This window comes from Nesoenas mayeri (genome assembly GCF_963082525.1).
Source record: "Nesoenas mayeri genome assembly, chromosome: 1".
NCBI classification, from domain to species: Eukaryota; Metazoa; Chordata; class Aves; order Columbiformes; family Columbidae; genus Nesoenas; species Nesoenas mayeri.
Genome location: NC_137541.1, coordinates 187,332,057 through 187,447,619, shown reverse-complemented (window position 1 = coordinate 187,447,619; position 115,563 = coordinate 187,332,057). Strand labels below are relative to the sequence as shown.

Genomic DNA, 115,563 nt, shown 5'->3' with positions numbered 1-115,563 from the left:
TCTAATTTTAGCTGAAAATGACATATTTCCACTGACTGGAAATCTGAGGAAAATCATCCTTGTATGTCAAGCTACTTAGTGCTTTAAATATACTTCAGGGACTCCCTGACTGGGGGGTCTGGACTAACAAGTCCAAAGGTCTGAGCTACACAGAGGGCGCTTAAAGCACGAGGTGGGGGAGGCCTCTCAATAGATGCTCCCAGAGAAGCAGCTCCATGACTGCCCTACTCCACCCTTGTGGGAGGACTTGGGTCCCCCTTGCCCCTCACCAGCAAAGGCCTGGACATAGTCCTCAGCACTACATATACGCAGACACTGAGGAGACAGAGAGATATTGCCCAGTGCTGGGAACAGCAGGGCTTCACAAACTGTATCCTTAAATGCACAGCTCTCGCAAGAGTTCAAAGGGTATTTGGGGACACCAAGTGCAGGCACAGAGACAATTTATTGAGACAGGAGGCCAATCCCAAAGACTGGTTCTGTGCTGCGGGGTAAGCACACTCGGCCCAGGGCACCAGAGCCTCTGAGATAACGTGCAGTGTTTGCTGAGGACCAGTGACCATCTAGAGCTCTTCTCCTCCCAGCCCTTCAGTTTTGTTCTCATGCCCATTTTTCTACACTGCTGTGTTACCCTTCAAGACACCCAGCACCCTGAGAAATGCAGATGCATGTATACAGAAGGGACTTTCTCCTTTCTTCCATAAGAACAGCAATGATTAGGGCAGGGGCTCAAATTCCCAAAAGATTTCCACAGAGCTAGGGAGATGGAAGCACTTGGCCCCACTGAAGAGAAAGCTTAAAAGCGACTCTTCGGCATGTCACAAGCTGCAACAGCAGCTGCTGTTCCCTCAGGAGATTCATATTCCAAGGACACACGGACAGAAGGCTGCAGTAAAATATGAACAGAGGGACTACAAAAATGGAAGGAAGAGTAGACACACCTTGCTTCAGGCACCCACCACAGCACTGAGCCCTGGCTTATGGAATTTCTACATTATCCATGTATCCATGTATATGTCCAGTTGCCCTTAAATGTCAAGAGAGGCTCTTGACAGAACGTGGGAGAAATCATCTCACTTGTGCCATTCAGCACACAGCAATCAGTTCCACAGAACTGCCCAAACTTGTCCCACCACACAAAGAGAAACTTCAGATTTCAGTTTTTTTCCCTTCTCTGTATCAGTAAAAATCCAATGACCTGGAGTGTTTTACTGGATAGTTACTAATGCCTCTTACTCAAAACTGAAGTCTATTCCAAACACTTAGAGGGTACATGTGAGAATGAAATAAGTTCAGAATGATTTATCACAGGAAAAAACCCTCAAGCTGCTTGTAAAACATAAAGTGGATAACATTTAGGCAGGCGGTCTCCAGCCTTTGCAGGGCAGGCCCAGCCTACAGAGCCCAGCACCAGTCCCATCCAGGCATCCCGTGCGGTGGAGGTGTCCGTCCTTTGCTGCCTCAGCGAGAACCTGCGGAGGATCCACCACCGCACTGTGTCATTGCTTGGTGGCACCAACCCCATCCTCACACGAGAAAATGAAACATCGCCTCGGTCTCTGTGGATCGGCCCTGAAAGCAGCAGCAGGAAGCGAGGAGAGCCTGGGCCGAAAGCCCACAGGACCTGCGGTGGTGTAGAAGTCTCTGCTCCAGGCTGAGAGGGAAAATGGCTCACATTTCTTATCTGAGGGGGTCTCCTGGGAGTTAGCATGTGTAAATAACTGCCCCTGATAAGTTAATGCAACATTACAATCATCAGATATGAAAACATACATGTTCACGTAAAAGTATTGTCCCAAGATTTTCTTTTCCATTTTGACCAAGGTTTTAAATAAACACATTAATCTCGTTCAGTCAAATTAAATAACTCAACAGTGACATCAGTATGAGTCTGAGCACTATTGTTGCTAGTGGGAGAGTCGCCAAGACTATGTGTATAAAAGCAAAAGCCGTGCTTTGCAGACCATGTGATGTAGTCTCAGATAAGTACATTGCACAATTTCCTACCGCAGTCCCCCTTAGTTTCTTCTAAAATCATTTTTTCCCCAAACTCAACTGTCATACAAAATATAAATTATATTAACTAAACTAAACAGCTTTCAAATAATATTATTATCAGAACATCCTAGTTTAATGTTATTAAATTACATGATACTGCATATTATGCAGCAGCCTAAGCCATGTGTTGCTAGGTTTAGATACTCCATTATGAAATACCGAGGCAGACACTGTGCCAGGGCTGCAATGATAGAGATGTCAATTCACAATTTAATTTTAACAGTCTTTCAGGACAGCAGTTGCTTAAGCTGTATGCCTTTGTAACAGGCAACTTGCCTACCCAGCTGGAAACTTCCAGCATTGAAACATTTCAAAACCATGTTTGCTGTATTTTCTGTGCTGATGTTCCGTCATGTTTCCCAATGCTCATCACTTGAAAGTGGCGCGAGGTGGAGGGAAGTGTTACAGTTTTGATCCATAATCCCACCACACATATCAAGTCCTGGGCCACGCCACGATGAAAATTCTGGTCTGGTCACCTGTGTCGCCCTCAGCGACAGTACAAAGTGCTATCATGAATATTAGTCAGGCATCATTGAGGGTACATCCCTAACATGTTCCTGCCTCTGGGACTACAAGGAAGGCCTTGTCTACCTGTCAGGTAAGTGACTGGTCAACATCAAACAGTCAGTCTTCCATGGTGTAAATCTTAATTCCATCACAGAGTTTAGCCTAAGGGACAGCCTAAGGCACTATTTAGGGAAGAAGCAGAAGACATATGGCATTTGAGCATGGACACGCCCTTTCCTTTCTGTGATTTGCAGAAGGTGAGACTGGAAATGCTTCAGCCCAGTTCATTTGCTCCATCCTCCCTGCCATAGCTATGGCTACACTAGTGCTGGGGAACATTTCTGGGCACAGGAACTTGAATATCTATAGCATAAATCATTACCACAGTATCTGCAATGGCTTTGGTCTGTGACAGTAGCATTCTCCCAAATAACTCTTTTGCATGGCTCAGGAGTTAGCAGGGACCAGGGGTCACTTGTAATAAGAAGCCTGCATAGGCCCACTCTGTTTTGGAGGGTGAGACAGGCATTGCATGGAAGCAAGCATCTCCATCTCAGTTGGCCTCAAGGACAAGAACAGCACCAGGAATATTTAATTTATTAGTATGGAAACAGCCTTTCAGTAGAATTTACTTGGCCACATAAACACATCCAAATTGTTGACACTCATATCTGACCTAGTCATCCTTAAGTCCCTAAATATGTACTTCATAAAAAGCATGTGCACATGGCATGAACCATTCCACCCAGAAGTAAACACATAGAAAAAGATCAGCCAAACCAGGCCACTGCATACAGCTAATGCTGGCTGAGATGAGTCTCACCTCAAGTCTGAATGATTGCCAGGCTAAGACCTAGCAACATGGGCATGGAGTGAAGGGACTGGGATACATTCTCCTACTCCTAAGCCAATTTATCAGCCCCCAGTGTAGAATTAGCCTGTAGATCCTCAAGTCAGGAGGAGAAACTTGTTCCTCCAGGAACTTCACTACAGTAACTTCCACTGTGCTACAAAGAAAACAGATGGAACACCATGAGCATGGCCTTGCTGATTCCTGACCTGAGCTGAAGTCATTAAGAGGGGTTCCAGAGCTCATGGAAATTAAAAATGCCCTCCCCTGTGTCTCAGGTGGCAGCTTGCTGACACCTCCACCATTGAAAGATTTTGGGAAATTCAGATTTTGCTTAATATAAAAAGGATGCACTGTGCTGGGGAAGACTCACATCACACCTCAGCAGGATGTCTGTGCAGGCCAGCATGCTGGTGAAGTTCCCCTCTAATTCAATTCCCATGGGCATAGCAGGGCAATTATACCAGTCCTCCTTACATTTCACTGTAAGCTTTACACAGAAATCAAAAAGGAAAGCTGTGCGGATGCTCATGAAAACAGGTTTAAAACACAACTGTGTAAAAGCACAGTGTCAAGTCTCCCTCCAAAGCATATCCGTGCACATATGTGTAAGCACAGGTGTGTGCAGATGTGCGTGTGCATCTGGTCTCAGAACAAAGCTCCAAGGCACTGCACCCCCTCGGAGCGCCTGTGTCGGCTGCCCGAGCCGTGAGAGGCATGGCTATCAGTCTTGAAAATGGCTGACATCATCAGTCTCGGTGTCACTGCAACAGCTAAGTAAGGCCACCGAGGGAGATTTCTCAGAGGGTCGTCTAGACATAAGCTGTGCAGTTCTTGGAGATGCATGCGGCTGGAAAATGGAGCAGTGAGACAATTATAGCTAGAAGTCTGCTGCTTGGTGACTAAATCACAACAGAATTGGAAGGGAGGAAATTATTTCAGTCAAATAACGTAAAGAGGAATGCTACGAACATGCACTTGGTTAGTTATTTTTACCTACCACTGATTCAATTACTTCCACCTACTATGAAAGAGAGAAACATGCAAGTTTTCTCAGTATAATCAAATCTTGATTTGGTTTCCAACATGCCCATCTGGCAGCAGCCAGCATGCACCTGGGCTGGTAAAGAACTTCCCAGGTCACATCATCACTGCTGTTCGCTATGGGGATCTTCCACACCTTAGCAGGGGAAATAAATAAACAGAAGTGCATTTACAAATACTTGAGTGTCAAATGAATGAGGAATCTCACCAACCTTGCCCTGAGCCTGGTCCCATGCCCTAAGCCTGAAGAACCAACCCAACACCAGGGTTTTGCAGGCACAGCCCATCAGTGCTGGGCAGGAGAGGTCTCCACACGTGCATTCACTCCTGCAGAGCAGTGTGGAAGTGCATGTCCAAGCTGCACAGATACCATCGCTTCCACTCCGGTCACCAGCTCATGGCTTGGGAATGGTGGCCACAAGTTACTCTTGACACATGTAAATCACTTGAAAAGGCCCATGTTCCACTCGTGGCACCTGCGACACCATTTGGGATCTCACAAGTCTTCTTGTTGTGATCAGGACCCACCACACAAGGATGCTGTCACAAACCTATCTGAAAAGACTGTTCTTTGCACCCAACAAAATACAGTGAATGAATTATTCATTACAATGTTACTGAGTGCTTCCACAACCACAGAACCTGACACCCACGGTTTTAATTAAATGGGATGTAAAGAAGGTTGGTTTTTTTTTGTTTGGTCTGGTTTATTTGTTTGTTTGTTTGTTTGTTTGTTTTTTAATTAAGAAAATAAATTTCTTCCTGGTTTGACCCTGGATTGCTGCAATTGAAAACAGCTGCAATGACTGGATATAAAGTACTTGAGACTCAAATTTGTCCATGTTTCACACAGCCCTGGCAACATCTAATTGTTTATTCCTATAAGCCTAAATGAATAAAGCAAACTTCTGAAATTCATTTTCTCACTTTTTTTCAAGTTTGTTCTGAAAGCCCTTCTACATTGACCATGTGTGAAGCCATCAATATGAAAGAGCAAATCTCCTAGCGCTTCATGCCTCTCCAGCCACTCATCCACCCTGTGGAGTCTTCATGAATTCACTGCCTCCCAGATAAAGTAAGGACAAAACTTGATGCCAGTGCCTAAACACCTGTAACTTCCAAATAATTTATCTAAGCTTCTGGAATGAAATATTATCTCATCTACTCAGCATTGTCCAGCTTCTCTTCACAGGAAGGACACATTCTGATTTGCTATAAAGAAGGACAGATTTGAGTATATAAACTGCATACCTCAAGACAGCGACACAAATCTCCATAGGTCAAATGCTTGTGGATGTGCTTAAGAAGCATAAATTCAGTCACAAAAGAAAATTAAGTACCCAGATCACTTTTAGTATGGCCATGATGCCTTACTGGGACGGGATGTACCAATTCCTGCAGTGGGACAGCTCCAGGTGAGCACATTGTCAGATGCTTCAACAAAGCTTCGTTAGTGTGGGTTCAGATGGGGAGAACCAAGCGGCACAGACATGGCAGTAGCACGCCAACGTGCAAAAGGCTGTTGCAAGCAGGATAGGGGCAATCTGTCTTTTGTGTCCACTTGCAGACTCAACAGGGAGAACATATGAATACGATAGCTACACACTGGGATAGTTACTGCTGCTGGAGGTCTGCGAGTGCAGATCACATAGCTTTCTTCAAGAATAACTTCACTGGCCTTGAGGAGGAAGGAGGGACTGGAAAAGACCTTGAAATGAGCCCTTCTGATCCTATGTCCCCTACTGTGACCAAGCCAAAGATCCCCTCTCTTCAGGTGCAGCACTAGGCTAACATGGCTACACTGGCTTTGGTCGCTGGGCTACCTGCATCCTTCTCACTGGTTTTTGCCTTTGAAAATCTCCCACAATATCTGAAGGCACCCCACAAAATTAACACAACCAAAGCCTGTGCAAAAATATGAAACTGGACCAATTTATCACTGTCATCTCTGACTGCACTTCCTTCCTCGGTATTAATTTTTAAAGGAAACCAGCGGCTGTGATGTTTACATGGAGTGAACCGCACTGTGTTCCCTGGCTGGGCCGCACTGAATTCTCTGAGATGCAATCCCACAAGAACACATCCTCCACTCTGCCCCACACCCCACTCCCCACAGGGAGGAAGAAGCCCCGTTCTCCCCATCCCTGCCTGATCCCTTCCTGCGGCTGCCCAGGCTCACACTGGTGGCTCCAAGGAAGAGCTCCTCTCTCAGCTGCCTTCCTCCCGCAGAGCCAGGGCCTAAGGAGGACACATGGCACGGGGGAAGCTCTGAGGATGCATTTGTGGGAGAGGGCAGGATATGATGGGGAGGTGCATCAACCTGCCCTGGGGAGCCAAAATGTCTCCTCATGGCTTTGGTTATCCCCATTTTATAGAAAGTCAGTCCTGCATTCCTCACATACCCACCATTCCCAGAGAAACTGTAGCAAAGCCCATCGGTGTTTCTAAAAATGGAATGGTTGGAAATACACAAAAAATAGAGTTCCTGCTTTTAAAATAAACGCTGACTCGTCTCTAATACAAAGCAAGCAGCCAAGTGCCTCCAGAACAAACACTTCACAAAGGAAGGACTAGCAGAGAATTTCAGCTTCATTGCTGGTGTAAAGTTTATATCCACATTAATCGGATACTGTAATCCTCATTATCAATCACTGGCATTCTTGGAGCCATTCCCAAGCACCCGTTTTAGGGAAAGGATTTGCTTAGACGTAAGAACACTGTGAATAAGGACACATTTAAAGAAGAACTACTTCACCGAGGATGTGGTACTTAAGTCTGATGCTAACCTATCCTGAAAGCTTAGTGTCTTAAGTTCTTCGAAAGGAATGCACTTTTGGAGCTCTGGTTGTACATTTACAGTGCACACAGGTGAAATGGACAAAGCAAATGTTCTCCTGGTCTTGTATGGTAGCACATCCCATCTACCTAACAGGAGATGTGAGGGCCAGCTGGGTAACATTGAGTACAGTGCTGAATATCTTCGTTTCCTGGGGGAATACACAGAACTGACAGGAGGTTGGCTCATGCTTGCTGATCTGCAAGGTCTGATCCCGGTGATGGAAACTCTCGCACCCGGTTCTTCCCATGCCAGGGCTGCATCTCGTGCTTCTGAGATCTGCTGCCTAGTTGTGCCAGGTGTCTAATGCCACAAAGTCAGAGATAGCCTGTGACACAGGGAGTTAGCTGGGGAGTCTGGTGCCTCTAAGCACCCCACATTGACAGAGCACCACCCATAAACAGTCCTTGCTGTAGGCTGGCAGAGAGGCTCCTGCCTAACACCCAGGGTCCCAGAGAGGGACATCTGGGAGGTCTGCCTGAAGGGTGACTTATTCAGTTACAGCGTTAACACAGTAGATGTCTTTTGCAGATTTAGCATCACACAGCTTGGCACGTGAAATACAGATCAATAGATCATATAGATCATCAGTAAAACACGCAGAAGGAGGAACATGCAGAAGTGCTTCCTCTCTGACTGACAGCAGGCCTGGAGAGGGAGCAGCAGCACCACGGGCCACCTCTCCTTCCTCTCAGGTGAGAAAGCCTGGCCAACTGCCTACGCAGAGAAACATTTCACACACAAAAGGCTCTCCTTATACATCATGTTAGCAGTTTTCCATGGAATCACATTAGCATTTCATTGTGTTCAAACCATACCACATTCAAATCTGTTTTTCCCAAAAGGCTTTCATTGTGTATCACTGTGGGAAATTGCTAATGCAATAAGATTGACGTATAGGTTCTCCTGCATGAACATCCGCAGTAATCTCTGCTAATTGAGCCCTCAGCTTGTGAAACCCTGCAGGGGGAAGGAAGGGAGGAACATCCACAGGGCCTATGTCTTAAAGAACTGCAAAAAATAAGAGTGTGGAGGACAGGTAAGCACCAATATTAGTATGTTTTATCCACGTAAAGATCTGACTCAGTGGCAGGGATTGCCTTGGACAAGAGGCCAATTGTCCCAAGTAGCAGCACTGAAGCATTTTTCATGAAAAAGAACTGGATGTACTTGGGTTCTCTATGGAAGTTAAATCACAACAACAGGACTAAGAACAAAAGGAGCAAGGACTTGTCTATCTAGTTCCCTCCTAAGAGGGAAAGGAGGAGAGAATTGCCCATTCCCAGTGGCTTCAGCTGAAGATGTGGTTGCTCAGCTTCTCTGTAAACCAGAACACTTGCTTACGAGATTAAACAGGCTTCATATGCCTACATTTGAGCCTGGTAGTATAAAACAAGGGTTGGATTCTCTTTAGTATGTAAGACGACATGTCAGGCTAACAACCAGCTTTAGAAAACACTCAGCAAAAGGCAGAAATAGGTCCCTGAGTCTTTAAAAGAAACACATCTCTCTTCTGCAAACCCAAGAGTCCCAAGCAGGTGACCACCAAGAAGCCTTGGTCCCAGCATCAGTCCCATAGGACATGCAGCAGGGCAGCATGGGAGTCACAAGCTGCTGCCTCGCACAGGAATGAATTTGGGTTTCTCTACTCTAGATGTCCCTATGGAGGCTTCACACTCTGTGTGAAGTAATTCAAGATCTGTTGATGAAAGAGAGATAAATTAGCTACCTCATATGCGCTGCAGGATAAGAAACCGCATGTTGGCAGCTGGGCTGGAGTAATTTGACAAAGACAAGTAGTTTTTGGATAGGCCAGGCCAGCAAGTAACCATAAGAGAGCCTTGAAGAGCCATGTGAGCTGCTTGTGCCTTCAGTCAGTTCCATGCTTACCGGGCAGTGTGGGTGGGATTGCAGCCTGCCACAGGCCTCTGGTAAATGGCTTTCCCTCAGACGGCTCAGGGTACCTGCGATACAGGTACCCTGATGAGGATGGCTTTTTAAAGCACTATGGACTCTCCTGATGAGCAGCATTGCAAAGGAATGCTTAAAAAAAACTTCTTTTAAAAGTTTTTTTTGTTAAGGAAAGGCATGGCAAGAAATCACACACAACAGAAAATGACATATTGTTGAAATGTATTGACCCCAGCAGCAGGGTTGTTTGTGTTATAAAGGGTTCTTCATTACACAGAGCTTTGCTATTACCAGAAACCACCTTCTGGAGAGGGTACCATCACCACTACCCTGCCTGCTGCTCTTCACTGCATGGCTGTGTGACCCAGTACACCACCAGGCCAAGCAAACACAGAATAACTGTTATCAAGAAATGGCCAACCAGGCTCATATTGTAGCCAGGTAATGAGGGTGAAAGGAAGCCTCAAGCAGAACAAGCTGTAATGACCCAAGGGTCTGTTAATTTTCTTTCCTCCTCATTTCTGTTTCAGTGGAAGGCGAGTTTGAGGCCAGTATTTTTGAGGAACTCTGGAAGTGGGGAACATTTTCAAAGCCTAAACAAAGACCAGGCATATAGAGAGACGCCAGAACAGGAGTCCGCACGGAGACATTTCAGAAAGAAAAGCAAAAGACGCAGGATTTTGGCAGGGGTCATGCTGACTGGGAGTAGAACGTAGGTGGGAGAAAAGAGCTTGTTGGGAAACAGAAGGTTGCAGTATCAAGCTGGAAGGTTGCCACAGTGTGGACTAATGCTTTGGCAGCTGCAAACAAAAGGAAAGAGGAATGTAAGAAGTCACATGAAGAAAAAGTGTCAAGAGACATCTGGGAGTACTGAGACCTGTGAGGAAACTGAAGAGCATCAAAGATGATGCTAAGCTTGGCAGAGGCGTGGATGGTGATGTTGCTGACAAGGAAAAAGAGTGGGCAGGAAACAAATTTTAGAGAGGATGTGGGAAAGATAAGGCATTTCTTCTCCCAGTCAGAAACATACCTCAGTCTTAATGCTGCCTCAGAAAAACAGAGATGGATTATCAGATTTTCTTTTTTTTTTTTTTCTTTTTTTTTTTAATTTAGGGATGACTGAGTAAACTGGGAAACTGACTCCACTTGGTGTCCACCTCCACTGTGCCCTTGCTGTACTCTTGTCCAGAGGAGCTGAACCTCAAAGCAAACTGTTCAACCTTACATCTGTCTATGATGTTGCAATAGTTCTTGCAGAAAACCTGCACGTTGTCCTGTAGAACGATCTGTCTAAAAATCTCATGTATCTGCACAAAACTTGGGCATATAATGTTTCACCTGCTTCAATTTAAATGCATACATATGTTGGTCAGGATGCCAGTCAAGGCTCTGATCCCACAGTCTCTTAGATCCACTCACCTACAAAAGCACAGCAAGGTTTTCAGCTGCTATAATAAATACACATGCTCCAGACTCTTTAATTCACCTCTTCATCTGTAAAATTTCCACAGTATTAACCATTCAAATATTATATGTAAGATGGGAAATAATTTGGGATATTTTTGAAAAAATAATTTTATTATACTGTATTCAGAGTCTAATGCTTCCTTACAACAAATGTTTTCAAAGACAGTCATAGGACAGCAATGATTCTCTCAAATTGTCATTGTTACTACTATCTTTTGCTGGTAATGTACAGTAACACTAATGATTCTTTACACCTGCCTGCAGCAGGAAACCAGGCAGTCTACCATAACAACCTTTCCTATGTAAGTTTTTGCTGTGCCATTTTCAGTTAAAATATTTATGATGTTGGGTTTTTTCCTTTCTTCTTCATCCCTGTAATTATCATTTGTAAGGGGTATATTGCACAGCAAATGGAATCTCTCTGTAGACTTTCACTATATTTTTTGCAGCAGACGAATTACCCTGAGTGTGTGTATATATATATATATTTTTTTTTTTTTTTTTTTCCCCTTCTGGCTCCCCTTATTCTGTTAAGCTGCTTTGAGATGGGGTGCCTAGTAGTAATGCTGGAATTACTGTTAGCCAGTATCAGCACCAGTGATAAACTCTAGCTAGTGTTTTGGTTAGAGGTCACTTGTAATTAGTAGTCATTGTCCTTTGAATTTAACAATGGAAAAATAAAACTTTATCAAGACAGATTAGCCTGGCCATCAAAATTACAGCACTTTAGCATTCAGGAGAGAAGATTACATGACACATTATCTCCCAGGCTGATAACAGCAGATAGCTAAGGATTCAATGCGAGATGCAGAAAGTCTGTAAAAAAATGGAAGAAGAGAAAGGCGGATTAACTGTCCAGATGTTATACGATACATTATACTGAGAATTCTACACTCTTGTTTTAGTGAGTTAGGCCTCATCTTGTTCTCACTGAAGACAACATGGGGCACTGCCACCAGCTTCTGTGAGAGCAGCTTCCAAGCCTGAGATACTACCCAGTTCTTCTACACGTCCCCACCTTCTGCAGATATTTGGCATGAATGTAGGTACCTCTTAGCCTTGGGCAAGTGTGTCAATAAAATATTAATACTCAACTTCTTCACAAAGTTGTGCAGTTGACAGCTTTGTGTGTATTTGTTTCAGTTGCTGCATGTAAATAAAAGCTTCTATCTCCAACTCACATCAACTTACAAATCCTGATTATCATACAGATTCATACAAATTTGATCTTTATTCCAGTCATTTTTGCAGAATTACTGTTTATCAGCTTATGTGAGTTGTTAATTAAGTGAACAAGAAAATGTTTTTAACTCCATCACAAAGGATAGATGAGAATGGGACCTACTGCTAAACTCAGTAAATATAATACAAGAAACCCTTCTTGCTGCAACTCACTTTAAATATATTTTTGGGCATGTTTATTTTAGCTACTATGCTAAATTAACTCAATACTTTAAAACAACAACAACAAAACCCAACAAACAAACCACAAACATCCCCAGCCTCTGCTTTAAAATCTAACAGGAAGCAAACACGAAAACAGCCAGACACTGGTACTTATCAAATCCGAAAGAAGGGAGTTGTCTGGCTGGATTAAAACGGATGAGGTTTGCTTGAGTGATGACATTTGTCCTACCATTGCTGAGGGGAAGAATTTTGCAGCGCTTCCTTCAGTCTATACTCCTGAAGATGAGACGATTACTCCTCCGGCACAAATACATGCACGTCTAAAGATACACACTTCCACACATTGGAGACACAAAGTACTGAAACTTGCTTTTTATCTGCAGTGTCCTTCCCAAACCACCGCAAACTTGAATACATTCCCAAGCCATGCACATCATTTCCCACTTCTGAAAGGAGAGCTCGTTCACTGAAAAGATGACCATTCCCGGCTGAGAATTTTTTTCACTAATTTGTAAAACGCAAGTAATTAACAGTACACCTCTGTGTGTGCATGCATGCGCGTCCATGTGTGTCATTTATTTTTATTCCCACTAATGCTTCTTTCAAAGCAGACTTGGCTAGCATCAAATAAATTTACCCATAAAATCAAAGTAGGAAAACACAAAGTTACCACACAATATCCGAATTGTTATAAATGAGCTGAACTTTGAATTCCCTCCACTTAGAGCTGCCCGGGCATGGAGATAAAATTACAATAATTCATAATTTGCCATATCGAGGGCTATTGTTTTTGGAAATGCTGGTTACTTGCTAATAAGTAACGTTTTAACTTCAGAGACAAAAAAAAAAAAAATAATAAAATAAAAAGAGAGTCCCCGTTTCTTGCTGGAATACAAACCCAAATCCCAGCAATTCAGCTCCGTTTTGCTTGGGAGCGTGTCCAGGAGCGGGATTTCTTGAACAGAGAATAGACCTCTGAAAGGAAAAGTATTTCCAAACGTGTCATGTGGGGTTTTGTTGGGTTTTGGATGTTTTTTTTAATCCTACTTAAACGAGAAGGAAAGAAATCCTAGCAGCGGGGAGACTTGTCAGCGTTCAGCCATCCATAAAAGCGTTTTCCCCCCGCGCTCCTCCTTTCGCTCGCAGCCCTGGCGTCGGTTTGTCTCATCTTGCTGCCGCCCCAGCCCCAGCCCCCGCCCGAACACCGACGGCCCCAGCGCAGCGGGGCCGGGGCCGGCGGCCGCGGGGACACCGGCCCGGGGCGCCGCCGACGGGATGCTGCGGCCGCCACCACCCGGCACGGGGAAGGATGCGGAGCAGCCCCGGCGGGAAGTTTGGGGCGACGTCGGCGGGACCGTCCCCCATGTTCTCCCTGTTCCCCCTCCCCGCCCGCCCTTCCCGGGACGCTGCCGGGAGCTCCGGCTCTTACCTGCCACCGGGCGCGGGCTGGGGTCTCGGCGCGCCGCGGGCGGGAGCGGGGCTGCAGCTGCGCGGCGGCGGCGGGGCCAGGGCGCAGCGGCAGCGGCAGCAGCAGCCCCGGCCGGCGTCAGTCAGGCGGGAGCCGCCAGGCTGTATTAGTGCGCCGGGCTGGAGCGCGGCCAGCAGCGCCGCTGCCGCTGGCCCGCCCCTGCGCCCCCCCCGCCGCGCCCTCACACACACACACACACACACACACACACACACACACACACACACACACGCACGCAGCGCGCGCCCCGGTACCCGTCACACGCTGCTACCCCAGTCACCCCACACAGCCGGTGTGTTCACCCCGCAAACACACGGACAAACCCTGCACGGAGTTCACCCCACGGCACGGACACGCACCCACACAGGCAGACTCCACCCCGCGCGCCCCCGCCTCACACGGCTCACCTCCCGTCACACTCTGACACTCGCCCCCGGCCCGGCGTCCCGCGGGAGCGCAGCCGCCTCAGGCGCCGCCATTGCCCCGCCCCGCGGCTCCCCGCAGAGGGGGCGCCCCCATCCCTGCCCGGCCCGGCGGGGCCCTGGGCCCGGACGCGGGGCTGTCGGCAGAGCCCGGGCCTGGGGCTGTGTGGGGTCGGCGAGGCTTTGTAGGTGACCGCCGGGACCCCGTGGGGCAGAATCTCAGCCCGGTGCCTGCACAGACAGCCCTTCGCCTATGGGCCCTCACACAAGCCACCCTCCCCAAGGATGGCCACAGCAGGCACGCAGGGTGACATCACCGCCGTCCTGCACCACTCCAGCTGATGCCGACCTGGCTTTTGGACACGGGACAAACTCTGTGGGGAGAGACTGGGAAGATGCCCCTGTGGGGTGACAGGACAACAGCAGAAGGATTTGATGGGCAGGCTGCACCTTCCTGCAGCGGGCTGCATGGAGGCTGCAGCGGTGCCCTCAGCTTCTCCGCCGGGACCCCACACTGGGGCTGTCACCACGTGGCGTGTCCTGCAGAAATCCCCTTCGTCCCGTGTTCCCACTGGTGTTCAGGGCCATGACAGCCAGCTGCTGGGCTCTCACTGCCGAGTCAGCATCTTCAGTTCACTGTTCTGAAAATCTTCCTGGTGGTGATTTTGTGAGCCGGGCTCATAGGACCTCCATTTAGCGTTTAACTGCAATGGAAAGAAAAAAAAAAAAGAAAAAAAAGGAAGTTTGTAAATAGGATTAGTAATACCAGCACTGAAGTTTCGAATGGTCCTGTCAGTTCATGGGACCAGTCAGAGAACAGCAAACTGCAGCCGTTATAGGTAAGCAGATGTATTTTCTGCTCCACATTCTATTAAATCCTCATATTACCTATGAGTAACCATTTCTAACTATGTAGCATATTGTATTAGCTGTAAAAAAGGAGAGGCTGAAAGAGAAATATCGGGGAAGTCAAGTAGCTCCAAGGACACTAGAATAAAAGGTATTGTGAAACTGGGGCTCTAGGCAGTACTAGGAATAGGTACCAGCAGAACCTGACCCTGATCACGTTGAGGGGTTCCAGTTAAATTGCACTGAGCCTTTTGAGGTCAATCAATAAATATGATTAAAGATACCATCCTGCTGACATTTTAGCCAAAAATTTTTACATTGTAAAACATGACAGAAAAGCTAATGTTGTTTGAGTAGACATCAAAAAGCCACAATGGAATTATGGCTCCACAGCGCAAATTTACCGAGGCATGTGTGTGCAGGTTGAGGGGGAACAAGGAGATATAATGTAATGCCCCAAATATTTCTGCTGCCCACTTTGGCCTGAAATGTCTTAAAATACCAGTGGTTTTCCCACTGCTGCCTTGCTCTTCCTGCAGGAGACTTCTCGGCAGATGCATGGCAGAAAGGATGCTGTTATTTATAAATTGCTGTAAACATTTATAAAGTGCCAATCACACATTCTAACTCAGCATGACTTGAGATTTTATACCTATAATGCTGTTTATTTTTAACTTATGCACTGAAGACTTCACATTGCAAATGTCATACCTGCGGGCAGTTTGGGTGTCTGGGCTGAGATGTGGTGTGTAAATCACTGAGGTTCTTGATCCTGAATCTGGGGGCTGTCACACCCAGGTTCTGCTGGGTCTCACCGCAGCTCTCTTAGGTGTCGAAAGCTCCAGTTCCTCATGCCTCTGCTCACAGTTGCTGCTCCCAGCAAAGAGCTTGCGGGACAAGGTGGGTCTGTACTCTCACCTCCCTGATGCACAGCCTGCTGTGCTGGCTCCAGCCCATTTGGTTGGCAGGGTGAATTAAAATGCCAGTTCTACTATTGAAGCCGTCCCAAGCAGTGGGGGATAGCTGCAGAGCCACTGCCTACATTTATCAGTCATTTCTTAAATCTCTATTTTGATAGTAGCTTCAAGCAAAATGACTGAATTGCATTAATATGTGTGTGGTGACAATTTTTAACTCCACCATTTTGAAGAAGTGTAGCTAAAAAAGATCACATGGGTATATCTATTACTAGAGTTTTATATACTACAGGTCATATAGCAGGGAACACTTTTTTTTGGCATACAGTTGTATTTCAGATCATGTGGCATAGGCACATAGCTGTTTTATTACAACAGCTGAATATATGGTGGTGTTACCTGTGATCTGCTAAACCTGTTGAACTATGTGTCTTCTCAGGAGCAGAGCTCGTAAATCCCACCTTTCCTTTCTTCTCTCTCCACACATACTTTCAGACCCATCCCCGAGTCTAAATCCTTGTATGCGTGGCTTTCAAAGCCTGTGTCCTCATCGTAAGGCTCTGCTGTCCCCTCCTCCTGCCGGTATTCCATTTCTTGTTTTGCATTATCCCCTTCAAGTGCCTTATTTCCCACTCTGCCCCTTACAAGTGCAAGCGCCCTCCCTTAGGCTGCACATGGTGTAACTTCTCCAATCCCATCTTGTAAAACATGGACCAATCTTTTTTATTCATAAACCAAAGCCTGATCTGAGACTGTTTCCCTTTTTTTGGTCTGTATTTGGTCTTTTTGTGCTGGATAGCTTTGTAAAGAAAACCATCAGTAAAAGGACAGGTAGAAAATAATAAAGACTGGTTATAGCTGTAAAAGGGAAGAAAGGGTTCTAATTTCTTTTAGCACTGAAACTTTGTAAAACACAAAATAACATGAATTTTCCACTTGAAGGGAACTGCAAGTTCCTAAGAGCTGTAAATGTATCTACTTTGTATGTTCTGCTCCAGGGCTCCAGTGAAGTACTGGCACTGTCTACCACCGCACAAGAAATAGCTGTTAGCACAGCAGCGCTGTGTGCTGTGCAGTGGAGACACCTCCAATGGCTCTGAGTGTGCTGGCGCGCACACGAGAAGACTTCAAGCCACAGTGTCATGGATTTACTTGGTGACTTACATTTCCCTGATGGGCTTTCTCTAGGCAAAGACACAGCAGGCACTTGCCTCTGGCAGCAGATTCTTGGGAACAGCAACATCACTGTGGTTCTGCTGCTGGCTTTTCCTGTTCCAGAGCCCTGGAAAGTGAGGGCTGTTCCTGTATCGCAGGGTGGAGTCAGAGGTGTAGGACAGCATTGCCGAAAAGGAGAAGCTGACTGTTCAAGCAGCAGCAATCACTATCCCACCCCCTCAGTGAGTGCATGAACAACAAGCCCAAACCCTGCCAGGATGCCCAGCTCCACACCTTTTGCTCCTCTTTTCAGGGTAGGACTGGGCCAGCCACAACCCCTCACCCTTGGGTTTGGCAAAGTTTTACATTGCTTGTGCTGTCTAGAAGCTTGGAGCTTGCTCAGTTTACCCTGCTTCTCATTCACAGACAGCCTGAGTATGTCAGTATCCTAAGGTCTGAACAGTTTGGACACATCTGTGTCAGGTTTAACAATAAACACTTGAACCATCAGGGAATCTTCTGTCACACATCTTTTCCAGCACAAGCAGGATGAAACATTTGCTCTGCACAAACATGTTTCATGCTACTCACATCAAATTACTGCATGTTTGTGGCTTAAGATGTTAATTTTCAGAAGAAAAACAGGTGGAAAAAGCAGCTGCAATCTTGTGCAACATGTTGGTGAATGCGGCATTGGAGAGACAGTGCTGGACAGCTGTGTTCTCTGCTCACTCACAGCAAAGGTATTAGAATTGCTCATCTCACTACTCTTTGCTTCAGACTCTAAAAGCGAAGCTATAAAGTCAGAGAGGCAGAAGAAGGAGGTAGGCAGGCAGGTCAGGGGTTCATGCCGAAAGGCAGAGAAGGAAGAAAAGGGAATCAGTGGTGGAGTGGACATGTAATGAACTGAACCTGAGAAGGCTAAAGCAACAGTTCAGAAATACTGAGAGACACAGGTGAGCAGGCAGAATGGCTTCATGTACGGCCATCAGAATGTGGATTCTGCCCGTTTTGGGTCAGACAACCAGTAAGATATAAAAGTTATCACTTAGCTTCATGGCACTTTTCATCCAGAGTCGAAAGAGGTGTCAAGAAGTGAATGAGCTCACTGTGATATGGACAAATGGACTTAAAACGTTCTTGGTAACTTTCAATTACCAACCAAAAAAGACTCAGAAAAAACATTTGGACTGGCCAGGTTATTTCAGTTTTTAGAACTGGAAAGGATCATTTTCTACACAGCATTGTAGTTGAACTAAAGATTCTTGCTATTGCATGTATGTAAGTACCTGCTGAAGCAGCTGCACAAGAATGAAGTAATATTATTTGTGATTAAAGATATTGGGGAAAAATTCTGCTCTGAGCTACAAGAGCATAAATTTAAAGTAATTCCAGTGAAATTTGTCATCATCTTATTATACTCAAACTCCATAGACTCCCTTGGGTTTTTTCTTTCACACATACAAAGATTTGAATTCAATCCAATGAAGTTTTTAATGCATTGAGATCCAGCTACCTGTCTTGTTATTTCTGCTGAGTTTGTTCTGTGCTGCAGAGAGTAAGACTCTCACATGCTCAGAACAACATGACTGTTGGGATGTCTTTTTATTCCAAGAGATGTGGAATGACTTCAGACTAGCTGAGATGAATTTGAAGTACAAGATCTTTCAATTGACAGGATCTATTGCTTTCTCCCTAAAATGATGAAGCCACACGGAGGAAGAGGACAGAGACAACGTACTTTTGCATTTTTTTGTTCCTTCTGTATAACAAAGTTGATGACATAGTAAATCTTTGAAGGTAAACTCTAGCAGGATTCTGTTTCCATTGTTTTTAGCCAGCACTGGCTGAAATGTTTAACAAGAAATCACATCCTTGCTGTTTGCTTGACCTGGCTGAAATATTTATGTGCCTCAGTCTCAGCTGGCACTGGTTCAAGAACCACTGTAATCCTCTGCCTTCACTTCACCGTCTGAACTTCACACCTAATGTTGAGGAGAATCAGATGAGCTGTCAGCCATTTCACCTGAGTCCACTCTTACTAGCCTGAACAGTTTTCTTGTTGTTGAGGATTTGCTTGGATGAAAATAAACAGTATGGAAAAGAAACAATTATGTAAAGATTCATAAACAGTAAAAATGAACCACTGTCCTCTGACTTCACACATATCCAGAGGTCCCAGTATTTCCCTGAACTTTGGCATCTAAGCCAATAGTTATGGTTGAGCTAGAGCAAATCTTCTGGAAAAACATAGATTTTGAAATCTTTAGTGATGGAAAATCCATTACAATCCTTGCTAAGTTGTTCTGTGGTTACGCTTATCCTTGCTGTAAAGAAAAATGTCTTCCTCTGCTCTGAATTTTTCTAGCTTCAGCTTCTAGCAATTTGATCTTGTATCTACACACGGAAGGCTGAAAGCTCATTATTACTATGTGGCTCTTCCTTTACAGTCTGTGCTTATGCTACCTTTTCCTTCATACACTTGAGAACAGCTCTTAAGTATCATTTTAAGAGTTACTGGACTCTCCTTGAGCCCTTTTCAAATTCTCAGCATCTTTCTGAATTGTCAACATCAAGAACCAAGTGTTCTCCAACTCTGCCAGACATCAGGGGACATACACGGAGCTCTGCCAACTTTTTAGCCTTATTATGTCTGCATTTCAACCTATAAAGATCACATCAGCATTTTAGTATTTTTGGCTCTTGCTAAGATGATGCCCAAGATCTCTTTAGATTATAGATTAGACTCCCCATCTTCTCATACCTCTGCCTGCAAATGTTCTTCACTCCTGCACATCACCTTATTTTTGATGTGCAGGAACATGCACTGTTTTCTGGCATGAGGCTTACAAGTAAGTACTGGAATAACTTCCCTGTGGATGGGGAGGAATTTCTCCCCCTGAAGAGCAGATTAAGCAATAATCTGTCAGAACAGCTGGTCCTTCCTTGGAATTGAGGAGGGATGAAGTGCCCTCGAGGTCCTCACCTGCCCTATTGACAATCTGACTACATCCATCAACCCCTTGATTTTTTCCTCTCCTCTTTTTACCAATGCCATAATTTGTGTCATTGGCAAAGTTTTCAGTAACAACTTTGTAGTTTATTATGCATCACTGTTAAAAACATAGTTAAATACTACAAGGTCAAGGAATGATCTCTTTGGGCCCTCATTAAAAACCCATCAGGTTGATAAAATTTTCCCCATTTATGGTGACATTTTCAGACCTAGGAACAAGTCACTTTTTAATCAATTTAGAATAATACAAATTCAATACAGCTTACATTAATTTCCTAATTAAAATGTCAGGTAGCATGAAGCTGAATATCTCTGATAGTCTGTAATACCAAACCCATTTCCTTTACCAGCTAAACTTTTAATTCTGTTTTAATTTCACCAGATATTTTTGTTGACTGATGGTACTTACTTTGTCCTCCTTTAATTCTTTAGTGACTATGACCTGTGTTAACTGTTCTGTGGGTTTACCTGTAATTGCTTTTAGCTCTAAACCATCTCTAATTATACCACCCATTCCATATGTCTCTTTATGAATGCTGGATTAATATTAGCTGTCTTCCACTTCAATGTTCCCAGCCTTCTAGAATCTGTTGAAGTAACATGCAAGGGTCAGAGAGCTCCTTGATGCTCACATTTAAAATTCTTGAGAGCAAAGTGTCAGGATGTGATGACTAAAAAATGTCTCAAGTTATTGTTAAATTAGAAAATACGTTATTACCTTGCAGTATAAGTAATGTGTATATCTATATCTATATCTATATCTATATTTGTATCTATATCTTTTTAATCCAGATACTTTTTGAAGTACCTGCCTTGGCTTTATTATTCACAGTTCTCTCATTTCCATCTGCTAGTGATTAAAATAATTGTTTTAATTCCTTCAATTTCTGGGATGCTGAATTCCTTTCTTACTGTTAATTCTGCTAGCTATGCATTTCTCCTCATTTTGTTTCTGTATTTTTTTTTCTAAAACCTGTATTTATTTTTTATCTCCTGTGTTTTAGAGAATAGATTTGGATTCATACCCCCTCTGAGCCAGTTTGTTCTCTTTTAACCAGAATAGCCTCCATTCTCAGTTGGATTGTGGTTTTTACAGCATCTCCTAGAATGTTTTAAGCAGTTTCTAATTATTATTCCCTTTCCTATTTATTTTCTTTCTTTTCAGCTGATTTATCTTTTAACTGTTTTCAGCTTTGTAAGACTGGGTTGCTGTGGTGTTGTGATTTTTTTGTTGTTGGCTTTGGTTTTTTGTTTGTTTTTTGTTGGTTTGTTTTTTCTTTGGTTGGTTTGGTTTTTCGTTTTGTTTTGTTTTAAAATAGGAAGAACATGTATAGCTGTCTGAATTGTCTTTTGGTCACTCATCACAAATACACTTCAGCAGTCTCTTTAATTTAGGGGTAGACTTCTCTTACCAGTCAAGGCTGAGTGTAGCACATATTCCTTTCATGTTAGATGCTGAATTTTAGGGGCCAGGGAAGCCATCCTGAGTGAGCAGAACTTTTAACAAGAAATTAATGACCTTGGAGGATATCCTTTCTGATCCTTCCTCAACGTACATTTAAAAGCAAGTCCACAGAGAGTTTTTTCACTTGGCCTTGTTATCAATGAAGAAGAGATATGAAGAAGATCAGCACATTTTGGAACTATTAAGAGTGGGGTCATCTTAATGTGCTAATTTCAGTTCTTGTGGGCCTTTTTCCATTTGAAACTCAGCTTAAACAGTTCCATCTACAGAAGTTTGGTGCAAAATAGAAACAAAATATTTTTGTCTTTATAATGTTAAGGGATGGGCATATGGAATCATTACCTTAGCCACTTGTCAGCTTAATAGTTCTTACCATGTTTTATCTTTATAAACCAGTCATAATGCAGCAGTGATCCCTAGAAAGCCCTCATGTGTTATGTTTATTTAGAAGATATAGTTATTTGGATCCTCACACGATTATGTGGTTTCTTCATATTCCTGCTGTAGAAAGGGGAAAATAATGGTCACAAAACAGGCCACTTCACATTTTTTGTTTTTGTTTTGTTTTGCTTTGTTTCCCCTTTTTAATTCAGGGACTTACTCTCTCATTAACAGATGTCTTAAAACAGAGGCTGTTAAGATGTGTTTCACTTTCTGAGAAAGCCCATCTTGAAATGTCATTTAGAACTCTCTTCACTAAGTGGTGTCCTTGGATTTCCCTCTCCATATGAAAACATGAAAAGATGTTCACAATTAATGTTGATGGCAAACATCTTCTTAGTAATATTTTAAAACACTCCCATGATTTAAACAAAGACAGTGTATGTCTTTCCAGGGAGTAGGAGGGGAAGGGATCTTTATAAACTGTGTTATTTAAAGAGAGAAAGAAAACAAAACCAAAACCAACCCAAAAAAACAACTCAGTGATATTTGACAGACAAGAACATTGTACTGATAAGCACATCTTTTTTGTTCAGTGTTGGCATTAAAGCAGGATGCAGTGAGTAGAAGGGAAAATGCCATTTATATTAGAAAACTCACTGTATTTTAATTAAAAACTTGATTTATGTGGATCAGATTTATCTGTATTTTCACTATCTGGCAGAAGTAAAAAGAGCCTCGTAAACTTATAGTTGCTTCAAGCAATAGGGGTCAAGCAATGCATCATTTTACCATGTGTTTTCTTTAAAACAAGTTGGGGACCAACTGAATAATTTACCTAGGAGTTTCAAGAAGGGTGTGCTCTGATCCACTCCTTGCAAATATGCTCACGTCTTTTCTTGGAGATCATGGAGTTATTACTGCTCTGTAGGGCCAGTAGTGATGGTCTGTTGGGAGGTCTGCACCTTTCAAAGAGAGACGCATTTGGTAATTTATGCCCTGAGTTAAGGTTGACTGCAGTTCGTGGGAACAACCGCCTTTTTCAATAAGTTACAGATCAAGCAGTTATTGAGTAGGGATTGCAAGACTAAGCCTATGATAAATGCACTCCCTTGGGAATCACCTTGCACCAAATACCAAGCCTCACATTTAATCAAGTTATCCGAGAAGCTGAGTTACATGAAAATCTGTTCTACTGAGTGTCAGTTCAGTGACTATTTGTTCAACATCCAAAATGTATAAATCTTAAAGAATATTTTTGTACCTACAAACATTTTTTAACCCACTTAATGCCTAAGATGTAATACTTTGAGGTAACGCATTAATCTTACAGCTTCTAGTCTTACAATTAAAAAAAAGAAAAAAAGATATAGAGGGAGAAGAAGCTGTTTTCTTGGGGAAGAAAATAGACCAATATTTAATGATCTGCCATTAAATGTACTTGTAGATATATCACTTCAGACAAAAAAAGCATTTATTCCTTAAGTCATAAAGCAGCTACTTATCTTACCACATTTGCATTACAGGAATGTACAGGAGTGCATGTGCTGTTGCCTTTCTATGGTGTCTCTTCATCCTTTTCTGCCTTGCAGTCCATATTCCAGAAAAATTTCCTCATTCCTTCCACATGGACATCTGCACAACTGAGTGTAAAATGAACTTCTTGTTGTTGTTGTTTTGTGGCTTCTGAAGTTTTACTTCCCTCCATCACAAGACTTAAAGGCACCATATTCTGCAAACTAACACATTTAGATACAGTGAAACCCTATGTTACTGCACACTAATGTAATAATGAGAAATGTAATTAAAGTCACTACTATAATAACATCTTATCGGAATGCACAATGAAGATAAACTTGCTTATTCCAGAGACAGAGGGCTTATTGCATAGGAAGCAGTTTGTTCTGATGAGTTCTTTGATCTACAACCGGTATCTTTGTTAACTAGAGGGGTGGGGAAGGGCTTGGTATATATTGCCACATTTTCCTTCAGCTGCCAAGGGAAGAAAAACTAAAAATAAGGGGGGCTTTAGGATCAAAGAAATGGAAAAAGTTACACTGCCTAGGGAACAGGCTAAGGGAAAAGTTTTTTTAGAAAGATCTTCATTAGTAAATATTTAGGAAGCACAGATGCTGAATAAACACCTCAGCTACAGACTTCAGCAAAACAATTACTATATGAAAAAAAAGGACTCAGAAAAAAAATAAAACTAAGTTGGTGGCAAGTCTGTAAACTGTGTATAGAAATACCACAACTATGCACAAGATATCAGCTTTTCTTCATAAAGGGCAAGAAATTACTCTGACTCATCTCCCCATATTTTTTACACAAATGAGACTGGATGGCAACCGAAAGCCTCAGAGACATCTCAGCAGTCAGTCCCTGAGAACTGGGTGAGATAGTTTCAGCATACTGGCCCTTGGCACTGTATCTCTCAAACTGAGACCTTCTTCTAGCTCCAGTCTCTTCCAAAGGAGGCACTAACAAGCTCAGTGAAATAAAGAAGAAAGGAGTGATTTCTTTGTTTTTTTCTGCTTAAGGCTTGCCAAAGCTAGAGCACAGCGTTAATAGCTTATTCCAAATACTTAAACACTCAGTGCATGGGTCCATGTTTGCAGAGTCCAAGTGGAAATGACTCAGCATGCAAAAAATAAAAAGAGCAGGCTGCCTTGTTGTAATTCACATAATTAAAATATTCTGCCTAAATGCATTACATCTGCCCCCTCACATCAAAGGCCTGTGTTTCCTCAAGCTCTCCATTTACATTTAGGGAAGCCAGAGTTCTAAGCTCTTACAGGAGAGATGATGTGGCCTGGGCATCTCTGCCTTGGTGTGAATAACAAATCCCAACACTGTTTAAAATACCAGGTCCCAGGCAAAGATGCCTTATATTTAATATATACTGCAGCAGTGCCACAACTGAGTTACCCTTTGCTGTACTAAGGGCTATATAGAATCATACAATAGCTTTGGTTAGAAAAGACCTTTAAAATCATCAAGTCCAACCGTTAACCTAACACTGGCAAGTCCATCTCCAAATCATGTCCCTAAGAACCTCATCTACATGTCTTTTAAACACCTCCAGGGATGGTGACTCCACCACCTCCCTGGGCAGCCTGTTCCAATGCCTGACAACCCTTTCTGTGAAGAAGTTTTTCCTAATATCCAATCTAAACCTCCCCTGTTGCAACTTGAGGCCATTTCCTCTTGTCTTGTTGCTTTTTGCTTGGCAAAAAAGACCAAGACCCACCTCACTACAACCTCTAAATTTGTTTGTATATTAGCCTGTATTGACATGTGCCCACATTAGGGCATCTAGGTCCTTTAATGATCTAGACCACCGGCAGCTGAGTTGTGCAGAAAAACTAAGGTGTTAGGGAATTGGCACAGGGATTTATGTCCTACCTGGCAGTTTTTAAAGGCTTCCTGGGGGGTGAGTGATTTTTTGTTTACTCGGTTTTTTAAGGTTGTGTGGAGAAGTCCTGGAAAACACTTCCGATGTCAAGGGGTCAATGGCCGGCTGTGCCGCTGTTGGAATTTGGATGGGGCTACCCTGTTCTCCTGCAGGGTTAGATAAAATCAATGAAGAGTTTCTTACCAGCATGTGTGAGGTATTTGCTGTGTTGTGTAGCAGCCTCCGGGTGGTGGACAAGCAGATTGAGAAGCTGCAGTTTAGGGAAATAAGGACTCAGAGATCCTGGTGTGGGAAGAGCAGCACCAGCAGCTGCTGGTTTTGGTTCAGTAATGAGAGTTATAGTCATTGCAGAAGTCCACTGAAAGCAATGAGGAGCCAGCAGTAATTATAGTCTGGGTTGCTTGCACTACACCTAACAGGTGGTGGGATGGGTGCAGCCTTGTGGGGCTTTGCTGGGAACAGAGATGGATAGGATAGATCAGGGGCAGGCACTTAGTGCTTGTTGTCCAGAAGACCAACTGATGCAGGTGAGGAGAATCAAAAGCCTTAGAAGAGAAGGTGGATGATACTTTTCCCTTTATACCCTAGTTAGCTGGGCCTAAACTGGGATGGCACCAGGTCAAGGATGCTAAGATCATTAAGTGTGGGTAAGGGCCAGGATATAGTGGTGATACCCCCCATCTCTAGATGTCAGGTCAGATCTTTGCCTTTGCCTAGGGGGCTGTGTTCTGGCTGACTATGTGATGGACAGCATCAAGAGTCTTCTAGTGGGGTCAGCCACTCCATGAGCTGGAGACTGTCACCTGGCCCATACTCTCCTTGGCTGAAGCAACTTATTTTACGTTTCTCTGATGTTGTTTGGTACTTCCAGTGGCCTGGTGCCATTTACAGGGGCATTGTACTGTGTATCTTGGGAAGAGAAGATGTATAACTGACTGCTATAAACAACTACTGCACAGTGGTTCTTCAGGGGATGAAGAAATGAGACTATGGATGGAACAGATTTTGGAAACATGTCCTTGCTCAGCTTGTTTTCTTTTCCCATCATACTCCAAATCTAGTTTTCTCTAGCAGACATAACTGATCATTCTGTTGCTTTTAGTCTTATGCTACAAACCAGTGGTTTCCTACTTAATTATGCCTTAATGAAGAGTTTGGGAATGGATCTCATTTCCAAAACATGGCTGTAGAATTCCCTTCTGGTAAAGTTTTGATGGCAGTTTTAACAGTTCTCTCTGCCTGCCTTAGCTGCTCAGTGGAAAGTTGCTGAGCATAGGAGTAGGTGCTTGGTCACAGCAGGGCGATTCTCACAGCATAAGGCAGGTGGCTGGGCTCTTCTTCATGGGCAAGGCTGGATGGTCCCACAGTGAGGTCAGTACAGTGTGTGTGCAGCTCCATGATGGTGTTCAGCTGATCAAGGAAGGTCTGCTGTTGGTAGGAGCTGTCCCACCTTCCCTGGCTGTGACTTCTTGTCCCTTCTCTTGTATAAGCACTCACAATTGGGTCTCCATGTGGGAAGTTTGATGGGTAAAAGGTCCAGCTGAAAATGTAGCATGCTTGAAATGTGTAAGCATTCAGCTGGACAACATGCTGATGTAGGTGTGGTTGTGCAGTAGGGACATGAAGGAAGAGGTGAGGATGGCAGACAAGAAGATCAAGACCACATCTTACAGCAGTAGGGAAAGCTTATGTAGGCTTAGTGACGTGTCTTGTCTCTTGATGGTATGAGGGCTCCATATGCCTCTACGTGGCAATTTCTGGTTTTGTTTTCATGTGTGTGGAAGCAAAGACATTTGGAGTCAGCTGCTAGAAAACACGTGATACATTTGAAATGTGTGCTTCAAGAGGCACTTGTCTCAGGGCTTCACGTGGCATGTGCACCTTTTTGTAGGAGACTGAGCACCAAACCATCTTCTGAGGAAGGTAGGAAGTAGGGACTGTATTACCACAGCAACATAATGGTTAGAGCAAAATGGAGCAGTGGGGTTGTGCATCCTCCTTTGTTTAAAGAAATTTAATCCATGGTACCTCCTTTCTGAAATAGCCACTGAGCTATGGAAAGGTCTAGCATGAGGTCACTGAACTCCTGTTGAAATTCGGCTGCTGTTCAGCAAAGAGTGCAGGATTCTTGAGGACACAAAGTGGGGAGGTACACAGCCTCCTTTTTTACAGAGGAATGTGTCTGAGAATGGGAAGTCTTGGTTCTTGTCCATGTGCCTGGAACTGCTTCACAACACTCTCCTGACAAGCCATTGAATAAATTGCCTCTGCAGCACTGGAAACAAGACTGAGGACTCCTTTCCCAAGGGGATTTTTAAACTTTTCATTGGAAAAGATTTAAACTTTTCATTGGACGTATTTTGTCAGCAATGATTTTATTACTCACTGGCTATTAATCATGTGCCTTACTGTGGCATTCATATTTCAAGTCATTACACTTTTATTTTCTGGCAAAAATGCAGTAGATCTGTAAGAGTGACTGTTCCCTGCTGTGGAGAAAGCCATGGCATCATAAAACTTGAGAAGCCTTGCACTAATGCAATCAATCTACTAAATGACATCTATACTTGAAATACTGTGTGCATGTATAATACCTCACAAGAGAAAACAAAATACCGGTACCACTACCATGTTGTGGCTCTGTTCTGGCATTTGGCAAGTTTCTTGTGTGGAACTTCTCCTGTGCTGAAAACCTTTCTTCTATGTGAAGGTCTGTTCCCTCTGTCTTAGTGGCACTTATCAAACACAAATGGTGTGTTGCCACATAACATTTTGATGTCAAGTTTGCATCTTGGCAAAATGATAAATACTTCTTTTTTATTTCTAATTACATTATCTCTCAGATATGAAAGATAATGTTTGCCACTGACTTTACATTCAGGGAATGTTTCCTATAAGCTTTTATGCTGCATCAAGCAAAGCCCTTGGAAATGTGAGCCAATTTATTTTGAAGTTCTTTAGTGTCTTACTGTCTACAAAGGCAACAGCCATCTTAGGTGCATCACTCACTTTGATCTGTCCTCTTCTTGAAGAATAAAGAATTAATCTTTACAGGACACAGTCCTATCTAGAAGGACTGTATGGGATTCAACTGTGAGGAAGTAAAAATAGAGATTGAATTGTGGCAAAATGTTGACAAGTCTGCAAAAGAAACATGGAAAGAACGAGCCTTCTGCAAAGCAGGGAATGTGAGTTTCCTAAGAAGATTTTAAGGTTCCTGTAAATTACTATCTAGGCACAGCTGAGAACAGCAGACTAAATGCTTGCTGACTTTTCCTTAATTCCTGAATATCTGACTGAGTGCAGTAGTAGTCTTATGAATGACCACTCTACAAATGTTTTCTCCAAACTTCTTGCTTGACGGAAAATTAAAAGCTCTTGCACATTGCTCAAACTTGTACAACTATATTAGGCACTAGTTTTGCACTTAATCACAAAGATGGTGTTCTCCCCAAAGTAATCACTGTGCATAATAAAACTTATTTAAAGCATGGAATGTAATTGTTTGGTGTTGACTGCACACTGACAGAGCTATGTGCATAATCCTTACATTAATAGAGAACATCTTAGGAGGAAAGGAACTAAACTCCCAGGATTCTTAGTGCAGCCTGCAGGCAGGGTAATTGAGGACTCATAATCAGCAAAATCACTTCATATTCCCCTGTGAATATTTACTATCCACGGTGAGGAGCTTCTATCCTAACATATTAAAATCTTTTGCCCTACCACTGGAAAATTCAGTAGGGTTTTTTTAAGGGTAAATAAATTATCATACCCATCTTCCAGATTAGGGCTAGACTGATGTACCGTATAATCTTGAGTAAATCAGAAATAGCCAGGAATAGAAAGAATGCTTCATTATTTGGCAACCCAGAGAAATCAGTACATGTAAAATTAGATTCCCTTAAACATGCAGGTCCGTTCAAGCCACTCCAGAAATTCCACTGTGATGGGGATGATGCAGCAAGATCAACCTTTCCTTGATACTTTCTCTTAAGTTGTTTCAGCATCAGAGGCAAAGCATCTATGATTTCAGGGAATGGTGTGGGCCTTGTACTGTGTAAGATGCAACCACATTCTCTCTCCTTTGAATGATTGTTCACATGCAATTCACTTCCAGGATACCTGAGCAGTGACCCTGTATTTGGGATACTATAATGTCCTCTTCTATTGCTTGGAGAAGGTGATCTCCTGGATTGGAAGACAGATTGTCCTTGGATAGTATGAGGCTTTGGAAGGTGTACTGGTTTTGGCTGGGATAGAGATAATTTTCTTCCTAGTAGCTCCTATGGGGCTCTGGTTTAGATTGGGGCTGTAAACAGTGTTGATATAACAGCAATGTTTTAGTTATTGCTGAGCAGCCTTACACAGAGTCAAGACCTTTTCTGCTCCTCACCCCACCCACCAGTGAGTGGGCTGGGGGTGCACAAGAAGCTGTGAGGGGACACGGCTGGTACAGCTGACCTCAACTGACCAAAGGGATATTCCATACCGTATGACATCATGCTCAGTGTAAAAGCTGGGAGAAGAAAAAGGAGTTTTGGCATTTTGTCTTCCCAAGTAATGGCTACTTGTGATGGAATCCTGCTGTCCTGGAGATGACTGAACACCTGCCTGCCCATGGGAAGTAGTGAATGAATCCTTTGGTTTGCTTTGCTTGTGTGCATGGCTTTTGCTTTACCTATTAAACCGTTGTTATCTCAACCTGCGAGTTTTCTCACTTTTACCATTCTGATTCTCTCCCCCATCCCACCAGAGGGGAGTGTGTGAGCAGCTGTGCGTGGCTCAGTTGCTGGCTGTGAGTAAACCACGACAGAAGGCACTGGCAAGTACGTGACAGACAAACATCACACATGTAGACAAAGTGGTGAGTAACCTCTCCACTCTGCAGTGTTTCTATAGGGTCTGACAAATCACAGTGTTCCTTATTTCTTGTTTACCACTTAAAGATGAATGGCGTTAGTTAAATTTATTCATTTTGGTCATCTGTCTTTCTCCATAATTAATTAATTTGATAAGTGAACTCAAAAGGTCCGTTTTTTTTCATTACACTATATGCAGGTGTGGGCGTAAGAATTTCATAGGTATCATGGAAGTTGAGGCAATGCACGAAAACCTGAATAGTGCACACATAAGTTGTTTAATCTAACATATTCTTGTGCAGTCAGCCATTCTTTTTTCTAGCTTTCTAGCAAATACTGGGATGATACTGCTATGTCCTTGGTGAAAATAATTGGTCCTTCTTGTAGTTCCATTGCAGTACTCTTGCAGAAAACTGGTTATTTTTCTTTTGTTCCTGTTCTTACAAAGCATTCTATAGAGAAAATAAATTGTCAAGAACAGTAAAATTAGACATAACATCAGAAAACATTTTTATGAGACCAGAATTTTATTGTTTGATTAAGAAACAGTAAAGGTTGTTCTAAGCTCATTTGTGCTTAAGCTCTGATTATCATGAAACCTTCTACCAGGCAGAATCTAGCCAGACTTGTAAAACCACCAGAAAGCTGACACAGTTGACAGTTGAGCTGACACAGTTTCTCAAACGTATGACTTGGCTTAAGGACTGGAAGATGGCCATGGATATGGTTTTGTTTTTTTGGTTTTTTTTGGCAATGAGATATGGAAGTTATCAGCAGTTCTGTTGTTGAGCCCAGAAATGGCATCAGGCCTTGCCAGCCAAAAGGAGTTAGCAATGCCTTGTGGTTTTGACCTAATTCCTGGTTTGACAGCAGATGATTGAGAATATGCAGCCAGGTAGTTTATGACAGCCTATGCAACTGAAGTTGTAATGTGGTTACAGGATGAAGCCTGTCCTTGTCATAATTACCTAACCTTTCTCTACAAAGATAGGAAGATAAAGATTTGTCCCACATGTGGAAGGTTGCTTTCCAGAGTCCATGCAAAGTGAAGTTGCCAAAACTGTTTGCAGAACTTAATGATTCTTCATCATCCTGTGGTTCAAACAGCTCTTCTGATCTCCAGTCCAAAAGCTGACACTCATATTTCCCTTTATTTTGTAATGGGATCTTTAAACAGCTTCAGGATAACCCCAGATGAAACATAAGAACATAGCAAAACCAGATGGAAATTCCAGAGTTAATGTCACCTAATTTTGAAAGCATATGGTATAGAACATGCCAGCGACAAAGGCTTGGATTCAGTCTTGATGTTGAAGTTCACTCTGCTAAAACAACAAACTGATGACATTTCAAAGGAGGACAGTGATCTTGACAGCAGGACATGAAGACCCAAGGAAAGTAGAGCCTGAATGATACAAAGGCATGGACCTGAAAGGGAGTTAAGGTCATGTAGGTAAGAAGGATCACCTGTGGCTAAGCCATTTCTGGAGGATGTTTATCTGGTCTGCAGCTGTTCCTTGAACACTATGTATATGTGTATATGTAGAAGACGACTGTAAGTTATATAAATAACTTGCCGCTTTCATGGGAGTGCTGGGAAGCATGGTAGCATAAATGTAGACAAAGGATAACTGCCCACAGCCTGTTGGAGAACTTATACTCACTGATGGTAGACAATGTCCTTAGAAAAGGTATGAGAATTAGGAGGCTTTAATGCAATACCTAGGAGCTGCAGGAGGTCTGAAGAGGAGCACTCCCTGCTGGTGTGGCTTTCCCTAAGAGAAGCTGGAAGCCTTTCCCCTGGGCCTGGTGAACTGCTGCAATGATGCTGACTTTGCAGTTGGCCAACACACCCAGCTGACCTAAACCCTGTGCTGCTGCAGCTTGCTTGCTGCTGTTCGCCTCAAGCCAGGTTATTCCTAATAACTGCAATAAGGCACGTACAGGGCATAGAAGAGCTACTGCTGAACAGGCTGCTGGTCTGAAATGGGCTAGACAGTTTAACTTATTTCTTTTAAAATAGGTGTCCTACCTTTGTCAGGTATAGAGTGCTAGTACCTGTGGATTCCACATCCAGCAAGAATTCATCTCCTTCTGCAGAAAGGGAGACATGGAGCTCAATGCTTTCGCAAAAATTATCTACCCTTTGCACTAATGTGCACATACTAAGGCTGTATGTGTATGTGTGTAGTATAAGAATCTGGCAGATAGATAACTTAGAGCAGAAGTGTCAGACTCATTTTCAGCAGGGGCCACATCAGCCTCACGGTTGCCTTCTAAGGGCCGAATGTAATTTTAGGACTGTATAAATGTAGGAGTAGTTACATTTTTTTTTATACTAGCTACTTACGCAGTTAGGGCAGTTGAACAGATATATGAAGAGTATAAAGCAAAATGGATTAAAAAATATCCAGGAAAATGAAGTTTAGTTTGCTCTTCCTTTTCTGATGGATCTTTTCAATGAAATCATATTCAAGCATGCTCCTCTCAGCTATGATCTCACAACTATTACTTAAGCTTGGTCATACAAAAATACCATTTCTTTTTCCAGTAAGAAACAAAGGTTTGTCTGTAGCTTCTCCCCTGAGCCTAGATGACCCCTTGGACTAGTGCGCTTGAGATTCCCTTATGTGCTGTTGGCTAACGCAATAGGCACGACATAGTAGCATCCAATTCTTAACCTCTGGATCCCTTTTCCAAAGAGGTAGATAACTTATGGTTCATCTGGCAGGGTGCAGCCTTCAACAACGCAGCAACACTACTTTAATTCATGCCCCTTGAGCTACAACAGACATGCCACTGCATCCCTAAGAAACATACACGGATCATAAATAAGGTTAGATGTTATTTTAAGTAATAAACACTGAGATACAGAGACTTCATTGCAGCCTTCTGTCTTTGCCTGTCTCTTCATTTGGACTATTTTTAGATTGCAGTCAGCATTACGACTGTGAACCGAAGAACACTTGGACAATAGGTACATAAATAATTATGGCCAGGTCTCCAGAGCCTTAAACATTAGCAGAGGATCCAAGTTAAATTCTGGCTGGGACTACTCGATGGCTTGGAGATGTTGCTGTGCTTATACATATTAATAGAATTTCATTTTTCATGGTGAAAAACTAACCTGGACTCTTCTGCATTGTTACTCATTTAAGAGTTACCCTGCTTTGTGATAATGCTGCAGTGTCACTGAAACCAGTCGGGGATTTGAAGTTGACTGCTAGATTGGTCACAGAAAACATACTGTCCACCAGCAGGACATGCCTGAGAGTAAAAAGAATTTTTACTGCTTTTTCCAAGCCATCTTTAAAAGATGAGTTAAAAATGGCTTGTAAGGATAAAAGTTAAGTGTGTATTGGGGATTTTGCATTCCCATAGCTTAGGGTCATGATAACAATTTTTAACAGTGAAGAAATTTGAGTAAACTACTGAACCTTTTTCACTAACTTGTGGGTTTTTTTGCATGTGTTTTTCAAAGAGAACTCTTTGATATTAAGTAGCCTATTGAAAAAGTGTCTTATGAAGTGCTAGTAACATGGTAGAGAAGGGTAAGGTTTTTATGCAAAGATATCAAAAGACTTAAAAAAAAGAGTGAAATATGTATTTATGAAAGCACTAACTATGCAGACATTGATGTTGGTAAGAATGTTGCAGAATTGCCATGCAGATTTTCTCTACTTGTTTTTATTTCCTTTTTAAGGTCTGTGAAATTACCTTGTTTTGATGTGTCTTTGGAAGGCTGAGTCATGCAGGACAGGGCGTAACCTAGAAGACTTACATCTGCATGGGTGACCCCTGCATATCCAAGGGTAGGAGGAAATCATAAAGGTTAAGATTCCACTGAAATAGAACTGAAGAGACCTTTTGTATCTCTGTGAGTCCATAAAGAGAAGAGTGAGGGCAAGTTAGGCAGAGCTCTGGTTTGAATGATAGGCTTTGTGATCAGGGAAGTTGTCTTCTTTTGCTCAGAGGAACTTGGTTCTCTACACACTCTTTGTAATCAAGCAGGACTTCATCAAGTGCGAATCAAACAGCTTTTCTCCTAATAGGAACAACCAGGAAATGTTCCACCTGAGCCTCCCATGCCGGGTTGTGGCGCTCCACAAAATCAAGTGGGGGCTCTGCAATACATCAGGAGATGGAGCCAGGACTTTCTTGCTGGAGCTCCATAATTAAAGATCTCATTTTGAGAGGGCAACAAGACCTGAGGTCTTGCCTATGCTTAAAAAAAGGAGGAATTTATGTTCACATTTCTTACCTTAGAAAAGCGTCCTAGCCTCCAGGTGACAAGTCATTCTATAAGCTTGTGGTGAGTTCACAGCTGTCCAAAGGGGAAGTCTTCCTTTTGCTGCTGCACCCTGTGTCTGCTAGATCACTCAGTGACTCATTTTGAATCACTGAAATGGCAGAAAATTATCTCAGAGGAAAGGAAAAAAACCCAAACAAGTGGAAGCTGTCATCGTGCCATTCCAGTGAGCTAAAGTGGCTTGAGAGAGACTCCAAACTGCCGCAGAACAGGTGCAGAGGGAGCAGGAATGCTCCTCTTTATGGCTTTGTGCAATTAAACCAGCACAGCTGCTTCTGAAATTGCACCAAGGAGAATCTTCTACTGATTCTGGGATTGCTGTGCAACAGTTGAGGTATGTTGGGCCTGAAGGAACATAGAGGGGAGCAGTGCTTGCAAGAGATCTACCTCCTGATAACCTTAGTAAATACATATAAAACAGAGTAAATAATGGAAAGAGAAGGGGTGGAACCCAGGTCTTCTTGCAGAGTTGTGTTTCACTATTGGGCTTTATGCACATCAGTGCACTGTGGAACAGCTTAAGTAGAAACCAGCTGGAGAACACCCCATGGGACATATGGGTTTCATCTCCTTCTAGTGTAGGCATCTACTTATGGTCTCCCATTTCTTAGATACAGATTTGAATTTGTAGACTAGTAAGTAGGCTCCTGCTCTGCTCATGGAAAGCTTAGACCTGGTTTCTGAAGGGCTTCTACCTCCTTCCTACCCTAAGAGACAGGTTCTGGGATGTGCAGTGAGCAGACAGACATCACCCCGCATGCTGAACAGACTGATGTTAGACAACTCTAAGGCCAGCAGGGTGGCCTGGGACAGGTGGTATTTCACATAGGTAGAAGGTGCTTCATTCAGATTCTGGATACCAGTAAGTTTAAATGTAGGTGCCCGGGAACCTAATTCTTAACTTCTGAAGTCACATATTGGGTCTGGTCCAAAACCTCTGTCACCTGATGTGATCTTCATGGGAAAATCAAGATACATGATTCCAAATTTCCCATTGGTCCAGATAGCTACACAGAAAAATTATAGTAATAAACTAAATTGAGTAATTAGTCAGTATAATATCTAAAAAGTTATAGATTTAACAAGAAAAGTTAACTCCCCCTATTAAGGTAGAAGCTTGAGGAAGATGAGGATGTGAATGAATATTAGGATATATATTTCAGAGAAAGACAGGGCATCTCTGACCTTTGACCGCTACAGATTTCTATTAGATGTGTCCTTAACTTTTAAAGGATCTGATTTCTGGCAATTCTCTATGTTTCCCATCCCTCTGCCTCTGACATTTCTAGAAAACTCTTAGGTTAGTGTAAAACATTTTGGTGTCAGAGACTATTACTTGTGTAATTAATACAGTAATTTGGGGTCCCTGCCATGTGATCATCTCTTTAAATAATTCATAGCCATTGCATAGATGATTTTCAAAATATCTAATTATCCTCCACATTTGCTTAATAGTTTTCAGTGCATACTTATAATTCTCCCTTTTCTCTGCATTCAGCAAATATTTGGATTAAGTTAATGTTGACCTACATATAGATGCAGGGCTCAAAACACAAGTGGACTTAAGATCTCTGACCCAAATCTGAAATTTGTCAGGTGTTCAAAAGCTTCACTCTGCTGTGGCCAAACCTGAAGATATGTATGCACTACGGACTTTAAAATCTTTTGAAGTTTCTCAGGTGTACTAAATTTCACTAGAGACAGGCTCTTATGCACTTTAGTTCTGACAGTAAAAAGCCACTCTGTGCTAATCTTTTATTTAGTCCTTGTTGGGAGTCATAAAGCAGGTGCACCTTTGCTTCAGGAGTGTGTTTAAGTGTCCAAATATCTGTCCCTCTGGAGTCATTTGCAGAAGGGTTTGGGAATCCTTTCACCATTTCTTAAGATGTGGGCTTGAATGTGGGCTTGAAAAATAGAGGACCTGAATCTGTACCTCTAACACCCTCTTTGAAGGTGTTGACCATTTGGGCAAAGAGGGAAAAGAACCATATGCCTGTCTTATTTTATCTGATGAAGGGGAATATATTGCCTCTCTTTAATCCTCTTTCTCATTTATACTCTATTCAAACTTGCATTTTCTCAACAGGAGGCCAATCAATCAAGTTGCTTTTGCCATACAACTTACTGATTCTGAATCAGTCCCATGCACTAAAAGTATGACTTTTAGGAAAAGCAGTCCTTTGATAAGCAAGTATCTCCTCTTATAGAACATACACACAATGTGGGAATGAGTCAGAAAGGCTACTTTTGTTTCCTATGTTCTTCACACCTGGCCCTCTAACTCTGAAAATGGAGTTTTCATTGACACTTGGTTTGTATAATGTCCCACATTGCTGCAAAGATTCCATTGCTCCTTCAGGCAGTTCAGAATCAGAGCCTGTAGATCTACTGGAGATTTCAGTGACCAGGGCTGGAAGAATAATTGATACCAGTAGCCAGTTATTCTCTGTATGGACTGGCACAGAAAGAAGATGAGATATGATTTGCCAAAAGATTTTGTAGAGGTTAAATAATGACTGAGAGACACTGAAAAATGGATTCTGGGTTCCAATCCAGACTTTGGATATCACTCTCTCCTCAGTCCAAACTTGTTTTAGAAAATTTCTGTCCTCACCCTATTCTGGTGGAGAACTTGGCTTAGGGAGCTTCCAAGTCAGCTTCCCCTTCCCTCATTAGTAACATTTCCTTTTTTCTGTCCTTAACTGATGTGTTTCATTCCCCATTCCCTTGTTCCAGTCCCTTCGCCGAGGCCATTGCTCTTCCATCCCCATTCCTCTTGCAGTCTCAGTACTTCCCATCTTCCATTTCACTCTCAGGCTTTCAGTCTCTGCCTCAAATCAAGTCTCTGTTTCTCCTCATTTTCCTTCTGTCCCAGTTTACTCCTCTTGTATTTTTTTCATCCCAGTTCAGCTTTTATCCCCACTGTAACAGAATGTGTCAGGCTACACCTGCGCAAGTAAACCAGCATCCAACCCCACAAAGCTCACAGATGGTAAATCCGGCCTTACCTCTGCGTCTCTGAGGTACAAGACACTAAGTATTTTGTTGGACTGACATATGCACAGTAGCTAAAGGAGACTTCTCGATAAGGAGAGAGGTACTGGAGAATTTATCTGCAAAGTTTTGAAAAAACTTAATAGAAAATGCACAAATTATTATTATTTTTTTTAATCATAAATTTAGCAACTCCCTTGCAAGCTTTGGCATCCAATTCAAAAGCAGGTTTTTTTTAAGAAAATGTCACTAGATGTTTACTTATCATGCAGAAAATAATGCATGACGGAAGCCTCATAAGTTGAAAACGTGAACTGTTTTGGTTAAAATTTCAAATAAACTCAGTTTTAAGCTAAGACATGAGGACAATTTTAGGAATCTGCTTTTGAGATCTGATTGGCAACTTCAATTAATTATAGGCAGAGCTACTGCTGTCCTGGTTTGATCAGGGAAATTCACTTCACAAAACCCGAGAAGCTGGCATTTTATTCTAGCAGTGGCAACAATGATTCATGTGATTGATTCTGCACAAGTGATAGAGACGTATGTGGACTAGGTAGGAGAAAAAAGCCTGAGAAATCAAACCGAAGATGATGCTTTTTGAGAATTTATTCCAACACTTCAATGTATAGAAAACTGAGGTAACCCTAGAAAGAACAAAACTCAATATTGCAGAAAGAGTAAGAAAAATCACCAGTGAAATCATATGTGAAAGTACAACCATACACCGTTCATTCTTTACATCTGTTCATATTTGTACAGGTTTCCAAAAGAAAGATTGGCTTAGTTTGTTGGCAATCCACAACTGTTTTGAAAGCACCACTGAAACCTGTGCACTCTAACAGAGAAAGACGTCACTAAGAAAGACACCAGACCCTTCCCTCCCTCTCTGATCTTGTTTGAGGGCTGACAACTTCAAACTGGCATTGCTAACGCACAGGCCCCCAATGTACATTTGGTCTCATTTTTGTATGCTCTGAATTAGCTTTCCATACTCTTTCACTACAAATTTGGAGATGCCAAGGACTCCTAGCCTTGAGCATGCACTATTATTTAGTACATACGAACCAAAGATATTTATAAAAGACAAGATTTTAAAACAAAATGTGCTTTTTCTTGGACCTTCTATAGTCTGAAGTTGATATGCAGTTTCACCTCAGACAAAATATTTCAGCCTCAGACAAAAACATTTGGAATGTCAAGAGACTACTGCAAGTTCTTAGAACAGCCTTATGAATATTACTGTTACAACTCAGTAAAACCCATTAATGTTTCCCATAACATTGAATCCAAACATACATCAGCATGAACCATGATTGATCATACCAAGTTGCAATGTGTCCATCTGTTTCCAGATACTAAAGGAACAAATGGTTGTGGTCACTCACAACACAATATTGCACAATGTAGAACAGAGTGCCTCTTTTTAATATTTATAAGAAAATTCCAAATTTATGATGAGACAAAAGCAGATATATTTATTTGAGTGAATTTATAAGACATGTTAACGTTACTTTTAAAAATAAAAACTGATTACTAGATAAGAAAATCGTTTTGGAAATGTGTTGGCTTTTCAAAACTTCATACAAATTCCCTGCTGACAATCTTATAAAACATATACATGCTGCAAAAATGAAACATACAACAAAAGCAATGACGAATTACCTCAGCTTTCATCACCACTTCACTTGATTGAAACTGTTCTCATGTTCCATTAAGTATAATGATATATTTGGAAAATGTAAATAACCTAATTACATTTTCTTGTTTCAAGCTGCCAGGCACCAGTCATATATCGCAGTCGTATAAAAAGAAGATCCCTGCCCATCTGCAGCCAGCTCCAAAAGGGAACTAACTTAGAACCTGTGATTAATGGAGAAGAAAATCAGAAGGACGTTGTTAGAAAAAATGAGCATGGGCAAGACACACATTTAAGTAGTCACGAACCTCTGCATTCTCAGCACATTCAGCCCCACAACCTAGACCTGAGCACTAATAAACATTTCTACTGCGAAAGTTATTGCTTTACAGTAATTACATTATACCGTAAGTGGGAGATTCTAATTTGTAAGCAGCACAGTAATTCCATGTATGTCAGAAGATGGAATGGAACGGAACAGGACAGGACAGAAAGGACCGAACCGAACCGAACCGAATAGAATAGAATAATTTCAGTTGGAAGGGACCTACAATAATCATCTAGGCCAACTGCCTGACCAATTCAGGGCTGACTAAAAGTTAAAGGAAAGTTAAAGTGCATAGCCTTCTCTGCGACAAGGTTTTGTTCAAGTAAATAGGGACCTAAACACCAATAAGTAAGCAAATGATTTCGTAGTGACTTTGAAGAAGAGGACCACCACCATCTGTCTTACAGCAATAATATGAATGTGCCAGTCTTTAGGCAAGGCAGGGAACCCACACTATGAAACCAAGCCCTCTTCCATCTTTGCTATCATTTGTATTAGCTGCAAAATGCATGTGGAACTGCATTGAAAGAAAACATGTCTTTTCTAGTAAAGTTGTTTTAAGATGTTCTCTACTTGCTTGCACCCTTTGTCATCATTGCAGTTCATTATATTTTCTGTTGTCAAGGGGTTGTGCTGAGAAGAGATTCAGATAAAAAAAATCCAACAAACAAAAAAAAACCCCAAACCAACTCCCCCACCAAAAAAAAAAAAGGAAAAAATAAGGAACTGTATTCGCTGGGACAGAGGAAGTGAGCAGAAGCAGAACCTCTTGGCTGGCTCTGCCATGAAGAAATATGTATGGAGCTATACCTTCCAGTAACCCAGTAACAGAGACCTCCCCACAGGTCTGAAAGAACATCTTAAGAAGAGAGGGTGCCCTAGAGGAGGCCTTAATAGGCGGGCTAAGAATTTTGGAAGGCAAGACACAGCAGAGTTGAATCGATAAACAATGATGGCCAGACTTTTTGTACAGTGTTTTTATTAACACATTACAGGACATGCCAAAGTAGTGCTCTGTCCTAGCAGTGTAACTACCTACTTCTGTGTGCAGTTGGAGTGCAGAGTTTCTCTCCCTTGCTACCCCTTCACCTACTCTTCCTGTACCATGTCAGCAGAAGGCTGGAGAGGACATGAAATTCAAAATTTGTACGGAAAGAAGGCTGTGTGTTATCAAAACTGGGTAAAATACGGAAAGATCCTTGGATACTTTATTCTGCATTGACACATAAGGAATATTACAAGAATATAAACAATTTCCATACCTTCAATTTCAGTCCAGTTGACAGCAACTTCTGCTATAGGTATCCTAAAGCACTGAGCTATATATAGAAGTTCCACATCAAACGCCCTGAAGTAGAAAAAGAAATAGCAAACACAGTCACACTTATTTCCAGAATAAAGATGGTGGCACTGTTAATTAAATTCCTTGCCTGATTTAAGGAGGTTTGTGTTCAGTTATGAAGTCGATTCTAATGCTCTACAGGTCAGATGCGCATGAAAAGGAAATTAATGTCCCTGACTAAGCAACTCAGAACACAGCCAATACACAGATAACAATCACAGAATCATAGAAGCATTTGGTTGGAAAAGACCAAGATTGTAATGCTCATGTAGAAATCAGCATATGAAACTACCAGTACCTACTATTGACAAGGGCGAGTGCAAATCATAATTATGAAGGTTCTGGTGATTTTGGTTAAATTTCTTAGATATATTGTTCGCTAGGTCTTTTTTTCCCTATCTTTGCCGTCTCCAAATGCCAACAGGGGTGTTCTTGTTTCTTAAATGAGTTCTATTAATTGGAATTTAAGCCATCCCCCACCCCTAAACCTTAAAAAAATAATAGTCTGTATGGAAAAATGGTCAACATTATCCATATTTGATTTCTACTAGACTCAGTGTATATTCAAACACAGAGGATTTTTTTTTCTTTTTTTTTCTTTTTTTTTTTTTCCCCAGGGAACTAAACCTTCAACGTTAAGGGAATGGAAACGTTTTGGCCAAGCTGTTGGTAAGGTTTCCAGTTTGAAGTCAATGGAAGAGATGCTCCAAACCAGCTTACATAGGTCTTGAATATGCGTCTGTGAGGCAGTCAAGTACAATTCAATTCTTTTCTCTCAGTAACTTCATAAGTTTAGAATCTCCTTAAAATCTCATTGCTAAGTCCAAGACAGTTTTCTTTTGAAATGAAAACAAAACCAAACAAAACACCAAAACTTTTGCCACTGGAGAGAGATGTATGCAATAAAAATAACATTATTTGTTCATGCTTCAAGGGTTACTTGAATTCAAGTAATTGGTAATCCCTTTTAACAGTACAGAAAGGGTAGGAAGGGACAGACAGGTGATCAAGAGGAGGCAAAAAGACATACGTGAGCAGGTGGCTAGCCAAGTTCAGCTGTTAATTCCTTCTGCTTCAAGCCATTCTCTCCTTTAAAGCAGCACAGGGCATTACTGCAAAACTACTAATGATTAAACAACAGAAGTCCACTTTGAAATGCTCACTTTGATCTGACACATACATGTAGGTTCCCACTGAAGTACGGACCACAACACGCTGGCATGCTGGTGAAATCATTACCAAACATGCATCAACCTGAGCTCACGCTGTACATATGTGTGTGTTACAGGACAGCGACTGATATCCCTCTGGATAGCAGTAAAACATGCAAAGGAAGTATAAACAGAGGTTATCTACGGAGACTACAGTTATTTTGTATAGAGAATTTAGAACAGCTTTGTAAATCTGACTTTGATTAGGACATAGGTCTTTTAATCGTCATAAAAAAGTTACAGGATGTAGTTTTTTTACCTCAGTGAACTGATTCTGCTCCAAGCAGCCTTGCCATTTCACTCTCTTCCTTTGTGCTGGTTTGATTTAACCAACATAATTTTCCAGGAGGTAACTTAATTTTCTTGTTGATATTTGGCATGGGCCTTTGTTTTGAATGTAGTAAAAGAGTAAGAAGATAACACTCTAGGATGGAGTTAACGTTTTCTTCCAGTAACTCTCCAATGTTTGGGACTTGGCATGATAGAATGTAAGAGCTCACTGACATTGATATTTATTGATTGGTAAGCCAAGGTCATCCCTCAATTTCCCATCTTCTGCAAGTAAGCAGACGTGTAATGTGAAGAGGAGAGGATCCAGGACAGATGACTCAAGTTGGCCAACCCACGTATTCGATACGACGAATGGCACATTCCACATTTAAGCGGGAAGTTGCTGGGAACAGCCCTCTTTCCTCCATGGCTGCTATCCTTGGGGGGGTCCTGCTCTCATTGCTGCTCCCAGGGGCTAGTTCCAGAACCTTCCTTGTGCCCAGCTGTTGCTCTCCACATCTCCACTGAACTCGCTGTGCTCGCAGTGTCCGTTTTCTGGCGTTCATTGCTGGGAGCATGTGTTCTAATGCCTAAGTATTGGTTTTATGTCATTTTTATTATTATTTTATTAAATCTGTTTCTTTTTCAACCCAGGAATCTATCCTCCTCTTTCCCTTCTTTCCCTCCAGAGAAGGGAAGGTGAGTGAGCAGCTGTTTTGCTGTTTAGCTCCTGGCCCAGCACTAACTGGCAACATCTTGAAATGCGGGTTGAATATTATTTTATTAATTATGCCATGGTCTCTTCTACTGAAGTTGTATTATTTATTTTTTGCTGACATTTTATATTTGTAAGCCAAAACTCCCATGTATTCACCTTTGAATGTTTATGAGTCATGTATATTAAGACTAAACCTAATTTTGTAATAGTTACTACTTAACTGACTAAAAATCTTAAGAGACGCAGAATAATTGTCTGATGAATTATACCATATGAGCTGCTCTAAAAATATTACTACATAAAGTAGTAGCTTAGTGAGCTAATAGTTACTTGCACCAATTTCTAGTGGACAAGCAATTACTGGAATGTCAGCATATACATCACAGTACAAAAGCACTAAATAGGTGAACTACAGTGCTCAAAGTAAAAGATTAAAAGCACAGGACTTACTTAATCAGGTTGAACACTAATATTGTTACATATGGTTGCCATTTGTGCAAAAGTGGACATACCATGAAATTAAAAATGTCCTATTCAAAGCTGAAATGAGAATGACTTCTGTAGGAACCGCTGGGATATCTTTTTTCTTCCCCTGTTCCCCACCACCTTTCAGTACACCTCATATGCATACTAAAATAGTTAATGGGGGAATATAGAATCATAGTATAGTTTGGGTTGGAAGGGACCTTCAAAGGTCATCTAGTCCAACCCCCACTGCAATAAGCAGGGACATCTTCACCCAGATCAGGTTGCTCAGAGCCCTGTCCAGCCTGGCCTGGGATGTCTCCAGGGATGTGGCATCTACCACCGATCTGGCCAACTTGGGCCAGTGTCCTACCACCCTCATTATAAAAAGTATCTTTCTCATGTCTAGCCTGAATCTTCCCTGTTGTAGTTTAAAACTTTCTCCTTGTCCTATTGTAACAGACCCTGCTAAAAAGTCTGTCCCCATCTTTCTTATAGGACCTTTGAAGTACCAAAAGGTCACAATAAGATCTCCCCAGAGCCTTCTCTTCTCCAGGCTGAACAACCCCAACTCTCTCAGCTTTTCCCCATAGAAGAGGTGTTTGGAGAGGGGTTCCAACCCTCTGATCATTTTCATGGCCCTACTCTGGACCTGGTCTAACAGGTCCATGTAGATCGCAGTGTACTCAACACACTGATAGTATTTCACCCATACTGCAGATCACCAGATGCAGATGGTACAACAGAAGAACCACACAGAAGGTTCTATAGTCCGGATTTAAGTGTGGGTATGTGAGCTGGAGCTGACCCTAGAGGAGATCAAAGCAACACCAGTGGATGAGTTGATGAGTGCAACATGTGTTCTGATATGAAACCATTTGTGTCTAGTTACCGTGTGACAGAATTGCCCTTAGAAATAGCAGAGAGTTATTCACACCGTCTGCTTCACCGGATCCCGCTGTGGCGAGTGGAAGTAGGAGCCTCTGGGGAGGAGGGACACAGCTCGGAACACCGAGGTTTGGCTCCAGCCTGACTGAATTCAGGCTCCAATGTAAGTGACCAAACTTAAGACACCCAAACAACTTCCCCATCTATGTTTAATACTGGCTCCATTAAGTGTTAATTAACATAAACATGAAGTGTAAAATACAGGAACAGAAAAACTTTTCCACGTGACTTTTGTTTAAGTTACAGTTTAAGACGATGCTGACTAAAATTCAGTTGAACACCAAGTTCATAGGTGTTCAACTGAATTCAACCCTTTTAAACTGACCTCTTAAAATGCTTCAGTTTATAAAATATCTATCCTGCAAAATTATTCTGCATTTTAATACTGCAGTAGGACTCTCATCTTACTGCTCCAATATTAAGTGTTTCAAATATCAAAATTAGGCCTTCAGTTCACAGAATGTTAGGGATTGGAAGTGACCTCAAAAGATCATCTAGTCCAATCCCCCTGCTGGAGCAGGAACACCTAGGTGAGGTTACACAGGAATGTGTCCAGGCGGGTTTTGAATGCCTCCAGAGAAGGAGACTCCACAACCTCCCTGGGCAGCCTGTTCCAGGGCTCTGGCACCCTTACTGAGAAGAAGTTTCTTCTCAAATTTAAGTGGAACCTCCTGTGTTCCAGTTTGTACGCATTTCCCCTTGTCCTATCATTGGTTGTCACCGAGAAGAGCCTGGCTCCATCCTTGTGACACTCACCCTTTACATATTTATAAACATTAGTGAGGTCACCCTTCAGTCTCCTCCAAGCTCAAGAGACCCAGCTCCCTCAGCCTTTCCTCATAAGGGAGATGCGCCACTCCCTTAATCATCTGTGTGGCTTTAACAGTTATATTGTTTTAACTGGAATTTAGGGCTTCTCTACACCCAAGATTTGTTGTGTGTAAATACCAAGTAAACTCTTAATGGACAGAGAAAACTTTCTATGGCCAAAGAAGTCTAAGAATGAAACAAGATGTCAAGAGGATTAGACCGCCAGTCCTGCTCTCGCTGTACCGGGGCTTTTGAAAGTCCACATATGTCTGCCAGGAACAGGATTTTTTTTAAAGACAAACCAAACATAGCTATAACAGCAAAATACTTTTGTGTTCATTAGACATTCATAAACAATTCTTGTCATGTGCAAAACCAGGAAAAAACAATTCCAATGCTCGTGTTGGTCTACAATGCCAAAGAAGTGGAAAAAAATCCCTGTAGCAACAGGAATACTTATTTTTCTGTAATTTTTATGTAGAGACTCATATTTAGAGATTAGTGACAAACTGGAGAAACAAACATTAATTTTTTATATTGAGCTTTTGAGTTTTAAATGTGAAACAGCATGCCTTGTTCAGTGCACAAGGTAATTTTTATAGACAAAAGTAATAGCATCAATTTGATCTAATCACTGATCTGCCAAGTTGCTTAATCTAATTTTAAATTGCCACTTCACAAAAGTACGTCAATCAAGCCTGGACTAGAACTATATTTTGAATTTCCCTGGTTTTTTTAACCAATATTCCAGGTAGGACAGTAACTGCTGCCACATCTAGTTATCCTTGGTAAGGAAAGACATTTTCTGGCTGGAAGAAAATCAGTGATTTTTTGGGTAGTCACAAGAAATCAATGGCCAAATTTAGGATAGGAAAATTCTGCCAGTTGAGACCACTTCATTTTCCAATTTTCCTCCTGTGCATTAAAATTTAACATAAAACAGTTACATCTCTCAGGTCAAGACTGTAGATGCAGAACTAGAGCTTCTTTTCAAGTCTGAAAGCGGGTAATTCCAACTGTCTCTATTATGTTTTAAAAATATCCCCTTTAATTTTCTTTTAAGTTTTAATTTAAAAAATGTGCTCCATCCATTTCTGAAAAATAATTAGTGGTGTAATCAGATTCAGAACCTAAAATGCAAAGCATATGTTCTGTGTTCAAAAGGTTGCTCTCATTTCAAACTAATGTCAAAACTTTGCTATTTAGAAAGTAAATTTCAAGAATGTTTGGTTTATATTCATATGTTGACAGCTGGTTCTTGAAAGGGCACTTAAACAAAAAAGTCAATGAGAACACTCTCAAAAAAAGACAGTTTAGGATGTGGGCACGATTTCTTATTATCAAATATATAACCAGTTTGCAATACCTACTGATGCTTTCTAAACTTCGGAGTTAGATGAATAAAGTATTACAGGAAATATCTTGGTTTCTCTTTAAAAAGTGTTAATGATCCTTATCACCATACTGATAAAACAGTATTTCTCAGTTTGATTTTAAGATTTTCTAAATATAAGCATCTATAAATCAAATTCAGCACAGCAAGAAGAAAACTGCGGTCTCAGTTTTCTAGTATTTTTAACATTAAAGAGATGATACTCAATTCAATGCCAACTGGAATAGAAAGAGCATGAAGTAAGCAGAAAAAAGTGAATTCTAAGCAATTAGTTTTTCATTCTTAATGCAGCTGATACAGGTTATTTCCTTGTGATTAAACTAATAATGAAACTGTCAAAGATGCACATAAGATCATTTAAAGGAAGATCTTTAAATTTGCCCCCTGCTTTTCCTATGAAAGGCGAACATGGAAACACAAGGCTCCATTTTATATGTGGTGCGGGCAAAACCCTGAAAACACTTTTTTGGTGTCTCTGATAGCTCTTAAAGTATGGAAATAGAAATCTGTCAGCCTGCCTGACCTAGCAGCAGAATAGCCATGTTGTTTACATCAACATCTTACCAGAGTGTAAGATGCTCAGCTTCTGAGAAAGACAGTGTCCCTAACACTCGCTCTTTGAGTGAGGCATGTTACCAGCCTGCTGAGAGAAACAGAAATAAAACCTGTATCACTGCTCTGCCTTTTGGAGCAGTATTGACCATTTCCAGCACTTCAGGGCAGTGTCCTATTGTCCCGTGCTAATTCAGCACTGGTGCTCTCTTGCAAAGACTTTACTCGATTCCTTTATCCAAAGGGAAGAATTCTCCAGGCTTTTTCTCTCCAGAAACAACTGGCACTGCTGGCATAGCACAGAAACTGAACTGCATTTGATACAAAATTGCTTCAGTAGTTCTTCTTCGAACTTACTACTTTCAGGATTTACTGAGTCGTTTATCCTTTCAATGCAGCTGAGGCACCACCAACCTGACACGTTTTTCCCTACAAATTACTACACTGCAAGTCGAATCTACCCGGCTGAACTTCAGCCATATACAGCCGAGATAACACCTTCTGTACAAATTGCCTAGAGTCCATTTACAGTCGAGGGCAAGAAACAGGTATTTGTCAGCTGCACTTTACCTGGCGTATTTTAGAGGCCTATATTAGGATGAAATGAATTACATCCTAAAATTGTTTCTTCCGTTGTCTAAGAAGGGAAGCTAGATGACAAGTAGATGCACTCTAGATGTGATGAAGAAAATCCTGTTCCTTGTGTGTGCATATTTACATTCCAGCTGAGCAGTAAGCTTGACAGTTCAGCGTAGGAATTATTAGATAGCCAATTTTATAGCAATTTTATATTAACATGAGTAAATGTGTTATGTATTAATGTTTTGTCTAAATATTTATTATGTTCTCCTGTAAGAACTCATTTAACACTGTAATACCTCAAAATATCTGAGCCTGACAAAACTTGAACAGACAGGACAGATTAAGTTTCTGCAGAAACCCAATCATGTTCATTATCTTCAGCTGCTCACAACAAGCTCCAGTTCAGCAGTGGGGGAGGCCTCAACAGACCCCATGCCAAGCGTGCTGGCTCTCAGACAGCTTTTATCCTATTAAATGCTGCTTGGTTTTTTGGATATTCCCCAGCACTCACCTCCATTGTCACCAGAATATCTGAGCACTGACCATATTGAACTGAATTCTTCTTTTAATATGTAGTAGAACTGCACTTCGCTAATGGGATTTTAATATTCAAAAGAAATCAAATAAATTTCTTCATATGTCAAATAGCCCCAATGCAGTGATGTAGAGGAGGTAATAGAGCCTAGTGCCCAGTATCAAGATGGTGGTTTCTCTGCAACCCCCTGCTGATGGTATCAGTATGAGTGAGTTCTTCTGTGACGCAGTTAGTGACTCGTTGTTCTGGGTGAGCAGAAATATAACTCTGACTGCTGTTTCTTCCTCTTACACCTTTGTACTCATGATATGTACAGAACCTTCACGGCACAATGTCTAATCAGTTTTTATTTTCCTTTTTACAGACATGCTATGCAATGCAAAGATATTACGGGCCAGTTTTGCTTAAAATAAGTAGTTTCCATTACTAGGCCATGTCAGATTCTTACATTAATGAATACAAAAGAGTCCAATGTATGGTTCTGTGAGATCCATGTTTGATGTCCCCATATAATTTTCAAGTGCAATTATCCCAACTGTATGAACAACATAGAAATTTCACTTATGACTATCATTTCTTCACTATAGCCACTTTCCCCACATGCTCATACCTCCCCATCTCCCAGTTTATTTCCAGATCTTATAAATACCAACTGGGAAAGGGACAGTACTCTGTTTTGTGCACTGACATGTCACCTTCCAGTTACACATGCTGAATGGCTACCTGTGAAGGTGCTAAGTAACTTTTGAGTCTTACTGTAGTTTTTTTCTTCAGCAGTGGCAATAATCTGAGATTCTCTCCTCTCTGGGGGTTTCAGTTTCCACAAAACTTGCCAAAGCTTTTATCTTGAAATCTCTACTGTTTTGTCAGATTCGGTTTAAATTAGCCAATAAGTATGAAAATGAGGGCAGGGAAGCACAGACACTGCTGAAGGACTGAAGAGGATAAAAACAGACAACATATTGTCTGCTTTGGCAGAAAATTAAACCAAATAAAAGAAACCCTATTGCTTTTTTTAGGCAAATTTGTGACTTGGGAGTATCTGAAAGCTGTTTATTTGAAGAATTTGAGTTATTCTTTTCTTGACAAAGAAACAAACACTCTTCGTCACTAACCAGTACATTTCAGATAAATCAGAAAACACTCACAGGATTAGTTTATGGATTACTGTAAATAAATGAGCAAGAAGAGAAGGCTTATTTTATAGCAGCACATATAGGCACAATGAATTAACACACCAAGACATGAAGATCTGGTGTGCTCCACACCAGCAATATAACTACTAAAAAATAAGTTAGCAATATCCCTTTTTTGTTGCCTCCGTTCCTGGATAATGGGGTACAGCACAATTATTTTTACTCTTTCATTCCTTTGTTGCCAGAGAATCTGAGTGGCAGAAGAAAGCTTGTTTAGATTTTTTTTTAACAAAAACCAGAACACTTTACATAATATGTTTGACCAATAAGCGCAATTATATTAAAAAATTTCAATTTAAAATAGTATATTATTGAAGACTGCATTTTTACAGGTTAAACTGATTATCCTCATTCACTTCTTTCCATATTTCTTCTTGAAGCAGTTAATTTGTAAAGTGAAGTTAAACAGGGAGATTCTGAGCTGTGCACTTCTGGGCCTCACATCCAGGTTTAACCATGTACTTAGGAAACATGACATTCACAGAACTTTATAGATCAAGTTTGGTTTTGGAGGTAGCAGCACAAATCATATGTCCGGCTCAGCTACATTTTTCTTCAGGGCAATAAGCAAAAAACTCAGCTAGGAAAGTGATTTTCTGAATGCTGACCACCCACAATTCCAGATTCAATTCAACAGAGACTCTGCATTCCACACTGGATTTGTGCACCCAAACACTACCTTTGCAACCCCACTCTGGAGGAACAATATAGCTCAACTACCACTACCAAAGCTCAACCTAAAAGTAGGTGTATTGGGATTGACTAGGACTGTAGGATTGCACACAGTTTTGTATGGGAATGTTGTTCATGAATTCTGTTCCATGTTAGCAGTAGCCCATTAGATTTTCTTGGATGAAGACAATAGTTTCAAAAGATTTGATTACACGTAGTCAAGCCATCCTTTTTAGCAACAGTTGTGGTTAAGAAATTGATAGAAATTATGGTATTTGTGTGAAAAGAGTTTTGGTCCCATAACAGTAGTCACAACTGTATCACTCTCTCAAGGGAACTGTTTTAGCTAAATGATAACAAAAGAGAGCTCTGAAGTAATTTAAAGACTATGCATCATTTTCTGCTGTCTTAAATTAATAAGATCTATCAGTAGTCCTCTCATGAAATTCTCTAGCAAGAAAATAAGCAAAGAGTAGGCATTTCCTTGCACTTGGAGCCTTCAGCAATTACAAACATCAAATATGGAGTTTAGGTAAAGTGTTCTGGTTAAACAGCACTGAATTATGGAGGTTATGATGCATAAAAACAGACTGATAAAAGTTTTGAATAGGATTAATAACTCTTCAGCTTTCCTTATAGTAATAAGAGCTGCTCTCTATTTCTTATTCTGCTTGCATGGCTCACATCTGTAAAAGGAGACAGGACTCTCAGAAACAGCAAGTGGATTAAAACACAATGAAAAAATTTACTTCGGAAATGCTTTTAGAGGTGAAGAGAGAAGAGTTATTGGGATTTTCGTTTTGTTTACTCCCCTCTCCTAATCAATTACCAGTTGCTCCGACAAAGCAAAACCAAAATGTCCTACTTAGTATTACACATTTCTATACCACCTGACAAAGTAAAATGGATTTGCCGGGAGTTAATAGTTGCCACCTAGAATCTCAGCAACGTAGTCTTAAAATCCTTCCTACAATTTATGTTGGGTGTTATTTTAAAATCCCAGCCTAGTAGGCCCATCTGTTCCCCTTCTACCTATCATCATTAAAAGAAAATTAAATACCCAACTATTTCCTAAAGTATATCTTAATAATAGAATGGAATTCCTAGCAATCACCAGGATATTTTCGCATAACAAGAAACCTAAAGTGCCATGCAGGTTGTAATGTAGTTGGTTACACTGAGCAGCTAGGATTCATACACAGACATCACATGTTTCACAGTAGCTGCAATACTGAAATTACTTTTTCAAAACCGTGTTCAATTAGGAAAAAAATCAACAACAACAACAAAAAAGAAAGAATTTACCAGCGTTCTATATGAAGAGTTGAGAAAGTCCGCAAGGCAGCTTCTCTGGTTAAAAGTTTAAATCCACACTGTGTGTCCCTGATCTCTTTGACACAGAGAAACCACACAAGGAAGTGGAACCCGTACATAAGAAGAGTTCGGAAGTAAGAGCGCTGTGGATAAAAGGCAAGAAGTTAGATGGTTTCATTTAAGTTATGAGTAAAGTGTTTGAACAGAGCTGGCTTACAGGACAACAATCCTGTTTCGTGATAACTTTCAAAGTTTGTCAACTGTTTTTGTTTTGCACTGGAATGAAACCAGAACTTTTTAATTGTTACAGTGAAACAAAATTACAGCTGAAAAGACTTGCCAATCATGCGCATGGTTAGGACACCAGCCTAGGATATGAGAAGTCAAAGTTATTTTTTCTGCTTTTCCTAATTCAGAGCAGCTTTTCTTTCTGGATAATGCCTTAAAAGTGGAGCAGGAACCTGCAAGTGGATTTCAATTCATGAGTGGGACAGCCATAGTATCTTCTGCATGGTTGTCTGGGAATTCTCCCAGGAAAAGCGGAGTGAAGGAGGAGGGGGATGCCATGTTACATGCTCTATTCCACTGTACACTTACAAGCTATTTTTTCCTTCTGTCTGGTCCTCTAATTTTCCTAGAAGTTGGTTAAACAGGTCAAATAAATTCAAAAGTTACAAGGAAAAAACAATTGAGAACAAGCCAGCAGGGTTCTGGATGCTACTATGACACTTTTTTAAAAAGTTTTATGTTATTAGAAGACAAACAAATAGGAGCATCTCTTGTTGTTTGCCACCCACTTCTTTCATTCAAGGCTGAGTCATCTCCAGAGCCTGCACATAGCATGTTAAGGTGCTTAAGGGAATGCAATTAGAGAATGCACTTTTTTGTAGCATATGATGGACCAAGTGAAAACAGGACTGAAGTAACAGCTGCTGTGCAATATAATATTTCATTTTATTTATCCAGCAATGTTACATAGTCAACTCTTTTGCTCTTTTGCTTTCACAAATGTATTTTATGCTTCTGGTAAATGTTCCCCCAGCCTAATCTTTGGTTATACTTTTGTTCCTCCATTCTCTGTTGGACTTTGAAGGAAATATAGTTAACAAAGATGAGGAGAAAGCTGAGGTACTTAATACCTACTTTGCCTCAGTTTTTACCAGAAAGACAGGTGGCCCTCAGGACAACTGGCCTCTGGAGGTGGTTGACAGAGATAGGAAGCCAAATAGGCCTCTTGTATTCCAGAAGGAAATAGCTGGTGACTTACTGAGCCATCTGGATCCTCACAAGTCTATGGGACCAGACGGGATCCATCCTAGGGTGATGAGGGAGCTAGCAGAAGAACTTGCCAAGCCGCTATCCCTCATCTTCCAATAGTCCTGGCTCACTGGGGAGGTCCCATATGATTGGAAATTGGCAAATGTTACCCCAATCCACAAAAAGGGCTGCAAAGCTGACCCTGGCAACTACAGGCCTGTCAGCCTGACCTTGGTGCTTGGCAGGGTTATGGAGCAGATCATCCTGAACGCAATCACACAGCACCTTCAGGATGGACAAGGATCAGATCCAGCCAGCATGGGTTTAGGAGGGGCAGGTCCTGTCTGACCAACCTGATCTCCTTTTACGATCAGGTGACTCACCTGGTGGATGAGGGGAAAGCTGTGGATGTGGTCTATCTGGACTTCAGCAAGGCCTTTGACACTGTCTCCCATAATATACTCCTGCAAAAGCTGGTAGCCCGTGGCTTGGACAAGTGCACTCTACGCTGGGTTAAGAAGTGCCTGGAGGGCCGGGCCCAGAGTGCTGGTGAATGGGGCTGCATCCAGCTGGCGGCCAGTCACTAGTGGTGTCCCCCATGGGTCAGTGTTGGGTCCAGTCCTGTTTAACATCTTTATTGACGATTTAGATGAGGGGATTGAGACGATCATCAGCAAATTTGCTGATGACACCAAGTTGGGAGGGAGTGTCGACCTGCTGGAAGGCAGGAGGGCTCTGCAGAGAGATCTGGATAGACTGGAAAAATGGGCTGATTCCAATGGGATGAAGTTCAATAAGGCCAAGTGCCGGGTGCTGCACTTTGGCCACAACAACCCCCTGCAGCACTACAGGCTGGGCGCAGAGTGGCTGGAGAGCAGTCAGGCAGAAAGGGACCTGGGGGTACTAATTGACAGGAAGCTCAACATGAGCCATCAGTGTGCCCAGGTGGCCAAGAAGGCCAATGGTATCCTGTCCTGTATCAAAAATAGCGTGGTCAGCAGGACAAGGGAAGTGATCCTTCCCCTGTACTCTGCATTGGTGAGGCCACATCTGGAGTATGGTGTTCAGTTCTGGGCCCCTCAGTTCAGGAAAGACATTGAAGTGCTGGAGCGGGTCCAGAGAAGAGCAACACAACTGGTGAAGGGACTTGAACATAAGACCTATGGGGAGAGGCTGAGGGAGCTGGGGTTGTTTAGTCTGGAGAAGAGGAGGCTTAGAGGTGACCTCATCACTCTCTATAACTACCTGAAGGGAAGTTATAGCCAGGTGGGGATTGGTCTCTTCTCCCAGGCAGTCAGCAACAGGACAAGGGGGCATGGGCTTAAACTCTGCCAGGGGAAATTTAGGCTGGATATTAGAAAGAAATTCTTTCCAGAGAGAGTGGTCAGGCATTGGAACGGCCTGCCCAGGGAGGTGGTGGACTCGCCGTCCCTGGAGGTTTTTAAAGTGAGGTTGGACATGGCACTTAGTGCCATGATCTAGCAAACAGACTAGAGTTGGACCAAGGGTTGGACTCGATGATCTCTGAGGTCTTTTCCAACCCAGTCGATTCTGTGATTCTGTGATCTTGTTATATAATAGCTTTTGGCTTAAGGAAATTCAAATCAATAGCTTGTGCCTCTCAGCTAAGTGCTCTAGCCCTAGATGAATGGTGGATCTGGTGTGGATTCTTTAGCTCTTTTGGTGAAGGTGAACCACCATGTGACCAAGAACACAAGGCTACTAGTCCCAAAAGGGAAGCTCTGAGAGGCTGCATGATTGTTGGCCAATGCAACCATGCACTTACTTTGCAAAAAGGAGTTCTTTGGTTATGTTCATCACTTCCAGAACTATTTATTCATGTCATACTAGGGATTCATTAAAGTACATTAACAATTCTGGAGGCAGAACAGAATTCTTGATGTCTTGAGGCTGAATTTAAGTGTGAAATTCTGGTCTTAATAATAAATCCCATACAGCTGCTTCTCATAGCTTCATTCTACTGTTTTAGATGCCATTAAGCCCTGAGAGAAATCCCAACTTCTCAAAAATTGTTCTGCATTTTTTTTATACCTATTGCACTACATAACAGTCTCTTCCCAGTGTGGTAAATGCAGCCTTTCCTTTCCAGTCTAGGGACAGTGGGGTGATGAGATGGGCTACAGATTTCAAGCTGAGCAGTACTATGTAATCAGTTGGTGAATCCCTTATCAGAAAGTTAGAAATATGGGGGGAGACAGGAATAAAGGGATGGACACACTCATCCTAAAAATTGTACTTCTACATTAAAGTCCTGTTCCAACTCCTCTCTCTCATGTAGCAGGACCTTCAAAGGTGAAAAGAAATATGAAGGGACTAAAGAAAATTTTTACCTTTGGTACCTTACCGCACCATGAAACATTTTTTCTGGGCTCCAATTTATCAGCTACATGGTCTCCATGTAGCAGCAACGTTTCAAGAATACACTGGCTGCACAGCTGACAAATAACTGCAAATAGTATATTCTGTGCTACAAGCACTCAAGTACCATGTTGAACATTTATCCTAATTTCTGATAATGATGAAAGTTTTGGATTATTTTTTTTTTGAGGATGCTAACATATACACAGCAGTATTTACAACAACTCTTTCCAATGAACCACTCCAATATTGCCTGAGAAACCAGAAGAAAAAATTAAAGATCTACCTGGGGCTGAACATTACCAGTATAAGTTCTTTTGAACTTTTTAAACTATTTTAGTAGTTGTGTATACATTTTAGAATAAATTCAAATATCAAACATCAGCATAAACAAAGCTTACTCTTGAGAATGTTCAACATGATGAGCACATCCAATGATGCTGAAAAAATTAGTCCAGCAATGCGTCTGTGCAATACAAGTTCCATGCCTGTGCTTTGTCAAATACTGTCTGCCAAGACATCAGAAAACCAGATGCAAGATAAGACTGTGCGCCTATGCATCACTGTTTATTTCACAAGAGCCACACACAGAACAGTACTGCCTGTGTGTTCAAATCTCAAAAAATGTACTATGAGTAATAGAGAAAAATTACAGTACTTTCCCACGACTTGAGATACTCTTCAAACAGTTTGCCTCTAATTATCCCTAACTCATTTTAAATAGGTCTCAATGTCTGCAGATCAAGCTCCTGCACTGGGAGAGAATCAATGAAGATAAACTCAACAGTTGCCTTCCACTCCAGGACTGGGTACTAGTGACAAATTCTGTCAGGGATCAGAGGCTCTCCTTGTAAGATGTTCTCAACTAGAAAAATCAAATCCATAAATCGGAACACTAACTGAAACCAGTTCAAAGTCCCTGATATCTAGAACACATCCTTTGCATACAATTGTGCATATGCATACACTTACGACAGGCTTTTCCTATTTTTTAGGTTCCTTTCTTTTACAAATATTGATTATTTAACTGTAAAATCTGTAGGGCATAATCAAATAATTCAAGTGTTTGAATATTAGTACACAGCAGAAAAGAGAAACAAACCTTCGCTATTGAGTCCTTCTCCAGGTGAGCTCTAGAACCACAGGAAATAGCCATCTGGTTCTGCAGAAGAATACAAATTACAGAGTTATTACTTAGACTAATATTTTCTGGATCAGTGGAATCTTCTGTTGAGAACTGTATAACAAAAACTTCAAAGCAGTGTATTTTTCTGCTTCCTATAGTTGCATTCTCACTACTGATACATTCTGAGGTTAGAAACCAGTCTTTTCTACAATTAACAGATCATATAAAGTTTATTACATTTTGTATATGGTGCATACAAATTACTGCAATTTATTCAGGTCTGGTTTAGCTTACATTGTTCCTCTGAGGTATGCATACTGTAGAGGTGTTAAACAGTCCAGATATGCATTCAGCATTCCTAGGCACTTAATGATATAATGTATGTTTTCCCAAAATTGTAGAAGCAATAACAGAATAAAGTACTTGATTGACTAATGTACCTTCAAACAAATAAAATGCCACAGTACCAGCCAAAATTATAACCTCAAATCAAATCAAAACAGAAGATTTAAAATTATCCTCATGTTACTACTCCTCACACAAAATCTCTCAAATCTGCTCTATTTGAGAGTGTGGAACTGATGCTGGAGAACCAGCAGCTGCTGTGGCCCTGGTAGCAGAGACTGCTGGGAAACATCGCCGCTCGGCGGCTCACGAGCTTGCAGTCCTGCACTCCCACTTCTGGTACTCTGGTAGAACAGCTACAAGCACCTCACACATCTGCATTTGAGCAGAAAATAAACCTCAGTCCTTTCAAGTCAAGCACGCAAACGAGAATGACTATTCAAGGAGGAGGTCTTGTTCCACAGGTTTTTGAATCTGTATTTACAATAAAAGTTCTTGCAAATACTGTCATTAAACTAACAGCTCTGAGAAAAGAGAACCTCTATAAAATAGGGTGAAATTAAGATGCAACCTTAAAGGTACATAGGATGACATCAGATAAAAAGAGAATACAAAGCAGTTAACAAAGAAAAAAATTGGTTTTTAACTGAGTAGGCAACACATGGTATTTATACAGAGTAGAGAAACTTCAAAGGAAGAATGGTGAGTAGAACATTATGTACTGCATTGAAATGGGCACAGTGAATGCAAAGGAGGCAAGAACTCTGTGGAAACTACCTCTTAGCAGCCCATTCTTGCAACTTCACACCTCAGTCTTCAGGCTTACACACAGATCTTCAACTGGATCTCAGAGAACTCAGGTTGAAGAGAATTATAAACATCAATCTGTATGCAGATGTATTAAACTAAAACCACAAAAATTCATACTCACTGGCCATGGCTGAAGATTTTCTAGACCTTCTTCTACTTTTTCAATATCTGCGAATTTTGTAGCTCCATCTGCATCAGCCATAAGAATTTTTTTCCCCCGGGAAATAAAGACACCCTGCAATCAATAGAATCAACAAAGATCAACACCTCTAAAATTGTTTTTTGTCATAAGTTAGCTGCAAGACACTGCCAAGACCTAGTGTAGTAGCTAGAACAGTGGTAACCCAGATTCAACACAAGGAGTGAGTCCTAATGTTCTGCTACTAGCAACAATTAATCAATTTATATTATAATAACATCTAGAGACTTCGCAAACTGACTAGCATCCCGCAATGACAGACAGTGCATGGACATGAAAGGTTAACAATTCCTCTCCACAGAAGCTTGCAAACTAGAAGCTTTACAAACCAAAATCATGAGAGGCAACAAGTTGCTACAGTCAGCTATATAGGGGAGCACAAAGAAGCTGCAACGAGCAGCTGCCACTGCACTGGATGGCTCTGCTTTGTCATTTGAGCTATGGAAAGGAGGATGCAGTGCTATTTTTTCCTAACACTGTTTCAAGAGAATCCATGAGATAATTTTAAATTAGTTTTGAGAAATAAGTCTTAAGTCACAATATCACTGCAAAATGTTTGTGATGCACCTGTTGTCACAGCTTGTTTTGCCTTATTCTTGGTCAGAGATATTTGATGATTTTTTAAGATATCCAGAGAGGAAAACAATTAGCAGTGGGTTTGCCAAACATACTGTCACAACCAGGCATGTGTGATTTTGGAAAAACCTGTCCAGTAATAGTATACACACCCACTCTGCACTCTGCAGTGCAAAATTGCATCACACAGAGAATCGTTCTCTTCATCTTGGAATAACTTAAAAACTATATCCCTCCACACTTTCTAATTTAATGTTTTCTCCATTCACTATAGTTATTTGTGGATCATACAAAAATTAAATTGACATATTAAAGACAGAGCTTAAAATAAAGATACAGTCACTAATAATCTGTAAACGATAGCACTCTTTCACATAAAAGGTATGATTAATCTTAAAAAAATGTTCCATTTAAATGCCCAACAGCCATTTTTAGAACATAATGATTTTATGATAATATCTATGTGCAAGTTAATATGTGAAAGCATAAATTATGCTGGTTCTACTGTCGAATGTAGGTGATAGGAGCAGGCGTCAGTAAACACAAACTTTGCTGGATGAGAGTGTTTTGTCATTAGCCATTTTTAAAACTACAACTATGACCTGGAAAGCAATGTTTGCAAATTTAGCTCTGTTTTCTCTACAAAAGCTTTACTTCAATCTGTAAAGGTTTTTTTCTGGTTGGTTGGTCTTTAAAAATGCAAGCCTATTTCTAAGTGAAACTAACAGGAACATGAAATCCAAGTCTAAAATTTTTTCCTTTTGAATTCTCAGAGAAAAAGATTATTTGTTATTGAACTTCCTGGCAAGAAAATAGTGTTTCCAAGATCTAAAAATATGCTTGTTTTGAAAAAGTTTTTGCCTTAATTTATAGGATCTGTACTCAGTTTTCTGATGATCATTTTGTTAATGTATTAAATTCAAAATGTCAATCAGCACAGCTCCATCTTCTGCATATTTGGGCACAGGTAGTTCAGACAGAGAAGGAGATGAAAGTATCAATTACCATCCTGACTGCTCCTCCTTTCCCTCGATTTTTTACCAAAGAAAGCACTCGCACCTTGTCGCTTCCAAATTTCTTGCAGTACTTCATAGCAACCTGATAGACACACAAAAAACCAGCATAAAACAAAACCAGAAACCAAGGTAGAAATTTACATTTGCTCACCCTTTTTAAAAAAAAAAAAAAATTAACAGCACAGAGCTATAACCACTTCAGTCGGCACAAATACATTGCCAGTGTTTGCTGGAGTCTGTTTGGGAAAACAAAAACCAGTTCACAGCCAGCACAAGAAGATTGAAGAAGCTAGTTGTGTTCAAAAAGAACAGGATATTCCCCTAAGCAATTCTAAACCCCATTCACCCAAGTCCAAAAAACTCAATACTAATATAATTTATACCGTACTATTAGGTTGGTCCAAAAGAAATTGCAGTTTTTGCATTGTTGAAATTTGCTGTTTGATATTGGAATACATTCTTAAATAAATGTGGTTATGCTATACATAATTTTAATGTGCTTTTCTCACTTTGTTTTTTTTGCTGCAGATTTATTACTTGCTGTTTATTTTATATTTATTTTAGACTATGGAAATCATGTTAGACAAAAAGCAAATTTGCGTGATTTTCTTATTCGAGTTCAAAATGAGTCATAAAGCAGCAGAGAGAACTCGCAACATCAACAATGCATTTGGCCCAGGAACTTCTAAGGAACCTACAGTGCAGTGGTGGTTCAAGAAGTTTCACAAAGGGGACAAGATCCTTGGAGACGAGAAGCATAGGGGCCAGCAAGTGGAAGACAATGACCAGTTGAGAGCAATCATCGAACCTGATCATCTTACAACTACAAGAGAAGCTGCCGAAGAATTTAATGTTGACCATTCTATGGTTGGTTGGCATTTGAAGCAAATTGGAAAGGTGAAAAAGCTCAATAAGTGGGTGCCTCTTGAGCTGATCAAAAATAAAAAAAAACATTGTTTTGAAGTGTCCTCTTATTCTACACAACAACAATGAACCATTTCTCAACTGGATTGTGATATGTGATGAAACATGGATTTTATACGACAATTGATGATGACCAGCTCAGTGGTTGGACTGAAAAGAACCTTCAAAGCACTTCCCAAAGCCAAACTTGCACCCAAAAAGGTCACAGTCACTGTCTGGTGGTCTGCTGCCACTCTGATCCACTACAGCTTTCTGAATTCCAGCAAAACCATTCCATCTGTGACGTATGCTTAGCAAATCGATGAGATGCACTGAAAACTGCAATGCCTGCAGCCAGCATTGGTCAACAGAAAGTGCCCAATTCTTCTCTGCAACAACACCCGATTGCACGTCATACAACCAACGCCTGCAAAGTGGAACGAACTGGGCTACGAAGTTTTGCCTCATTTGCCATATTCACTTGACCTCTTGTCAACCCACTACCACTTCTTTAAGCATCTCGAAAACTTCTTGCAGGGAAAACACTTCCACAACCAGCAGGATGCAGAAAATGCTTTCTAAGAGTTGGTTGAATCCCAAAGCATGGATTTGTAGGTTACAGGAATAAACAAACTTATTAATTGTTGGCAAAAATGTATTGATTGTAACAGTTCCTATTTTGATTAATAAAGTAGTGTTTGAGTCTAGTTATAATGATTTAAAATTCATGGTCCAAAACTGCAATTACTTTTGCACCAACCTAATATTATAAACCATTTATACCAACACCATTAGCTAATAAAAAAAAAAATCCACTACTGCTACCTATTTCTCATTTGTCTTGCTGCTGTGTTTTTAAACAAAAGTTCACAGTGATCTAGAATCCCATTCACACTGCAGGTATATGCATTTTTGTGCCATTTTGTGGGGAACAGAATCAGTTTTTTCCTCTATTTTTTTCTAAAGGTTCTATCAAGTCCTTTTAAGTCCAGAGGCCCATGGCGACAGTGTGCTCAGTTAGAAGTGACTCTAGAAGGAAGGCAAAGCAGGCAAAAATATATGCAAGCAATATCTAATGTACAGGCTTAAGGTAAGTAAATGAAAAAGCAGCCCTCATTTTAGTAGCTAACTCAAACATCTTCCAAGCTGCAGTAAAAATCCCTCAAGTTGGCCAGTCTTCCTTTTTATTAACAGTGACAGACACTAAAGTTGAAGCAGAAGAATGCAGAACTATGTGGAAAATCAATGGCAATGACAACAACAGAAAGTATCTAGAAACATGCATTTTAACTGTCAACTACTTCAAGTACCAAAAGGTAAATGCACAACATTGTTATATTTCACAAATGCAGTACAAAAATCCACACACCTCTTTTTCTTACCTGTGTGGTTTCATCTTTACTACCGTCATCAACCACTATGACTTCATAAGTGAAGGAAGGATCTCGTTTCTTGAAAATAAAAACAGAAATAATGTATTTCATTCAATTTTTTAAGTAGGTACCAGGTCTTCCAAACATCAGCACTCTTTTCCCCAGCAGTTTTTAACTCCTTCATGTTTACCAAGAGGCATCAATACGATGAAGTAAATTTGTTAAGATGGCAATTAAAATTAAATAATTTCGCCATCTTTTGTAACTGTTCCATTACTTTGGTTTGTCATAGTTTTCCTCAGCTACCATGTAGAACTGAAAAATTAGTCTAGTTGTAAAAGATGAAAGCTCAAAACAACATCACTGTTAAGAAAATCCAAATAAAACGAAACCCACAAACCTTCACAAGGGGTTTCTTACCCAGAGAACAAATCCTATTGAAGAACAGATCCTTAAAAAACTAGTGGAACAAACTAGGATTTAGTTTGGGAAGTTAAAAGCATGGTTAATCCTTAATCTCTGTCTTGCAGAGACATCACACAAAAATTTTTCATCATACACTAGTAAATTAAATTTTTACTTAATTTAAAAATAACTTCCAGCATCCAGTCTAAAAATAACTGATAAAGAACATAAGCATTACTTCTAAGTGCCTAAGTGACATTGTTTTAATACATACCAAAATAACACAGTGGATAACTGACTTATTACATACATAACACAAAGATGACACATTTTGAGTGTGAAATGAAAATACCTGTCTTTTTTCTAGATAATCCAAAGCTTCATCCATCATAAGAGGCACTAGAGAAAAGGTGGAGGTCAGGTTAGTAGATTATAACAGGCAAAGCACCAAAAAGCACATGTATGAGCAAGCTGAAAACAAGCACAATGCAAAGCTGAGCAAATTCTGTTGTTCATACAACACTAGCTTCAATAAAGGAGCTTAGCACCTGCAACTCTGCGTCCTGTCCTTTCTGAATGCAAAAAAGACAAGGAAAAAAAATCACATGTGTAAGACAGGATAAAAACATTTATTTTAGAGAACCAGCTTTCCATTCTGAAACATGTAATTCTCTACCCAATAACTAAAGGAAAAAGAATCATTCTCCATGACTGACCCGACAAGCCAGTACTGACAATCTCTACCTAAGCACACTGGCAGAGAAGGCAACAAGAGGAATTTCTAACACCAGTCAGTAATGCGCCTTCTACTACTGAGGCTGCTGGCCATGATGCTTCAGCCAACAAACAGACACAACTTTTACAGCTGATTTATCTGCAGATTGGAAAGGCATCCAATATTCAATCTTACGGTTGTCTTCACAGTGTGTGCTCATTCCAGAGCACATCTCATGCGATTATTATACCTCCAAAGAGAGAGACAACTAAATGAAAATCACATGAAGTATATTAAGGCCTTGCTTACCGAAAATGGGTACATGAGAGACAGGAGTGGGGAATGCACTGGACTTGAGAAAGGTCCAGACCTACCTTGTGTCCAGAAACACTTTACTCATCAAAATCTCTCTTAATGGAATCCCAGACAACTCAGTATTTTCACTCACCAAGAAAAGGAATGAAGCGTGCTACCACATCAATCCCAAGCACAGCTTTACGGCTTGATTATTTCTATTGCATCTGAAAGCCTTCAGTTTTTAGTATCAGGTACTTAAATGTATGGTCAAGTCAAAAGTCAAACAGAAACAAATGCAATCATCCTTCTTCTGCTTGTCTGAAGCTGCTGTTGTTCCTTACAGAGCGGGAAGCTCTCAAATAAATTTTAAAAGCCTTTTTTCTACTTCTTCACTTAAAGCATTTACCAGGACAATGAGCGGCCATCCTGCTGGACCTCATTAAAATAGAGAGGATTCTTACAAATGCCTTGTGCTATTTTTAGCAACAGAAATCAAGTTACACAGTGTCTTAATTTCGAAATTCAATGTACTTGGACTGTTTTCTGGCAACTGTGCCCAAAATCAGACACATACTCTGGCCTGCCAGAATCTATGGCTCACATAAAATGACCTTTGCATTATTAGAGTAACAACAGATAGATTTTCTTCTTTTTCCAAAAATAAGAAAAATCTTACACCGGTCTTCCTCATTGTACGAAGGCACAACAACAGAGAGTTCCTTTGTAGGAGGATCATGTATACTTGGTACGGCTTCCTTCATGCCTTCAGCATTTATGAAGAATTTCTCTTCTTCATGTCGATGAAGGGTTGGCATTTTTACGGCAGTTACATGAGCAATCATCATAATCTGTGATGAAAAAGAAAAGAGAAAACTCGCTGAGCATTCTAATAAAGGTTTACCTAGCTGTCGAATGTGCTGTAAGGCACAATCAAGTATTTTTCAGTAATGAGGTGGGTCACTGGTACAGTATCTCATCCCCTGACCAAATGACACAGGACTAGAACCTTCTCATGCCATTTGAATACTCCATTTCACCTGCTCTGACCACTGTCAGCGTCATTGGCTGGTTGCTGTTTCCAGCTGCAAAGCACACAGGTGTCTCTAAGATGTGGTCCAAGCCCCACTGCCCCTTCCCCAGGTCATCTCCACCACACAAGCTGGCGTCGACTCTGGTCCCTGCAGAGCCACCGAAATCAATGACACTACTTGTGACCTGCCAGCCACACATGCTTCCAAAACTGAGGCTCTAATGATCTTAATGCATGGCTAAAACCAATCTGTAGAATGTGTGTCTTCCAGTACTTTCACTCGGGAACACCTCATACGTGGCACTGTTGATGGGCAGCAGAATTTCCCTCTCCAGGTGCCGAACGCCTCAAACTTGCAGGGTGACTGAGTCCCCCAGCAGGGCGCAGGGCTCCCCACTGGTTACCGCGAAAGTGCGTTACTGGAATGTTACAAGAGGTACTACAAGGATGAAACGCGTCGGTTTTATCTCATTCACGAGGTGTTTCACCCCACGCCTTGTGAAAACACGTTCCCGGCACAAACCTGGACACAACCAGCGCCCCGCCAGCTGCCGGCCAGCCCGCCCCTTCCCCGGGCCCGCTGCAGGCCGGGCACCCCCCGGCAAGCCCAGGGCCGCCCAGCGCCCCTGCCCCACACAGCGGGGCGGGAACGGGGCGGCCCCACGTACCGCCCCCGCCCTGGAGCCCCCCGGGCCCGCGGGGACCCCGGCGCGGCTCTCACCAGGACCAGGAGGAGGGCGGCCAGGCCCGCCAGCACCACCGCGGCGCCGGGCAGGGACAGCGGCAGCGCCATAGCCCGCGGCCGGCGGGGAGGCGCCCGATCGCGCAGCGGCAGCGACGCGGAAGCGCTCGCCTCAGCGCCGGCCGCCCAGAGGGGCCGCGCCGCCCGGCCCGTGCCGCTGCCCGCCGCCGGCGCCCCCCAGCGGTGCGGGCCCGCCAGCGCCGCTACTGCCGCCGCCGCCAGCAAAGGCTTCCGGCCGCCGAGTCACGAGGCGGCAGCACATCCGGGACGGCAGCGGCGCCGCTATGGCGACGGCTTTCAAGTAAGTGAGGGGCCCGCCGGCCGTTCTGCCCGCTTGCGCGGCGCTGCCGTGTCCGCCCGCCCTTCGTCCCCTGTGGCGGGTGGGCGCCCCTCTGCCCGCTCCGGAGCGCAGAGCCAGCGCCGGCGCTTGAGGCCTTTATCTCGTTACCGCCGCGGCCCCAGCAGCGTGCGCCGGGAGGCTCCGGTGCTGTGATCGTTCTCTTTGCGGTGCCGTTTCCCGCTGCGGCAGCGCTGGCAGCCGTCCGGTTTGCGGTAGGCGCCGGTAGAGAGAACCGCGCGTCACCGGCCGGGCCGCGGGCGGGTGTCGGGGCCTCCCACGGAGCTGCCGCTGTTCCGCTCACAGCCGCGGCGCCGGGCTGTGCTTCGGGGCAGCCCGGGGCAGGCCCGGGCACGTCCGGCGGGAGCTGCCGGGTGCTGAGGGGGCTGCAGCCCCGAAACGTGCGAGGAGGGGCTGAGCGAGCTGGGTTTGTTCAGCCTTAAGGCTGCACGGCTCAGCGTAGGAATTAGTAAAGACCCGGGCTTCCCTTGTCTCAATAAACACTCCTTAAAAATTGATCACTAGGGAAGTGATCGACCCCTGTACTCAGCACTGGTGAGGCTGCATCTCAAATTCTGTGTTCAGTTTTAGGCCCCTCACCACAAGAAAGACATTGAGGTGCTGGACAGAGTTCACAGGAGGGTAACCAGGCTGGTGAGGGGCCTGGAGCACAAGTCTGATGAGCAGCAGTTGAGGGATCTGGGGCTGTTCAGCCTGAAGAAAAGGAGGCTGAGGGGAGACCTGATCGCTGTCTGCAACTACCTGAAAGGAGGTTGGAGCATGGAGGGTGTTGGTCTCTTCTCCCAAGTAGCAAGTGATAGGACAAGAGGAAATTACCTCAGGTTGCACCAGGGGAGGTTTAGATTGGATATTAGGAAATTTTTTTTCACTGAAGTGGTCATCAGGCATTGGAACAGGTTACCCAGGTGGAGTCAACATCCCTGGAGGTATTTAAACGATGTGTAGATGTGGCACTTTGGGACATAGTTTAGTGATGGGCTTGCTGGTGTTAGGTTTATGGTTGGACTCAAAATGATCTTAAAGGTATTTTCCAAGCAAAATGATTTTATGAATTAAAACTAATAGTAGTATTGAGGTGAAAGCTACTAGTTCTGGTTGGGTGTATGTGCAGGTACGCTCTTTGTAAGCAACAAGCATTTTGGAAGCGAATGTAGTAAGCCATCTTTTTCTTAGATCAATTTAGAGTTTCCTTGTCTTTCTGTAACCATATTGCTAAGCAGCTTTGCCACTCATCTTGATTCTCAAATTGTTTGTTGTTGTAGGTTAGTGCTTGCTTATCTTTTTTGCTACCTTTTACCTACTTGGGAGCTTACATATGAACTTGTCTTTCTATTTGTTTTAGAACAGTGGAGCCATTGGAATATTATAGAAGATTTTTGGTGAGTAAAACACGATGTGCATGTTTAAATTGCTTGTAATCAGCCTTTTTTGTGCTTGCTTCTGCTTTTCTAATTTGCCTCTATGGAAACCTGAAACTATAAGGGAAAAACAAACTCAGTGAACAGAGGAGAAACGATCATACTTTTCAGAATGTGTTTTTCCATTTCTCTGTGGCATTGATGCTGCAGCAGGTTGTGTCTGTGTTCAACTTGATGGGTATTTCTGTTGGCCTACAAAGGAATGCAAGCCAAATTTGACCAAGATGGTGATGCAAGTTTGTGTCTAGTACAAAATTTTGTCAGACTAGGCTTTTAGATGCTAATAAAAATAAATAATAGAGAAGATTGCTGCTAACCTTGCTCACCATAACTGTGAAGGAAAACCACTGACTTTTTGGTATGTTAAATTAATCTGTCCATTACTAAGGTAGTATTGACTTACACATGAGTGTAAGTCAGTTTTGGTTCTTGTAACTGAACCTAAAGTCTTCGCCTTTGAGAAGACTGCAGTTGTGATATAATATTTCAGATCTACCATGATGGTGAATTGGTGCAATTTCTAATTTAAGGTTCAGGTATTATACAGCTTCTGACTGACAGTATTTGAAAGTTGGGGTTTTTTGGGGGAGTTGTTCACTTTAATGTTAATCTTAGGAGCTCCACTAGGTGGGGATGTGGGAGAGGAATTGCCTGCAAAATCTCAGCAATGTAGATGGGTAGAAACTCCGATTTTAAGGTGTTGGTCATTATTCATTCTTGGATGATATTCTGAATCTAGCCTGTAGTACTTACTCTTGAGACAATCTATTATATTTGTTTTATAAATAAATTATAATAATTTTTTTTAAAAAATAGTTTTTTGTGAGCCACCAACCACAAACTGCATATCATTTGATGAAAAGCTGCCTGCAATGTGGTTGACATTTCCCTAGCATTTTTGTAACTGCATATTTCTGCTAAAAAGAAGATAATGCTATTTTATGTGAACTTATATAGCATAAATATTGGTGTTATTTAATAAGATACGTTTTCTAATTTGAACTTTGTAATTTTTGTTTAGAAAGAGAACTGTCGACCTGACGGAAGGGAGTTAGGTGAATTCCGGGCAACTACTGTCAACATAGGCAAGTTGTTATTTTGAGTAATAATAAGGGGGGAGTTATTATATTATTAGTCTCGGATTACAATAGTTAGTGGCCCTGATGACTTGCTAATTGGTTTCCTTGGTGCTTGCATTTTGAAACAAGAAAGAGGAAGGATTTTTATTTATAATTTCAACAAGCATTAAAGAGAATACGTAGTACAGTAGTATATTTGAGCATCACATCGTTATTAATTTCTACTCCTGGGCCAGTACGCACAGCCCAGTTTTTGTGGTTGTGGAAGCTTGTCTCTCAGATCAGCAGCATATGTTATAGATGCTGAAGGCAGTGTTAGGTGTATACTGACCAGTGCAAAATTGATGTCCTAGCATCTTGAGAAAGACAGCTTCTGCTTTGTTCTAAGCTTGGTGAGCAACTGTCTCAGGCAGAGACAAGATACCTCTTATCAGTGAACAGCAGCACCTTACCTGCCTTATAACACTTTAAAATACATGTTAGTGTGCCACCATGGAATAATTGCTGGTTATTGCTCAAACTTGATGCTGTGGATCTCTTCTGTTCTACAACATGTGTCCACTTCTGAGCTCTCCAGTATGAGAGAGGCCAACAAAGTGCCACAAAGATGATGAAGGAACTGGAGCATCTCTCCTTTGAGGAAAGGCTGAAAGTTCTGGGACTGTTTTGTTGGAGAAGAGAAAGCTGTGGGGGGATTTTATCAATGTATAGGAATACTTTAAGGGAGGGTGCAAAGAAGACAGAGCCAGACTCTTCCCAGTGGTGCCCACTGACAGGACCAGAGGCAGTAGACACAAACTGAAGCACAGGAGGTCATCTGTGAATGTGAGGAAACATTTTTTTTTTACTGTGAGGGGCATCAAGCACTGTAACTGGTTGCCCAGAGACATTGTGGAGTCTCCATCCTTGGAGATATTCAAAAGCCATGTAGACGTGATCCTGGGCAACTGGCTTTGGGTGGCCCTGTTTGAGCAGGGGGGTTGGATCATATGGGCTATGTTCAGCTGTCCCTTCCAGCCTCAGCTGTTCTGTATGATTGACTGTTCAATAGAGAGATTGTATTCCCACCTGGGATTCATTGAGACTTTGCTTAGCCTGTGTTCAGTATAAATTATTCACTTTGTGAAGGTGGATATTAATTAAGGCCCTTTGAATGTTAAAACGGATTTTATTGAACAGCACTGTTTCTCTTTCAGGTTCAATTACAACTGCAGATGGTTCTGCCCTGGTGAAGTTAGGAAATACAACAGTGATTTGTGGAGTTAAAGCGGTATGGTTGGTTTTTATTTGAACTATGCTGTTAGTTGAACTAGTGCATTTGTGTTTAGAATTAATCTCCTGCTGAATTACAATAATATGCCACTCAGTTGCAATTAGTCTTTCACCTGAGTTACTTTCATATGTGAAAATTAATATATAATTTAATTGTCTAATCCTACCTGTATAATCTGAGAACATGTATTTTTGTGGTGTGTATTGTGTTTGGGAAAAGATATATACAAAAATCAAGTCTTTGTTATTTCTAGATAAAAGCTATATAATTTAAGAGTTACTGAATATTGATCAGCTAGTACATTGGTAATTAGTTGGCAAGACTATTAAGTGCCTTATAGCCTCAACTTTACTCCTGGCCTGCTGTGAACTCAGATCACTACATGTCCCTGTATTGAGTTTTCCTATAGGAAAAATAGAGGCAGAAACTGATTAAAAATGACTCTTGTACTGATAACTGGGAAGAAAATTACCATTCATTAATAGAATATCTGGAAAGAAGCTCTTCATTTTTGTCTTTTTTTCTCCAGGAACTTGCTGCACCTGCAGCAGATTCTGCTAATAAGGGATATATTGGTAAGCTTTTCAGTATGGATCCTACTTAGATCTTGTATTTCTTCAGCTAAAAGGCTGTAATGATGGGACAGATTGAATGTGGTGTGAAGACTTCTTAAAAGAATGAATTTGGGTAAAATTCTATTACTTTCCTTAAAATTAGTTTCCAAATTGACAGATAGGAAGTGGTACTTCAGAAATTTCAAAATTTGCTCTGCTTTTGAGTTTTCCATGTAAAGCTGCCTTCTTATCGCTGATTCCAGGCCAGGATGAAAACAAACCTGCAACAGGGGGAAGTTTGTATCTTTAGAGGGGGAAGATAGTTCGCCTGTAAAAGATTGTGGCATGCAAGGTTGTGCAAATGCACTTTAACTTTGAAGTTCCAGTAGGCAAAAAATTCAACTGTTAAACAGTGACATAAACCCCTTTATTTCTTTGAAACTGTAGAAGTCACAGGAGTACATCCTGACTCCTGTTTGTAGTTTCTTCTGAGATAAAATAATTCAGTGGAACTGAGAGCTTTGACTAAATGCCCTTTTCGTGAAGCATCTCCGAAGTATGTTGTTGTCAGTGAACTTGATTATGCTTAGGTTTTTGTCACAGATGTTTATGCATGCATGTTTTTGCTTCAGGTCTAAAGCATCAGGTTTTAATTGCTGATGAAAAGCAGATAGCATACCAGTAAAGTCACGCAGCAGCATGAAAATGCTGTTGTTTCTTGATCTGCTAAAGAATGCATAACACTTAAGAGTTAGTGTGGGGTCATGATTATCATAGCAGGATTACAAACAGAAAATGGTGGTTAGGAGTATGTGCTTCTCCATGGAATATAGAGTTTCTGAGTACAGAGTACTACAAGTTCTTTAATACAAATTCATGCATAACTTTATTTTTGAGGGGAGAAGTAGAAAGGCTTGATTGAAAAATTCTTGGTCTTGCCTTTCATTTGAAGTACATAAAATGATATTAAGAGTGTGTATTGTCTTATTTCTATTTTGGTATCCCATTGCTTGCTTTCCTTAGTTTATGACTAATGATTCTTGCTACCTAGTTCCAAATGTAGAACTGCCATCCCTCTGTTCAACGAGGTTTCGCTCTGGACCGCCCGGTGAAGAGGCTCAAGCAGCAAGCCAGTTCATTGCAGATGTGATTGAAAAGTAAGAATCATCTTAATGCATTTAAATCACAGACAAATCTGCAAGATGATTTTCTGTTTACTGGTTTACTCTCTCGTTTTGTTTCAGTTCACAGATGATAGCGAAAGAAGATCTGTGTATTGCGAGTGGCAAGGTAAGTTGTATCTCAAAATGAAGATGGATGTACTAACAAGATCACAGTGTTGAGACATTAAAGAAGGCATTTGGGGTTATAGGTTGTTTTGTTGTTTTTGCTTTTTAGGCTTCATAGCTTGGTTTACAGATGAAGTGTTAAAAGCGTATGATAGAAATAAGTATCGTTGTTCATGTGCCCAGTATTTTCTTAGATAGTGCATCATTTGCTTAACTCTGGTAATATCTCACATGTACAAACTTTTTTTGATAGCTTGCTTGGGTGTTATACTGTGACATCATATGTCTGGACTATGATGGAAACATTTTGGATGCCAGTGCCTTTGCTTTGTTGGCAGCATTAAAAAATGGTAAGTCTTTTCTGGAGCCAGAGACACACTCAGATTAGCATTGCTTGGAGAAATGTGTTAGCTTTGAATCATGGTGAATAGGTAACATTCACAATTCCTTAAGACTGCTGTTCTCTTGTCATTTGAATGCTGTATTACTAAAATGCGAATGTAAAGTGGAAATGACAGTATGGATGCCATAGGTGTGTAACGCCTGGGGAGCAGGATCTTTTTGTATGTGTATTATTGGTCTCTTAAAAGACCAATAGCTCTTCTGCCATGTGTTCTGTGTCAGATACGAATCTTTCAGCAGTGGTTATAAACAACTCTGGTGTCTAGATCAGGGTCTGACCTTGTTAATGTATTTTGTGTAGACAGAATAAGTTGTTTGGGGCATTGCTTATTTGTCACAACAGAATATTCCTAGTTTAATGTATTGTAGTTTGAAAAAACTGCTTTAATGCATGCAACGTGTGGATTGATTATTCACAGGTATGTGGGTTGTAAGTGCACGTCAGAGACAGTATGAAAGGAAGCTTACAGCAAGGCCTCCTTTTCTGAGTTGCTTGCCTTTGAATTCTTGTAGTTACTCTGCTCTTGATTTTCTTGTCTCCAACACTGTACAGGTTGTCAGAGCAAGAGTCAGCTGAAGGTTAGATTGCACTGATTTTTATATGTCCAGGCTCTTGGGGAATAGTACTTTTTGTTAAATATTACTCTAAAGGTATTTGTTTGGCTCTTTGGAAGCAGAAAATGTTTCTTCTGCGTAGGGCAGAATGTTAGCTTGAGGAGAATATTTTACTTTCTCAAATGGGTAGTTCTAAGCTAAACATATTCCTTGTATTCTAGAATTTTTTTTGTACGGAACACGAGTAATGTAGCCAAAGCTCTATTCTGGTCTGTTTTCAGTGGCTTACCAACACAGTAAAAGAACAGCTTAAATATTTCTGCAGTTTTGGACATCTCTAGTCCCGCTAAAACCAGCAATGTTTGATATTATACTATTGCCATTTTTCATCTCTTCAGTACAGTTGCCATCAGTTACTATAAATGAAGAAACCGGTTTATCAGAAGTTAATTTAAAACAGAAGAATCCTTTGATTATCAGAAAACATCCAGTTGCCACATCATTTGCTGTATTTGATGAGTAAGTTTGTAACTTTTGTACTTATGAAAACAACTGTGTATGTAGAAGTGAAAGACAAGAGGATGCTGGCAGTGATGTTTCTGCACTTCTTCTGCCCTTCTGCCAGTAAGGAACGTGCAGTCTCAGGCAGCGCCATTTCGCCTGATCTTAACTCCGCTCTTTTGTTGAACTGACCTGTTCTGTGGTATGAGAAGGCAGAACAAAGCAAAGTCTGTCCAACTTCTTCCTGTGACTTAAAGCAGAACTGGTTCCCAACCTAAAAAACACCCTGCAAAGTATGGGAATAGGTATTGGTTTGTATTTTTGCAGTATCTTTAAGATGAAAGAATGTTAACAACGCAATTAACATTTTGGAAGCCTATGTGAATACCTGATATGAAAGATGGTAGTTTTTGAACAGCTCATACCAAGGATTTAGTCAGCAGAGGAAGTGACGGTCCAGTTAGAACAACAGAACCTCTGGATAACTGAGAACATAATTACCCAAGATGAAGTACGATCAGAACTCTTAAGTCATTGTTCATGTAGGTAAAGAATCTGATTATGACAGTTCAAAATAATCACATCTGATAACTTGACTCCTCACCTGAGATGGTTTACTGGCTCTTCATTAGTCCAAGTATGTTAAATATGTGTTCTGCTGCTCTTTATAAGAAATGCAGTTATTTACGGTAGTATCCATTTGAAAAGTAGAAAATTACAAATATGATAATGCTTTACATACTCTGGCTGCCAGAGGCATTTTTCTTCTGTGTAAAAACCCTCCTTGAATACAAAAAACTTGAGGGTTGCTGTGTGGTGTGGCCCTGGGCGAGGAGCAGTGGTGTGGAGCACTGCGCAGCTCCACAGCCAGCCCCTCTGGAGTCAGCCTCTACCTAAACAGCCTGCTGCATCGAACGCTCCATGTGTGCCAGCTGCCTGCATCACACAAAGGGCCGGTGCTGCACGGGGGTAGAATTAATAAAGCAATATTTCTGAGTAGTGTAGCTACAGAATGTTTTTGTTACACTATTGCTATTAAATGTCAATCTGAAACTGTTGGTGGAGTTTTACATCACCCAAAAAAACTTTAGGTATGCGTTGGAGTTCAAATTGAAAAGCTGCTTACCCTTCTGTTTTGTGTAATCAGCTTCTGTAGCCTCGCTGCTGCGCCCTCCCCCTGCGAACTTGCCATAAACATCACTTAGCATAGGTGTCCTCCAGATGCTAAATCAAGTGTGATTACATCCATACTAAATTTTAGTTTAATGGTGTAAACTGATGCTTCATGAAAGCTTCAGTTAGTCTTTCCTGTCAGGATACCTGTACTTCAGCCAAAAGTCTATCATGATAGTGATTTTTAAAAATTATTTTCTAAAGAAACGAAAGCTGAACGGTGGTTGTTCGGCTTTTTATAAGCTCAAGTTTTTCTTGTGCAAAGTTGGCTTATAACTTAGATCCTCTTTTTTCTTTTTCCATTAGTTTGCTCCATTTTTAACTTATTAAGTGGTTAAAAAATAACAATATATTGAATCTCTTTTAATGATCTGCATCATGTGATGTACAACAGCTTATTTTGGCTGCCTTAAGCAACCCAGTAAATCCATTTGCTAACTATTCCAGTCTAAGTGGTGTTAAGAGTTCTCAGATAACAAAGTGAAAATTACTTTGGTGAATTTATCATTGGAAATGAATTTTGCCTTAAGTTCTAGCAGAGATTAGTGCAGCCTACAGCTAAAAACAATGCCATTTTCTTTGCATAACTATGAAATAAATGACTGCATATTGCAAATAGCAGTTTAATGGCATTTTCCTGCAATACATGGGTTTCAAATCCATCTAGCCTAAGCACAAAGCTGTATTTTCAGCAGTTAGTATTTTAACAAACATACCTACTTGAATATGTAGAATCTCCCACTTCATTTTTTGTTCATTTTTTAAACAACCTATACTAATGTGCCTGCATATGTTTTTCTTTCACAAGCACATTACTCATTGTTGATCCAACTGCTGAAGAAGAAGACTTAGCAACTGGAACAGTAACTATTGTAACTGATGATGAAGACAAACTGTGTTCTGTCCACAAACCAGGTACTTTGACGTTTATTGCACAGGAACCTATGGAGATGATAATGTTTTATTGACCTGTATGTTATGTACCTGCTTTTCTTTGTAAAATGTGGGTGGCTTTATGGTAACAGGCTGTTTGCTTGAAACGACTTGCTCTTGAAATTAATTTTGAAGAAGGTGGCATGACTGAAGTTGTAGGTCCCCGTGATTGTTGTAGGTCCCTTCCAGCTGAAATAGTCTTAAAGTTCAAAAAGAAGTCACAGCTTGACCCACATAAAGCAAAGGACGGATTTTTTAGTGTATCTCCTGCTATACCTTCAGTTTTTGTCTTATTTTCCTCAGGCTAGAGCTGAGGTTGCTGCATGCGCTCCAGGTGAAAGTTGTTGGTCATGGGAATTACTGTATTACTTAATACTCTCATTTGGAAAACACATTTAGAGATACGTAACTGTAGTGTAAATAGAAAATCAAACTGTTGCCTTTAATTTTTAGGTGGAAGTCCTCTTACAGGAGCCAAGCTTCAGGACTGTATCACCAGAGCAACTACAAGACACAAAGAAGTAAAGAAGCTGATAGACAAAGTAATAAAAAGCATAAAGCCCAAATGAACAAAGAGAGAGATCTTTTCGAAAATGGATTTGTAAAAATTGTATTTGTTACAGTGTTCACAAACCTTTTATACTAAATAAACAAATACCAATACTACATTTACAAAGTTTGTTTTTTCTAAAATGTTTTTCACCCTTATACTATATACAATGCTGCTGAGTAGTAAAAATACAAGATAAAACATTCTGTTAAAAAAATTAAGTGACTTAAGGAAACCAGACTCTAGCTGCTTTATAGATGAAATCTCTAAGCTCTGTAGGGTTGGCTTCCAAACACAGTTCATTTATTTCAGTGTAATGTCAAAAATTCATTTTCCACCAGTAATATAAAACACTTGCTTTTAAGCTTTCTCCTTTTTAATCTGAAAAAAAAGTCCCCTCTAAGTCATTTTCTTTGGAGGAGTGGGGGGAAGGCAATTCTCAGGATTTTGGAGAGGCTGATGTGCCTCTTTTCCTTTTACTTTTTGAGTGGCTGCCTGAATGCTGTTGATGATGCAGGTGAGCTGCTTGTGCTGCTGCTGCTGCTGCCATAGCCATTTGATGCTGCAAGAATCGCAACTGCTGCCATGAAGGAGAACGAAGAGAAAAAGTTTGTTAGTGTTGACTATAAAGCTACTTTTCATGTCAGAAGAATGAGAAGAAAGGGGGGGGAATGGAAAGGGAAAAAACAAGGAAGCACCAGGCTGACAGAAGGAATGTACCACGTACTGGAGCAATGAGTACAGTCAAGCAGCACCAGTGGCACAGAAGCCTGCGGCTTGAGGGCATATCTAACGGGTTACATGTGTACTTGGACAGATTTGTTCCTTTGCCCTTTCTCTCCATTGCAGTAACTGCAGTAACTCAGCAACTTCAGTGAATGTTTGGGTTACATAGTACATTCTTAACACAATATCTTCTTAGTGTGGGCATTGTATGTATTTTCTGTATGTATCACAAAGAGCAGACTCTGCTAAAAAAATGTAAATATTATTATAAAGCATCTGAATGACAGGATGCTAAAGGAATGCTTTGTCAGAGCTGCTGCTTTCGTGTACTGAATGTAGCAGTGCTACATTTGAACTCACAGGTGCCTACATTCATGCTGGTTTGGTATCTATTGGCACCTGGCAGAGCTTATTTTGGTGTGTGCCACAAGCACTCCTTGAACGTTAGCAAATCAGGAAGGTGGATGGCTTAAATGAACAAAAATAAATTCAGTGCTCCAAGCTGAGAGAACCACAGATTTCACATCTTTCATGACATAGTTTGCCAAAATGCATGTTTTTTCCATTTGCAAGACCATAAAGACATTAGGATTATTTTTTTTTTTTAAGTCAAAGGGGCAAGGTTGTTGGTTTTGGAGCTAAGAATTGTATTTTTTTTTTTTTTTTAAACACAGAGTGAAGTTGCTGGATTACTTGTATCTGTTGCTGCTGCTGCTGCAAGGCTTGTTGTTGCTGTTGTAAGGCAGAAGAGAGCTGGAGTCTCTGCTGAGGGAGGCTTTGCCCAGGTCTGTTCACAGCAGAGCCAAGCTGAGACAACACTAAGGAAGGAGAAGGGGAAAGCAGGCAAGTCAGAGAGGTCAGGGTTGGGGAGGGAAGACACAGGAATAGAGTGTTAAACAGAAAAGGGAGATCAATAGAACTTGCTTCAGAGTCAAACTGGAAACAGCACAGAATCAAGTACTTATGATATACATACTCTGTTAGTTAGAACATACTTAGATTATGAAGTGCTTGTGGAGACACAAGAGGTTTCTCATACAGGATGTTAAGCACACAGTTAAACAATCCTCAATGAAGTTTGGCATAGAAGTTCCCTGTACTTTCACATCAAGCATGTCTTCTTTTCACATGATATAATCAATTTACTACACTTAACTGCCAAACAAAGCAGAAAAGTGCATGCTTTGAAAGTAAAAGCTCACTGCTTCTTGTACAATTTATGTGCTGATAATAAATAGTCAATTGTTCTGATCTGACGCAAGACCAAACTTCATTTCAGTGTGAATTTATCGAGATACACACTTAACTGCAAAAAGAGGCTCAGCAAGCACATACCTGTGGCTTGAGGTTGCATAAAATTCCCTACTCCAGTCAGGTTAATTACAGCAGCTTGTTGGGCAGATAATGCCTGATCTTGACTGGATGGACCTTGGTCAGACCCCTAGCAAAAATGAAAAGCTTGATCCTTATTACCAAACTTCAGTATCAATGAATAAGTAAATAAAGCCCATGTGAAGGCAAACTTTTGAAGTACCATTTCAAAACATTTAATTCTATATCTTCTTGTACATGTAGATATAGGCTATAATGTAGTCACTATAAAGTAGAGCAAATGGATGCTGAATGGCCCAAGATAGCTGTTTTGGCAGAAATGGCACTATGCCTGTCACCCAGCAGAAGTCCCATCAACTTCTCTGCAGTCAGCAGAGGCTGCATTTCATGGTTGTCATCTTACGACATTTCCTGTCCCAACCACAAAGTCTTCAGGTGACACCTGAAACCATCCATGTGCAAAGGTCCTCATCAACCAAAATGGGAAATTTCTGAAATTTACATTCATATGTTCATATTGTGCCACACTCTCCTTAATTTCATAAAAAGTACAAACCCTGCTTTTAAAATTTTCAGACTAGAGTAGTTCTCACAGTAATCCCCCAAATGGAAACAGTGGAGTCTGATCTGGAGTCTACTGAAGTCAAAGGGTATTGAACTACAATGTCTTCTAGAAATTAAATCATGCATTGATTCATAAAGTGGGGAAACAAAGTATTATATAAAAGATTTAAGCAAACTGCATGGCTTATCAGTCATTAAAAAAACAACAAAACCCCCTGTTTTGAGCTGGTGCATTTCTAGCAGTTGTGGTGGTTCTTTAGAATAACCATATGAAGTAATGCCACTAAGATCTAGGTAAACTTGACCAAAATACTACACATTAAGAAGGCATCATCATGGTCTGATGTAAACAAAATGCTAAAGTCAAAGTGTCTTGATTCAATACGGAATCACGCATACATAAGCATTTAATTTTATAGAAGAGCTCTGCTCTGGCGTAACTGTCTCCCATGCCTGCCCTTTTCCATATTTCTGGAGTGTGTACAAGAGTGGGAGGAGGAAATAGCAAAGCTACAGCTCATCTTTTACCGGCATTAATTTCTTTGAAGCATGGTGCAGCACTTGTGGAATACTGAAGCTGCACTTGTGCACCTGGAACTTCCAGCTGACTTGAAGATCCAGTTCCACAAACACTCTCTGTACTGCTTTTAAATGGAGCTCTGACAATGCAAACAACTCATGCTCATGTTTGCACTTGTATGTATGCTTAGTGGAAAGAAAACATTAAAAGACCTTGCAAACTCCCTATCTTAGATAAACTTGTACTTCCATTACCAGAAGCTCTTTCAAAACTACTCCTGCACCTACCTGTGCATGTTCAGCTCAGCTTTTAGGCCTTATATGTGTTAACCCGAGTGATTCTATGGTACTGTTTTGTACTTTAAAAAGAATAATAACAACAATTTCAGTTTAAAGAATGAGCTGCAATAAAAGCTTAGGCAAATCCTGAAAGCAGAAGTTTGTATTTTAGGATTAATCTCTTGCATTCAAATGTCAGCATTTTTAGATTGTTACTAAGAACTAGGTGCTTTGTTGTAAACTAAGTGATTAAAATTTGCAGCAAATGCTACATCTGATCAACTGGCTGCAAAGATCTGTTGGGGGCAATGCAGTAAGCAAAACTAAACAGGTATCTAAAGAAAATTAAGAAGTTATGATTAGTATTGTGTCCAAGTATATCAATTACCTGTAGAAGATTTAAAGGCCGAAGATTTGATGCATTTTTCAAACCAAAGGGGCTGCCTGTTAAAGAAAATATCTTTTTATTAGTAGGAAGTCTTAATTATAAAAGCGTATTACAATTAATACACCTTTCCACTGGGATTATTTCTAAACATTTGGAAGAGGGAAAATTGGCATGTCTAAATCTATACTTAATACAACACTGCATTTTCTGTAATGTTGGTGAGTTCATAGTTATCCAGACTCAAAGAGACCTTACTGAACAGAAAGAAAACTGTATCACTACTAAACACTGTACCTGTAACTTATTACCTGTCAATGTGTTTACACAAAGGTGAATATGGAGAATATCGTAGCTGTTATTCTTCAGTGATCCTTCTGGTTTTAAAAAGTTTTACTGTTTGTATAGTAAATCCAGAAATGTCCAAGGGCTCAATAAAATAACAGGCTCTCAGTTTCTCAATCATTAACAGAAAATAATCCCACCCAAAATCTTAGCAGCTGCCCATCCCTCCAAGGGCTTCTGGCAATAAGTATCAGCCTTGTAGAGCTTTCAGCATTATTCCACATGGCACCCTTCAAAATCTATGCTAAAAACGATGTATATGTAGTATGCTATGAGTTGGGTATAGAACTGATACAAACGCTCCAGTAAAACAGCAGCTGTCATACAGAATCTCCCAGAGGTCTGCCACCGACCCAGCTCAGCTCACTACTCCTGTCTGCTGTCTGGGCAACAGCATAGTATGTAAAAATCTGTGACACCAAACTGATAAAAGCTGATAGTGCTTGAAAGGACAGTTAGAATTAAAAGTAAGCCTAGAAAACTGAAAAAGGGTCCAAAACTCAGTAACATCAAATTAAAAGACAAATGAACAAGTACAAAATTGTAACTAGTTTGGTCTACACAGCAAGAAAGGACAAGGGAAATTACAGCAAGTCACAAACATATCCAAATCATCCATACCACAAACAATAGAACACACAAAAGAACCTCTTCACACAGTTTACATTTAAAAAACTCACTGTCACAAGGTGCCGTAGATGCCAAAAATATAAATGGGTTCAAAAACCAATTAGATACATCCACAGAGTAGAAGTCTAGCACAGGATATTAAGCACAAAGATCCACGTGGATTGTCTTCAGCTGAGAAAGTCTCAAAGCTGTAGATGGCCAGAAGAGGTACGGTTGTATACAAGGGCGTTTCACACCTTTGCCTCGTCTTAAACTCTCTCCTGAGCATCCTCTAATGGCGACTGTCAGAGACCAAATATAAACTGGACAGATTTTCGGCCTAAACCAGTAAACCCATTCTTATGGTAATGTAATGCTGTTGCAAAAATACAAATAAAAAATAGGCAGACCTCATTTGGGGAAATGTTAACAGGAATGTTGTGAAAGAGATGAAATGCATTTATTCTGCTGTGCTCCACAGTGGTAAATCAGCCAAGCTCAGGCTTGTGTCCAGTTTTGGTTATCACATTTTAAGAAGGATGTAAGCAAATTGGACAGTCTAGAAGAGAGTGACAGGATTATGAAAGGTTTGAAAAATACGACCTATCAGAAAGAGAAGACAAATGTGGGACATGACAGCATGTTTGATACTTAGAAAGTAAAGAGAGAGGGTGAACAACTATTTTTGATGTCTGCAAGGAACAGGAGAAAAAAAAATAATTTAATTTGCAATTAAGGAGATGCATTGTAATTAGAAGGAAGCATTTTGTATGGATAATGACCTACTCCAAACAGCTACCGAGGGAGACTGCATTCTTCTTTAGCGAAGGTAATTAAAGCCAGTATAGATAAAAATTGGTTCAATATGCTTTAGACATATTTGACTCTGCCTCAGTGTAAGGGATGGATATCTTGAAGTCTCTTGCATACTTCTGAATTCATAATCATACATTAGAGTTTTTCGTCCTTATTATTTTTTCAGAAAAAATAAACTAAGAATTTAAATGCTGCTTTAATGAGTATTGAGGCATACAGATTTAAATAGTCATACTGGAAGGCAATGAAGACGGTCCTGCTAGAAAAAAGCAGTACCGGTGACAGAATAAAATGCCCCCGCATTTAAAAAGTGAGGCCTCTTCCTAAGCTCAGTTGTGCCTTTTTTCTTGCAGTTGTTATCAATGTTGCGTTTGAATTTGGACTTCCTCTCAAATTTTGTGCATATCACACAATCCAGTCTAGCTCCTCAAAATCACTTTCAATCAATCACAACTACTGCCTACACTTTCAATGCAAAAATACGTATGCTGTTCCCCAGCTCCAGCCATCAAATCCACAACCTGTTCACACAATGGCCACTTTCCTCCATTGTTCTTTCTCACAGTATGTTTCACTCTGCCACTACCTGAAAGGTGGCTTTTCAACTCATTCACACTAACCTGCTTGAGAAGCAGACTGCATTGCAGCAGGCAGCACACCGGGTACCAGACCTCCTGATGGTAAAATGCCACTCAGGTTTATACCTGCAGGGGCTATGGCACCAGTGTTGCACCCCAACATGGGGTTTGAACCGCTCATCAGTGTCTGTGCTCCACTGTAGAAGAGGAAAGACAACACATCAAACCCAAGTGGTACAAGCAAATCTGCATAAATCTTTGCCCTCTCTCTCATAACAAGTAAACCAATTATTTGCTGTAAATGGGATTATGGATAAAGCATCAAGGTAGCTTAAAAAAAAGTCATTATGCCTAGGGTATAATAAATACGTAAATTCATACGCTTGGCATGTATATTTTTTATTTTGGTATAATCTATAGGAAAAAAACCTCAAGAGGTTCTTTTAATCTACAAACACTGAAAGATGAACAGCCTTCAAAATGGTTGTACCATCACAGCAAAATGTTAAATAACAGCTTTGTTTCCTTTTTGCCCTATGAAAGATCTCTCCAATTGATCAATAATGATGAACTCCTGAACACAAGTGTCCAATACCTGCACTGAAGCACACTGTGTGTCTTACACTGATCATCTTACACTGATCACAGAATTTCATTCAGTTTAAAAAGCAGTTCAAATTTTACCATGAAAATCTATTCTTGGCAACAGCATTTTTTTTTTTTAAACCACAAAATGAGTTTAAAAATCAAATAACTTTAACCTTAATATTTGATTGTTAGAAAACAAATCTGTCATTTTCTTGTATTTTGCATAGGCACTTCAATATCAAATCTCCATTTTTTTCATTTACAGTGGTCTGCATAAGATATTCCACCTCCTCTCCAATTAAAGTTTCCAAACTTAAAGGCCAAAACATTAGAAACCACTTAAACTGAGGTTAAGCCTTATAAAATTCAGCTATGTGCATCCAAAAAGCTGAATGCGCGATTTTCTTAACAGACCTCTTCAGTATTCTGACAGTAGGTGCCTTATATTTGAGAAATACAAATAGTTTCTGGTGGCTCTTAGCTTCATAATTACAAAGTGAATGATATTTTCATGCTGCAGATCCTGAAAAATATCTATCCTAATGGATGCTGGACAGTTCTGTACCATTCCCACCCTCCTCACCCCACTGTCCCAACCACCAACCCACTCAGGGCAAATTAAGAACCCATCATAACAACTTACCACACAGAGCCCACTACATTGATGAAGTTAAGTCCTGCAGGGTTTGCCATGACCTGGGTGGAGGTTGTTCCTGTAGTAATGGATGTTACCATGGTGGAAAGAGGAATGGTCATTACAGGCAGTGCCTGGCTCAGAGACATTTGCTGCTGAGCAAATGGGGTTAACAAAGTGGGCTGAGGGGTGAAGCCTGAATCTTGGGGAGTAGGGGTGGCAGAAGGGGTAATAGGAGTTGAGCTCTGAGCATCAGGAGGGTGTGGGGTCGATGAAGGGGTGTTGGTTGGAGTAGGAGTAGATGGTTTAGGAGTTCCAGACCCTGCTCATTGAGAAAAATAAAAAGTGCTAGTTTGTTATAAAAGGCCAGTCCTTTTTGTAGAATAAGGTTAATGGAGTTGTATTTAGCACTGACAATTTGTTCCATTTCTTAGACTGCAAGTGTTAATTCCTATACGACACGAGTGTTGCAGCACGCACTCGTTAAGGATGCAGCATAACCACAAAGAAAACCCATTCTCCATGCTTAGCTCCTTAAGCCATCCATCCATCTGTATCCTCCATTAAGCCCTTCAATCATTTATCATATGTTAAGTCATAACTCCTTCAGAAATACTTAAAATGAAATAAAACAATTTCTCAGTGACAATTTTAACCTAATGTTTTTGTCCTAAAATGTTAAACATATAGTCTATATGCACTGTCTGCACAATAGCATCGTGTTAAAAACATATCATGGAAAACAACAGATTCAACAAAGAACATGTACTATTTCAATGATCATGGGGTTGATCTAAATTTTGTCAGATAGCTAAACTCCCATTTGCCTAATTTTGATAAAACAAATTTTTTTTTTTAGTATTTAAGAACCAGAGGATAATACTGCATCTCTAAAAGTTACTGTGTAATTCCTTCTGCTTAAATGTAGCATGTATAACTGTATTTGCTGTGGATGCAGTAAGCACAGTTTATCAATAGAAAACAAAACAAGAATCCCCAAGAGCTTGAGGTGTGTTTTTGTTTTCCTTTTTTTTTTTTGGCTTTCATGTCCTGCAGAAAGAAAGGAAGTAAATGTGAATCTCCAGCTGTTGTGACCAGAGCCTTACAACTGTGTGTGGCAGATTTACACAACTCAAAATGCTAACAAAAAACCAATGTGAATAGGTTTGAAGATAACTTTTATAAGCTTTCTTTTTTTCTTTGTGCAAAACAAGAAGGCAGAAAAGTTACATCTTTTGAGCTAGCCAGATTTAAAATTATTTAATGCAAAAAGTGTATTATAATACTGTGCAGGACACTGGAATGTGCAGTCTACAATTATTAAAAAACTGAAAAACTGCAGCTACTATTTCTCTTTGTACAAATCTGTTCACGAAATGTCTCAAGACACAAATAAATTAAAAAAAAAAGTTTACGATCTCTAGCTATTATTACAATGATACTGTCAGTGTTAATGAAAATACTTAAGCTAGGATGTCACTTAATATTGAAATTTACATTTTAACACCTGAGAATACGGTGCTATCATCACCAGCATCACCACCACACTTGCAATCAGCAATGATTTGTAAAACAGTGTAGGAGTGTTTTAAAAAATCATCTTATCGTTTATTGTATCACCACCTTGGGACTGATCAGATTATACACATACATAGAGATACAACTGCACCAGTTCCTATAACATTTAAAAAACCAGAAACTGATCTAACATACTGTTTTTACACCAGATGAAAAAAAAAAAAATCTACACTTTGGAATTTTATCTCATCACATCGTCTATCAGCCTTTCATAAATGACGAGATCATACTAATTTCATAAAATGTATTAAAACGTATACACAGAGGGTGCATACATATATACAGAAAAAACGAACACAGTTACAATAAACATAAAATACATACAGTGAACAAGAAACCTGCCTCAAGCTGCACAACTTATACAATTTAGCATACACTGTACACTTAAGTTTCATCATTCCACAGGTTAAGAAGTTTATCTCAGGAAGCATTTATGCAAAAGCCTAAGATTTAATGGAGAATTTAGGTCGTGACTCACTTTGTGAAGAGCTCGCAGGAGACATGGCAGCTGGAGAGAGCATGCCAACTTGATTAAGATCCATAGATTGTTTCCGAGAAAGACCAGGAGGCTTAGAAGGAGGAGGAGGCGGAGTCGGGGATTTTAGATGGCCACTTGACTGTTGCGCACTGAAAATATTACCTGAAATAACAGAATTAAAATACATCATTGTTGTCTGAGTATATGTTAACTCAAATATTTGTTAGGATACAATTTTGTGAACAATAAAATCAGAAATCAACAAAATGATGCTCTTTTCACAGAGAAGATTATTTATTTTTTTTAAATTAGATCTTTACTAGAGGGATATCATGTCATTTTACAATAGCCAGAACACATAGAAAGGAGATACCCAAGTCCATAAATAATTACCTGAAGAGCTACTTCCAGAACTTGAAGGTAATTTGATGGGAGGAGGTCGGTGTTTTACACCTTTCCCCAACACTGAAGACTGAACAGAGCCTGATATACTTTCTGGCTGCTAGGAGGAAAGAGAAATTAACACTACCACAGCAATAATGTGAGCTTCTGCATATTTGAACAGAAAAGACAACCCAATTAATTTTTTACTAAACTTCTCAAAAACATGACGAAATTCCCTTCAAACATTTCAGATTTTTATTTATTTTAAAAACATAGCCTATGGCTGACTCCTTTTAGATAAAACGCTTACCACCAAGAAGCAGCTTGAAAGTGCCAGTAAAATTTAAAGCCAGAAAAGAAAAAAAAAAAAAAAGGAGTTTTACTCTTCTCTGCAGTTTTGAAATCCTTCTTCGTAACTTCTCATAAATGCAACAGTGAAAGATGCATTTTAAATAAAAGCACAATTCGGTCTTACTTGAAAAATAACATAATTTCATTCATTCACCATCTGTATACATCTGCCATTGCCAATCAATAAGGATTCAGAGAACAGGATCAGATTTCCTGATTCTGGGAGTAGGAATTTAAGTAGTTTCAGGCAAATCCCACTGACCCATTGCATTGGCTTCAGTGGGATCAGAACTTCACTAATCTTTTAGAAGAAAGGTGCTCCCTTTCTCTTTGTTCTTACAGCCTACTTATCAGATGCTTTGAACATAAGTTACCTTCAGCTAATCAAATCTGGAGTTCTCAATCATGCACAACAGATCTTGAATCCATAATTCCAACAGCTGACACCATCAAGAGACTCCACAGTGAAACATTTACAGTTACAAGTCTATATATTTTTACCTAGAGTTCAAAAACTGCTGAAACTATAGAAAATGAGGTTCTCAACAAATCAAGTGGAATACTTCAGTGTTGGAGCCTAAATTAGATGTGCACAGGCTAACAAATCAGAGCATCCACCATTGTGCAGATTCAATCTTTCTGGATGGCTTAGTTTCCACTCATTCTCAGTAATAAGAGATATTTCCTCTGCATGTTTCTAATAGCTTGCTTATAAAAAAGAAACGTTTGAGGAAAATTCTGAGGATTACCTTTCTCTTATACTATTAAAAACTGCTTTGTTCATTCTGAAAATAAAGACTAATGCCGTATTCAAAAGAGGATTAGGTCATTAAGTAGAGTAACCCCAGTAACTTTGGTCCAGCTTACACTGGGGGCTCGGACAGCCAGACAAGACAACTTCCAGAAGTATCCTTTCCTCCAGGTTATTTTATGATTTTCAGATTTATACATATAATATATACACATATGCATGCATATGTCTGTATGTCTAGACACACATACAGAAACACTCATACTCCTCTCTGCAACTGCTGTCCTCTGCATGGTTTTCTTCTGGCTGCCACCAAGACCAACCTCTTTCAGAGCAATGTTGTTGCAGTTTAAAATTAGGTATTTAGGGGAAAGATGTAGCAAAGGAAACAGCCTAATGGATACCAAATTAATTTATTACTTGGAGCCTAAATACAGTTCTCCACTAGAGTACTGGAATCTGACCAAGAAAGCCAGAGGCAGCGAGTAAAACACAAGGCGATACCAGCAGGCATGAGAATTTGGGAATGTAGGAATTACTACAGAATGTGTGCAGAGATACATATGCACTTTAAAGTGTAGGGTGTTTTTTTTGTTGTTGTGGGGTTGGTTGGTTTGTTTTTTGTTTTCTTTTGTGGGTGTATTTTTTTTTTTTAGTTTTAATCTTCAAACTATAGAGAAAATAATTTTAATGATTTCTAAAGGTAAAAGAAAAGTTCAGCTACAGCATCTGCTTCTGTGTTTGCTGACCCATAAAATTAAATGCATAGCTGCATTTTACTATACTGCTCTGTGAAAGGTTCATCTGAACCTTCATCTGAGCAAAACCTGGAGCTAAAATCCCCCAGAACAACAAAACACCAAACAAAACAACATGGCTAAAAGACAACATTTGAACACAGAAAACACAAGTGCTTTCCTCTAACTTTTCCAATACACTCACTCTGAATGATTATGAAAATAAAACATTTAAGAATTCATTCAGAATAAAAAATTTAGGTTTACTTTTAAATATGGATAGCAAAAATTATTCTAATAATTCAATAACCAAGTGAAAATAAATGTATGGCTTGATAAACTCACTTCCATTTCCTTCCCTGGAGAAAGATGACTAAGATTGACTGATCCACCTGAATTATGAAACATTTTCACAGGACATTTAGCTTCATTTTGTACTAACTCCTGATACTGGTTCACCACTCTGAAACAAACAATGAAGGCATAAAAAGATAAACAACACTGAACTTCTAAAGTAGATACATATATGTAAACACATAATTGTATATGTTACATAGCCATATATTATTTATTTTATACAGAAGTATATATTATGTAAGTATATATCTATATAGAGATGAACATATATAAAACAAATGTCTATCTCTATATATCACTCTACTTTATGTTCCTGGGCTCTTTTCTTCATTTTCTTCCATTTTAACTTTTCTTTTAATCACTGTCTTTTTCTGAGGCAAAATACAGGTGTTTTTAAGAAACAAGTTTAAGCAACAGTCTTTTGGAGGAATATGTAAAAGAGTAGACAGAACAGTTCCCTTTCCAAAAGCAACTGCAGCTCTTTGGGATGTCAGTCAATGGGGATCCCATTCCCTTCACATGGGTCCAGAATATTCTATAAAGCTGTGTCCTTCGCTTATGCTCCCTGTGGAACAGTCAACTCTCCTTTGATTTGAGGTCTATGTCAGATGAGGACTCTGAAAGCAAGGGACGAACTAAGTGGTCCATACTAAACGTACATCCAAGAACCAGTTATCATCACATCAGAAGTGATCATTCCTCTTTGAGTAGCAGGACAGCCAGGTCTTACTCGAAGAGACTAAAGAGTAGTGATGTATCCAGGAATTCAAAGCACCAATAGCATCGGGCAAACAAGTTGAAAATACTGTTCTACCATGTTGAATAATACACATCTCCTATTTTGAGAGAACTAAATTGAGGGGTTACTGTTTCATAGATGTGAGCAGAATATACAAAGCGACCTTGCAGACTTGAAAAAAACAAGCTGAAGACCTGTTGCTGCTTATACTCTGGCAGACTGAACCTCAATGAGAAATTGCTGGAATATTTCCAGTAGTTTACAACTAAATGCAATGATTGACACTTTATTTTGGTATAGCACTGATTCAATATGTTGCTACATGACTAATGCAGACAAAATCAAGGGTCGCAAGATACATGGCAGAGGAAAGTGTGCAATGTACTTTTTTCAGGAATTAGATTTCAGATTGCCTTAAAATGACAGTGGAATCAGAGTAATAAAAATGACATGTAGTCAAAAAAGTGGTCCTGCCCTCCTTCCTCCTCTCCTGCTTCTTCTTGTCCCTGTCCCTGAAACCCAACTGCTTATTCTGATTGAAGGAATTGTGCAACCCAGTGGTAAACATGATCAGGAAAGCAAGCCCAGTTAAAACTGGACCCCTGTATTATGGTTGGTTTAGTTTTCAGCCCAGTTAAAACTGGACCCCTGTATTATGGTTGGTTTAGCTTTCAGCCAATCAATTCCCCAGTTCAGCTCACAGCAAAACAGCAAGTCTCTGTCAGCACAAAGGAGGCAGAAGAAACCGGAGTGAAGAGTTCCTTGATCAAAATTATCCATTAAAACAAATCAGGTTGTTATTGATTTTTGACTAAATCAAGGATTTGTCTCACTGCCAAGCACATAAGAAGGGGGTGTAGGAGGGTAAGAGCTGTGGCATGCCCATCACCTTGAGGTCTCCTAGGAAGGCACAAAACCACAATTGGCTTTGACAGAGATTGTGTTGCAAAGGTTCTGTGCTCATTTGCACAAATGTGTATCTGTAATGTGATGCAAACTAACAAACATTTGAAGACATGCTTATTTTGCTGACTGAGTTATCCTGGAATTGCTACTCATAATCATTCTACAACTTATACTGGAAAACTGTTTTATTGCTTGCTTCTCTAAGAAAGCAGAATAAAGTAATGCACAACACACAAAAATAAGTTGTATACACAGAAATCCTAGATTACACCTAAAGTTCAAATGAATTATTTCTATGATTGTTTATTTACCATACTAAATGTAATGCTAAGGTTCTGAGAGCATGTCATCTTGACCTATGTAATCAAGAATAATGGTGCAAGTAACTGCGACAACATGCTTGAAATTTACGTAACAAGGTGTGTTCACATATTCACTTTCCTCCGTTCTTCCTTGCTTGTCAAATACAGAAACTGCATACTCCATCCTATTTCTTGTTATGATGATTAATTATTATTTTCCTCATCTGTTCTGCATCTGTTTCCATAACCACAACATCAGCAGCCATAATGGTTAAAAGGAACAAAATTAATTATTTGGCATTAAGCCAAATGTTTCTACACAGTATATTAATTTACCTTTCAGCATCAGTCTTCGAACCAATAAGGAACCTGAAACATAAAATGTATAATACATTTTCAGTCATGAGTTCGACTAAAATAACATGCTTTTATAATCACAGAACTTAAAACAAATGTCAATGCTGCTCTTTTTTTCAAACCTGCTGAAAATACAGGAGACACTGTATTCATTTAATGGATTGGGTATTAAATAATACTTGAAATACAAACTTGGTTTCATAACTATATGTACAATATACACACATGGCCTAATACTCCTTTAGGAGTAAACTGCCTACAAAACAAAAGGCAGAACGTGGAAGTTATGCATTTTATACTTTCAAAAAACTGAAGTGAACAACTGCTATGGAATTGCTACTGCTATGGAACTGCTACTGCTAAAAGTACAAGGGAAAAGTTATACACAAATCAACACATCAATATGTTCACACTGAAATATAGATGTAAGTGTCCTGTTGATATGTGAAAAACATCTACCTGTAATATTTCAACAAACATTTAGTTTCCATTGTTTGTTTTCACTTGCACAAATTCTGATTCCTCATGATTTTTCAGAACTCCTAAATAAGCATTTCTTTTCTGCATAATATGTATGGCTTGCAAGCTTATTACTTCAGCCATTTTTTAAAAACACTACAGACCTTTTATGTTTATCTATCTCAAAGAAAAAAACCCCACAGTTTTACTTTACAGCAAAACAACAAAAATGTCTGCTGCACCTTTTACTTCACACGATGTAATTTTCTAATGAAGAAGTATCCAAATTTTGTTGAACTTCAACTTATAATGTCTTAAAAATAATGGACTTGAGCAGTGATTACCCAAAAAAACACCAGGCATCTGACACCTATAAATCCTTTTAACCCCCAGCCTTATTGTACAGCTGTAAGGTAGCACTGCTGCTGTTCCAGGAAGATCAGTACTAAGTATGTGTGCTGGCTGTGGCTGGGATAGAGTCAGTTTTCTTCCTAGTAGCTCCTATGGGGTTCTGTTTTGGATTTGTGCCAGAAACAGTTGAACAGTGCTGATATCACGGTGATGTTTTAGTTATCACCAAGCAGCCTTAAAAAGAGTCAAGACCTTTTCTGCTTCTCACCCCACCCCACCAGTGAGTGGGCTGGGGGTGCACAAGAAGCTGTGAAGGGACACAGGTGGGACAGCTGATCCCAACTGACCAAAGGGAATTCCACACCATATAGTGTCATGCTCAGTATATAAAGCTGGGGGAAGAAGAAGAAAAAGGAGGACATTCGGAATGATGGTATTTGTCTTCCCACGAAATTGTTATGTGTGATGGAGCCTGGCTGTCCTGGAGATGGCTGAACACCTGCCTGCCCGTGGGAAGAAGTGAATGAATCCATTGGTTTGCTTTGCTTGTTGCGTGTGGCCTTTGCTTTAATTATTAAGCTGCCTTTGTCTCGACCCATGAGTCTTCTCACTTTTACTCTTGCAATTCTCTCCCCCATCCCAATGGGGTGGGTAGGAATGAATGGGCTGTTACGTGGTGCTTAGTTGCCAGCTGGGGTTAAACCACAACAGTATGGAAACAAACAGTAAATAGCTCAGTCTAGGGATAAAACATCCTAAGTACTAAGAAGATTTTAATAAAAAAAAATAAAATAGGAACTACATACTAGGCAATAAAAATATCTTTCATCAAAAGAACTCAAGTTAGTTTTCTGAGGCTCACTGCTCCTTGCCTTACTGAAATTTACAGGGTCTATTCTGCTGCACAGGTTCCTCCATACAAAGAATGTGGTACACACCACAAAAAGATCCAAGAAGAGAGGATCCTTATAGAACCGCAGCCAGCAAGAGAAGATTCAAACCAATTCAAACTGATGAAGCTTCTTAGGAGCTCATGTTTTTCTTAATCATTTCTTTACTCTAAATTTCTTTGCATAAGGCTAGACATAATACAATGAATTCTCATGTTTTCATAGCATCAGGCAAATTTTGACAATAAAAACTGAGTGAGACTGAAAAAGAATGCTAATGTCTCACAGTGTCTCTGATTTTTTTGTGTGTTTTCCCCCACCCTGATGTGCGGGGTTTTTTTAATCTTTAATGTAAAAGAGCAGGCAGATTTAACACAAAAATACATTTAAGATATAAGGGTTGCTTTTTTTTTTTTAATTTGAGGTTCATTAGCTGAATTTTTCAAACAAGGCTCTTAAGTCAGATCTCTAGCTCTAGAGTGTTTTTATGACTGAAAATGATAGGTAATGTCTGTCTTCCTTCATCTATCAGATCATAGCACAGATTAAAAGGATATGCAACTTACTGTGATGGAGTTAACAGGTTGTCATTTTCCTCATCACCTTTGAGTGTCTGAATTTTACCATAGTACAAGGGATTGCCAAGTGACTGAAAAATGGTCAGTTTCGTTTTTTGAAGCTGGTTACCAACTTCACATTCAAACACATAATCATCTTTTATTTCCTAGAAAGACAGAAAAAAATAACCAAATAAGTCTTAAACAAGTGATAAAAGAAACACCTAGTAAAATATGCCCATTCCGTACAATATAGTAAGAAACTTTATAAGAAGGGGTACATTATCTAAACCAAAAGTGATTTGAGAAGAAGTTATCTAAAGGGATGAGAGGAAAGGAGAATTTGTCCTCTCTTAAAAATACAAAAATATTGCAAATGGTAAACAATCATGTTAGATACGGAAAGGCAGACTGGGTAAATGTACAGAAAGTTTTATATAAATGATGACAAAGCAAAAAAATGTTCCCAGTAAGATGTTGGAGACAAAAATTAAATCCTAAGGGAAATTATTACTCTTTGATAGTAAGAAACTATGAGGACATAATGATATATGCTCTTAATAAAGATTAATTCTTTGTAATTTCAGAGGCAAGATGTTATGAATTGATTTATGGCTAATTATATTAAATGACTACTTCTATCAAATAATGTAATTTGTGCCAAAGATCTTAAGGTTCAACTTAAACATTGCACAAAGAGTTTTTTGTAAGAGGTATTTAATATTACTTAAGCTCTTTCCAATTTTAACATTTTGATTTTAACAGCAGCTCTTTTCCATCAATCTTTGAGTATGTGAGTGTAGAAGGCAAATTGTTTAGCAGAGTACTGCTCTCTGTAACTTCTTATGCTTTCTTTACAGCAACAGCAGATGTTACTTGGGAGATTAAAATTGCTTTTCCTTGCATTTCTGGAAAATCTGAAGAAATTAAAAGACTGATCAGATGTATGCTGCACTGTATGAAGTTACAAGTGTCTGTGGTAATCTTTCTGTGTCTATAAACACATGGAAGATTAATTAATTTGGGAGAGGGAAGATTATTCTCACAGTAGTAGATTTTGTTGAAGTAAGAGGCATTTTTAACTAGAGGCAGAGAAATTTGGCCAAAGGTCTAAACTACTTACATGTGCTGGCCAGACAGTTGGTTGCGAGTCATCAGGCTTGATAGACTTTTCCACTTTGGCATATTTTTCCACCTTAAAGAAAATGGAGATATCAGAAAAGGATGAAAAGTAGTCATATTGGGTCAGAGGTAAAGTCAATATAGCAGAGTTTCTTGTTTTTAACAGTGGCTAACATGATAATCTTTAAAAGTAAGCACAAGAAACAGACAAGGATAGCTTGATACTTTGTACAGCGTCCGCACTTTGTGTTTAGAAAAAGTGAACCAAAGAACCCTTCAGAACTTTGTATTTATTCTGTTACACCATATTTGCTATATTAAACTTTAAAAAAGTGTGAAACATGGCTTAAGACTACAGATTGAAATCACTGCCTGCAATGTGGAATGGTTAAGAAATTTCACAATAGCAGCAGCTCCTAAAGACTCTGGATTAGGTCAGGTACAACACTGTTGAAGTGCAAAGGGAGAGAAGGTTTGTACAAACTTAGAGCATCATTTCACATGTAATGTGCACTCTTGCCAGCCCTGCTAAGTCCAAAGCTACAGTCTTGTCTAGTCTACTGAGTCCTTTCTGTATCCTAGCAGTATGTGTTTTGGCAGTGCCAGAAACCAAGAATGTGAATGTCACTGAGAGAAGAATGCACATAGAGTGATCAAAAATTTTCCAACTAGAATTCTTGTATATTAAAAAAAAAAAACAAAAACAAAACCAGAACTATGGGATATATTATGTCCCACAGTATCATAACATGTCATAAAAGATGAATTCCCACCAAGTTGAGAAGTGACTCAGTTTTAAATAATTTTCTTACCTTACTTCTTTTTTTATTTTGTATATTATCAGACAACTTCAAATAGATGTGCTCACTGAACCCACAGACGAACAATACTAAAGGTGTGTTTGCCCAGTTTATCTCATCAAAATAATGACGTTACAACTGCAATATATTCCAATGTGGTTTAGCTTGTGTTTATTCCTTACAGTACAGAAAAATCATTAAAAAGTGGGGGTGACTGTAACATTTAAAAAGCTCATTCTTTGATAGTGGATACTCTTTAGTCACTTCTTCATACAATACAATGTCCAATAAAATTGCTGACAATTGTTAATGGTAACAACTGGACTTACATCCACTTCAGCAGGTGCAGCCAAGTAGCAAGGGTTCTGTTTCCACATGTCTACACACTGGAAGATGAAAACAGAATATTAATCTGTTAAATGTTTTAAATAAATAGTTAGAAGTATACCCACCTATGTCTCAGAACACTTACATTTCCAGCTTTAGAAATTTTGAGGTCATACTGCTGGGCTCCTTTCCTTTCTTTTCTTTTCTGTAAGTAGTCAAGTAGTCTGAGCTGAGGTGGAGTTGAATAGTGAGTAACTTCCTGCTGTCTGTTCAGAGACGACCTTGAGTACCTTTTGAAGCACCTACAGTAAAATGACAGATAAGCTTGTGAAAACATCAAAATGAAATTCACCACCACCTGTGTATAAACACAAAAATATGCAGGGAAATGCTACTTATATTGAGATTAAAAGATGAGTTTTGAAATATTAATTAAAATTTGCTACTCATATAGCACAGTTAATTTCATTTTTTTTTTCAAAAAATACCAGTATTCTGTTAATGTGTTTCAGCACTAAGAATGGGCTTATTTTTGAAATGTGTAGTTGAAGCACATTGTCAAAACCAGTAACTAACTGAAAAGTTGCCAAGCTTAAAATATTTGTATATTATCATAGATTTCAGTTCTGTCAAAAGACCTGTGTGCTGCATATGCAACTATAAAGTTACAAACACAGTAACTATCCTCCAGTCTTTGTCTCCTGCCAAACCCGTTGGTACATTAACGTTCTTCTGGACATGCATTTAACAACTTCACCTATCTTTCTAGAGGAAAGTTTGCTGACCACCAAGCTCTAATTTTAAGGACGACTTGATCAATTTCACTATTTACCCTTGTTTAGGCATTACCAGGGATTGTACATTAGCACAGTATTTCAATGCAAACCTAGTTCTAAATATTTCAGTAATTCTGACAGGCCATTGGTACATTTAAATTCTATAAAGTGAATGCAACTCATTTAGTAGAACAAATGTGGAAAAAGGAGAATAACCATGCACAAAAGTAAAACAATTTCAATGTTTTGTTTATAGTTCATCCCACATTATTTCCAAGTTTTCTAAGACTCTAATATGGCTATACTTCTCTTTAGCCTAATTGTCAAGCATATAAATATTTCTCTTGATTTCCTCATTCAGGATTAAAACTGTACAGTTTTTAACAAATCAGAGACAAATATGCAATATATCCATTTATATACTTTACATTACTGACCTGCCATCTGATTCAGCTTACAGCTGAAGTACGCAAAAGAGGACCAAATCAAAACTGCAGTAATGTATTAATTATATACCCATTTTTTTGATATACAAACCCAAGCATATTACAGTATATACTAGTAATTGAAATACAGTACAATATTGAGCACTTAAAAATAAGATATAATTTCCTGTTTCTCATATTCGTAATATTTAAGTAGATATTACTTTGAGCACTGCATATGAGAAACAAAATCTTCACATAAAGCATTGCTTATACTTTTCTTTGAAACACTTAATAACGTTTCAAAGAAAGTCTCATGACGCTTCACACTGAAAACTACCGTTTCATGGGGCGAGTATTCATCTTCTGCTTGTTGTATAGGAGTCTGTTTGTAGTACAGGTCACTGCTATTGAAGGATCAAGACACAAAGGCTCTGCTGTCGCCAAAATAAGCTGGCTCTCAAGTAGGAGTTTGTCCTCCTGCAACATACACAGCTATTAATAAATATCAAAATATGAAGACTTTTACACTATATACCTATGTATATGTGCATATTATCTTAAAAAAATAACTATGTGTAGATAGTCAACAAAAGGATATAGTCAACAGTTAAGTTACCACTAACCATTATTAGGGGTTACAGAGCTTTGGGTGGGGTTTCCAATAGGAAAATAAATCTTTCTGAAAAGTACAGGGCATGATTTTTTTTGTTTGTTTCTATGTTTTCTTTGTTTTAAACACAGTACTAGTGGCAATGAAATACATTTTCTGTCAGTGATTTATACTGATGGACTGGCAATCAGTGCCATAAAGATGGATCTACCTGGGACTCTGTATTACAATTTGAAATGGTTTTGAGCATGACTGTGGCTCTGCAATAAAAATGAGCATATAGAGTACACCACATTGGTCAGCATTTAACTAACTATAACTGTACAACTGTAGTTACTTAGGATTCTCTTTACTGTCACAGTATCAACAGCAAAATTATGCTAGAAAAGCAATTGTGTCATTAGACTCCAACTGCTGTTCTGGGGATGTATGTTGAATGATGTAAGATCAGCTAGTTAGAGTAACTTCAATACTTTTAGTCTCCATTACCAAAAATTAACGTCTCATTCTACAAAACCTTTAGCAAATCCTATGTTTTTTTTATGACATGTTGTGGGAAGAGGCTATTAACAAGTTAATCTGGTAGCTCCCTGGACCATGTCCCATCCAGCACTATGCACAACACTGACAGTTTGAATTAATCAAAAACATAATCAGTTTTGTTTACTAGATTTTATTAAACAAATAAAGAAATAAATACTCTATGTTTTTTATTGTGTATTTACTACATCACTGTAAAGTATTTAACTGCTAACTCACCTGTGTCCATTTGTGGTTGTCACTTGTTATAGAATGCACATCACAAATTAAAGTCTGAGGAAGAAGACATAATGGTAATTACCTTTCAAGGTAAATAATAAGATTTCTAAACATACATTCAATAAGAGTTCATATCCAGTCTAGGAACTACTGTAACGGTGAGGGATGACTTAAACCACTTCTTACCTGCATTGTAGGACGCAAAAGAATGTGCTTGCTTTGGTACGTTGGAGATTTCATGTTACCAGACTGCCTATAGTCACGTATTTCTGCTATGACACATCCACAATGAAAAATATTCACCTAGTTGAAACGAACAAAGAAATCACTCAACTTGTAAATAAACAAATAAACCCATCTGACTCAGTCCCTGCCTCCAAAAAGAAGTTTGTTATACATCATATAATAAAACTGATCACTAATTTTGACAAACTCTTTACTACATACCTAGACATATGTAAAATACAAGCTTCAAATGCAGTGTTCCCATATGCCAGCAATGTAGTTTTAAGAAATTCCCATGTCAAATATTTCATAATGACAAAGAACAAAGGATATTTTTCTAGAGCACAGATTTGAAGTTGTTTGACGGCCTTAACCATAGCAATCTCTCTTCCATCCATCCATCCATTTCTCCCCAGTATTTTTTTTCCTATATATCAATAAAATATTTATTTGTGCCATTAAATATTACAGTTCCACATGCACAAATGTTTTACATCTTTTGGTTGGAATCACCTATGTGAAGCATTAAAAAAAAAAAATCAAGGTCTATCTGCATACAAAATGTTAAGTTCTTTTCAAAAACAAAACTTCCAAACCTGAGATTTTTCTAAAAGATCAACCAAAATAGGTGGTAGCTCCTCTGCATCCAAATATTCAAGCAGCTCTCCTTCCTCATAAGGCAGTCGAATGGTCTCAGAATCTGAGTTTAAACAAAACATGTTGCATTTCTTTTGCTTTCCAACTTCAAACTTTAACAATGTGAAATCTAAAACAAGCTTGCCACAGGAAAAAGCAGGGCTGGCAGAAACCTATCCAAACATGCAATGTTTTTGCACAGTACTAATTTTGTACATCCTTTTGTTCCCAGAGCTTGATTTTGCTATTATTGTGCCAAAAGGCAACATGCCTTTATAGCTCAGTGGGATTAAATTTTTGCACCCTGCTGATACAGTGTATGCTCTTATTGCACGTCACAGCACCAGTGGCACAAAGATGCAATTTAACTCGAACACAGATGTCTTTGGTCAGATCTAGATTTAAGCAGCAGTGAAAGAAACAATTTGACAGAAGGAGCCTGAAGCAAGAAACTCAGATAAGCAACTTGGGAATCTAAAGGGAAATAAAAGAACAGCAGGTTATCACAAAGGCTTATATCTACTGATTTATCCTGCAGCATCTGAGCACCTCACAGCTTTATGCAAATTTTCAGTTCAGGCACAGATGGAGGGTTGTTTTTTTTCTCCCCACAAAGACTTATGTTAGAAGTGAAACAGTTAATGTAAACAACAACACATTCTAAGTATTTATAGAGCATTCTGAGTATTTTTAAAAATAAATAGCAAAAATATTACCTGAACCATTTTTTCCCCTGAGCATAAGTGAATAACCCTCGTTTCCTGGGTAGAGGTTCACTACCAGACATGACAACGTCTCCTGCATAACCAGCTTCTCAAGTAAATTCACATTTCGCCTCAGCTTCTGCTTTAAAAGTAAACATTGCTTATGAACATAATACTATCAAGTAATCAGTAGCAATAAAAAGAATTGCTAGAATACAATTTAGATTACTGTTGAAGTATATAGCTGAACAAGCTCAGTTAAATTTAGTTGGACTGCATGGAGCAGAGTATATGCATTATGCATTATACATACTTATATACACAGATTTTAAAAAAACCCACACATTTAAATGAAAAAAAAATTGAATTATAAATCCATAGAGAACAGTTAGCCAGAATGACTCTATGCTAAAATGTTGTAAATCTACAGGGCACTATTTATATAATTTCTATAAGCATCATTTATACACTATACATTGCTCGATAACAACAACAAAATATTTGGTACTTTCAAATATTCCTAACAGAAGCAGATGTTTCTTTCCATGATTAAAATATTGAATTACAGCACCTTGAAGTTTTCTTAATTGCATTGCCCTGTATGTATTTCCTGAAATTGTTTTTGGTTTTGTTTTCTGTTTTGGTGGGGCTTTTTGTTTCATTGGTTGTTGGGTTTTTTTTTGTTGTTTTTGTTTTTTTTCTTGTTTCATTTTTGGGCGTTAGGAGGTTGAAGGGGGAAAATAGGTAAAGGAAAGAGAAGAGGACAATAACACAGGCCTAAGAATATTTTTGACACTGCATTAATATAATCTGAACTTATGACATATTCTAAGCATATTTTAAAATAGAAAGTCTCCCTAAGACATTGCAGGAAATTAGAATTTTAAGTACAAACATTTCAATAAGCAGGTAAGGCTACATTTCCCTAAGCATGAACATTTTTTATTACTACAAAATACATTTTTCTCCTTGAGCTGGTTATGAAGAAATAGTAGCTCAGAGCTGATATTAAGACCAAGGAACAGCCTGAGGTATATGACATTTCTTAAGCATTCACTCCAATATATTGCAAGAGTTCAGGTACCAAGCAACCAGGCCAGTTTTTCTGCTCCATTACATCAGCTAAAACTCCCAAACCTCTACAACTTCACCCACAGAAAAGTGGGACTCCTCCCTCTTGAACATGCACGGGAGCGGCTGCCTGATGGCTGGGAAGAACAGAGACAGCACAGCTGCTTCCTTTTGCTTCCAGTGACTTCTGATGACGGCCACTGAGCAAATAGAGTATTCCTGCTGAACAAGACTGAAGTAGTGATTTTATTCTATGTTTGTTATTCCTCCGTCCTTGGCTATGAGTGAAATGTTAATTTTAATACCTACTCCTCCAACAGTGCACTTACCCTTATGACTGAAAAGCTGGTGAAAAAAACATTAAATAAACAGATCACCTTCATAAAAAGCTCTTCTCACTATTTACCATATCTCTGTGAAATGGAAATCTAAAACAACCATCTCAGGTTTTTCCCTTTACTTTGGACACGTTTCATTAATCTCAGCATCACTTTACGAATGCACAGAAGATGCACCTTGGAAGGTACAATTTTGTCTCACCTTCAATAGAACTGTTAACTATTTGAAAATTAACTTCATAAACAATGCTAAGCATTGTTCTTTCAGGAAGCAGAAAAAGCTAAGTGGAGCTTTCTATATATATTGAGTGAAAAATAAAGCCCAACTCCATAAAACAATTTGAAGCAGTATCATTTTATGGTTACAAAAAATACAAGGAATAAACTGAAGCCTAAGGACATTGCTGAACCAAAAATCAGATCCTGAGAGAAGACTGCAACTCATAACTAAGTGTACTTGTACTAGGATATAACAGGCTGTGTCAGTCTTTAGAAACTGGTATTAATACAGCTCATGAAGACAAGGGCCATGCAGCCTCTGCGGTGTAGGCAAGAAAACATTTGTTTTAGAGGTAACAGCTAAGTTAAGTTTTTGCAGATCAAACTTCAGGAATACTGTGCTCTGAACAAAGTCTGCTTGTTTCACCCTAACGAAGTTAGCCTTAAAGAGCACTCTTACAGTCAATTGCTTCCTCACCTTACCCATGCAAGTTACTTATAATATCTTCAAGAATGGAAAGATGCATGCAAGACCATGTTTTATACAGTTTCCAAATACATCCAACTCTATATATCATCCATCACCATTAGAGATTAATCAAGGACAAAAAAAACCCTACCAAAACAAAAAAACCCCTCACTGTTATCTGACACCATTTGGTTTATTCATGTATTGTAATTACTTATTCCCCACAGCTACCAGTGTACTAGAAGCACTTCTACAGCAAAGTAGCAGGTACACGCTTTACTATTTTTGTACTAGTCCAACACGGAACTCAAGTGACTTTCATGAACAGTGTTCAGAAACTTTCATTACTATGAGATGTTTTCATGCTTGCTCACTGATGCTACCATGTGCAGCTGTCAGAAGGCACCAATTAAGAACAGCCAACTGAGGTGTGATTATTATTATTATTTTTTTTTTTTTTTTAGTGGAGCTCCTCAGATTTACCTGCTTAGCATAGACCCTTCCAGCCCACAGGTCTATTTCCACATTCATGTTTAAGACTGCTTCCAAAATGATTTTATTTTTATTTATCTCAACTTTTAGGTACAGGAATGCTGCACATGAGAGCACAAATGAAACAAATTGCTCTAGATAGTCACCTCAACATAGATAGTTCCCTCTCTAGTATGCATATGCACAAATAGAAGAGATGTCAAGAAGTAATGAAGCTGGGTAGACTGGGCTAATAGAGGATGAGTAATTAATTACTCCTTTGTGAATTATTGTGGAAAATCTGGTCTTCCCTATGAACACCAAGAACAAGGATACAAGCGATCAAGTAAACTTCAGGGTAGAAAATAGGAACATGGGATAGATGCAGTATCACAAGAGCTAAGATAAAGGGAGGAAGTTAAGACTGAAAAATAATGTTCAGTGTCAAATTAAAAATTGCTTCTGAATGGACAATATAATTACAACTTGCACCATCAAAATGGTACAATACTGGAACAGAAAGTTGACAGTTGTGTGTATTAAAACCTTTTAGCTACATCCAAGTCATTGGCCAAACTTTAGGCAGAATATTATTTCCTTTTCAGTTTTATTATGCAAATTAAGAGATGAATAAGCAGTTCTATGCCCATGGATGAAGTTTCACAATGGCATTATCTTCCAACCTTTGCACCTTGGTCACTGAGCTTCTCATTTTCGGTAACTATAATTGGTACCATAACACCAAGACATCTATTAACTACCCATATCTTAGTTTAGTGAATAAGGACTCTAAACAGAATTTTTTCTATCATAATAAGCTTCCAATTCTTCAATAAAGAAAAACTTAAATTTTCATTCAAATCTAGATCAGCAGTAATCCACTTCATCTTCTGTGATGTTGTAAACCTTCTTTACTACCTTAATTTTATTATATTTAGGTAATTTTGCTGAGTGCCTTCTAGTTCAGCAACAATTGTTGGATTGAAATGCTACTTATTTTTTTCCAGATTCAAGTATAACAAGCCTGATCTTCTGCCTGCTGCTGAAATATCTTGTTACTCATTCACCATTGAAGTTTTAATCTTTCCAAGTCTATAATTTGCCTAACAACTTACGTTTCTGACTTAAATCAGCATCATATGCTAAATAAAACCAAGTACATCAGAATCACCAAAAAGAATTACAGGTGTTCAGTAACTACTGTCTCATTACCATTTGTCTTCTCATAGGGTTTTCCTACCTTGGTAAGCAGCAATAAAGCAGATTCCACACTTGTCCTTCACATTAAATTTGATACTCACAATTTAGCAAAGTAGCTTGTGCCTTTTACACCTTAGATTTATTGTTGCTAAGGAAGCCTGTTTGAGCTGCTTTGATAATATTATGAAAAAATGTCACAGAATACCTTAGCAGTTCATCAGTTATCCAGGAAACAAATCTGAATTTACAAGAAGACATAGTTCCTAAAAAAATTTTCCACCTTTCTTCCATGGCAGTCATGCCATGCTGACAACAACGCACGTGGCATTGACGCTGGTCCTGAACTTGACCACAACTGACTGCAGTGACACAGGATTAACTCAGAATGAACAGGTCACTCAAGTCAGTCTAGGTCTTACTATTCATATTATATCCCTCAGTTATTTCAATAGTACTGTTATCTAATAAACTCTGCATTCTAGACCATTCTTTTGAAATTCTCTCTTTTCATGTATAGAAAAGCATCTAAAGAGCATAATCTTTACAATCCTCTGCCAGCATTCTCCCTTAAAACTTTAAAAACAGATTTAGGATTATCAGGTGTGTGTGTTTTGTTTTGTTTTCAAACTGAACTAAAATTATGCTGTTAAATTATACAGTTTAATTCACAGAAGTCATAATAATCATTTATCCCATAGTGTTAGCTTTAGGGAACTACTACAGTAACCAGAACTTACTCTTCTTTTTTAACAAAGGAACTAAATGTTGTCTCAACAGGCAAGTTCAGAAAATAATGAAAAGCTCTGCAGCAATTTCCACTTACCTTTATCTCAGGCTCTTTTTCACATTCTTCTATATATAAATCATAGAGTTTTTGAAATACAGATTTTCTGAAATTAAAGAAGTTTAAAATGTAACCAAAACTAAATCAAATAAATGCTATTTAAATGCTAAGTACTGAAAATCTTGCTACCTTCCACTGGATAAATATTTTCTTTTGGGAGGTCTCTGACGGGCACTTTCAATGATATACTAGAAGAGAAAAGTAGACAAAAAAATAACATATATATTACAAATAAATTTAATTCTAGATACTGTGCAACCTTGTATCAGTATCAGACAGTGTTCTATAGACATGGAAAGTAAATAATGGTTATGGTACACGTCTGTTTCAAAAAGTACTAAACATGATCTGGTGTATGTTACAGTCATCAGCAAGAACTCACCTCAATTTAGCCGTTAAACACAGTATTTCATGGCTATGGCATGAGTTGCACACCATGTCTTGATTTTACATTCATGTTTTGTTATTACAGTAGTAAATAACAGTATTGTAGCAGTTAAGACAGTAACATAAGAAAGTTAACATGCGAAGATACAATCAAGTTCATGCATACTGACAATATTTACAAATCAGGTACTCAACATAACCAACTTTGGGAGGTTTAGTTTTTCCTTTGTTTCCTGCATTTACACTAGTTTTCTCTATAGTGCTCTGTATTATAAATACAATTCATGTACATTAAATATTTGAATTAAAAAATAAGAATAAAAATATAATCCAATGTTAAATATAGCTTATACTCTAACAAGATTTTTTCCAAATCTCTGTTTTTTTGTCTGCAGTATTTTGATTAACAGCTTAGTTCAGAATTTCAATGCAGAGAGGTTCCCTCACAGAAACATGTATTTCCCATAACAGGATTCAAGGTCACCATTGTACCAGATGTCAGCATGAAAGAACGTGTGTTAAGGCAATTGCTTCTTCGTTCTAACTCGGCTACCCTTAAAAACACAAAAAGGATTTTTCCAAATATTTCTGACAGGTGTCTGTGGATTCCCACTGTACATTTCTGCTTATTTCACAGCACACGGTTTTGCTTGTTTGAAAGGGGAAAACTGAAGTCCTGCATATTCTATCATCATTGCACCTGATGATGTTCTCAGTACAACACAGGTAAGAGACAAATATTCAGCATAGGAATTTTAGTGAGAATTTTGCAAAACGAGTGTTCAACATATAGGTGATTATTGATGTGCATATATATTTATATAACATATTCCACCACAGTTTTTCGGAATATAAAAATATAACAGTTATTTTTTAACTGAGATCAAAATATTAAGTGCAAACAAGAAATGTAGCTACTCCTTACCTCTGCACGATCCAATGCCAGTTCTAAAGCTTGTTGCTGCAAGAATGACAAAGGTTTTTTTTCAAAAAGTACATGAAGTGTTTAAACATCTTCAAACATAAAAACCACTACAACTCTATTACTACTGATATGAATTTATAGTTAGAAGATGGGCTCAAACATTCTCTGGCATATACTAAACTTAGCGACTGAAATCTCACATAACTGCATCAACAGTAATTAATTCCACTACTAAATGCCTACACTTGCAAGATTTTGACTGAATAACAAAGTGTTAGAACAATGAAAGGCAATAAAAATTAAAAGTAGGAATAGAAATCACACCTAATAGAAGTAACAATAATAATAAATATTAACCAAAACAATTAGAGATAGCAAGTGGAAAATCTAGACTTCACTACTCAAAAAACAGAGTGTTTTGGAGAATCGTTCATTCTCCAGTAAAGATTAAAAACACTTCTAAGAGATACTCCTTCCTTTATATTATATTTATTATATTAGTGCTATGCACTTGATGTGCTACTACTCATTAGAACCTGTCACTGCAGAACCTTAAAATTTTAGATATATGAACATATCAAATACTCATGCTTTCTATAGAGGTCTAGTAGATAACTGCACGATTTTAGACACTCAATTCACTCTCTGCTTGACAACAGGTAAAAATCCACAGCAATATTGTCACCTGTAAATAGAAGAATACTATGTGGAGGCAGGATTTATACTTTGTACTCAATTGTCTAACACTGGTCGTGACTGAAAACACACCACTAGGTTTATATGATAATTCCTACGATGCACTGCGCAGTGACTGTTTAGAAGTATTTACAAGCTAAGAAAGAAGACACCCCTGAAAAAAACAAATATCAGAACTCAGAAGAGACAAGCAAAATAATTTTTTTAAGCAAATGAGAAACATTAAGGGCATTCTCTTCATCAGCCAGACAGGTAGCAGACTAGAGGAAAAAGATCTGAAAATATATTACCTGAATCATAACTTACCATTGTAGCTGAAGCCAGGTGACCAAATGGCTAAACAAGTACTTAAGAAGTTTAGTGCAGTGGGCAAAGAATCATATTTTATGGTCACACTCGGGGTACTGAAAAAAAAAAGACAAAAATATAATTAGGAAACTAAATAAGCATTATATTTAAATATAACATTTTCAGTGGCTAATTATACTTAAATTTAACTTGCATGGTATCCTTTCCTCCAGAAGTATAAACAAAAACATTCCATTCAGTGTAAGTGCAGAAGTTACTTTTCTAATGACTACTACTACTTTGCACAACAATTTTATATTAAGTATATTAAATATTAAAGTAACGATACGCATATCATTGAAAATATTCAGCCAAGTACTCTTCTCTACTGCAGCAGTCTACCTGGACACCCTAAACATCACATCCACAGATGCACAGAAAGCTAGAACATTTAATGACAAGCAGCCAGAACGTTTAGCATACCCTATTAGGGGCTTTTTGTTTTGCTCTTATTAAGGTATTATTCAACAGACAACAATGTCACTAGCAGTGCCTTCTATTTTGAGATGTTAGTTTAATTCTGACTCATAGTAGGCTGTCAAACAGAAAGTGAATAAAACTTGCACAGCACTAGCACGTTCTTTAGATGTTCTTGCCCTCAGATACTACATCCCTATGCCACTCTATTTTTAATTTCAGCTAGATAGTTGCATGTGAAAGAAAAAAAAAAAAATCCTCAAAACCCCCAATCTTTAAATCCTGTCTTTTGTATCATTCCTAATGATGAGATGTGAAAATTCACATAAATTTTGCTTTCACATTTGAAAACTACAGTGCTTCACTATACTTGAAACATTCACAAGTAATTCCAACAGGCATAATTTTAATTTGTGCAAATATTTCTGTCGCAGCTACATTCCACATCAGCTATGGCTTTGGCAAACACCTTCTTAGATCTCAAATGACATATGCTTGCTACCTCACACCTGCCTAAACCTTGCTTAGCTGCTTCACCATGGACCGATTTCTCACAGAATCACAGAATGTTAGGGATTGGAAGCGACCTCGAAAGATCATCTAGTCCAATCCCCCTGCCAGAGTAGGAATGCCGAGGTGAGGTTACACAGGAATGTGTCCAGGCGGGTTTTGAATGTCTCCAGAGAAGGAGACTCCACAACCTCCCTGGGTAGCCTGTTCCAGGGCTCTGGCACCCTCATCGTGAAAAAGTTTCTTCTTAAATTTAAATGGAACCTCCTGTGTTCCAGTTTATACCCACTGCCCCATGTCCTATCATTGGTTGTCATCAAAAAGAGCCTGACTCCATCCTTGTGACACTCACCGTTTACATATTTATAAACATGAATGAGGTCACCCCTCAGTCTCCTCCAAGCTCAAGAGCCCCAGCTCCCGCAGCCTTTCCTCATAAGGGAGATGCTCCACTCCCTTCATCATCTCCAGCAGTTCCCTGTCCTTCTTGAACTGAGGGGCCCAGAACTGGACACAATATTCCAGATTTCAGTAGGAAAGAAACCCCACAATGACTTAAAGCTCCCTGCAGGGCTGGAACCTGCTGGCTTCTCGCTGACGGCAAGGCGGTAGGTAAAGAGCAGCTTGCAGGGGATGGCCCCGGGGGCGTCCCTCCGTGCCATCCTATGGGCCAGCTGTTCTCCGACTGCCTCTCCGCGCACCCCCGGCTCAGGCCGAAGCCAGGTCTCAGGAGCGGCACGCCGCACAGCCCCCGGCCCGGCTGCGACCGAGGCGCAGGTGCAGCCCTGCGGGGAACGGGGAGTCCCATCCGCCCAGGCCCGCTGCGACCCCCACTGAGCGCCGCCAGGCGCCCGCCGGGGTTGCCGCCGTCTCCGCGAACACCGGCCTACCTGCGAGGGCGGAGAGCGGCCGGTCGGAGCCACCGACCGCAGCGGTCTGCCGTAAAGGACCGAGCCAAACCGCAAGGCCGCGCCGCAAGGCGCAGGCCAGGCCCCCGGCTCCCGCGGCCCGCCCCGGTCCGCTCGGACCCGCTGCCACCCGACCAACCGCCCCCTCCCCGGCGCGGGCGGGAGAGACCCGTGCCGCCGAAGCGCCGTTACCTGCCGGCCTCCCGCAGGGCTCTGCCCCCCGCGCAGTGGCCCCCGCCGCCCGCTCATCCGCCCCCGCCTCAGCCCACCGCGGCGCCCCCGGCCGCTTCCGTCCCGCCGCTTCCGAGTCGCTCCCGGAAGAGGCGGGGCAGTCGCCATGGCGACGAGGTGGGTTAGGTGGAGGGCGGGAAGCGCCTGGCGGCGTCGCCATAGAGACGGGAGGGCGGGCTCCTATGCCCCGCCCCTTCGCGGGCGGCCGGCGGGCCCCGCCGGCGCCGGGAGCAGCAGTTGGGCGCTGGGAGGCGGGGCAGGCGGGGCGGCGGCAGCGGGCGGGGGGGCGGGAGCCAGGGCGAGGTGTCTGTGGGGTTCAGTGGTATTAAAGTACCTGGGTACCTCTGCAGGCCAAGGGTTAAATGCCGGTGGGATGATCTGAATAGGCGTCCTCGTGTCTCAGGGGGCCGTAAGGATATTTGTAGATTTTTGATGCGTGACTCCCAGGCAGCAGCGCATTGTGGAAACTGCTTTGACTGAGCCACAAAGATGGTGAAGGGAGTGGAGCATCTCCCTTATGAGGAAAGGCTGAGGGAGCTGGGTCTCTTGAGCTTAGAGAAGAGGAGACTGAGGGGTGACCTCATTAATGTTTATAAATATGTAAAGGGTGAGTGTCACACGGATGGAGTCAGGCTCTTTTTGATGACAACCAATGATAAGACAAGGGGCAGTGAGTACAAACTGGAACACAGGAGGTTCCATTTAAATTTAAGAAGACATTTCTTCTCAGTGAGGGTGACAGACACTGGAACAGGCTGCCCAGGGAGGTTGTGGAGTCTCCTTTCTGGAGACATTCAAAACCTGCCTGGACACATTCCTGTGTAACCTCATCTGGGTGTTCCTGCTTCAGCAGGGGATTGGACTAGATGGTCTTTCAAGGTCTCTTCCAATCCCAAACATTCTGTGATTCTGTGAGGGCAGAGAGGGAAGGTTGGATGCTTGGTGGTGCAAGGACAATTTGAGGTCCAAGAAGGATTACTTAGGAAATGTATGGTGGACACATGGCTGAGGAAGCTTTGCTTAGTGTAAGCTCAGTACCGGAATGTAATTTTTGCTCAATCATAATGCTCTTTGTTTAAGTAATTCCCATTTGAGGTATACTGGAATTATTCTAAAGAATCATTATGGGAACATTTAAGCCTCTTTTCTCTGTAACAGATTGTTGTGCGTGTTTTAGCGGCTGCTTCTGGGTAACTTGCTAGAGCTGCTAGGTGGTTCATCAGATCAATATGCAAACAACCTTCAGTTTGAAGTGAAAAAAGCTGTTTTTAAAATTGCACTAAAAGTCTGGTGTATCAAAAATGGCTGCCTGTTTTGGGGGGTTTATTTGTTTTTCTGGAATGCTCAATTTTCTGTAAAATAAGACAAAATAAAGCAGAACTGCATAACAGATTGGGTATACATAGGGTCATGTACATATTGAAAATTTCTTTGAATTACAGAGTAAACAACAAAGGGATTCGAGGCAGCTTGAGAAGAAATTTACTGTCACCTCTCCCTCCAGAGAGGTTAAATAATGCCTGTAATGTGTTTGGCAGATATTTGTCTAACAATGATCACATCTGTCTGCAAGCAAAGTTTAATAATATGTCATTACACATTAACAAACATTTGTATTACTTGGTAAAATATCTTTCTCATAAAGGATTGAAACATCATCATGCTAGGAAAACAGTTTAATGTAGCATTTGTATTCCTAAAAGAACAAGAATTAGGAAAAATATTTTAAATCCATTGTCCCTCAGCATGGACAGGAGCACCAAAGGATGTGTCTGAAAACTACTGCTGGGTTCACACAAGATGCCCACAGTGCTGTGACAAGTCACTCCTGTGGGCACCCTGGCAGGAGGGCTCCTGGTTGGGACGCTAGTGTCCATACTCTGAGTCTGTAAGTATTTCTGAGCTCTCCCAGGCATGTCTACACTGTACATTGCACATGCTGTCTCTGGGCACAGCAGTTCCTTGATGTGTTGTTCCTGTGTCCTTGATGTGCCTGTTGTTCCCAGGCCTTTCCAGCACTTCTGGCTGAGTCACTGTTTATAGCAATGGGCAAGTGTGCTGCTCCATGATTCAGCAGCCAGTCTGATGTGAAACACCACACCTAGCACTGCCCTTCAGTGCCTTTGCTAACCTTGCAATGCCGACGTGTCCTAATGAGAGGTGACTTGAAAACCCAGTGAAATTTAGACAAAAGGAGCTCTAGGGAGCTCTGGACACAGAGTAATGCTGGAGAGTTTCCTGTAGGACCACCCAGGTGTTATGTTTTATTGGTGGTGACACTGATTTTGTTTCAATACCAAATTCTTCTTAGCCTTTCTGTGTCTCACGCTCAAAGCAGAGCCAAAATTTTGAAGTCATAATTGCTGATGATGCCTGGAGTCTCTCAGATGTTCTCAGCGCAGACAATAAATACCTCTGATGTGATCAGCATTCTTTAGATGTGCGGATAAACAAGATGGGCACCTAATTTCTGCATGTAAAAATGTTTTGTCAGGAGCCCACATTGTTCCTGAACACCAGAGAAGAGATAACCAGGATCTCACAGTGGTCCAGAAGCAGGTGGCAGCTCTTCCTGGTCTCATCCAGGCACCTGATAGATGCGTTGTGCAGCAGTTCTGCAGCTGCATTTGATCCAACTTTGAAGCTACCCCACCTCTGAGCAGGCAGTTGGACTACCTTTCAACCTGATTTTTTCTGTAGTTCTGTACTGTATGCCATCTGCTTTACATTACCCAGTAACTATAACAATTATCAGAACATAATTGTCATTATGAAAGCCATTTTCAATCACTTTTTTCTGCAACCTGAAGAATGCTGGGAATGTGAGAGTGCTGAATTGTTAGCTAGGCTTTGTTTCAAAAGGATCACTTATATTTTAAAAAATTTCTGCTTATGTCTGTAACTTTCAATATTTTAATATGGTTAGTAAGAGTTGCACATGGTGAAATACAGGCATAAAATATCATTTAATCTCAGCTTAATCGGATGCCCAGACCATCGTGTGGAGCACTGGCTTGCCACCAGAGTGGCAATATATGCAATGTTCCTGTGTTTTTGAACTCTGTTATATTTTACTTGGGATAACCAGGCAGCCTCTTTCTGCTCAGCAATATCTTCATCCTCCTTGAGGGACCCACACACTAACATATTCTTGTTGCCACAGTCTAGCTTGGTGACCATGATGCCAACCATTTGTTGACTGCACATTCTGTCCCTGCCCAGTGCCCATCTGCACAGGCCTTTCTTTGGCTTGTGTGGTGCTGCCTTTGAGAGCAGCTCTGTGCCAAATGCCATGAAGTCCCACAGGGATTCACTGCAGAGAAATGGCAACACAAGTATCTGTAGAACAACTACACATTTCCTAAGATCTCCTATCTGAAGGCTTAGTTAATATAGCCAATGACACATATGAATCTGAGTCGGATTTCTATGCTCAGGCTGAGGCAGTGACTCAAGTATGGTCCCTCTCATTTGAGTACAGATGAAAAAAGAAATGACAACATGCTATGAGTAGGAAATTGTTTGTTCAAGTCAGACAGGCTGTGGGCATGTGAATGAAACTTAGGGCAAAGAGCCATGAACTCCTGAATTTTAACTCAGTTATGTCATTTTCTTTCTGTGTGGGTACTCATAAATCCCTGTGACTAACGTTTCCTACCCTGGGTATGTACATCCATATTTAGGACTTAGATGATTTGCAGACAGGCTGAAGACACAAAGCTTCTTTTTCTTTTTAAGATCAGATACAACTTGTCCAGTACAACCACGCATTCTTTTGTAGGCACATATTTCTAATCTGACTTTAAATAGAATTTTACAGTTTGTTAATAGAGATGAACAGCATTCTTATTCAATTTATACTCAGTTTGTTGTCTGAACATTTGTTTTTCCATCATAAATGCTCACACAGAAGGGTACAGAGAAACCCCTTCATTTATTCTCAGGCAACAGGAGTCAAGAAAACATGAAATACTGTGGAGTAAATGTTTTGAAATGACTTGGAGTAGGATTCAGTGCATAATTAAGACACATAAAGTAAATGAGCTAATAGCACGGGTGTTTGTTGTATTCAATATGGAGTTTGGAAGTATTTGGGGAAACCTGCTGACACCCCCTGCTGATGCCCCCTCACCCTGAGCAGGTGTTGTAAATAAAATAAAAATAAACAAACCCATGCCTCCTGCACCTTCAACTATTTTATAGTAAGACATTATCTTTAAATTCTACAAGTTCTAACAAACCTATAAGAAGCTGGAAATTATGTTTTCTTCTCATTCTTTTCCCAGATATAAGATTGCTCATCAAACAAATTCATACATGACATTACTTCTTTGAGTCCATCAGTTGGTGCTGTGATTGCCTACATCTTAAAAGCTAAATCTACGTGAGTCATGTTAGCTCACCTTGGCACCTTTGGAGACAGATTCCCTAGTGCCCGTGCAATCTAACCTGTAGCATTTGCCATGAGGCAATATGAGTATCTCGTTTGGTCAAGAGAAATGGGAAGGAAGGAATAGTGCACTAAGGTATAGCACACTCATAGGTATATAGTTCATATTCATCAGTGGTCAGAATGGCAGTGAGTCACACCATACTGTCCCATGTCCTGGAGCACTCCAGCATAACCAAACCTCATAACTTTCTCTCCTGCCTAACATACCAAAGACAATCAATTCACCTTACTCAAAAGTAGGTATTTTGGATAAGTAGTTTTGGTTGCTTGAAGATAAGTGTCTATTTCCTTTTGTGATTCCCCTGGGGTATCTTAGACACTTTTTCAGGACTGACAAATATGACACAGAACTTAAGGGAGATCTGTACTCTTCAGCTGGAGAGGTTAGCCAACAGAGTCTAAAATGGCACTACAAGGCTGTCTTTAGTCAACCAGTAGACGGCCAGCTGAGTCACTCTCCTGGACTCCCTGGCTGTGCTGATAATCTCCTCTGACTATGGGAGCATTAACACTTGTAGACAACTAAAATTAGGCATCTCCATCTCAAACTGAGTCTTTCTGCAAGAGCTCTCCTGCTTCAGTTTTGGCATATTGATCCAGAGACACCTTATAAACAGCCTTGAATTTCAGAATGTTCTGAATTATCCTCCTCTTTGTTGGGTTTCTGGTTTAATAGCTAAAGAAATTGATTTATCATTGCAAATTATTTATGATTTCTATCAGAAAAATATAACAGTCAAAGCTACTCAGTGCCAATCACAGTATTATTTTGAATTTTCTCTTCTTCTTGCAGTTGCAGTGAGGTTACCTAGAGCTGGACAACCTTGTCCACTTTGTAGGACATTATGTAGCCTTAGGGGGATGAACAGGGCATTCACGTCATGGATCTATGGGACACCCAGAGACAATGTCTGTTCCACAGTCCAGTTCAGTTTTTTCAACATCTCCATCTTGCTCTTCTGTGAACTTATTTGCACCTCTAACACTTCCCAGTCACGGAATCACAGAATGGTTAAGGTTAGAAGGGACCTCTAGACATCATCTAGTCCAACCCACTTGCTAAGGCAGGTATACCTAGAGCAGATTGCATAGGAATGTGTCTAGGCGGGACACATAAAAGACTACATAAAAGACTGTCTTACTCCTACCAGCATCTCACAGACACAAAGGAGGAGCAGGATGGGCAGCCTGGCTATCCCTTCTTCATTGCTTCCACCTTGCTTCAACATGACAGCTGCTACTAGGCACAGCACGAACTGGTCAATATGAGATGAAATGGAGTGAGACTTACTGGGATTTCTGTACACAGAAATATGGAGATCGGAGACTGAATTGAGGAGCTAACATCCTCCTCAGGATAGCAAATAAAGCAAGAAGATTTAACAGCAGACCAATGGTAATTTGGAAATGTTGTGAGCCACAGAGTGTAAGCCAGAGGCTGAGATCGCTAGGAGTGATTTTTGGTTTTTCTGTTTCTTTGAGAAAGGGAGGGAGAAGGAAGTGAGGACTGGGGAGGTGGAGAATGGTCAGAGTAGATCAGCTCCCTGATGATCTGGAGGCAGGCAGTTATGGTTAGCTATGGCCAGAGGAGGCTGTGCTGTCCAAGTTATATTCTATGTAAAAAGACCACTCTGGCTGGTCTTTTCCTGCCCTGTGCTTACATAGAAACATTTATGAGAAGGCTAAAGCATGCTTTTAATAATTGATATCATTGCAGGATTCTGGCATGATGCTAGGTTAATCCTTTGCTTGTGTTTGGTGTTGGCATAGCTGTCATTCTATTTCCAAAAGCCAGGGAACCAGTGGTCAGAGGAGTTTGACACTGAGGGCACTCCGAGGACAACTTAAGGCAATATAGGTACAGCTGAAAATTTAAGTGTGAATCTATGATGCCTATCTTATGTAATGGACTGCAGCATGCTAGCATATAAAGGGAGGATTACTTTAAACCATCTCTAACACGTTCAGTGTTTCAGGGGAAAGAATCACTGCAGTACCAGTTGGTACAACACAACAGAACATAGTAGTCAACTTGGCTTTGCTAAACAGTGAAGTTGCCATGGCAAACCATACTGGAAAAATAAAATGATGTCTAAATACAAGAATCTCAACATAACAAAATTTAGGACAGCCTCAGAAATCCCTATAAATTTTTGTCAAATTATTCTTTGTTTGGCAAAATACATGTACATACTTCTATTGTGAACAAAGTTAATGTGAATGTTGAGTTAACTGATCTATAATAATGATAGAAAAAAGCTGTTTTCTTCTCCTTCAAGATTAAAAAATGCATCTTTTATTGAGCGGCTTCTGTAATAAATAAGCAAATAAATGTGCCATTTCTACATAATTAATTTTTGGATGAGCTACTTTGGCTGAATTTTCCAGACTTCATAAGCAACAGATTTGTTGGACTTCTCTTGCAGTTCTCAGAGTCTGGAAAACATTTCTTCTTATTTGTATTTTGAATACATACAGGTGATGTTAATGTGCAGCACATTTGTGACTCTTTGCAAGAGGTATATTTGGTTTATTTTTAAATTATTTTTATTCCAATAATGATGCCCTTGTTATGGTCTGCCTGTCTAGCTTGGTCTAATTCCCTTTTGCTTATTTCACAGTAAATCAGAACAACATTATTTACAACAATGTAGGTACATAATGTGACTAAGAGAATGAACTGTATGAGTGCTTTCATCAGCACTTCTGTGCTAGAAACTGTAGGATATATAGAGAGGAGCATAGTAGAGTATGGCTATCGGGTTAAGACTGTCCTTACATCATTTATCGTATGTCAGGAATTTGAAAGAGACAGCCCTCATTTCCATGACTTCGTGTCTTTCTTTGTCCTTCTGGATGAAGACAGCTGAATTTAATGTCATGTCTTGCATGTTTTCTGCATTCTTCATATAGAAGCCTCCCATATTTAACTGGAAAATCATTGCAGCAGTCTTTTCAGAGCTCTGGATTTAATTTTCACCATAGGACAAAAATAACAGGAAACCTAAGATCCTTAATCTTTGATGTCTGGAGTGTATCATGGAACTGTTAAGTTTTCGCTGAATGTGATAGGGGTTCATAAGTCTTCACAGCAATCAGATATGCTTAGATTATAAAAAAAATGGCAATGTACTTATCCCTAACCTGACCTTTTTTTTTCTGAATCCAATGATAGATATCTTTTGGGCAAATGGTAAGTTAACAAAAAAGAAAAAAGATAAGTTGACCAAACTATGCAGATAGCTAAGAGACTAATAATGGAATTTATTCAATACAGAGCTCCCAATAGGGATGAGCATTCATCTGCTGAGTGTCATAAACACCACATCAGTCAGATGGATGTTGACATAAGGCAAACACACTACTGCTGTTGGCCTGTAATTGATTTTCATTTCTTTAATAAAATAACTAGTCCTTGCCTTATTGTATGGCTTTGCTAGAACCTCTACATTTTCCAGCTTTGAATTAAACTATTTATGGAACCAAATTACCATGTTATCCTGCCTGCAGTGACTGTTTCACTCAACCCACTAGAGGTCAGGGCTGTACTGCTAAGGTAGGTGGTTAAAAATCAGATAGAAAGAAGTCTCTCTTAGTATGTTGCCAGAAGTGAAAATTTGGCTTCTAAATTTTAGAAATTAAAAAAATGTTGTATATATTATTCAGTTAATATTAAATAACCCGTTGTGTCTAATACTGATGAAGTAGACTCATTTGACAGATCCATGGTTATTATAAAATTATATAGCTTGATATAACAGTGACAAAAAAACCCCCTAATTTTTAAAAATCCTTTGATCTCTAAATTTCTGTTTGATTACTGTTGAAGCTTTATTTCCAGCTTTGTGATTGCATTTTATATGCTGGTTATTTAAGTGTCTACTTAAAGAAGATCAGAGACAGGTGTAAGGGACATTTCGTAGTTCTGTAGAACAAGGGTTAATTCCAGTCATGTAACCTTCTCAGCTGCATTTTGAAGGAATGGGTTACAATAGAAATAGTTTGTAATCCAAAGGATGGGCAAGGTCTTTGACATTTCGTAGCTTGACACCCAGTCCAGGAACTTTTGCTTTTTACTTGCTGGTTATAAGAATTTATAACTGGTTATGAATGACTTAAACATAGCATATGATCAGTACTTTGTTAATGATGTTTTATTCTGCTCTTTAATAGTGTCCTTTTTGTATAATTCATACATGCTAAAGTAAAAGGGAAGCAAAAGGCTCATGGCAAAACCATACAAATGATTAATTATTTTGTCCACATGATTGTGAGAAGGCATCAGTATAAATCAAAGCCAAGGGGAGGGAGACAGGAGAGCTTGGTATTGCTTCTGGTGTAAGAAATGAGACATTCTTTTCCTGCTATATTGCCTATAAGCCCAAGATAGCTAGCTCCACCTTGTGACAAGAAAACAAAACCTGAACAGATGAGAACTTTAGTATTCATCCTGAGACTAGTAGTGACACTTATTCCTTTGGCATTGTTTATTATGAGATCAGTGTCTAAAATACCTAAAACATCTCTCTCAAGCGACCAGACTTCAGA

General features: G+C 40.1%; 3 protein-coding genes across 11 annotated transcripts; 1 reads left to right on the top strand and 2 right to left on the bottom strand.

The window, feature by feature from the left end:
* Positions 1-38,828: 38,828 nt before the first annotated feature.
* Positions 38,829-64,535, bottom strand: ALG5 (ALG5 dolichyl-phosphate beta-glucosyltransferase; the record flags this gene model as incomplete). The annotated part of the gene is made up of 10 exons (XM_080350717.1): positions 38,829-39,199; positions 40,566-40,651; positions 51,303-51,454; positions 56,050-56,109; positions 57,350-57,463; positions 59,009-59,101; positions 61,305-61,373; positions 62,053-62,099; positions 63,389-63,560; positions 64,464-64,535. 10 exons carry the CDS (start codon positions 64,533-64,535, stop codon positions 39,087-39,089), a joined length of 978 nt encoding a protein of 325 aa, XP_080206843.1. The 3' UTR covers positions 38,829-39,086.
* Positions 64,536-64,752: 217 nt separating this feature from the next.
* On the top strand, positions 64,753-74,601 carry EXOSC8 (exosome component 8). The gene is made up of 10 exons (XM_080343567.1): positions 64,753-64,785; positions 66,185-66,221; positions 67,282-67,345; positions 68,536-68,609; positions 69,142-69,187; positions 70,218-70,323; positions 70,411-70,456; positions 70,709-70,805; positions 73,895-74,001; positions 74,473-74,601. Exons 1-9 carry the CDS (start codon positions 64,769-64,771, stop codon positions 73,936-73,938), a joined length of 531 nt encoding a protein of 176 aa, XP_080199693.1. The 5' UTR covers positions 64,753-64,768; the 3' UTR covers positions 73,939-74,001; positions 74,473-74,601.
* On the bottom strand, positions 74,423-104,660 carry SUPT20H (SPT20 homolog, SAGA complex component). 9 transcript variants are annotated; one of them, XM_080343485.1, is made up of 23 exons: positions 104,455-104,660; positions 103,453-103,488; positions 102,270-102,328; positions 102,120-102,186; positions 97,541-97,670; positions 96,785-96,888; positions 96,150-96,266; positions 95,964-96,017; positions 94,932-95,071; positions 93,536-93,692; positions 93,393-93,449; positions 92,265-92,336; positions 91,151-91,308; positions 88,864-88,896; positions 86,569-86,686; positions 84,394-84,502; positions 84,001-84,162; positions 81,954-82,266; positions 80,765-80,919; positions 78,378-78,433; positions 76,631-76,736; positions 75,050-75,149; positions 74,423-74,523 (listed from the first exon to the last, which is right to left on the bottom strand). In XM_080343485.1, exons 1-23 carry the CDS (start codon positions 104,455-104,457, stop codon positions 74,469-74,471), a joined length of 2,361 nt encoding a protein of 786 aa, XP_080199611.1. In that variant the 5' UTR covers positions 104,458-104,660; the 3' UTR covers positions 74,423-74,468. The 9 variants fall into 9 exon arrangements, with proteins under 9 accessions (XP_080199611.1, XP_080199612.1, XP_080199617.1 ...); XM_080343486.1 differs by having other exon boundaries at positions 75,050-75,146; XM_080343491.1 differs by having other exon boundaries at positions 81,954-82,023.
* Positions 104,661-115,563: the final 10,903 nt, after the last annotated feature.

What these genes read in the sequence shown, in the direction of transcription:
- SUPT20H (XM_080343485.1), bottom strand. An exon ending in AAATTTCTAAAGCTGGAAAT is followed by an intron (nt 93,450 to 93,535) that starts GTAAGTGTTCTG and finishes TTCATCTTCCAG; the next exon opens with TGTGTAGACATGTGGAAACA. An exon ending in GGCCTTTAAATCTTCTACAG is followed by an intron (nt 76,737 to 78,377) that starts GTAATTGATATA and finishes CATTTTTGCTAG; the next exon opens with GGGTCTGACCAAGGTCCATC.
- EXOSC8 (XM_080343567.1), top strand. An exon ending in AATATTATAGAAGATTTTTG is followed by an intron (nt 66,222 to 67,281) that starts GTGAGTAAAACA and finishes ATTTTTGTTTAG; the next exon opens with AAAGAGAACTGTCGACCTGA. An exon ending in TGATTTGTGGAGTTAAAGCG is followed by an intron (nt 68,610 to 69,141) that starts GTATGGTTGGTT and finishes TTTTTTCTCCAG; the next exon opens with GAACTTGCTGCACCTGCAGC.